The sequence below is a fragment of the Tauraco erythrolophus genome, chromosome Z (genome assembly GCF_009769465.1).
Source record: "Tauraco erythrolophus isolate bTauEry1 chromosome Z, bTauEry1.pri, whole genome shotgun sequence".
Lineage (NCBI taxonomy): Eukaryota > Metazoa > Chordata > Aves > Musophagiformes > Musophagidae > Tauraco > Tauraco erythrolophus.
Window position 1 is genome coordinate 30,623,912 of NC_141496.1, and position 144,179 is coordinate 30,768,090.

A 144,179-nucleotide genomic window follows, 5' to 3' on the forward strand; every position below is an offset into this window, starting at 1 on the left:
CTGGAGGAACATGCCTCATAGCTCACCTGTGACATTAGCAAGCACCTGTAGTTTCTCTGGGAGTTCACTCCCCATCTGTGGATCAGCCACAAGCAAGCTTTAACTCCTGTACTCTTGAGTTTCACCTGATGGTAAAAAATTCTGCTGTGCCAGACATAGGAAAATATCAACCATACCCTCTAGCCTGGAGCTTTAGATACTTACTGAGGACTCAAAACTAAAGAAAACTATCTTGGTAAATCTTCCTACAGAAAGCCTGGGGAGCAACTGGAAGGTAGTCTGCTTAAGATGTGTTCCACAGCATTCAACAGCAGCAACAGAATTTCCTACATTCTCATGACTTACTGCCCAAACATTCTGCATGGCTGTAGTTTAGATACCAAATGAAGGTCATCTGAGGCCAGGATATCATTTCCATGGTGAGATACAGTCTTCAAACCATCTGGAAGAAGGAAGGGAATCTTACAGATACAGCTATGTGCAAGCTTTTTCTGTCCACAGGGCATCTAGAAGCATTGCCAGATCAAAAAGTAAATGACTGATCTGATGCATGCTTCAAAGGAGGCCACACCTCAGCTTTGGATCCTCAAAGTCCTTCCTTCACCTGCAGCATTGACACTGTCCAGCCTTCACTGAGATACAAGCTGGTTTGATATTACTCAAGCATCAGGCACTTAGAGGTAGTTTTATGAAGTCCATGCCCCCTTGTCAATTCACCTGATGGCTGCACGCAGGTTTAAAATCAGACCACATCTGGTCATGTGAGACTCCGCAAAGGAAAGTAACATCAGCAGAGAGGCAATTTCACTCCTGCTATTATTTTCCTTTTCACTGACAATTTGAGTATGTCACTGAAACCTGGCTCCTTACATATACAGGACATCAGTAGCACATAGTCAACAGCATTAAAAGCTGGAGAGAGGCCTCAGAGGATGAGAATGGTTACCCTCCATTGACTGAAACCAGGAGATGCTCACTTAGCACTATTAAAGCTATTTTTGTCGTCTTGCCTTTGTATTTGAACTGGGCTTGGTTAGATGAGTTTATAACGGACCTACAATGCCTTGTTGTAGCATTTGTTCAGCAACGCTAGGACAACTGTGTGCAGGTAGAAAAAGAGGAAAATTTTAATCTAGAGAGGCATTATTTACGTTAACCAGGAGCAACACCAATTTCTCACATTTCTTGCACTACTCAAGAGGAACAGGAGTATGTCTAGAGCTTGACCTGAGCATCCTCAATGATGTGAACACAGGGAATGCAGGTGCCGTGTTTGTTCACTTGCATAGGAGGGCAGGGGACTCATGCTGGTCTTGACAAGCCGTCTTCAGTTCATGGGATTGTTCATCCATGCAGGGCTTTGTTCTTAGCAGCGGTAACCCGGGTTAACGAAAGGTTCGCATCTCTGCGTATCTCCTGTAGGCACAGTTTGGCAGTTTTATAGAAAGCTGATAAGTATGTTCTTTTGGGTCTGTTAAGCAGCCTCCATAGGAGAAATTCTTTGTTTCAGCTTGCATGCTTCATTGTCACTTTCATAAATATCTAATCTTCACTCCATTTGGCACTGGATTAAAAAAATATGTCATCTAAACAGTTCTCAGAGTATCAGTCTAGCGAATGATAAGTAGTGTGATAATTACTGATTTTTTCCCTCCAAATAAAAAGGCTTGTTCCCTGAAAGAGCCTAGAAAATGTCCCACGGCAGGGGACACTCTTCTTGCTTTCTCTACACCCAGAGTACCCTTTTCATGCTTCTTTTCTCTCCTCCTGCTCTCAACCCAGGATAATTCAAGACTCAATCTCAGAATTCAGCAGGTGCTGCAGATTTCCCCGTGGTAGAGCCCTTCCATCCTTCTGAGCGAGCAAGGAGAAGAGGAAGAAAATTCTGCATAGCTGATGCCCAGGACAGAAAACATAGCTTTCTGGGAACTTGGGAGCCAACTACTGACCTGGACAGAGCTGCTGCCAACACTGCTCTGCATGTCAGTGAAAAACTTTGACATTTCCAGATGATGTACATGGACCATTTCACAATCATGGCCCACAAAACGCTTTTAAGTTCCTCCATAACTCCCCTAGTCTTTGGTGATCTCCTGATACAAGAAGCGTAGTAGTTTATTGTCTGATGCACTTCTGCAGAGCAAAGGGCTGTTTTAATGATAACACTTTAGATTAATGCCTGTAAGGTTATTCTTTGAGGTTTTTCCTTTATATTGAAGAAATGAAAACACTCTGGTTTCATATCGGCTGGCCAAACGCAGCCTTCATGCAAAATTCAAGCCACTGAATTTAGGCCATCCTCACAGTCTTGTATCAGAACCTGGTAGCAAGTGGGACAGGAAAGCCTTTCTGGAGGTTAACATGTAGCTGTCCTTATGACTAAGATTACCAAGAATATTCACAGCTACTTCTGCAGTGCTTCTATGTACAGATCTTTACTAGGGATGAGAAAACAACACACACATCCATTTACCTTGGCAAAAAGAGTCACAAACTGACTGCAATTCCATAAGAAAGAGCAGATACCCAACCTGTTACAGTATGCTAATGCCCCACAACCTGTGCGTTTTTACCTCTGTAATACAAACTGGGCACAGTGGAGGCTTTGGATGGAAAGGATTTTGGGTTGGAATTTTTTTCAAACAGATATTCATTAGAAGGTATCCAAGCAGTCACACTATTTCCCCATTTGTCATTAAACGCATAAGAAAAACTGCCTCATCTGCAACTCTCCTTTGCTTCCAAAATTCATTCAGAGCAAGTTGTACGCGTTACTTACCATAGCTTCTTGCTTTTCTCTAAATCAACACCATGAACATGATTTTACTGGTGTTATGGCACATTTCTACAGAAATTGCACCTACTTGATTAAGAAGCAGTGAAAAATATTACTTGTTTTTTTAGCCTAAATGGGTGGCATTTAAATTAATGCAGGCCACAGCGCACTCAAAGTAAAATGATTCATATTCCTTACATGGCAAACATTAACAGACTTTTTTTTAAATCACTTTAGTAAACAATCTTTGGAGAGTTTTGCTGAGAACCTAATCTGTATTTAATTTAGTCATTTGAAAGTTACATGGATGAGCTTTGTGAAAAACGTCGTGTTTACCTTAATACTCAAATAGCAGCCAAGTGAAGTGTTTGCTCTATTCTGGTCTCATTCTGTAAATGACTGAACACATAAATCCAAGGTTCTGGATTCAGCCCACTGTAAGCTTGAGCCCATCATGAATTCCTTATCATTTTTACAGATTTGATGGAAAAAAGTTTTGTTGTGAGTTTCCCTTAAAATTCTCAAAGTTGTTAGACATGACAGCTTTACTAGCATAGAAGCACATTAAGGAGAAAATGCTGGACGAAGACTAGGTGTTACAGTAAAGAAATCTCCCCTTTGTTAAATGATGAAAGAAAGTTAAAAAAAGAAAAAACAAAGAGAAAGCACAGCCCGGTGCAGTGGAGATTCATGGTATGGCAACCGCTCCTTTAATTCAAACACCAAAATGAATGACTAAATTCAATTTTGAGCTTTCAGAGGCAAGATGCCTTGAGAAGCATAGCAAAACTATGAGCCGGCAATGTGCTCTTGCGGCCCAGAAGGCCAACCGCGTCCTGGGCTGCATCAAGAGGAGCGTGGCCGGCAGGTCGAGGGAGGTGATTCTCCCCCTCTACTCTGCCCTTGTGAGACCTCACTTGGAGTATTGTGTCCAGTTCTGGAGTCCCCAACATAAGAAGGACATGGACCAGTTGGAGAGGGTCCAGAGGAGGGCCACGAAGATGATAAGAGGCCTGGAGCACCTTTCCTATGAGGACAGGCTGAAAGAGTTGGGGCTGTTCAGCCTGGAGAAGAGGAGGCTCCGGGGTGACCTTATAGCGGTCTTCCAGTACCTCAAGGGGGCCTACAAGAAAGATGGGGAGAGGCTGTTCAGGAGGGCCAGTTGTGATAGGACAAGGGGTAATGGTTTTAAAATAGAGGGAGGTAGGTTCAGGTTGGATATTAGGAAAAAATTTTTTACCATGAGAGTGGTAGAACACTGGAACAGGTTGCCCAGAGAGGTGGTGGATGCTCCATCCCTGGAGACGTTCAAGGCCAGGTTGGACGAGGCCCTGAGCAACCTGATCTAGTTGGAGATATCCCTGTTCCTTGCAGGGGGGTTGGACTAGATGACCTTTGAAGGTCCCTTCCAGCCCTAACCATTCTATGATTCTATGATTCTATGAAAACGAAAACACAATATATAGGATGAGTTAAAAATAAAAGCAACAGGCCTTGCAAATAAGCCCACTTCAAAATAAAGTAATAAAGGTGAAGGGGAGAACTACTGAATATATTTTTCTCATCAAAAAAGAAGATGAACCATTAATACATGCCTGACAACAACTGAAAACGCAGCCTGCTAAAATGGCTGAGTCTCACTGGGGCTGCATTTAAATTCTGCTAAGTATTAAAAAAAGCCTAAATAATGGACAGAGTTCAGGGGTGCATAATACATCTTGTTACAAAGAGCACCTGCTGAGACCATACTGGTCTCTAGTTTAAACATTTTCTACAATTAAAATACCTAAATCTAGAGGCCACCTGTTTCCTGTCTTTGCCTTTCTCAAGTGCCAGAAGTTTTACTGTAAACAGTAGTTTACACAAAATAAGATGCTGCCTGATGTTAGGGGGCTCGAGGAATTTGCACAACAGCTGAAGTCCCAGTCACCCGCTTTTCAAAGCCCAACCCCTCAATTAAAACTGATGAGAGAAGCAGTATCCTCTCTTTCTCTCCCAGTGGCAAGACGCTTACACAGGAATTCCCACACTGGTCTGGGACAGCAGCTATCCATCCAGCAGCTTGGATTTGACAGTAACCAGTACCAGATGTTTCAGCAAAGGCATAATAAAATGCAGAGAGAGCAATTGTGGAGAAAATTGCTTAGTTTTTCCCAATTTCCTGCTGGTCTCTGGGCAATGCACATGTCCTGGGACATACTGCATCCCAAGAAACTGGACTGACTATTCAGAAATTTGCCAAAAAGCTGTTAAAATGGCAACTCTGAACTCCTTGTCGACTGGTAAAACAGAGAGGCTATGGACTGTCCTTACTGTAGGACCCTTAAGAGAGGTTGGATTCCCATTTTAATCTAACTGTGAAATGTAAAGAAGGTAAAATATTTCCAGAAATTCTAAAAATACTTTTTCTCTTATAAGGAGACACATTAAAGAACTGCTGTCAGGTGAGCAGGAGTCTCGAAGGCTGGAAACAGAAACTGGAAAATACATCTGCAGGCTTAATCTTTCCCTGATGACATTGGCACCAGTTGACACCAACTGGGAATCAGGTGCTGTTTATTGAGGTCAGTCGCCCAAGATACCAACTGAACAGCTAGTCTGGTAGCCCAGCAAGGTGCAACTCAGAAAGGTCTTCTAAATATTCCCAATAGCACACCAGTCCCTGAAAGAGAATCCTCCGCATCAGGAAACCTTTGCTGACAAACATCTACTACCCAAAACTCTGTCCTGCTTCAAGCAATTTTGCACAACGCAAGGCTTATGTTAAAATGGAAACCACATGATGCCTGGGGCTTATCCAGACAAACGGGCAGGGGCAATCCTGTGCTCCTCTGCCCCATGAGCTGGGCAGATGTGAGGCAGCTCTGATCCAGGAGCTGTGCAGCTGCATCCCCACTGTGCCACTGCCAATCTCAGGGGCCATACGAAGCAGCACTTGGCTGCTCCAGAGGGCTGCCCGTGCCTGCTCAAATAGGCACGTCCCTGGTTTTGCAGTTTTGGCTGCGCTGGACCAAGGCAGGCACATCTGAAGCAGGGTAGAGTGCAAACCAGGCAAGGAGATTTTTACTCCTGTTTTCAAACTGGTTTTGAATGACGTGACAATGAATCAAAGTTACAGTTTTGCAGAAATGCACAGAACTTTTATTCAATTCGACAATAGTGAGCAAATATTTCTGAAAGACAAATAGGCATGAACAGGTCCTGGTTTCTTACTGCCCAATGAACAGACAATCCTGTGAACCTGAAAGCAGGAAGCTAGCTGGCTTCTACATGGGAAAGCAGAGGAGTTTCAGAAGGGTTCAGTTAACTAAAAGCCTACTATTTTTCCCCTTTATTTTCTTTTGACTAGTGAGATGGTTTCATCTGGTAAATTTTAATGCATAAGGGCACTTATTGAAATGAAGTACAGTTATAATACAATTTCATAGAATTTCTAGGTTGGAAAAGACCTTAGAGATCATCCAGTCCAACCGTCCCTAATCCCCATTAGACCTTATCCCTAAGTAGATCATCCACCCTTTTCTTAAACACATTCAGGGATGAGAACTCAACCACCTTCCTGGGCAGCCTATTCCAGTGGCTGACAACCCTTTCAGAGAAGAAATTCTTTCTAACATCCAACCTGAACCTTCCCTGACTAAGCTTATACCCATTTCCTCTTGTTCTATCACCCAACACTAATGTAAACAGCCCTTCCCCCACCTCCCCACCATCCCTTCTCAAGTACTTGTAGGCCGTAATCAGGTCTCCCCTCAGCCTCCTCTTTTCCAGGCTAAACAGCCCCAATTCCCTCAGCCGCTCCCCATAAGTTTTATTTTCCAGCCCCTTGACCAGTTTAGTCGCCCTTCTTTGGACTCGCTCCAGGAGCTCAATATCTCTCTTAAAGCGAGGGGCCCAAACCTGGACACAATATTCCAGGTGCGGCCTCACCAGTGCCGAGTACAGAGGCAGGATCACTTCCCTGTTCCTGCTGGTTACACTATTCTTGATACACGCCAATATCTCATTGGCCTTTTTGGCCACCTGGGCACACTGCTGGCTCATATCAAGCCGGTAGTCAACCAAGACCCCCGGGTCCTTCTCCGCCAGGCAGCTCTCCAGCCACTCTTCCCTGAGCCTGTAGCGATGCTTGGGGTTTTACACCCCAAGCGAAGGACTCTGCACTTGGCCTTATTAAAGCTCATGCCATTGGCCTCAGCCCAACGATCCAGCCTGTTCAAATCCCTCTGAAGGGCCTCCCTACCCTCGAGCAGATCGACACAGCCTCCCAGCTTGGTGTCGTCTGCAAATTTACTGAGGGTACATTCAATCCCCTCATCCAGGTCATTGATAAAGATGTTAAACAGAACCGGACCCAGCACTGAGCCCTGGGGAACCCCACTGGTGACCGGCCTCCAGCTGGATTTAGCCCCATTTACCACCACTCTTTGGGCCCAATAACAATAACAAACTGATTTACAGCATTTCTGCACAGAAACTGGCAGTAGTACCAAAACGATAATAAGCTTTGGGACATGAACAAACACAATTATCCAATTATGTGGAGACCATAAAAATCATCCTCTTCTGAGCAGTTCCTGAGCCAGGGGATATGGAAAATGACCCAATAGTTAAGGGTACACAGCACATTTCAGCAAAGACTATAGCCATCATTCTTACATTGCCATCTTCTTGTGTTATATCACAACTGTTAGAAGGTTACTGATCCACACTCTGAAATCTCAAACAGCAGGCCCATCTCTCTTAGCTTGCCCTTTTAGAAAGTAGACTCAAGAGAAAATCAATACTAGCTTTCACAGCTCTTGGTGGCATCTTTGCAATTCCAAAATGTTACATTTCCCCTGCTACCCACCCATTGCTTCTTGCAAAGCACTTGAAATCATGTCATAAATTAAAGATTATAAAACAAAGGCTTCAAAATAACTTAATTGTTATATTTATCTTGGGGAAAATCTTGCATTGAATATTAAATACTATCCTTAAAGCCATTTGGTCATACAGAGAGTAACTATGGACATTTAGAGAAGCAAACACAATTATCTTTCTGAAGTGCTTCTGAGATCAGAAAACGATTCATCAGAGGTAAACAATCTTCTCCTCTACTTTGCCTCCACTTTCTGCATCCTGCAGGCTCTCAGGCTGGTGGTTCAGCAGCAGGGCATCTACCTGTGGCGGCTGGATGGATCCCTGGTTTGGAGTGCTTGCTTGGGGACCCTGGGTCTGTGATGCATTCAGATCTATAACACACAAGAGAAAGACATGACGATGCATCTTCTGCCATGCCCATGCCATCATAAAGAACAAAATAGGATTTTTTTCATTAGCACCATTTTCTAGTTTGCCACATCTGTCAGAAAGAAAAACACTGCTGTATTACAAATTATACTGCAGCCTGGTGACAGATACCTTACCCAAATTTACTGAAGTTGATGTTCAATTCTATCCACTGTCATCCAAGAGATGATCACTGTCACTGTTTTTACAATAAAAGAAATTTATACCCATACCTCACTAACCAGACACACAATAATGGAAAGGCATAAATGCTGTCAGAGTTGGGCTGGAGGGAAACATACAGCATATAATTAGTACCTTTATTAGTAATTGTAATATCTTTATAATAAATGTACCTTTATTAATAATTGTAAAATTAATACAGTTTCCATCACTACACAGAACTTTATTTGCAAGCTTTCCTTTTACAGATGAAAAGGAATCAACTGAGTAAACTCAATTAAAAGTCTACTTGACTGGCACGTGCAGTCTGTAACATATGTATGTTCAGCTTTTTCTGCCAAGTTTATCTGTGTTTATTTGTACAAACTTCCAACTCCATTCTTGTCTCAATCCTTTAGGTGTGGCATGGAGATAATACTTGCACCCAAACACTAAGAAAATTATTTCACAAGGATCTTCATTTATTATCTTTCCAATTTTCTCCTGCAAATGCAGAGAATTAGGTACTTGTTTTCCAGCACTGAGCTCTGAAGTCTTTTGTGATGATCTGTGCACCTCTTAAAGAAAAAAAAAACATAACCACAGTTGGGTTTTCTCCCTAGTCAGCTTTCTGTACCACCTCAGGCCCTCAGGAATTACGCCTTAGTAGTCAGCTTTTCTACATCTTTATTTTTGCAAAGCAATATTTACCATGAAAACAAGCTGCATAACAAGGAAGCGTGTATCCTCATACCTAGGGATGAGAAAAGTTTGCAACGGACAGGCTGCAATGCTTTTCATCCGGTGGCCCGACCACCTCTATTACATCAGGAGGGTTAACTTTTCATTCTTCCCTCTGCAAATAGGACTCTGCAGGAAGAGGGGAGCTTGGCACCCCTCCCACAGCATGGGTAATGCCAGAAGCAAGCAAATCCAGCTCTGGAGGTCCTTTGAGCCTCGGTCATTCATGCAGAGGTCATTCATGCATGCCTGCTCTGGTCCCTACCCCTTCTCACATGTATGTGCAATGAAAACCTATTATAAAGAAGATATTTGGGTTTTTACACACCATGTCACTCTAGCTGGTGGCAATTTAAAATGACACCTGCCCACATTTGGCATTGCCCTGACACATGTGGCTTTCACCAGTCTTCTTCACTGAAGCAGGAGTTTAAGGTAAAACAAGCTTGCTGGCACCCTGCAACGCCTGGGCTCCCTGGCTCTTCCCTGCCACGGGGCATGTGGAGCGGTGGGAGATGATTATGCGATGGGCGTGTGGGAACACATCATATCACTGCCTCTGCCTTAAGCATCTTCTCCTCTTTGATATTCACACAGTTGGGGCGATCAAACAGGCTTTAGGGCTTCGGCTCCCAGCATAAGCTACATGTGTGCTGTATCTGCTGCTGAGACTGAAGGGTCGGTGGCAGGGGCAAGGTATTTATACACAAGCAGTGCTTGGTCATAGTGGATGACACAGGATGTTAAGAAAATTAATCCCAAAGTCCTTTTCTTTTACTGTTTTACACTGGATGTAAAGGACCAAGTTTGGGTCTTCGTGAAAATCCAAACCCTTGGTTGCAGCTGAGTTATTTGCAATACACAACACAGCGGGATTTAACTCCCTAACTTACTCGAACAGCCTTGCTTTGTTAAAGATGACTTCTGCGTTTATTTCTTTTTGATAGTCATATTAGAAAAAGATTACTATTTGCAGCAACATAAGAAATCAGAAATATCCTATGTCTGCTTTTCTTTATGGAAACTGGATACTTCAGTTTTATTTGTTTATTAAAAAGAGCCCTACCAGTGAAAGGTCCTCAACCTCTAAACACTTATATTTGGGGGTAATTTCACCCACATTAGTATTCTTTTCAAGTCTTGTGAGTTTACTCACCGTAACAAAGTTATGTGCATACGAATACCAGGCAGTAAGCTCTTATTTGAAAGATCTGTTTCCAAAGTTTATGAAGTACATAATTGGAGAAGCCTAATTACAAATTTGAAAAAACCCAGAAAAGAAAGAGAAACACCTTACATGCAGCTATTTTCAACCATCAAAACTAAACAGTAATTGCTTCACCAATTAAAACAGTAGCTGTTTCCAAACCATTTCTCATTAACTGTTAGAACTCTAGGCAGCAGAGCTAAGCAATGGAAACTGTCAGCGTTCTGGAAAAACAAATCAGATTCCGACACTAGCAAAATAAATGATTTATCTCTAGTTTAGCTGCTTTTTTAGGTTTTTTTTTTTCTTTTTTTTTAATCTGTTGCATCTAGAGAACAGCAGGAGAGCACCCAGAAGATGAGCACCCAGCTGCCGCTGAGGTGACAAGTGGCTTCTCAGGCTGGAAAGGTTGTGCTTAATCCAACCGAGGAGAGAAGGGGCTGGTTTTGGCTGTGCTTCGGGTAGCACTCAACACAGGCTCTGCCTAATAAAAGCACAACGTGTCCCCAGGCCGATATAATCAGCCTGCCAGCAGGGAGGGTGTCTGCTGTCTCCCTGCCCAGTGCCATGCTGGAAGCAGCAGAGCCAGGAGACCAGCTGGTATTGCAGGCGGCAGCACAACTCGCCTTGGGAGCAGCTGCTCAGGGGGGGTGGAAGAACTGCCAGAATTGGTAATAACAGCCTCAGGTGAAGGGACAGTGGAGAAAGCAGACCCATCCACCAGCCAGCACCAGTTCTTGTTACTCAGAGCAGTGACAGCTGCCAAGAAGCCTCCTCCGAGCTCCCTGGTGCAGCACAGAGAAATGGGTTGCCCTTGGCCCCAAGCAGGAGAATGGTGAGAGAAACCCTCCTCTTTAAATGCACTCCCAAAACCGGGAAGAACATCCAAGAACCAGCCTTGAAAGCCTCAGCTGCTGCCGACTTAAGAACTCTGAGAGCTGAGGACGTTCCAAAAAAAAAAACAAAAACCCAACCAATTATCTGTGTAGACAAGAAGGCAGAGGAGGCCTGGCAAAGAGGACTTCTACCAGAAGGCAATGGTTGGGGAGCTCTCCCGTGCTCCCCAGGCAGCTGAGGCACCCACAGGAACCCCCCCAGCCTCTCTCCCAGGCCCATTCTCTGCTGCGTTACAGCTGACAGTCAGAACTTGGTATGGATCAAGAGCCAGGTAAATAAAGACCATCGGTCTTTTATCAGCCTCCTTCGTTATGATTATAACTCACCTGCCAACATCAGCCCCAAAATGAGTTTTGTCTCCTTCCCGTTCTTTAAATTCAGCATTTACTTCTTTCTTCTGCTCCCTTCCAAGCCGTGCTCAGCTCAACAGCGCGCCCACCAGACCAGCGCCCACATCACCAGCACCCAGCAAAATTGCTCCCCCCGCCCCTGCCTGCACCCCTCCTGCCTGGCGCGGCTCTGCCACTGCCTTGCTTCGGCACCCCTTGCACAGAAAGGACAACAGAAGGTGACTGTACCTAGCCACAACCTTCCTCTTGCTGATTTACACCTAAGGAACACCATTTCCCTTCATATTTATACAAGCACAGAAAATATTCCCAGATTGCCAAAGTTTTAATGAAGCTGAGCTGTAGCTCAGACCCTTCCACAGGGTCTTCCGTGGGACTCCCGGGTCCCCGCTCCCTACAACTTCTGCAGCAGCCAAGAGCCGTCAGCATCTCACCGCATCCAGCCCCTGGATTTTATGTGCAAACTGAAACACTCTTTAACTGCTTCTCAGTTATGCAAAATTTATTTCTCCTACCACGCTCCAGGTAACTCTTTCCTAAAGAGCCAGACCCTCAGCTGCACCATGTATAACCCAGACAAAACTGAACAGCAGACCAGAAAAATCCATTCTTTCAGTGTTGGGCTGGTCAAACTCCCCAGCAAACAGGTATATGCTTGGGGCTGGAGGCCAGGTATTAGGTGATCTGTGACAGCACTTCAACATTTTGGGGCTGTGTAGCCTGTTCAGCCCAGCAGTGCCACACCACTCACGAAATACCAGTCAAGTCCAGCTTTTTCTCCTTTTAATCTCAGCTGAGACCATTTCATTAAATAAAGAAAACCCAGGCATTCCCTGTTGTCTCTCCCACCAATTTTCTCAAAAGGATTTTGAGGCTGTTTCCACCAAATTCTGGAAAAAAATCACAAATTGTCTCAAGCACACAGATATGTACTGCCAAATCCAACATTAAAAATAAATTTGATTTTTTCCCCGTTTTCCATGAGTTTAGCTCTGGTACCATGAGGACACGTATCAGGAAACTGCAGAGAGACACTCTGCTCCCCAAAAAATAGAAGTACTTTTCTAGGTAACCTAAATATAACAATAATGGAGACTGCAGGCCCGCAGCACATGGAGCCAGCTTTCACAGGAGTTTCTAAGGGGACCTCAGTTCTCCAAATGGGGTTTGGGTCCAAACTCCGAGAAACAACAGCTCCTGGATAAAAATGTCCTAATGTTTTACAGGAAATGGGAAAAAAATGGCATTTCGCTTCCTAACTTCCATACCTTACCCTTCCTGTAGCAGTAAGAGACAGGATTAGTGGCCTCTATAACCTGCTCAGAAGGTGAAGGACAAAGCAACGGCATTTGCAGGAATCTGAGATCAATACATACCGAAACAAACACAGCCCATGCTCCTGGGGGGCGGGACACAAAAGCCAAGTAAACAACTCATTAGTCACACTGATTCTCACGTTCTGTCTGTTGTCACAAGGTGTATGCACTTCCATATCAAATAAATGTCACAGATTTCCTCCTTCACCTCTCCTTCCTCTCCTCCCCAGGATTAGAGCTCTTCAGGTAAGCCTGGAATGCCCACCATGATGATTATGGGAAGAATAGGAAGACATTATCAAGGCACTAGGAAACACTCCAGGCAAAAAAACCCTCTCAAGTCTCTGTGTTTTTCATAGAAAGCCCTCAGTTTTTCTCCTCCAGCTCTGACCTTAATTTCACAGTATCACAAGATAATTTAAGTTGGAAGAGACCTTAGGAGGCCTTTGGTTCCAACTCCTGCTCAAAGCTGGGTCAGATCTAAGGTCAGGCTGGGTAGGATATGCCAGGTTTTTTCCTTCCCAGCTTCTTCCAGAAAACAAACAAACAAGCAAAAACCCGCCAAAACCCCCTCCCTCCCCCCCCCAAAAAAAAGGAGGTTTGAGGGGAACTCACCACATAAATTTTGCAGAAACTGCATATATACAGCGAATTAACTTGCTGTGACTTTCAGAGATCTGTCATGCGTTAGCCCTCTTTACAAAATAAAATTTCATTAAATGAAGAGTTATGCCACTCTTAGCAACAAATATGTTAAAGATTCTCAAAACCATTATCGATCTGAAAATAATATATAGAGTTAGGTTTGGGTTTTGCAGTTTATTTAAAATAACTGGTACCGTTTTTCATACCAAGTTCATCTGGACTGACAGCTGACACATCAACTTCAGGCCAAAGCTATTTGAAATGGCAGAGCTGCTGTATTTAATCCCCTCACTGGCACTCATGCATAACACAAAGCACAAGCAGACACCTAAAAACCAGTGCTAAGTCTACCGGGTCTGGGATATTCAAAGGAATTCAAGGGTAACAGGCTCTCATTTGCCATTACAGTTCAATAGAAAACGGCAGCCCAACTCCCATGAGCTCCACTGAAAGTCCCCACCGGCAAATCCCACAGCGTCTCTTTGTCTCTAATGATGCTCCCAGTGGTTTCCATGCAGATTCATTAGCAACAGCCGATTTCCCAGGGAACTCCAGGCCCCTCAGCCTCTCTGCTCCAGGTGAAAGGCACTATGATGGGTTTCGATGGCTTTTTTTAGTGCCTACTAAGACTTTCCCAATTTGCGATGGATTTTCCATACCAGCGGTTCAGTTGTTTACGAAGGTGATGGTTGGTGGCAGAAAGGGAACACCACTCCACAGCGCCGGACCTGCCAGGGCAGCGCAGCCCTTCGCCCACCAGCGCAACAGCCAGGACACTGCTGCTGCCGCGCGAGTTCAGACCACTCGCTATGGAAAAGGCGTCTATAAGCTTTGAGGATCTGAGGACAATTCCCAGCAGTTTCACTGGGAGTCGCGATCTCAAATACCACCAATAAACCAAGTCTTCGCTCCTCAGTAAATCTGATTTCCCAGCAGGAACTGAATTTGGTACCAGATCTCAAAAGACACTGGGAAAAATATTTTGACCCTGAAGCTACCAAGGAAAGATGAGCCGGATCCATTTCCCAGCTGACTGAATAAGGCAGGAAATCAATCCGAGAATTTTAATACTGCTATTTACTTTTAGCCAGCCCAACCCTGTGAAAAAGCAGCAGCTGCATTTCTTAGGCAAACAAGCACCTTCATGAATAAAAGGTCTTTTCACAAAAAGCAGATGAGCAATTAGATTGCAATAGATCCTACGTTAATTAGTCTCATCAGCTTTTGGTGCATTTCTTTTTGTCACAAGACAGAGAACAGAAAGAATTCAAAGTCTTTGATGAATAAAGTCTGCAACGTAACTCTTCTTCATGTCTATACTTCGGATTTTTGATTGTGGTAAAATTACTGGAAATGCCATTATTCTGCATGTTTCTGTTCTTTGTTTAGTTGTTGGCTTAGGTAAAACAATGCAATTAAATTTTCACATTTTGCCTTGTAATTCTTTAGAGAAGTTTAGTCTACAGAATTTGGACCAAATTCTTGGCTAAGACGAAATTTACATTTATTCCACCGAAACCGCTTTATCGTAAAGTCCCGTTATGTTTCCAAGTCATTTACTTGATATTTGTCTTAAAGGTCCAGGTTTTGGAGTCACATGATGATGCAGCTGTCTCTTCTTTTATTAAAGCCCAATAACCACACTATTTCTAACACCGCTGTTATCAAAAAAGAAGATTTTTAAAACATCCCAAGCTCAGACACTGCCACTTTAACATCAAGTTCACAGCACGCCCCTAGGTTGAAGTGATTTAAAACTTCAACCTACATACATGGCTATGTTATCCGTTGTGTTGGCTTTAAAGCATACGGCTTCTAAACTATTTTTGGCATGCTGTTTTTTAATGCATATCAATAAGACAGACTTCAAAATGGGTCTGACTTGAAACTATAACTTGTCTGTGCATTAAACACCCACAGTCTCACCTTGGCAGGGCATGCTGCCTGCCAGCTGTCTGCTTCTGCTTAATATTAATTTATTTAGGTATGAATTCCCTATTAAATTGTCTTTGTGCTAAGCTTTGAAGCTTTAGATGGTCAATTACAGACACGCACACGGTCCAACAGGTATTCTGCTAACAACGAACACATGTTTTATTGACCTACTTCTTTTCCAGCTCATTAAACACAGCTGCACTCAAACGATCAAGCGAAAATAACCATAAAACCCCAAGAACAACCTTCCTACAAAGGATCACAAGGAATGCAACCGGCTGCCGGCGCGGGGCCGCTGCTCCACCCAGTGCAGCAGCGTGCCCGCGCAGGCCACCTCTCCAGGGGCAGGGGCGGCGCGTCCACCCGCCAACAGCAACGGCGGGGAAGCAAGGGGAAAATCCCGCAGCCTCTTCATTAGGGTGTCTAAGGCGGGTGTACCCGAGGTGGCCTGCAACTGCTTCCCCCCGCCCCATAAGTTGCAGAAGACAAGATCTGGCCGGCAGGCTGAAGTCAAAACAAACTTTGGCCAGTGGGTAACACTCTTGCTTGTATGTTTGCTGCAGAAATGGAAATCCCATAAAGCTACAAACCCAAACACGGTTTCCAAAGACTCGGGAGACGATGAAACCAAACCTCCCTTTCTCCCACCAGCCAGCACATCCCCACACCTCCCTTGCCCGCTGTCCCAATTTGCACCCTGCCAGGTAAAACTTCCTAGCCTTCCCTCCCAAAGACAGAAACAGTTAGCATTAATCCTGAGAAAATAATGTCTCTGGCACATGAATTGACTCCCTTTGAAACAAAAGGGGACATTTACACATCAAAACTATTCTTTTGAGCTCTCTGTTACCACAGACATACATTACTGCGCTGATTAACTTTGCTTCATATTTTATGGATGGTTTGGGTTGGGTTTTTTTTAAAACTACAATTTTGCTTTGAAATAAACATTAAATCAAAGACCTTGGGAAACAATTGTTTTCGTCCCCAGCTTTTGGCTGGTCTTTCAGGTGCAACACAAAGGAGTGCACTCTAGACTTTGGCAAATATTTTCCTGAGTAGCAGAAGGGCACAACTCCATTACAAAAGCTGAAAGAGGGAGGTCATTTATAAAACACTCTCAAGTCGCCTCCTAAACACCTCAGTTTTATACGGCAGTTTCCCAAGAACAGACCAGATCCATCACTTCTTACTCATGAAAGCTGACGAGGTCAAAATTCAAAGTAACTGGCAGAGGAATACTAAGCCAATATACAGAATCGCTGCAGAAGCAAAAATTAAGGCAAAGCACCTGTTTCGAATCAATTACATGCTAATGCTACCCTTCAATAGAGGCTGCTGCTTATTGATTAATGCAGGAAAAAATACAGGGATTATCGAGTGAGCATCTGGGTGAAGCGTCTTATCTGATACTCACAGAGAATCTTGTTCTCCTCTGAACTCAAAACACAGGGAAATAGTTGCTAATTTTGACTGCAGCTTGAGTATTAGCACAGCCATTTTTATCCATTTTTAGCCAGGCTGGCAAGGAGTAAATGCACCGATGTTTGCTTCTCGCAGTCATTAATAAAAACAGTAAAAATTGAAAAGTTACACATTTCCCAGGTTTTGCACAGTAAGCATAGGAAGTTTCAGGGTGTGATTGACTATTTTGAAATAGGTGCCCTTTTTAATTATTTGCTAAATGCTCTGTAAACAAGTAACTGCTGTGAAAACAGTTTGCATAAAAGCTAAAGGGAAAATTGTACATCAAAGCCAGAAAAAAGCACAATTATCAAATAAGCATGTGCCTTTAACCCTTCAGTCAAGTGCTTTCCTTGAGTACATGGAAGTACTTGGATCCACTTTACTTCTGCTCCCACTTCTCTCTAATATGGGCAACAATGGACTTACCCTTCAGCCTGAGTTCATCACCACCTCCTTCTAACTTGCCTTTACTACAAATTTTTTTCGTCTCTACTCCCACAGTTGTGCCTGTGTAGACCCCAGCTCTGCTTTGGTTCGACTGTCCACAGCCTTCCACCCCCTTGCCTCCTGCACTGCAGCTCTGCACCAGTCCCATCCTACTGCTCCAGAGACCAGGCCACTTCCCTACAGCAGAAAAAAAGTGATGCTATGTTTTAAAACACCCTCCTGTGTTAATTTTCACCTTCAGTTCAAAACTGCCTAACGTGGAAGCCTTTCTTAGGACTTTCATCCCATTCCCATTGCCGCTGTGCTGTAATGGCAAGTTATTCTGCATAGGAGACAGCTTCTCTGCAGTTCTTGCTGTCAGAAACAACTATCCTGCAATTCTCAACCTCAACTAAAAAAAATAAAAATAAATAAATCTCTTTTCATCCTTGTCAAATATATTAATTTCCCTATCTGTCATATATTCTTTAACACAGAATATATTCAATTACTTTTAAAGGCATACGGATTTATTTGATTTTTCTACGGCAGACTCTAAACAAATACAGCCAAATCACACTTATTTTCCCATCATTTATGTTGCACCTCCAGATCAAACTTCCAAGGGACACTCAAGGAATCTTGGCAGGTGACTGCTGGAAGTATTCCTACTTGATTAAACTAAAAACAACTTTCATACCAGCACCAGGGCTCCTCCCCTCCACTGCCCCACCAAAAATTTACACCCAAAGGAAAGTTTTCTATAGCATCTGGGGAGGCAGAACAAGATATTCCATGAAATCTCCTCTAGCAGTTTGGCCAACGCCAATATAATTTATGTGGAAGGCAATCAGGTGCCCCTGTGATGAATGCCAGTAAAAGACAGACAGACAATCTTCCCCAGTTTTTCAATAAATATTTAACAGCAGATGCTGCTGAGGAGGTTTCATATTACTAAGACTTCATTACTTTTACACAACATGCTACAGGCCATTTCCTGGAACATGTAAAGCATTATACTAAATAATTAAAATGAGATTGCACTTTTCAAAATAAGCCAGACAGATACACTTGGTGATTCAGCTACATGATTTTACAGGGTGTGTTTGCATACTCTGTATCTTGCAAAATTTGATCATCCATAAACAGCTTCTCCCAGCTATTAGGATGCATTATTTATTCATACTTGTGCATCTATTTCAGGCTCTAACTCTATTACAAAACACATACAAAACATTTTTAATGCACTAAAGCAGGGCACGCAACCAGGCCTCCACCCACAGATCACATTACCTGAGGAAAACTTGGACCTCCCAAGGTATCTTCCTGACATCAAACAACAATTAACAAGACTCTTGTTTTGTGATTGCTTTTTCTGAGAGATCACCTCTTTCTCTGTGGACCAGCTGCCCAAGTCACAATTCTGCACAACCCAGGGCTAGAGCTGGTTTACTACAAACCAGTTGTCTGGGAAAAGACCCCCTGCCCAGGGTCTTCTGCTTTGAAATGTGCTCCATTCCCTCCTTTTATTTCCCTGAAACCCCTATCTATTGGAGTAACCTTACCTATGTAAAGAATGAATTTGCATGTAGGGGATATGGTTTAAACCGTTCCAGTTTCGTTGACGCCAGTAATTCCACTGAGTTCGAAAAACACTGCACTGAAGTTGAAATATGAGGAAAATGAGAAAGATTTGGCCATTATCCTGCTGTTGTTTAAGAAGTCTGCAGGCAATGAAACCCAGAGTATGGTGTGCGGATTTACACCAACACCAGCAGTACCTCAAAAGTCAGGGATGGACAATCTCTCCACACCATTCATCACCTTAAAGACCATGCACTATTCTAAACTTCCCTCCTAATGAATGAGCTTTAAATGAGAAGATATTAGAATGAATAAAATCAGACAGGCATTACGCAGGAAATTCTATACTTACATTAGCGTATAAAATAAAACCAGAACATCATTAACTGCCTTAATTAAAAGGTTACGTAATACTGCTGCATCTAGTGTGGTTATGTTCAGAAATGAGAAAAAGTATTTTGAGATGAGAAAATTAGTAACAGAACTACAAAGCCCTAGCTCTGCAGAGCTGAAAAGCAAGTGTTACTTGAAATATACTAATTGTAGATGACATATAACGACATATTTTTCACTTTGGTATCACTCTGCCATGTGATTTAATCCCTTTTGCCATCTGCTTTAAACAAATGGCAGTGTTATTCCCAAGAGGAAAAAAAACGCTTCCCCTGTGATTCACTTCCACCAAGTATCCCACAGACACTGATGCCTTATGGCAGAGCACAAAACTTGGTGTTCTGCGGTATGGAGGGGAGGCAAATTTGCTATTATCTGTTGCAGAGACACAAGTAAGATCTTACTTGTTTTAATAAATTGATGTGATTTTGAACTTGGGAGATGCGGATGCTGATGTTACTCAACTTCGCATTCTTGTATCATTCCATTTCATTTTATTCTCATTATAATTTATGTTGAGCACTGAACGGTCTCTGTGCTCACCAATGCAGCCATCGATACTAAGAGCAGAATGGATGCGTTGAACATAGAAAGGGCAATTTGGAATTAATTGCAAGTTCTCAATTTAGCATCTACTTAATTTAAAAAGATGAAAAGTTTAAAGTAGCTCAAAATATCACATCTGCTCAGGAGGCTCCCTGACAAACTGGGAGTTCCACAGTCATATCAACCTTTGCTTTTAAAAGATTTCCCTCTTTCCCTCTTCTCAAGTGAAAGAACAACAGAAAGAATTTGTTCACCGCACAAGGCAAACAGTGAAAAAATGGCACTATTAAAAATATTGTGAAACAGACCAGAAAAATTCACAATAGACAGAAAAGCACATTCACATGCCATTCCACAGGTGGCAAGAGGCTGACCTGCCGTTGGCTATGAAGGATGCTGTTTAAACAGGAGATATGTAAAGTGTGTGCCGTACGGGGCACAATTACCTTCCAGCTCAGAAGACTAGCAGGTCAGATGTACTCAGATGAGTTCATACAGTCACAATAGCACAAAAATTAACTCACAACAGTCACATATGCAGAACTGTGATGACTCTTTTTGTGGGAGCTAGTCATTACTTAACAGGTTTCAAGCAATGCAAGCCATCTTATTGAACAAAGTTCTCAATTTGGGATCCCATTAACCAGCTCCAGGGCTGGAAGTAGTAGCTACGCTTATTTGAATAAGGCCCTGAGTTACTGAGCTTCATCCCTTGCCAAAATCCTGAGCTGACTTGGAACCACAGGGGAACAGGCTGTATGTCTTCAGATGGCTCTTTAACACTGTAGCACAAAACATATTTCACCCGGTTTTTATCACACTCACACCAGCTTTACATTGTATACCTCTTCGGACTGCAACAAATTTGCCTTACACAAATACAAGAAAAGAGCCAGGCCCATTCAGCATCGTCCTCAACCTCCCTGATGCAAACATATGCAGGTAGTTTTATACAATGTCATTAGGCCATAACCAATGCTAAGGCAGCCAAAAAATAACACGTTGTTTTAAACTTCATCTCAATTACCAATGGGAAACTAAAACAAATGAATCTGATCTCCAGTTTTAAGAACAGATTCAAGAAAGCAATCACCATTAGCAAAATCTGCCTTAAGGAACAGGAAAGTAATTTTTGCTTTTGCTTTTTCTATTGCAAATTAAATATTTTACATCTCTAGAAACCACTTTCTTTGATGAAAACTACTATAAATTGATTATTTTGCCAAAATCAAACTGTCTCATTTGCTTATATGCATATATGTACAAATTTCTTCCTTTAAAGAAGATTAAAATCGCATTTGTCAAATAGGGGAGCCCTATTTTTGCTCCCTGGTTTTGCATTTGGCTGTTTACGGAGATCACAAGTTTTTTGATGTTCCTTATAAATATTTGAACTATATTTTTCACTACATCATGCATAAAGATCCTTCATGCTAATACTGCAAACGTCTGGAGGAAAAAACCTCCCACAATCATGTTTCAGAGCAGTTTTCCAGATCTATGACTTTTCAACTCTATTCCTGTAGCTACAACATCTGAACTAAAAAAATGAAAAGCAGCACCAGCGAACAATGCTGTTCACTTCAAAGCTTAAAAGAATTAAAATTGCACCGATTCCCGAAATCAAAGAAGTGAATCCATAGGTAAATCCTTAGGCATCACTTCAGCTAGTTAACCTGATGTGTCAATTAAATGCAAAAGTAATTTATTCAATTCTCAGTCTAGTCTGACACAAAACCTATACTTCCCCTGATTCCTAATTAGCCAAAGTACTTGTCTTCTTTCATGCAGATAATTTCATAACCATTAGTGTAAAGCATTAACACATTTTTCTTTCAATCATCTTTTCCTCCTGTTGACTGACACACCTTTTCTAGCGAGTGTACTTGTGCCAGTTTCAGCTTTGTGGGAACTTGCCCCAAGGTCTTTAGTAAAGTTCCCTCCCATACACATAAAAGAATGATATATGACCATGATGCCAGCTATGTGAAGAGACGTATGTCTTGCCTCAGAAAATATGAATGGAAAATTATGCACTGGAGGAATGTAGCTGTTTCCATTTGAGTATATTTATGAAGCTAAATTGCCTAGTACTTAACACACAGTAGAATGCAGCATGATTAACTCCTTGACAATGTGTTCAGGTGATACTTCTCATTAAATAATTTAATTCTTTCTTGACAGACCAGGCTTCTTACAGGATGCCTAATAATCCTAAGAAAATTAATCGAACCTAAGAAATTCCTTCTGTATACACACAGAACTTAACTGTATGCAAGATCTGGCCATGTATGTATCTGGTACGTGGCTATCTCCAGTCGATTATAATCAGTATTCATTTCTTAGTTCTATTTTGAGTTATTGTTTAGGAATGTTTTTTGAGAGATGATTATGAGACTTTATACATACAGCTGGTTGAAAAATACAGGAAAATGTCATGAAACATTCATCCACATGAAAATATTAAAAGTTTCAGCTAACTTTCAAATTCTTTCTAGTCTTTCTCTCATTGCATCTCTGTTGGTTTTCCTTCACAGTGATTGGAACTGACTACATCCTGCTGAGGTGCTAGGAAATGGAGGCACAAGGTCAGAGATCTTCTTAAACTCTGCTAAACTCTCTGGGGAAAAAGCACGGCCAAAAAAACCCAATAAAAAGGAAATCAGCTTCCTTGTACAAAACATTCATACTGCTCAGCTTGATTCACATTGCTTAGAAACAAGTGATTTACTTCATTTCCACGTGCAGAGCCATTTGCTGGGGCTTTGGATGCCATCTGTCCTTCAGGAGGAAGTTTAGCGTTCTTCTCATTCCCCGCTCCCCGTACAGTGGCTCCTGATGCATGACAGAAGCAAGTCTGAATCGTGCAGACTCATGCACTGCACGACCAAAGCATAGAATACTTGTCACTCTCCAAGTCACAAATGCAACCGTGGAACGCGACAGCACATCCCTCCAGGGGGAGGCTCCCAGCCCTGCCTGCTCTAGCAGCGCGCCAGGGGGCGCTTCCCCAGCACCATCTTGCACCATCAGCATGCTGCAAGGATTTGCTGCGCTGCTTCACCAAAGGCGAAGTAACTGCAGTTACAAAGGCAGTAACTGTGGGTTTTATGGACATAACTTAGCCAGAGAGACTTATACCAGCCTGGTAATCTACCTCTTGGGCAGGCTTAGTAGCCAGGGCTGGTCTCCAGGCTGCTGGGACTGCACCGGTGCCCTGCTACCAGGGCAAGATAGGAATGTCTACACAAGATGAAGCTGAACACAACGCTGGCCCAGTGTAGGTGAAGGGCATCTTTACATACAGAAGCTCCACCAGCTTATCTTAGAACCAGTGCAATTACGCTGGTACAAGACAGTTTAATTAAACCAGACACTCTCATGTGGGCTCAATAGAAAGTATCCTGGTTAGCTTGCATCCGAACGTTTGCCAGTGCAAGCTAATCCACTTTTGAGAGGTTTAAATCCACATATGTGTTCCTTTTCAAATTTGTACTAGCTTAGCTAACCTATTACGAAAATGACAACTTCAATCAAACTGGAACAAGTTTCATCAGGCTAATTATTTAGGCATTTTTAGAAATACTAATTTCTCTTACCAATCAGCTTAGTTTGCTGATTGTGGTGATGAGACTAGCCTGCCCTAGCTTTGATTATAAAATGCTATTTTGGCAATCCATGTACCAAGGTCTAGTAAGCCTGTAGTGGATGCCTGCTTAATACATTACAAGGAGTACTAAGGAGCAAGTTCCTTAATCAGGGACTTTTTTATTTGAACAACTTCAAGATTTGACCTAAGACAATTAAACACCATTGCACCTGTGTATGTTTTCAACTCCTGATCCTGGTTCCCACTGGTCTTTGCTGTGACCTGACCTGCATGCAGCTGGTGTGAGGACAGAAGTCATCCTGCACTGCCAGCTGCGGAAAAGCAGGAGCTTGGGCACTGCTCCAGTGCTGACTTGGCATGTCTCACATAAATTTCACAACTGTGCAGGAAAACCCCACCATGTTACTTAAATCCACTCCACGAGAAGCACACTATTGTTCTCTAAAACTTTTAGCTGTTGTGTTTTAGAATCACAGAATGGTTTGGGTTGGAAGGGACCTTAAAGATCATCTAGTTCCAATCCCCTTGCTATCAGCCTTCCACGAGATCAGGTTGCCCAAAGCCTCATCCAGCCTGGCCTTGAACACCTCCAGGGATGGGGCATCCACAACTCCTCCGAGCAACCTGTGCCAGCGCCTCACCACCCTCAGAGTGAAAAATTTCTTCTTTACATCTAATCTAAATCCACCTTCTTTCAGTTTAAAGTCCTTGCCCCTTGTCCTAATCACTACATGCCCTTGTAAAAAGTCCCTCTCCAGCTTTCTTCTAGGGCCTTTTTAAGTACTGGAAGACTGCTATAAGATCTCCCTGGAGTCTTCTCTTCTCCAGGCTGAACAAACCCATGCTGCTCTGCAACTCTCACAATAATGAAAGAATGAAAACGAGTCAAATCAAAACTAGCATTGTGCAACACGAGAAATAAAACCCAGATAGTTCAGAGTTTCTTGTTAGAATGTTTTTAAGTCCTTCACAGAATTTTCAGTGCAATGCAGTGCTCAGACAGGTGGCCTTTTCCACTTAACTTTAGTAGCCACCATCAATAACCGCTATGCAATCTACATATCTTTAGGGGTTCTGGTAAAACACAAAAATAAAGAAAAGTAATGCGGTAAGAGCTATTTTTACTAACATGGAAACTTATTGTCAAAGATTATATTATCCTGTGTAAGTCCCACAACTACAGAGTCTTTCAAGATATTTTATTTTCAATGAAGAAAGTAGAGGGTGTTTGACCACAGATTATCATTTTGAGATAGTAAATCAAAAGCTATTCTAATCAGAAATCATCAAGTAATGCACGTTATAAAACAGCCAATAAAATGCCCTTGAAACAGCAAGAGTGACTTCAGCTCACAGAACAAAAAAAAAAGTCAAAAAGCATTGGGAAAGGAGTTGGAGACAAAAACATTCTGAGTACTGTTACGCAGACACAAACAGGGGTTTTGAGTTTTTTTTCCAAAAGTTTTCAGCATTTCTGTTCTGCTCATTTTCTCACCTACCCTCAACAAGCTTGCGAAGTGGCATGCAATTGTTTTAGCAAAATCTATTGCTTCTGTAGAAGCTGTCTTCGTTCCTAGGACTATTTATTCCGAGAAGTGGCAAACTGCCCATACTATTTGTTGATTAAATAAAGTGTTAATTACCATTATTAAAGGCATCCTTGTTGCTTTTGCAGGAAATAGACATCTGCTGGTAAGAACCAGTGGATTTCAACAGTGCACTGGTTAACGTTGGCTGACAAGAAGTGTCCGTTCTGAGGTCCACCTGATTTTCACTAGTCCTTGCTATACCAGGATTTGAGATGTTCAGCCCATACACACCATCCTCATACACGAGAGAAGCATCTGATCTGTTGAGACTGCTTAGAGATACACACACTACAGCTTCATTTAAGTAGAAGGTATTTTCACCATGTAAGCTCTCCGATTGATTGTGTCCCATTATCTGCAGAAAGGGGGGAAAAAAAAAAACAGAGAAGAGCATTTTCACCTTTGTCCAGCACCAGAATCGCAGAATATCTTCAGGTGGAAGGGACCCATAAGGACCATCGAGTCCAATTCACTGCTCCTCACAAGATGACCTAAAACTAAATCACATGACTTTGAGCATCATCCTGAAGAATTCTTATATCGGGATACAAAGGATTAACTGCCAGACTGGATGGGGATTCATAGCAAACAGGCACCTAATTTCCCAGAAGTTAACCTCAAAACATGTTAAATTGGATGTGCGCTCAGGAATAAACAGCAATAACTCAGTACATTTTGCCTTAGCTCCCCTCAAAACACAGGAAAACGCAGTAATAATAGCAAAATAGCAAATAACAAAGGGCCGCTACCTGGGATGAGCCAAGCTCTGCTGATTCCTTTTAGGGGGTTAATATTTTGTCCCATGGCTCAAAGCAGTACCACTTCACATATGTAAATCTGAGTACACTGCAATCCAAAAATAATACTGTACCTCAGGTACACAGGTAATCACAGAGAACAGGACTGCAGCGGTCAAACTGGGGATGGGAAACAGACACCAGCAAGCAGCTGTGGCTCCCAGGGGCTGAAAACGCAACTGCTGCAGAGACTCCCTGCCTGCAGGTGTTTATCAAGGCTGAGCTCACAAAAAAGCAGGAGTAGCAGAGTGAGTTACTGCAATGTTTGGTCATCCAAAACTAGCTAGGTTCAGTGTAATGGAAAAAAACTCTGGGCTGGGAATACTGGCTGACTGACAACCACTTGGCTAGCTCTGCTACTGCAAGGAGTATGGTAGTGGAAAGCACAGGACAAAGACAATCTCAAGGCCTTGAATGCGCCCAAAGCCATGTAGTTTACTTGAAATAAAAATACAACTGGTCTTACAGATGAAATATTAGATTAAGAACTACTACTCTTTGACACTCAGCATTTCATTACTCTGCCTCTCCATCTGTGCAACCCTGGCCATACTAGTCTTATCATCCTTCAATTTCCTCTCCTCAAAAGATTTCGGAAGTCCCGTCCATTAAAACTGATGGGCAAGTTCAATTTTGGTTTTATCATCCACTCCTCAAGCACTGCCAAACAAGTCAAAATTGTACCACAAGCTACACTAGTAAGAAATGCCTTCTTTGTTTGGGCTGGGCAAGCATATATGGGTAAGTCATGTTCACACAGTGTTCACAAAAGCTGGATGAAAAGGGGGAGGTCAGAGGCCAATCCTCCACCTCCTCATGCAGGCACAGGCTTAGATGCCGAATGGTCACTGCCCATTATGGGTCAGTTGCCAGCTGAAAAACTAGGGAGGTGATGGCCTGAAGAAAAGCTCTGCAGATTTTCTCGTGAAAACGAAAACCTGAGGGAAAAAAAAAAGATGTTGGGGTCAGTGAGCTTTCCACATATGCAAAAGCCAGGCAAAATGTTTTGACTTTCAGGTGTTTTAGAGAACAGTAATGGTAATTAAGTCCATATCCAGCAAGGCAGGGACTAGAGGCCAGGTCTCACCTGCCAGGTGAGCACCCAGACAGTTGAGTTCAGAGTCAGCCTCTATCCTTCACCTTCAACAAAAACATAAACATTTTTAGTATTAAATGCTTAAGCAGCTTCAGAGCTACTTCAAATTGCATCCTCTAATAATGACCATCTCCAAGGAATTATACTGTCAGAGATGGAGCCACACATCAACCTCTTCCCCTAAGGGGCTGCTTGTTTCAAGGGCACAGAACAGCAGGACCTGACACGTGGGGTTCACAGGAGCCTGGCGTTTCCCGCTCCTGAAGCAGCCATTGTTCCTTACTGGAGACAGTGCAGAGGTCCAGGAACAAGGACAGCAGCCAAAGAATTCACTAAAAGCTTTATATGCCGCAAGAATAACAATAATTCAGCTTTCCTGCAAGAGGTGGGAGACACAATGTATCTTGCAAACACAGCAGTAAAGCAGAATAAACGAGATCCTCACACTTAGAACCTCCATCTCCTCAATTTAATACCCATTGGTCTGAGTTTGGCTTCTGTAGGGCACTCAGTTTAAAATTACAAGTGGCCGAGATTGGAAGGGATCTCTGGAGGTCATGTGGTCCAAGCCCTCTGCTCAAGCAGGGCCACCCACATCAAGGTGCCCAGAACCATGTCCAGACTGCTTTTGAACATCTTCAAGGAGGGTGACTCCACAACCTCCCTGGGCAACTTATGCCAGGGCTCGGTCACCCTCACAAGAAAAAAGCGTTTCCTGATATTCAGGGGGAACCTCCTGTGTTTCCGTTTGTGCCCATTGCCTCTGGTCCCATCACTGGGCACCACTGAAAAGAGTCTGGCTCCATCTTCTTTACATACTCCATTCAGGTATTTACATACATTAATAAGAACCCCCATGGTTTAATAAGAACCCCCATAAGGCTTTTCTCCTCCAGGCTGAATGGTCCCAGCCTTTCTTCATAGGATAGGTGCTCCAGTCCCTCAAAAATCTTAGTAGCCCTTCACTGGACGCCCATCCCCTCCCTCCACACATCCTCCACCCCGCCATACTTCTATGTCTCTTTTGTACTAGGGAGCCAGAATTGGGCACAGCACCTCAGGTGCAGCTGGAGTAGAGAGGAAGGATCACCTCCCTTGATCCACTAGCAATACTTTGCCTAATGCAGCCCAGGACACCATCAGCCACCTTTATGGCCAGGGCACATTGCTGGGTTATGTTCAACCTGGTGTCCACCAGGACCCACAGGTACCTTTCTGCAAAGCTGCTTTCCAGCTGGGTGGCCCCAAGCATGTATTGATGCATGGAGTGCAGGACTCTGCACTTCGCCTGGTTAAACTTCATGAGGTTCAAACAAAGCCCTCGGATACGCCTGAACCTCAGCTTTCCAGGTGCTTGCTCATTGTGTTACCACCAACAAAACACAGACATACTAGTCTATTCACCCAGGAAAGTCCCTCTAGGTCTGCAGTTGGGGATATAATTATGGCGGGGAACCACATACCTCATAGCTCCCTGTGGATGACAACAGGCTACTTTGTTGACCGTATTTCCAGTGCCAGAGGAGCTTCTTCTGCATCTTCACACTGTCTCTTTCTCTCTCCACCATCTTCTGGCCCTCCTGGAGCCTCTCCAGGCTCTGCTGGTACTCCTGCAGCTGCAGTGACAGTCCCTGCCGGCTCCTCTCCAGCAGCTCCTCCTGGCACTGGCACTCCCTCTCCCGCTGCCCCAGCCGTCCCTCCCTCGCCTCCTGCTCCTGCTGCCTCTGCTCACATTCACGCAGCCACCGCTGCCGCTCTTGCTGGAACTGCTGCTTCAGTTTGTGTATGTTGGCCAGCTCCATCCTTTGTTTTTCCAGATTTCGGTACTTTTCTTGTTCCAGAACAAGGTTTAGCCGAGAACCATGGACCCGTCCAATCTTCTCATTATCTTGCAGGAGTAACCTATAGAGCTCTCTGTGGCTGTCTTGGATAACTAGCGCTGCCTAGACACCACAACAAAATCAGACATAAACATTTAAATATTAGCATTAATCCATTTCCGTATTTTTACACAGAAGCATTATATAAAAATGTTTCAACCTCCCACAATATCAGCGCTTAATGCTTCTTGGGAAAGTAGAGAAAATTTTGTGTTCATGCCTTTACCAAGAGATGTTTCTAAAAGCACTCAACCGTTTCAAGCACTTCTAACACCGCTTCTGGTTTACACTTAGTATTGTTATATATGTTTACGTTACAGCTGTGGATATGCACTTCAGTTACAGCTGGGGTCCTGTTCTCTCAGAGGATGTTAAGACACACAGGAAAAATGATTTTTCATGGTTAAAAGAGGACATTAAGGCACTAGGAATGCTACACTCAACAAAGTATTCCTAACACAGATGTGGCTTATACAGATAAAACTGTACTTTTTCCAGTATAGCCCACTCCAACACTAAGACTCTCCTTGCTAACCTGCAACAGTGCAGTCCTACTAACATCAGTCCTACAGGCACCTGACAACATAGCCCTGCCATCAGGACCGCACTGCTACCTGCCTGTGACCAAGATATCTGATGGAGTAGAAACTGCGGCATAGCAGTGATTTCAGTTTTAAAGTTTCAATAGCTCATTTTACAACCAAGAGTGCTATATTCTGTCCTTCACAAGGATGTTGTGACATTGTTTGCATTAAAGATTGTGACATTCTCCAATAACACAAAAATACACAACTGGGATTAAGAAGAAAGAAAACCAAGAAAGCCTTAGATCTGCCGAGACAGTTATTGCATAGCCTATCTTCAAGAGCTGACATGGGAATCTACTTCAGCAGACATTCCCAGAGAATTCCCACAGCCCCATTACTCCATGCTGTCTACCACAGAAAGAGTTTTTAACTTTATGCAACATGCAATTCCCACTTTTCTTGGCTCTTCCTCCAGTGTTGGGTCAGTTCCAGTGATTTGTAAACAGGGCAAGGCCAGGATCCTCTGCTTGTTTCTCTGCATCTATACTGCCCATTCATGGTCTGAACAATTAAGGCACGATCCTAAGCCTTACATTACTGCCCCTCTGGTGTTAAGCTATCTATTTTTAAAATTTTTAAAAATTTTGCTGAATTACAAGCCTTTTATTTTGCTTTCGCGTTTCTTCAATCCACTTAACTTCTAAGCCCAAAGTTTCCAGGATTATTATGAAACATGCTAATGTCAAGAGGGTCTAAAAATTAAACATACTCAAATGAAACATTTGAAAAGTAAAATCGTAAAACTGCATCTAAATAAGAAAAAAATAAGTTAAAACATTCAAGCTTCACATGAAAGAGGCAAAAACTTCAGACTAAGGCCCCACAGAATATACACAATATGTAACTGAGATTGAAATATCTAAAATGGGTTGAGTTTGCTACCTAAGTGGCAGAGGCACCGTTTACCAGTAGCCAGGAGAATATTCTAAACAAAACACTAATTTTTTTTTCAATATTTTGAACTATGATTTCAGAAATTAGTACATGAAAGACATCAGTTCAGTTAGAGCCATCATTTTTCTTTCTCCCTAGATTTTTGGACTGTACCCACATCAGTTTTTTGGAAGGGATTGATCTCCAAGTGGCCAAGCATTCTTCAATTATTAAAAGAAGCCTACCACTGATGTAGAATAAAAATATACTATACAACAACTTTTGCAACAGTCAGTAGAGATAAGTATTCACTGACAGACATAATGTCTAAAAGCAGGGCAAGATGAAAACAAACCTTACGAGGTAAATTATTAAGACTATTTACAAAGTTAGCAGTGGAGTAGTCACCTGTATGCTGTACAAGAGACGGGTTACGTTCTGGATAGCTTGTACAACCTAGAAAATAAAAGAGAAGGATTTTCAAAGGTTTCATCACTGTTACCTAAATAGTTACTACATTCTGTCTGGACTTTAAATAAACTCACCTCTGTCCCTGCAGATCCTGGGAAACTCATACTTCCTTCCTAAAATAAACACATGTTGCTTTAAAAAGTAGTTTTTGACTTTAGAATTGTATCATCTAGCTAATTTTATTTAATTTTTTTTAAACTAGAGGAGATGTTCATATCACTAATACACGCAGTGCTGATCAAACCTTTTTGTGGGTATGTGAAAAAAGACTGAAGCAATAACCTACGAAGACTAATAATTCATCCACGCTGGAGTTTCCGTGGAAATCACCAGAGATTCTAAGGACAACTGTAAAAACAAAAATATTTCATCCACAATTTTAATCCTCTCCTGACTAATGCTACACAGAAAAGACGTTTCCAATCATTCTTTGTTTACTTGACAGTTTAGAAATACAGTAACCAGTCTTCTGTATACACAGCGCAGTGGGTTTAGGTAACTTATAGCAGAATTAAACTTATAGACTCTTCAAAAACGGAGATATTAATGCAGCAAGAAGCTAGAGGTCACATTAGCGGGTTGCAGGGAATGCCTCAGATGTGCTGAGCAAAGGCTGCGTGCCCACTGCGCTCTGCAAAATGCACCAGCGTGGTTGCTGTTGTCCGCTGCAGCGAGGATTGGCCACTTCACACTTTCCACCCTGCTCTCTTTTCCTAAGAAGCTTTCTAAATTTATGGGGTGAAGCCACCCATAATCCCTTCCGCATGAAGAAAGGCTCCTCTGAGAAGGATAAGGTGAAACAGTGGAGAAATAAAACACAATCCCTTCTGAGGCTACGCTGAAAAGACTTCCTGTATGATTCTTCCCTTTTTTTAAATTTTTTTTTTCAGAGGAGCAGAGGAGGGCTTGGGGAATATTTGCACTCTCTCAGATTCTCTTAAGTTCTCTACTGAGTCTCATTTTCCACCACTGAGAGAAAAGCAGCTGCTCCGTTTAGCTGTGATAACCAAAAAAGAAGATGAAAAAGGCCAGGCCCCGAAATACAGCTCAATGCAGACAAGCTAGGGGACAAGGAGCTCCAGCTGCAGCATTTCCTCTGCTCTCTCTCCCCCTCTCTCAGTATCTCCCTTCAGCATTTTCCTCCATTCTCTCTCCACTTCTTCACCTCCTCCTCCACTCCTCACAGCCACATAACTGCTCAGCTCTACTGTGAGAAGCAGAGGACTTTGCACGGATGCCTCTGTGCAGCACAAGGACTGACACAAAGGAGCTCCACTTTCCCTTTGATGGTCAGCCAAGATGAGCAGCAGGCAAGGAGGAAGAGCAGGGCCAAGAGGGAGAGAAAGGAGAAGGAGACGCTGGTAGGCTGAGCAAGAGTGAGTGTACAAAGGAGAGCCTGAACGCTGAACAAGAGTGGGTTTCCTTCAGTTTTTAAGGCTCTTTTTAATTTAATAAAGGAGGTATACGTTGAAGGCTTAGCTGGCTTTGGCATGGCCAAGCGGTAGCAAGTGGCTACCCCTGTAAGTTCGCCTCACCCAGAAGCAATACATTCAGGTGTTTAAGCCATGCTATGGGCCACCGTCACCTCCCTGCCACTCTTCCCTAGCACCTTGGTTCAGAGCGATGAGCAGCAGTGGAGACGAGGATGGTCAGATCCCAGGGCAGATCCACAGTGCACAGTGCCTCAGGCAGCCCCCTGAGATGCGATGAGAAGGCAGGAGCAGGGGGGACAAGATGAGGACCACCTCCCATTGCTGCCTGCTTGGGACTCCACGTGTTGCACAGGCAACAATCTTCCTTCTGAAGCTTGGTCAGCATTTAACCCTCAAGCTGAGGGCTTTCATTCTGTCTTTCTGGCTTCTCGTTTCCTAGGCTAGCTGGTCTGAGTCCAGTGCTGCCACGGCACAACCCCAGGGCTGCACACTCAGGGTCAAAAGCCTGGCAGGAAGACATCCTCCGCCCCTGAGAGCCCTTGCCTTGCTTCTTTTGTTTGCTCGTTCTGCCACCTCCTGGTTAAGTCTGATTTTGACAAGGAAAGACGCGACACGAGTCTCACCCAAGTAATAGGCCCGACCAGAACAAATTAAGGTGGAAGAGTTTGCTGCAGATCCCTCTAGTCCAGCTGCAGCAAAAAGCAGGACTAGCTTCAAAGTTCCATAAATTTGCTCAGAGCCTTCTCCAGTCAAATCTGAGTTAAAGCCCCAAAGATGGAGACCTCGCCTCTCCGGACAATCTGCTTCTGCTTAATTACCCTCAAGGTGAATTTTTTTCCTTATATACAGTCAGAATTTCCCTTGCTGCAACTTGTAATCTTGGATGCTGATCCTTTTGCTGCACACCTCTGAGAAAAAAGCCTGGCTCTGTCTTCTCTATAGCCCCAACAGCAATGTTTTCATGTGGAGCTACTGGAACTTTTAATAGGCTAGAGTTGAGCCCCTCTATCCTCTCTTAGGTTCTTTTATTTCCCGTCACCTAGCTTCTGTGCTTCCTCACTCGGACTTTCATTTTCATCACATTTTTTCCACACACACTCTTTCTCCTACTCCCTTCTAACACAGCAGTCTGGTAAGTAAGATGACCTAGAGCTGAACATGAGGCACGGTTATAGGGAGATTAGTGTATTAACAAGAGTCTTCCAGAAATAGCTAGGAAAAAACCAAACAAAACAACCAAACCCAAGGTTTCAGGCACACAAGCCCTATTTCAGATCTGATGCAAAGACAGTATGCTAATGCTATCTCCTTTTCTAGCAAACTTTGCTTTCCATTTCAAGCCATGTATCTTCTATTCTCATCTCTTCCCTTTATTCCTGTTGTGGTCCTGCTGCTTCACCTAAGGACTCCACAATTACAGTTCAGTTTATTTCCACACAGTAATTCATACTGCTCTTACTCCAACATTCTGCTGCTACACAAAATTTGCTACTCTTAATTTTGCCCAGAACTGACTTTTGATTCTGCTTTTTTCCCAGACTTGCTTATGAGTCATAGGACTTGAAAAATGGGCAGTTTCTCTTCTACTCTCTAACTGCGCCATTTTGGTTTAATTCAAAATTCTGAAGCATGCTGGTATAAGACAATCCATCCTATTTTATGTGCTTGTTCTCAGGACGAAGTTCTTCCAATGTATAACTCTTCTGTACATTAGCTGAGGTCTCTGTCATTGCAGAAGACTTTCATTATCCTGTGAATGGGAGGAAGGAGTAGAGGAAATACTATTGTCAGCTCCATAGAGATGGATGTATTGAATGATGACAGCATAGAACCAGGCTCTTAAGTGGCCCATACAAGTGGTATAAAAACATTGTGGCTGTTACTACAACCCACCGATCTGTAAGCCTGACAGGAAAATGGATCTGTGTTTTCAATTTAAAATTAATTATTAATTGGAGTGACATCTATTGAATTGAATTATCTGGATTTGCATGAAATGTGGCTATCCCATGCTTTGTGTCTTGGAGCAGTCTTTAGATACTCCATAAAAATTTAGACAGCATTTACATTCCCAGTGCCCAGCGTGCTATGTGCAACATAGGAAGAAAAATCAGTTACAATACCTTATCCTCTAGACTGGCACTTGCCATTTCCTTTTCAACACCAAGATCAACTTCAGATGATTCTTCAACTTCTTTTATTTCTGCATGTAACAAATAAAGCCCCAATAAAATGCAACAGAAAGTTATCGAAGCTTATTCTGACTAGACAAACAAATGGTAAACTTTTTTACAGCTACTCACAGGACACTGAAAATAGAGATTTAAGTAATTTGGAGTTACACCACGGATTCTAGGCCGGGGAAAAACAAATTTGGAAGCCTGGATGGTACAGCTGGGACAATCCAGTCTTCCTACCTTAAAAATTAGTAGTGTTTACTTAGGAAAGTTTGTAGATACGTATAGCCATATCACTAAAAATGTTCTGCAGCAATGGTTTTTACAAGACTTTATATGCATTTTTGTTGCAAGAAATCCATGCTATAGCTTTTACAGTTTAAATTATTGGAATGTCAATCCTGGTTTTCAGGCCTTCTGACAAAAATTGGCTGACTTCGGAAATGGCCCATACTGCAACATAGATTTGCTGTGGAGCTGAGCAACAATGATGAGAAAGTGCATGGAGATATGCAAACCTTGACTCAATATTGCTGAATGCAGGCATGTGCTATGGAAAAAGTGCACTGAGTGCAAACAGTCCATTTACTTCAATGAAGTTATACGACAACTTACACTGTCTGAGCATTTGCCCAAAGACAACTTTTATTACATTATTTTCTATTGATTCTGCCACAGACTGAGAAAGCTTCCCAAAAAACCAATTCGGTATCAATTATTTTAGCTCTCTGAATATGTAAAAGCATCAAATTTTACTCACCACTAGGAAGAGATTCCAAGATTTCATTGGCACTAAATCCATGCTTCACACTTAATTCCTCAACACTTTCCTCTGGTGATCTGTCTGTTTCACTCCCTAGTGACATTGTTACAGCAACATGGAGACTTTCAACTAGAGAGGAAATATGTAGAATGACAGAGGCCCCTTAAATAGCTCCTTAATGCACAAATCAATGACATAGAATCATAGCATAGTTTAGGTTGGAAGAGAGTTTTGGAGATCATCTGGTCCAACACCCTGCTCAAAGCTGGTAGAAACTGAGTTGCTCAGAAATTTGCAGAGACGAGCTTTTAACATCTCTAAAGACGGAGGCTTCATAGCGTCTCTGGGAAACCTATTCTGCTTTTTGACCACCCTCACAGTATATAATTTTTCTTTTCATTTAATTGGAATGTTCCAACTTGCACCTGTTGCCTCTCATCCTACCACCATATGCCTCCAGGAAAATCTCACTTCTCTGTATACTCCTGTTAAGCAGCTGAGGACAGCAATGAGATCCCTCCAAGTCTTCTTCTCTCAAGGCTGAACAGACCAACTATCTCAGTCTCTCAGATGTTATATGCTCCAGCCCCCTAGTCATCTTGGTGCCCTTCACTGTATTTGCTCTGGTTTGCCAATGTCTCTCTTCAAGGTAGCCCAGCACTGGTCACAGTACTCCAGACAGGACTCACCAGGGGTGAGTAGAGGAAGCACCGCCTTCCTCAACCTGCTGACAACTCTCCTCCTAAAGCAGCAGCCTGGGAGGGAGTTCAGCCTTCTTTGCCACAAAGACACTTTGCTGTCTCATGGTCAACCTGCTGTCAAGTAGGACTCCCAGGTCCTTCTGCCAAGCTATCTTCTGTCTAGTCAGTGTCCAGCCAGTACCAACACATGGGATTACACTATCCCAGATGCGGGACTGCACTTATCTTTGTCAAATTTCCAGTTGTTTCTCTTAGCCCATTTTCCCAGTCTGCAGAGGTGTCTCCAGCACATTGATCACCCCGCCTCATTTGGTGACAGCCACGAATTAGCTCAGAGTGTACTCAATCCCTTGGTTAACTTCATTAATAAATATGTAGAACAGTATTGGTCTCAGGATCCATCTCTAAGAGAATTTCTTAATAACATGTTGCCAGAGAGACACCGTATCACTGATCACAATCCTTTCAGCCAAGCAGTCCTGCCAATTTTGCACCCAGTTATGCAGTCCAAATCTCACCAGTTCATCTGTAAGGATACTACAGCCACTGCAGACAATGTTGAATGCCTTGCAGATGTCAAGGTAAACAATATGCACTGCTCTCTTCTCATCGCAAAACCCATCAGGTTTGTCAGACACAATTTGCCCTTGATGAATCCATGCCAGCTGTTCCAGTCATCTTCTTGACCTTCATGTTCTTGATAATAGCTTCCAGGAGTATTTGCTCTGCCACTGTCTCAGAGATAGCAATGAGGCTGACTACTTTGTAGTTCCCTATATATTTCTTCTTGAAGAGGGGTGTGATGCTTGCCTTCTTCAAGTCATCAGGAACCTCTCCTAATCACTGTGACCTTTCCAAGAACATAGAAAGCAGCCTCACTATGACACTGGCCAGCTCCCTGAGCAGTTGGATTTATCTCGTCTCATCGCATTGATCTGTGTATATCCAATTTGCTTAAGCACTCCCTAATTCTATCCTTCTCTACCATGGGCAATTCTTTATTCCTATAAAGTCTGCTATTAGCTCAGGAACTTAGTGTTTCTGTTCTGGAAAACAATTCCCACAAATTGCCTACAGTGCAAACAATTGTAAATTCTTTACAGTGTGCTGAAGAGTCCTGAAATCCGAGACATCATTAACATCAACATTAGCTTGACAGAAAGTGAAAATTAAAAGTGGGTAGAATAAGATGTGCAACTATAGGCTGCCATTTCAGCTGAAATGACAATTACTATTGCATCACTGACTTATATTGCCTACCCAAGTTTTATCAGTTTTATCAATAAAATGCTCTCTGACTTCATAATGATGATGGAGACCAACCTTCACTGCTTTATCAGTTGAAACGTGGTTGTTAGCCCACAGCTCTCAATCTAGGTGACGCTGAAATTTTGTAGTTATTCTCAAAGAGTAAACAGCTTACGCTGGATAAGGCTCAGTTTACCAGGACTCTCTTCAGCCAAATTTAGCAGGAGTTTGGCTGAACTTCCAGCTAGGCAAAGTATCCATAAATACCATTCCCTTTCTTCCTTCAGAAGACAGCACTGTAAGTAGCAGAAGGCTATCATCTCTCTGTTCAATAGTACGCAGAAAAAACGTAGCTCCTACAGCAATTCTGGCAGCTGTTTCTTGGCAGATCTGCCATGATTATCCGCAGTTTGCTCTGTATATAACCCTACATGATTCTGATCTGTCATCAAATCGACCACAGTAGATAAAGGTTAGGGACAAGACAGAATATCATACTGCATCCTATGATCTGCTTCACAGGGTTGTACTGCAAGGAAGAGCTAAGGTAACAATCCTCAGGTGCAACCTAACACCATGTCCCTCCCTGCTTATATATGATGTTATGGACTAAACATATCCCTTATCTCACAACCTGGCAGGTACCACCTTGTGCATCTGACAAGTATAAACTCAAGAAACTTCTCTACGATGCCCTTTGCCAAGTTTTGATGCTGCCAGTTCTCGAGACTTGATAGAATCACAGCACAAGGCAACACGGCTGTGCTTTGTTACCTGGAAATACCTGCCCACGCAAAGAACCACCAGTCCAATTCTGCCACTCAAACTCACCTTCTCTCAGTGCTGCTGCCAGCAATGAAGCAGCCTGTGGAGTTTCTCCAGAATCAGGTTTGATGAGGAGGTGAGGTTCTACATGAACATCCTCAAACCCACTCATATCTCCCAGTTCTGCGTAGATATGCAACTTCTCTTCCAAATGACTACAGATCTGCTGGTCCTGGTTACTCAATGATTCTGTCAACCAAAATTGAACACTGTATTAACATTTTTTATCTTGCAGGCAAAGCATGTTCCCCATTCACCCTTCTAATCCTTATGCCATATAGACATTGCTAACTTGAGCTGGGCCTTTTCTAAGCGTCCAGGAACCAAATTCATCCCATAGCCCACCCTAATTAAAGCTGTCACAGACACTGGCAGAGGGCCAGGCCAGTGCCCTAGCCTGATGAGGTGGCCTTGACTTCACTCTGGGGCCCTCAGCTACCTCCTGTTGCACTCACAATGATCAATGCTGGAAAAGCACTTGGCTCAGGTAGCCAGGAGATGCACTGATTCAGTGCCTTAACATCAAACAGGAACATCTACTTTCAGCAGAGGCTCTCTACAGGAAAGACATTGCTGGAATCTCTCTCCTCGGAGCAGCACAAAGATGTGGAAGTTAGGTGCAGGGGAACCAAAGAAGCAGAATTTATCTCTATTTGCTATGTTTTCAGTTAAAAATAGTATCAGCGAAGGATGAAATCCATAAACACGAACAAAGCCACACAAGTCGTAAATATTTGAGATATTTCCACAAACAGCAAACTACTTGGTCCCGATGCTAATCTGGAAAATTCACTGTTTATTCTGAAAGCATCCATTTTTATTTTTCTTTTGTACTCACGCTAATGTAGCAAAAATATAAAGTGTTGGGAAAAAAAATGAGTCTCTTTCAATAAACTCACATTATACCATCAGAGCACTCCAGCTTTCTCCACTCTGACCCTGTCTATCGAGCCACTCTGAACCCACCAGCCAGTATAGGTGCATTATTCATCCTAAACTCTCAGGATGTAAGAGTTCTCACAGCGGCAGAAAAGGTATTGCACCTTGACATTTCTGAATTCTGGATGCTTTGGCCTCAGCAATACGTCTGTCTTCATCAGATTCACTCATTTTTCCTTCTTCTTCTTCCTCTGGACAACTTCAAACATGAAAGACAAACAAAGGCAGATAAAGTTGATAAGTTCAACATGAGCCAGCAACGTGTGCTGGCAGCCCAGAAAGCCAACCGTAATCCTGGGCTGCATCAAAAGAAGCGTGGCCAGCAGGTTGAGGAAGGTGATTCTGCCCCTCTACTCTGCTCTCGTGAGACCCCACCTGGAATACTGTGTTCAGCTCTGGAGTCCCCAACACAAGAAGGACATGGAGCTGCTGAAGCAAGTCCAGAGAAGGGCCATGCAGGTCCTTCCTGATCCAAGGGCTGGAGCACCTCTCCTATGGAGACAAGCTGAGAGAGTTGGAGTTGTTCAGCCTGGAGAAGAGAAGGCTCCAGAGGGACCTTCTAGCAGCCTTTCAGTACTTTAAGAGGGCCTACAGGAAAGCTGGAGAGGGGCTTTTTACAAGGGTATTATAGTGATAGGAAAAGGGGCAATGGCTTTAAACTGAAAGAGGGTAGATTTCAACTAGATTTAAGGAAGAAACTCTTCCCTCTGAGCATGGTGACGCACCGGAACAGGTTGCCCAGAGAAGCTGTGGATGCCCCATCCCTGGCAGTGTTTTCAAGGCCAGGTTGGCTGTGGCTTTGAGCAACCTGATCTAGTGGAAGGTGTTCCTGCCCGTGGCAGGGGGGCTGGAACTAGAGCATCTTTAACATCCCTTCCAACCCAAACCATTCTATGATTCTATGCTAAAGCAAAATCTGCATGTCATAAATTTATCTTCAGCACAGTGTTGTGTTCATAATAAACGGAACACAACATCAACACTAACTTTCGTTACAATTCAGAAGCATGTCATTTGTCTCCTTCTTTAAACAGCAGTAAATGGACACAAACCAGACTGAAGGACTCCTTTTAATTCCGGAAAGGCTGCATCGTGCAGATTTGCTATAGCAAGAATAAGCCTGGGCCCCATGAAGAGCAATCCGTTCTCTGCTGCTCTTAAGGTTCAGACACCAAGATAATAGGCATGAATGGAGACTTCCTCAAAATGGTTGCATGGACACCTGCAGGACTCTGGAAGGCATCCAGTGTGAAAGACAAAGACGAGTGAAGCTTACAACGGCTGGTAAGGACATTTAACACGGAGTGGGAAGAGTTGGCTGGTTCACTGGGAAACCAAAAGTAACACGGGAAGTTTGGCAGAAGTGATGGTGAGGTTTAGGGGTCTGTGAATCCTGAGCTCAGAGGAAAACCCAGCCTCACAGGATGGATCCAGTGCAACGCACAACAGAGCGCACACTGCCACAAATACCCAACTGACTTCCCGTGTGCTTTGGACTACCAAGATGAAAACCCAAAGCCTTTTTCTCTACCTTTCCACCGCATCTTGAATATGCCTCATCCAGTTGTTACGTTCCTCTTTGGAGTTGGTATGAACCTCATACATTTCAGGACCTGCAGATGAAGCGCTAATCAGAAACATCCCTCTCTCTTCGTTGGCCACTTCTCTTACTATGAGCCTCTGAAGGGAGATAACAGAAGGCTTCTGGTCCTGGAGGAAACAGTCAGAGCACAAGCAAACAATAAATTACTCTCTTACAACTGAAAATATCACACTTCTAGAGAGTACTATTTTTCAATTAATTGGACTAATTCTAGTCCTGGTATAGTCAGACTACGTATGTTCTCACCAGGTGTAAGGGCCTGCAAGTTTTGAGTATTCAGACATCTTTTTGAACTATTTTTTAAAATACATTATAGCATTTATGAACAGTAAAGTACTGGGTATGTGCTAAAAAGCAAATCCCAGAGGCTCAATGATACTGAGACAGTATTCATACAGTGTTTGTACTTATATAGTTTTGGAACTTCTCTCCATGATCTTTCATACATTTTATGTGTGTTTACTACTACATTTGCAGTTAAAATTATTCTTCTGTTTTGTTTTACAGAACCAGAAGTTAAGATTTATTTTAGATAATTGAAAGAGCTTGCTCTGCTTCCCGCCTTCATAATCAAATGAGGCATGACACTAAAAAAATTATTTTGCTATTTTCATCCTTCTTCCTAAAAAAAAATCTTTAATTTTGAAAATAAACTTACTTTTCCATATCCTGGCATATTACTGTTCTGAATAAACTACCAGGACTTTAGAAAAAAAAACTATGTGAGAATAACCTAGGAAAGGACCTAATTTTTGAGAAATATACAAATAAAAGTGAAATGCGTATATTCAAATATCTGATAATATACTTACAACAGCTGCAAAGATGTATTTTTGATCTTTTTCTTGTAAGAACAGCAGTACATCAGTTAAAAGCAGAGCTAAGGTGTCTTAAAATGAGAAAAGAAAAATAATGGTTATATAGTTAACTTCTTTCATCTTTAAAAACAGAGAAGCCCTGATCAATAAATATCCCACAGAATCCTACAGTAAATTAAGCATGAAATATCTAGATTAGCCTATGGTCTGGATGAACCAACCACAAGCCAGTTTTATCTCCCACAAAAGACCACGTGTTCTGCTATCCACCCTCCTGCCGCACTGTGCTGGAGCACTGGCCTAGGGAAAGAAGAAATCCTCGCTCCAATGTCAGTACAGTTTCCCCAGACCATTCACTGGCAACTTGGCAAAGACTATCCCACAAAAATTTTGTTTTGCCTACACTCTAACGTATACTCACAGCACAACATTACACTGGTAAAACTATTTCTGGAATAACGATGAACGATAACTTTATGAAGTTGTACAGCAAATATTAGTAAGCTCCAGAAAAAACCCAATCTCTACATGCAGTTAACACCAAAAATCAAATCGTGGGCTTGCATGTAAAAATCAGGGTCCAGCCACATGTGGCTTCAGGTTTTCTTTTCCACTGTGGATGTCCCAGCACCGCTGAAGAACAGCACATGATTTTTCATGCATTATTTTCAATGGTCAGCACTGCAAACAATATAAAAGTACAAGTCAAGACTCTATGTTATGGGATGAAACTGCAAACCAATGAACTAAAAGGAGATCACCGGAAGAAGAAATGCAGCTGACGACTTTGTATGTGAACTTGTCTTCTTACCCAGATATACAGTGGATTGCCGACAAACCATGGCAGCTTCTGGAACTACTCTTCTAGCAATTAGTGGCACATCCACAATACTGTCACCTCAGAAATCGTGCTTGCAATACAGCGTAATAAAGTATTTTCCTACTTAAACTAAACCATCTTCATATGTCATTTGCAAACACAGAGTTCGCAAATGCTCAGATAAAATACCTTTGAAACGACCAGTCGCTGTCTTCCAGTACACTAAACCTTCATGAAGAAGTATCCTCTCTTTCCTCATCAAGTCTTGCTTCCTAAAAACGTGGCCATTTTTCAGCTTTGTATATGTTTTGTTTTCAGTTCTGCTGAGAATTTCCAGCAGCTTTTGCTTTTTCTCATATTCATTCACTTTCAAATCCACTGCTGCAATCATGTCCTTAATTAGATGAAGGGCTTTGCACAGGTCTTTATGTTCTTCTGTTCCTTCTTTATGAAACAAAAAAATAAACAATATGATAGTAGTCAGCATACTCAAAAGAAGATCTCATTCCTTACTTTCTGGGATCAACACATGCAAAGTTTAAATTGATAAATATGTCACTGTAGGCTGAACCGAGCAATCAATTTACTAGAAATATTAGAGGCATCTACCTTTGTTTGACTTGCCTATTAAAAGATGACATGTACCTCAGATATATTCATTAGTCAAAACAACACATTGAATAGTTTCTGACATATTTATGAGCTGTTAGCATTTAAAAAAATTACTGGCTAAGTAAATCATATAGTACATTACTCTTCTGGCTAAGTAAAAAAACCCCTTGAAACAGGACTGCAAGCACAAAGAGTCTGCATTTGGATGTGCAACTTTCTACAACATTCGTTTATTGCCCATTTGGGGAGCAATATCTGTAAGTTACTAATATTTCTAAAATGCTCTACGAAATTCCAGAGGTCATTCAAGCTTTGTTTGAAAAACTGGAGAGCAATTTACAAAATGTTTGCCTAGCCCTACTTACAAGAGACTCCACTGGAATTAATTTCAAAGAAGGTGCAGATGCATGTCTGAATGAGTTCACATCCTCTATCAAGATCTTTTCCTAAAACAAGTATGCTCCTCTGGACTTCCATGGCTTACTTGGCTGGAATACTGGAAATCTTCACAGACCAGCCTTAACAAAGACTACATATGCCAGACACACTGTTTAGGTGACAGTTGCCTGAACAGTACATATTTAGGCTGCCCAGGTTCTCCACAGAGCAGTCAATTTCATCTTTTGTTATACTGTAGCAGCACACGTTCCTTACTTTAGAAACACACTAGGATTCCAGACATGAACACTTTAGCTTTTACTCACCTTTTGAGTATTGCAATATCCTTTCAACCAGAACAGGGTATTTGGTGATTCGTTGGGTGACAAGTAAAATGCACTCCGGGATTCCTCGGCGTCGTGCCAACAGGTTACTATTTCTCAGCTGCGCAGATACAAATATATACCTTAAGTAGTAAATACATATTAAACCACCAACTGACTAATAAGAAATATGATCTAAATGCATTAGAATAAGCTAAAACAAAATGCTGGGTTATCTGAACCATCCCCAAGGAACAGCTGCTGCCCTGAGGGATGAGGTGTACTGTAACAGAAACGTGTGTAAAACACACTGGATGCCAAAGCTTTCTAAAATTTGAAAGAAAAAGGTAACTTACCAGCTCATCAGTTAAGGAGGAAAAAACTTCGCTATTTTTATTCACTATTAAAAGTGAGTTACTGAGTATAATTTCAATCCTAAATCTAATCAAAAGCTACACATCTTTTTCCTAAGCATTTTGTCAATAGTGATCACGTTTCCACATAAACTTACTTTAATAAAATTCTGGAACTTCTTGTTTTGTTGCAACTCTTTGAAGAGATTAACAGCTTCTTTTTGATGGCTGCAAAACTCACCATATATTTTCGTCATTTTAGTTGCATTTTCCTCTGAAAACTGAAGAAATTAATAAGTGAACTGTGCTCAACATTGCACCTGACAGGAAAGTGTATACTTTTAATTAATGTATTTTGCATAAATACAAAATTTTACGCTACTTGTTTCTCAAATTCTCTGAATTTCACTAGCAGGGCCCGTCACTACAGAACGAAAATGGGCTAGCTGTTTTTAGGAGCACGAAGACGAACACAGGCTGGAGAGGGCACAAGTATCTCCACTAGAGTCTTGCCAGTAACACCCAGAACAGTTATTATAGTAGTATTTCCTTCACCTCTTTGCAAACACAATCCCATTGAGGCTTACTTGCATTTTTCTGATCTCCACACCACTTCTAGACAAGGTAACAGTTCAGCTTCTTTATTTCAGTGGAGTGAAAACTGACTGACTGAAGTTTAAAAGCCACACTCTCCTGATTGCAAGAAACTGAAGTGTGACCAGCAAGCAGTTAGTTACGTGTTCTACAGCCATCATAAACACGCTGTGACCACCCTTTCTCTAGTGAGCAGCAACTCGAGACACACCATGCCAGATCACTAAAAGAAATGAGTGGGTAGTTTCCATCATCAGACAATTCTTCACTGCTACTAAAAAAGTAAATCGGTTGCTTCCATTTTTTGCAGTGCATGGTATGATGGCAGCAGCCTTCTACTCTTAACAGGACAAAGTTCACCACTTTCCTTGTCACTTGTACCACATATGTAGAAGTTCATCCCAAGTTCATCACAGTTACCTATCAGTAATGATTTTATCTCATTGCTATTTCACCCTGCAATAATATGGAGGGGACAGCCTTTGAATTTTATGAGGCAATCATAGCCCTCTTCTTGGTCACAGAAGTTTTAAAGTCAATAAATTGTTTATGTGCGAACCTTGAGTACATAAAGGATTAACAGATCTGATGCTTCTACCTGCTGCACAAGGATATCTCCAATTCTGCTGATGACAAAATTACGTTCACTCCCTGCCTCACATGATTCCTGCCGTCTCTCCTTCATTCTGCAGAAGAATTGCCTGTGCATCTCCAGTAGCTCATCTAAGCAGGGGAATATTCTGTCCACTGTGCTGTGGTCCAGCTGCAGTTCTTCCTTCATCCCTTTCCTGAATATTTCAGACATAATGAACAGGGTATGGATGTGATGCACTTCTGTTTGCATCAGCTCTGTAGTATAAAAGAAAATAGCATAATATAGTAATCACCTGAACATTTTGCATACCTTCTAAGATAGACTTTAGCAACATTCAACTATACAGTCATGATCATTTTTCCTGTGTGAGCCTCAAACCTAATAGATTATGCCAGCAGGAAGACTGCATTTATCTGACTCTGGCACAGTTCTCTCAAGTGTACCCCACTGAACACGCTGAGGTTGCAACAGCTTGAGCTGGGGATTGGATGAGGTGCCTTCCAAACTCAACCATTCTGTGAACAGGGTAGACATGTCTCTGGTAGTCACTAGACTCCATCACAACACCAAGTTTGGCAGGAGTGTTGATCTGCTTGAGGGTAGGAAAGCTCTACAGAGGGATCTGGATAGGCTGGATCAATAGGCTGAGGCCAATTGTATAAGGTTCAACAAGGCTAAGTGTTGGGTCCCACACTTGGGTCACAACAACCCCATGCAACACTACAAGCTTGGGGAAGAATGGTTGGGAAGCTGCCCAGTGGAAAAGGACCAGGGGGTGTTGGTCGATAGCCAGCTGAGTCAGCACTGTGCCCAGGTGGTCAAGAAGGCCAATAGCATCCTGGCTTGTATGAGAAATAGTGTGGCCAGCAGGAGTAGGGAAGTGATTGTCCCCCTGTACTCGGTACTGGTGAGGCTGCACCTCAAATAATGCGCTCAGTTTTGGGCCCCTCACTACAAGAAAGACACTGAGGTGCTGGAGTGTGTCCAAAGATGGGCTATAAAGCTGGTGAAGGGTCTAGAGCACAAGTCTTATGAGGAGTGGCTGAGGGAACTGAGGTTGTTTAGCCTGGAGAAAAGGAGGCTGAGGGGAGACCTTCTCGCTCTCTACAACTACCTGAAAGGAAGTCGTAGTGAGGTGGGTGTTGGTCTCTTCTCCCAAGTGAAAAGAGATAAGACAAGAGGAAATGGCCTCAAGCTGTGCCAGGGGAGGCTTAGATTGGATATTAAGAAAATTTTCTTCATCAAAAGGGTTATCAAGCATTGGAACAGGCTGGCCAGGGAAATGGTTGAGTCACCATCCCTGGAGGTATTTAAAAGACACGTAGATGTGGCGCTTAGGGACATGGTTTAGTGGTGGAACTGGCAGTGCTAGGTTAACAGTCAGACTTGATGATCTTAAAGACTTTTTCCAATCCAAATGATTCTATTCTATGATTCGATTTCCTTAGCTCAAGGACACATTGTAATTTGTGACAAAAATGCTCTTTGAACCTTCTTATCCTGAGTTGAAGCATTCATTCTTCTGGATATAAAACATATAGGTTTCCTCTCTATTTTCTACACCAAATTGTTTTTAAACCCATGAAGCTTTGAAATACTGACCGAAAATGACATCCTGCCTCTTGATGACATCCTTTTCTTGCTTACTACAGAACACTGGATCCACAACAAGACTCCAGGACTCTGCCTCAAACTCTTGTGCATCTGTGCGGAGATCAGTCCACTGAGACAAATCCACATCATCTACAACAAAAAGTGTATCTCATTAACACCAGGCATATGAAGAGTAAAGGAAGTCCCTTTGTCCATGCAGATCTATTCATATAGTAAGGGGAACACACCACAGGGATGAATTTTAGACAAGGCTTCTGCAAACGCTGGCAGTGGCTTTATCACAGAGAAGTTTGCCCGATGTCAATGTCATTACTGAAGTGCTGAAATGCAAATGTGACAGTGAGGGAGAAGAACAAGAAAACCCACCCTTCTTTCTTCAGATTAAATCCTTTGCTTGAAGAAACTTTTTAAAATTTAAAAATAAAATGTAACATTTTCAAAAGTAGCTTTGGTGTTGGAGGGGCACTAGCCGTTTTGCAGATGTCCAGTGAGAGACATCTGCACCATCGAATCCCCTTCAGCTTTGAAATTCAGTCTGACATCTAGCTACAGAAAAAGCCCATTTCCATTCACTTCACAAGGACATGTGGACCTTTCAGGAGGGCAGCTCACTACTGTGAGATTTTGGGGCTACTAAGGAAATACAAGTAAAGTAGGTTTACGTTTTGCAATGTACGCTGTCAATGGAGATGATTAGATGAGTGCAGAAGAAAAGTATATTGCTGTTCTGGCTCTGCAAGTATGCCAAATACATTTATCCCTGTTATTTTAAAACAGTAACACCGTACAAAAATATTCTAAAAGTTATCAAAGAGTTACCAGGAGGAAAGGCAAAGTTGTATTTTAAGACTAATGTGTCTGACTGTATCATTTTAATGAGGGACACAACTGTAATTATCAAAAATAGGTGCTTTTCTTTTAGCAGAAGAAATGGCTTCCTATATCAACTAAGGAATTTTTCTGGTTTGCATTTTCCAATACAGGTTATAAAATACAACATCTGTGCAATACTTCTCACCTTCCATCACGAAAGGATCCATTGAAGAAAAGTTTCCTAATGCTTGTAACATCTCTTCAGACCGTGACTTGGACCTCCAGGTGCTAGTCTCAGATTCTTGCTCAGAAAATGGTGCAGATCTTCTACAGCAGGAAAAAAAAAAAATCCCACATTTATTTAATGGTTTCAATTTTCCTAGAAATGTTGAATGATGTATTTAGCACAGTCCACAAGCAGCTGCCCTCTACCTTTCAAAACTGGCACTGGGGACACTCCTGGACAAGAAGTGGGACTGTTGCAAGGCTTCCCTCCTTCCAGCAGACAGTCCGATAGGCACAGAGGAAGAAGAATGCACTGCGGAGAGCACCGTCTGCGAAACGTCTCCAGGCAGGGAATCTGTGAGGCAAAGCACAACACAACATTTTGACAAACAATGCAGAGTACGTCACCAACAGCACAGTTATACTGTGAAATGCTATTTGATGTTCATATAGACCTATACTGGGTATCAAGAATGTCTGCTTGCCATGGGACAAGACTGTGATGCTCTGCCACAGAATATAAAGACAAGCCTGAAGGCAAAGTGGAATAGCTCCAGCGTGGATATTATTGGTAAGAAAACAATCCAAATCATCCACACTCTAGCATTGCAACCTGAACATAGAAGAGTGAAATATTTGTGCATACGGTAAACAACACACTCAACAGCTACCTTTGATGTTCATTCTCACTGAAAACAAAACATAGTAAAACTCCCACTCATTTTAGTAGAGGAGGATTTACGTCAACACCAATTTCTTAAAAAAATCCTACTCGTATTAGAGACATTCGCTTTCATACAGATATTGAAATGAGAAATAGAAACACACAAATGATGTAGCAAAGTTCATGTTGTCATTCCCATGATTTTTAACGAAGGCTTAACTTAGAAGTGCTGGGTTTACACCTCCTAACTTACTTGTTACACCAGCTTGGAGTTTGTTTTTATTATGGTATCGCTCCTGAGATTTCTGAAAAAAGAAGAATTTTTTTAAATTGCAATGAAATCATAGCTGATAACACAGTGAACAGTCAAATCAGTAACTCATTGTATCATCATACAAAAGGGTCTCAAGAAAATGGACATAAATTATGATCCTAATTTCTAATAATAACCAATAATTCCAGGTTTATTAGTTATCAGTAGATAACAATATTCAGAGTAGAATGATATTATTTGTGCTACAACACAATACTGAATCTGTTTATTTGGAACCAAGTCACTGAGTTCCAGCACTCTACTTTCTCTGTATGAACATTGTCCGTGAAGGCTGCAAGAACAAGAGTTCACACTCAGGGCTTTATATTCAAATCAGGTTGAAGTACTTGTGGCAGGCTGAGTGTGGCTGAGGAAGCCTGGGTATCAGAGGCAGAATTGATCTTCTTTCCAAAGAGGACTCTTGCAAAACCTGTAGCAAAAGCCTGCTGTGCTTAGGCATGTATTGCACTCGAGGCGGGTCTGGGAATGTTTTCTGCACTTCATTCTTGTTGAGAGGAGTCAGAGGTGGTAGGAGCTCTTGTCTCCTCTTGACAAATAACCCACAATTCCCAGTAATTAAAACTACCAGTTCAGCTGTCCTAATGCCCTAAAGTTGCTCAGAAATTTGTGCAAGGCTATGATGCAGCAGCTATAACCAAAATAAATACATAAAAGCACTTCATTTACGTCCATTTTAAGGCTTTTTTACCCTCAAGGGTCTATATGGACACATGTTCTCTCTGCAAGCTGCCATGATGCAAAACTGAGCTACAGCCACCATAATGCAAAACCCAGCTAAACCAGAAAAACACACTCCACTAATCTGAAAAACGACATCCTGTGGCACACTTCTCTGCAAGTCCCATTTTATTCCATGAGGACAGAGGCCCTACACACCTATAAAGAAGCAACTTCTTTGTCATGGTAACTTCACCTTCCATGCATTCCTACTAAAAAGGAGTCAGTATCCATAGCTCTAGTGTTGATTTTGCCCTGTCTGCAGCGGCATCTGAACACTGGGAGTGACTGCCCAGGCAGACTGTGGAGTCTCCTCCTCCAGAGATTTTCCAGAACAGGTCAGACAAACATCTGCCCAAACTGTTACCTAGAAGTCAGTTTGCCTGAGGGTAAGAAGACGGGCTAGGTCGACTCCCAAAGTCCCTTCCACCTCTGCTTTCCGTTATTCCAACATACAGGATCTCTCTTCCTATGTGAGGGGCTATCTGTGGTTCTGAGGAGCCTTTCTTTTCAATCCCTTTCTGTATTCATCCAGGCACACAATTTTACAATTTGACCTTACAGCTCTTCAAAAATACAAGTATCTCTCTATCCTCATTTTTGATCCTATTCCAAAAACTGTTGTTCAAGCACAGCACCTGTTCTACTGCTCACATTAGACGTTTTGACACCCTCGCAGCCCTCTGCATACAGACACTGGGTCTGAGTGGGCTGTGCATACTTTCTTTTTTCCTTCGTGACGTTTATAGATCCCTTGGAAAGCAGATATGCTCTAGTGAGAACAGAGTGGTATAGGAAGTTACCTTGGTGCACACAGGAACACACTCCTTGCAGCTCTTATGCACAATCACGTTGCAATCTGAAAAAGAAGGCATGTTTCAAAGTCTGGCAACCAACAAGGTCCTCAGCCGCAGAAAAAGTTACTCTCAGGCTTTGCTTTTTTCCCTCCTCCATGTCCACTTACTGAAGTGGCCCTTCGGATGATTTGGTCTCACAGCCTATGGCTAGGAAGGAGTCTGTCTAATGTGCTGAGGCTAGGAGATGGCCATGGTCCCTTCTGAAGCTGTCACATGCCATCCTTCCTCCCACTGCCTTGTCAGCTTCAGCTTGTTACATAAACGAGCTACATCTAAATCTAGGCAAGTTTTCTTCTTGAAACAAAACACTGAACCAAGATCCCAAAGCAGGGTTCGGAACACTGTAAGGTCACATGTGAAAGCAGCAACTACTTACGGGAGCACTGCAGTGACTCCTTTCCTAGGAGAGCCTTTTCACAGGCCATACATGGGATAACTCCTGAGAAGGTCCCATTTGTAAAACTGTGCCTGTTCAGTTTCTCTTTATCTTTAGTATCTTTACTTTTTGTCTTCATCCCCAACAGCAGAGGCAGGAAAAAAGTAAATAAAGGGACATTAGAAAAGAAGGTAAACTGGTTCTATTTTAAAAAAACTAAAACACTCAAGAGCAAATTACTCCAAAACGTTTATTCCCTGGAACAATACACCATACTATTACACCCAACATTACTGAAGTCTTAAAATGATGCAGACATTGCTTTCACTGGTAGCCCAGCCAGGAAGCATTATCAAGGAAGACTGGCAGAAATACATTTACAAACCTGCAAAAAGGAAAGGGCCACAAAATAAAATTTAAGAAGTGCCATTGACTCGCTGCACATACAAGCAAACATCAGTGCCCACATCTCCCTGAGGCATACATGCAAACTCATGTCTCTGCATTTAAAGCGGCAGCTATATAAATCCAGACGACTTGTCTTTACATCTTAAGACATTAGAAATATCCTATTTTTAATGAGTGTTAATGAATTTAATAAATTCTGCCTGTTTTTACAGTACTCTTGTTGGTGTGATTATACATTTCCTCGAGCAGTCCTGATATTTACTCTTTAAGAGAGAGGCTTATGTATGGCTGCTGGACCGGACATACATGTTCACAGCCAGTTCTGTCACTTGTGAAGACACCGCTTCAGCCAATCATCCTCAGATCTACAAACATTCAGATATCCTGGGGCACAGGAGGGCATACTAGAAAGCCTGCAAAACTGCCAGAGGCCAGCCAGAAGGATCCTGTGGGCCAAACCCATCTCTCAAGCTGTTAATTGATGCCCTTAATCTAAATTTCAGATGTCTTGAAATTAAGCCACAAATGTTCCACCATTCAGTGTATGTATGTTTGACTATGCAGGCCTCAAACCTGCCATTCTTTAACACTAAGTAGTAGTTACTCATGCAAGAAGTCCCATTAACTTCAAGCAAGGCAAATTCAAATGATTATGTGCCAACATAAAAGTTACAGACTCGTGTACTTATTGAGACTAATTGCAAGAACAGGCCCATACCTCTTAATTTTACTTAACAGAGAAGATTGTTTCCTAAAGGCAATTCATAAATTTAAACTTTGGCTAAGTCATCAAATGAGATTATTAATAACATCAAAAAAAAATGGCAAGGGAAATACTTTATTTTGTTCAGCAAAGGCTATTGTTTAAAAGGAAAGCTGGTTTTTAACATGAAGGCCATTTCAGGGTATTCTGCGTATGTTTCAAAATTAAAAATAAATATAAAAGTTTCTTTCAATTACTTATATGGTTTTGTAATAAACAGCTTATCTTTACATAAAAATTTTTATTCTAGTCATTCATTCACTCAATTACAGTGACATAATTATACATAACAATATAGACATAAATCCCAAACTACCTTGCACTTATTCCGTGTGCTGGTCATTCTGTTCATCAGAAAGCTGAAAGTCCGACTCACTTTACACTTTTCATACTCGTTTTTTGAGGGTGCAATGTATTTATTCCATTCCTCCTCTTGAATCCTAAAACAGAGACCAGCGAAAAAAATGTCAATCCGGTGGGAACAGTCCCTTAAAACAGAGCAGAATCTGGACAGTGCTTGTTTCACCTCACGTTTACTGTCACGTGTTTTATTGTGGGTTTAGCTGGCGCTATTAAAAAGAATGCAATCCCTCTTTATAACAAGGAATAACACTAGCCCGTGGAGTGCTCTGAATGTGCAATGTGTTAGAAGCTTGGCTAGATCATAGTTGGTATCAAAAGCCCCCTTGCTTTTTTTTTTACTGTGTTTTGGACATGCCTACAGTGGACAGGAGCTCCTATAGTGAGCACAAGCACTTCCCCTCCGCGCACGTCCCGCAGCGGTGCACGGCAAACCTCCACTGCAGGACGTCCGCGGCGAGGGCAGCACAGGCAGGGGTGGGCTGAGCTAAGCGTGGGCTCACGGATCTGCTGAGCAGGCAGCGCTCCCCGAAATCGCTGCTAAAACCCCCGTGGCGAGGGGAGCCAAGGGCTCTTCTCCGCCATGCTCCCTAGATGGCATTCTTGCACAGACCTGTTCTCAGCGCCTCAAAATGCAGGTGCGACAAGTAACCCCTACCTTTTCTCTCCAGACTGCTCCGGCAGACTGTACGCTCGTTCTGCAAGACATAAACAGTTATGAGGCACTCAGATGGCACAGCCATCACATCTATCTGAAACGCACGACCCTCCACCAGGCCACAGGCTTGTCATTAAGGGTTTGCAATGTCATTTGAAAATTAGGAAAGCGAACACATATATACATTAGAAGCAGCTTTTCCTGGGGTAAGACCTCTGCTCACTAAGCTTTGTTTAGTTGACAGAATCTGCAGGAACTGAGATGTGTATCAGTGAATGCTAGTCTCTGCAAACTGTCTGTTTTTAAGAATAACAAAAAAAATTCCATTTTCTTAGCAACCCAGACTTGAATGAATCACACTCCATCTTACTTTATACATAATTTGTTGTAAAAGATCTTAAAAACATTCTTCTAACATTTTCAATTACCTGTCTTATGCATCCTTATCTGTAGTATTAAAAAAAATTAAATCCTTCTACATAAAGAAGAATTTTACTAGTCTATGTACTGCACAGGATGTGTAATGTGTTACAAGTTTACAACCAAGAAACAACAGAGAGGACTTGAGGATGTACTTTTCAACAAACTGTTTAAAAAGAAAAATACAAGATAAATAATTCAGTCGGGTTGTTTTCGAACTAAAAAACAAACTGAAGGAACCACTGTACCATTTCCAAATTAGAATCCAGTCAGTTTTACAGACGTTTTTTGCAAAGCTACCACAGGTATGGTTCAGAAAGACACTTAAACATCTGCCTAAGTCAAAACATCAGACTATGCCTTCTTTAAAGTTAGATACAAACTTAGACAGGCTTCAGTGAATCAGCATGTCTTCAGACAAATGTAGACTTCAAGTTAGTGAGAGCTAGAATATTTACCAAAGAAGCAGTGAGACCACAAAGGGCATTTCAGTTAGTTGCCAGGTACAACCTGTGCCGCAGGATGCTTTCAGAAGAAACGAAGGCCATGTACCCATGGGAGATGAAGACAGCCTCACGCAAAACAGCACCATGGGGTCAGCATTGAGGTACTTACTACAAGGGTGGAGCAGAGACACTGACTTAGAGAGTGAAAGAGCCTGAAGGAGAGATCGACCACTGTTCGTGACCACATCATCTACAGAGTAGGGACAAATCCTTTACTGTTATAGCCTAGTAATACCTTCTCGAATAAAAGCAGGAAGTTGTTTTAAACCTCAGCCCACTGAAGAGCTTCCATCAGAAATGGATGGTGATTTCCCACCTTTTTCTCGTACTTTATGCAAGAAAGACCATCCTGTTGCCATCCTGCATTCATCTGCCTTGGCTTACGTTTCATAGCAACGTACAAGGTCAGCTGTGCCTCCCTCCTGCATAGCTAAGCCCTGAGCGACATGTCCAAAGCACTGGCAGCTGAGCAGAGGGGAAGGGGCAGGTTTTCAGTGTGCAGACACCTGCGCAGACCCAGACACAATCCTGCTACAGCCCACAGAGACCAGGATGAAGTATCTGACCTAGCTTCTTGTACCAACCTTTTGGGCTAGTCCTGTACCCAGACGTGATGGTTCAAAGTGAGCGCAGCTGTGCCTGCCCAACATAGCAATCACCACTGCCAGCTGCCAAAAACTCTGTTCAACACTCCTGTCCCTGCAAAATGCTGTCAAGGAAGGGACAAAGCAGGACGTGCTGGTGGCAGGGAAGTGCCAGCAGGAACCTTAGCAGACCACCACCCTCCCTCCCACACCTGCGGTGTGGGCTCCAGAACGGCCAGTTTTCCAAGCATGGATAGGAAAGCATTTCCACATTCCCCGCAAGATAGGTAATGGCCCAGAACTGGCTGTCGCAGGAGGAAGGGAAGAGAGAATGAACAGGACATGTGCCCAAGCCCAGATCAGGTCAGAGCAGGTAACTGTGTCTGGATGAAGCTTAACGGGCTGTGACACCAACAGTCCCTTAGCTGTGAGGTCAAAGGAATTCTGTCTTAACTTTAAGCACATGTCGTAAGGCTTTGCTGATCTGCCATCCTCTACTTCTGTGACATGCTTCCCTCTTTTTTCTTCGGCCTTGTTTTGCCAAAGACTTCTCACCTAATCTGTTGGATACAATAGTTACAGATACATTAAGTGAAGGGGAAAAATACAACACAGCTGCGTGCCACAGGCTGCAGTGCGTACTCCTCCTTACAAGAGGACACCTTACAGCGCATTTGAGCTACCACAAACGAGTTATTTGCTGCACTGCTTAACACAGTTTCTAAGGGAAAAAAAGATGTCTGCAGTCGCTGTATGTCTGCCCATCAGCTTTCTCCGTCTCACCTTCCCAACAGGTTTTCAATTTCTTAACTGGTTTCATAGTTAACAACAACCGTTCCACCAGTTTTGTGTGTTTTCGCACTCAATGTCATAGAATCACAGAATGGTTTGGGTTGGAAGGGACTTTCAAAGGACTTAGTCCAACCCCCATAACACATCTTTCACTAGATCAGGTTGCTCAAAGCCCCATCAAACCTGAGCTTGAACACCTTCAATGATGGGGCACCCACTTCTCTGGGTGTCCACTCCATCTGCCTCTTGCTCAAGACTAAAGGTAAAGGTGTACTGCAGGGAGAGACAATCTGGAAGTATGGCAATGGACAGGGTTATAGAGACAGAGGCCAAGTCTCTTGAAATGCAAGTGGTTCCTAAGTGATGTGATCTGTATGAAAAGCACAGTGTAAGAATTTCATGTTTTGCATGGTTATCAAATACAACCCATACCCTCATTGTGAAAGGTGTGGGTTGTCTTCTAAACATGAAACTATGTGTCTAGAAATAAAGCATGTTAGAAACAATCTGTAAAAAATTTCAAACTTCTTGCAGAAACATCTAGCACTTCACTTGATGGAATGGGCGGGTTTTGCTCTCCAGCCTGCGGAGACGACAAAAGCCCATCCATGTTTCAGAGATGCCCTGGGATCTACAGGAAGCTGGGGTCATCCACTCTCTTCGACACCTCTTCTGTGTCATCCTGAGCTTCCTCGCCAGGCACCCAGCGGGAGGCTGGGGTAAGGATCTTCCAAAAAGAACACTACTGCCCTTGCCTGCGTTAACTTTTCTTGGTCAATGCTCTCCCAACCATCTGCTGTATCACGGGAAGGCATGATGGGGCAGTAGACAGGAGAAGAGCAAGGGATGACAGTACGAGTACTCAAAGGCAACCGAACTCTGCTTTCACGCGTGTTGACGAGGTCTGTGTACAGGACAGGCCTGAGTAAAGCCAATGCTCGAAGCAGTCAGGGGCTGTGCAGGTGCAAAGCCAGAGCACTGACCTTCATTCAAATTCCCAACTGCAAAGTCCCGAGGAATGCGAGGCTTTCCTAATAAACCTTTGGGTGAAGAGCAGGAATAGGAGCGTGACCTAATCCCAGACGCTGTGCCTTCCTACAAGAAATTGCAGCGAATTAAAACTTGTGTCATTTTAAAATGCATCAGCAATAGAAACAAAATAAATCAGTGACAAAATTTCTGAATGATAGCTGATCACATGCCCATGTTCTCTTGGCTTCATTAAAGCTTTAAGTTGAAGTACAATTTTTTGACAACTTCATTTGAATTCTTAGGAAGTCTGTCATACTTCCACCACGATAAATTTTTGTATCTCACAGGAAACAATTTGTAGGTGCAAATTAGACTAAGAGATTAAGAGAAAGCTTACATTCTTCTCCAGTTTGGTGCCAAACGCCAGCCAAACGGTGTTGTTGGCCATTATATCTGATGACCAAGCTATCTTCTTTTACCAAGGGAGCCATCAATCTTAGTACTTTAATACCTCAAGAACATTTTGTGGAGACTAACACACTGCCTTGGTAATTACTGATGTCAGAGTTTCCAAAGAAAGGATTTAATCTCTTTCTTTTTTCTCTTTGCATTTTTTTCTTATTGCGTGTGAAAAGATTTTCCCATCTCCAAATATGTCAATGATAAGGCTTGAAAGGAAACTCCTTGATTTTTGATATATCATTTACATTTCAACAGAGCCTACTTCTAAACGGCTTACCTTATTGTTTTTAAAAGTAGCCTTAACAGAATTCAGTGTTTGTGCTGGACTCTTTTTCTGCCTTCATGTAATCATTTGCTGAAGGTCAGATAAAGCTCTACAGTGGCAAGAAGTCTGTCTAACAAAAACATAGAGAACCCCTACGAACATAAAATAACTCTATGTTTGTGGCTGAAGATCTCAGAAGTATCACCATGGTCTAATGAAAATAAACATAGCCAGGATACTTCAGAAAAACATAATGAAGAGGAGTGATTTGTATTGGTAAGCGCACAAAACCCAACTGAATTTCCCTGAGTCTAGCAATTGTTTTAAAACAGGCAGCAGGCTGGTTTTATACTTTACAAAGCTGTTACCCTTTCACATAACTACAGCTGGTTAAACATTTCCTCGCCAGAGGTATTTTGGTTAGAAAATGCCTATTCAGTGAACCTGAGACACTTCCTTTGAAACATTTCTGATAAATGATGCTTTTTTCAAAGCTGAAGCAAATCTCTGATGGACCCTTCCCATGGCTGCTGCCGAGCCTGGCCACAAGCAGGGAGCTCCGACTCCACAACCCTGAGTGTGCTGCTCTCCAGAGCAGCTGGCCCTGCCAACCAGGAACCCATTTTTCCCCTTCAGATTCAGATGTCTCTCAAGCATTTTCGGTTATTTACTTAAAAGGGAAACAATGCAAACAAAGATAGTATCAAATACCTTGGGCTGCAGACTGGTAGGTAAGTCTAATCCACCTCTGCTACAAGCCATGGCCTCTGAAGAACCGAGGGGAGAGTAGTGAACGTGGGATCTGTCTGAAACACCTCCGCTTCCGCCGTCTACTTCAAGGTCATCAAGACTTGAACTGAAGCAAACAACAAGTCTTTAATTCTCATGAAATCTAGTAACAATCCTTCTCAATCATACTGCAACGAGCAAAGATACTGCTGCATACTCTGATCAGTGACAACTCAAATCACCATGATTATGTCAGCTAAGTCACACTCTGAGTCCTCTCTCAGGTTTGCAGTCACACGGTCAAGGTACTCAGTCACTCTGTACAGGACTGGTCTGACCCAACCTTGTGGATCTGCAGTACAGATGCTTGCATCACCCATGATCACGCTGACTCTCACCAGAGTCAGCCACCTCTGGAGGATGATTTTCAGACCCCTGTTCAGCATCTCCCTTAAAATGAGATGTTTTGTTCCACAGATATACCTGCCTTTCTGTATAGATGATAAGGAGAAGTGAGATAACTAGCTCAGATTTCAGTATTAAGATCTGTGGGTATATACGGATATTTTGTGCATGTGTGTATTTGAAAGATATGATGTGGCTATTCGCAAATATCTTTTTTTCCTATATCTGTGATTTGATGAAGGATGGAAGAGAAAACTAACTAGAGAGAAGAAGGAGAGTCCGAGACATTTTATGAGATTCATTTCAAAAGAGATAAACTTAAAAACATACAGGACTGTAAACAGAATGAAAAATCTTTGGCTAAATGAATACTTCAAACACCTACAGCCTCTTTGATTGGCAAGGGTTCCCGAGAAGGTAAGTGCAGAAAGGTTTCTCAGCAGTACCAGGGTTTCCCAGGATAGGTCTCATTAGCTGCAAGAGCAAGTTCATGGTCTCTTCATCAGAGTGACTGAAGGAACGGTTGACTGCTTGCAATAACATTCCAACCATACAACATAAAACTTTAAATTATGTGTGGTATTTCTAAATAGCCAGAGTTCCTACCAGGAATAATAACACAACAATTCCTTCGCATACCACTACAATTCACTTTGTTGAAGGGCAAATCTATCGATACTATCCACAATTACTTCCTTATTACACTTCTGGAGACCATCTTTCACAATGTTTCCTAGTAATAGCCCATGTGACATCTCAGAAACAAGTTATTTAACTGCATTATCAGTTACTGTCACATCTTAAAACTGGAAGAACAACATGAGTCTATGTCAACAGACAAGCATACAGGTCTTACTGGGGGTAACTTATTCAGGGAATTTTTCTGACATAAGCTGGTTTAAAGATCTGCTAAGTAACTTGCCGCATCACCTAAGATACTTTCCAGAAGGTGCTGATGGAATTACATACTGATAGTCTTATTTTATGGGTAATATTTGAATCCCATACAGTTCACATATTAAGGTCAATCACATCTCTCTGAATATTCATATAAACTCTTAAAGCTCATAGGTACCTCATACTCATAGGTGCCAGACCTAGGTCTTAAAAAAGGTGAGAATACCTACAAATGCATAGGAGAAAAATGTTTAAGACAGAGAGGCAGATGGAGATCATTTATAGTAATCTACATCATACCCCATAGCTAGCAAAAATAAAAGCTTCCTGTGTTAAAAAATTCATCCTAGTGGGACTTTATAGTTGCATAAGAAACTCAAACTTAAGGTAGAGAAAATGTTACTGCCTATTTTAATCAACGACAGACACTGTTACTTCCTTATTGTTTTTACATACATATCTGACACCCTACCTCCAACTATTCCAAACATTCTTGAAAAATGGGAGACAGATTCAAATTTCCTCCTGTACGAGAAGGAACTGATTTCATGCCTCTTCTATCCAGACAAGCAACAAAGCCTTTTTATCAAAGAGTTACTAACTGTTAAAAATAAAAATTACAGTTTCATCTTCAAAGCTCTCTGCATTTCTTAAGCCAACCAGTTCTAGGTATAATCTAAAGCCATCCGGAGGAGGGTCCTCAGACAACTGTCTCTGCTGGCAGTGAACCTTGTGTATCAGCAAAAGCGCAGAAAACAGTCTGAACCTGTCAGAAACACCAGTTATACTCTGCACTGTGTCTTTTGAGGTAAAAAAATATATACAATCAGGGATAAGTTCTACAGGCCAGTGCAAAGAATGGGAAGATTCCCAGAGAGTTCAACAAATTCTGGACTATTTTCTTAATGGAAAATATAACTGACAAAGCAGGGTGAAATTCTGGTTTCTGAAAAAAATGCCACAATGGAAACTCTTACAGTGAACAGCTGATTTTTTTTTTAAAGAATACATACAAAAAAAAAAAGGTATAAAAGTATACATTTTCATTAAAAATCAATTTGCTTAGAGGACACCTATTATTTGTTAAAAATGTCTTCATAACTATTTTATGGAAACAGATGATTAAGACAATTTAAATATCAGTGATTGAAAACCATGATTTTACCCCACTAATAATATTTATTACTCCAGATTCTGCTTCATTTTCTGAAATAAAAGGTTATCATAAATGGTCCTTATTCTGGTCATATCATCAAGTCAGTTCCATACCTTCTTTTTTTCATGTCAGCATAAAGTTGGCCCCGATCCTTAATAAATCCATGGGTCTTGAATGGAAGGTAGGAATCTGCTCCATATGGATCACAAGATGAAACAGTAGGTCTTAAACCTGCATTTTCTCCATTTTTCATTGGCTTTTGATTTCCTTCATTTGGAACACACATATATTGGTCATTCTCCTCAAGGGAGGGAGACGAAGAGCTCTTAGCCATCAGGCTTGAGTTGGTGGGATTCAGACATGTTTCACTGCTGACACCATCTCCATGAACATAGTTAGTCTTTAAATCTCCAGCCTGCAGAGAAAAAATGAATGCTAGTAAGAGGCAGCAACAAGATGTATTGCCAGGGAAAAAGGATCAGATTAGTTTGACATTTTATTTATGGTTATATGTTTTGCCTTTATTTTCTCCCTATTACTTTTTACAGCACATGAATTGAAGGCAAGTTATACGGCTAAGAGAATCTAGACCTTGCATTACTTTTTTTCCATAATCGGAGTAGCAATGAATTAGTATTCACAAGTCTAATGGATTTCTCACTCATGTTTACACCTTTTCTTAAATATATCAATTCATATATTTATAGCTTTTATTAAAAAATATCCTTGAGTCAAGCAAAAAATATGCATAAGTCGTTCGTGTGGGAGATATATGGCAGAGAGTTCAAACATTGTGAAATTTAATTTGGAAAAATTAGCCTACACATCATGCAGTTTTAATTTTCCAGCATCCATTTCCTAAGCTTTGAGATAAATATACATGACCTGGAACAGAGGTTCTCCAGGGGAGGAAGGGAAAGGAATCTTTATTTTTTGTCATTAAGCAATTACGGGCATGAAGAACCCTTCCCCTTGCACAAAGACAGGAATGGAGTTGGGAATTATGTTTTGTCAGGTACAGAGATCAGGGTTTAGGCCCTGGAACAAATAATTCTTGTGCAACTGAGACTGAGTTCTCCTGTCAACACTACCGAAGATATTAAAATATAGTTCGTGGTCAGTCTTGTCATGGTTTAGCCCGGCCACCAACTAAACGCCACACAGCCACTCACTCACCCTCCCCCACCCTCAGGGGATGGGGAAGAGAATTAAAGGGGAAAAGGGAAGGAGACCTGTGGGTTGAGATAAGAACAAGATTACAACAACAACAATAATATGTATATATAGGTATAATGATAATAACGTATATAAACAAGCAATGCACAGTGTAATTGCTCACCACCTGGTGACCAATGCCCGTCCCATCCCGGTAAACGATTCCAAAACAGGTAAGTCCTGACATGCAATCCTGAACAAGTGAGAGGCCCAAAAAGAGAGTGAGAGCGAGAGAGCACTCCAAGAGTCTAAGAGTGAGAGCCGCTGGAAGAGCAAAAGCCCTTCCTTCCAGCCAACCCTCATCTACGTACTGGGCATGATGTTGCATTATATGGAATACTTCATTGGTCAATTTAGCCCTCAATCCCAAGTTTAAGTTCAAATCATAAGGGGAGTTGTGGGCTCTTTGTCCCAGCCACGCTCCCCTCTATCCTGTTGTGCTCCTGCACACTGGCAAAAACACGGCAGCTGAAAAGTCCTTGAGGTCTCAGCACCAACTATAAACACCAGTGCAATATCAGCATTCTTCTCATAACAAATCCCAGACTAAAACCAAAACACAGAGCTCTTCTAGCTGCTACAAACAACTAACTCTACCTCAGCCAAAATCAGGACAGTCTACTAGTTAGATACTACTGTTGTCTATTTAGACACTGAATAATTCTGAGAAGTCACATGGCCAGTGAAAACACTCAACCTCCAAAAAGCGCCTGTATAAAAGCAAGAAGAAAGGAAGGATTGCAAGCGTCTCCAAAGCCCTGGTCTTTCGCATAGCTGACTTCCTCCTCTCCAATCCCACTTGAAATGTGTTTTCATCCCCATCGTAATGATGTCTCTCTTAGTGAAAGAAAGAACTGCTGGCATTTTTACAGCAGCCGATATTTGCGTTCAAAGATATGACATGCCAGTCTGGAAGTACTTCTGTTGTGTTGTACAGATGAGATGCCCAATGGTAAAATGCTTCTCCAAGGTCTTACACAGCTGTTCCTCCCTTCAAAGTTATTCCTGCCCAGGCAGTCTTTCCCCTCAGCACCAGAGGGACCTCCTCCGGCAGCTGCTCCGGCTCCTCCTGTGTGGTGCTTAAGGGAGAATTTAGCCCTAAACAACAATTTAACAAAGTTAGATGTGACTACATATCGAGCAAAGGTTAGTAATCTAAGCTGAAGAACTCCCCAGCAATATACTCGGGTAACATCTGTATCTGTAACTGAGCTGCACCTCTGCAGCTCTGTCCTTCCAACCTGGATATTGTTCAAATCAAGGGTTCAGGGATTGCATATATAGTCCTCTGCCAGTTGCTCATTCCTAGGTCATTATTTCATGCATTTCTTAGTAACCTTAGGTGCATTTTGAACATGTGGACCTCTGATTGTGACAGCGCAGATGGAGGTTTCAATGAACCAGATCTGCAGTGAATGCAGCGGCTGAGAAGTTTCAGGGAATGAAAGAAAAAAAAAAGGGAAAAAGAAAAAAATCATATTTGCAAAATCTCAGTCTTCTTCTAATATATTACATCATTTCTTACACCTATATTCCAACTTTCACTTCAGGGAGAGCCCACATTAGGTTAGAAATAAATTAATCACTTCAACCATCACTGAAACATAGCTACATGCCACCAGAATTTGGCAGCTGTTTAACTACACACAACTCCTGTACACAAGAGTTGAACTAGTCCCTCCCTGTCCAAGCTATGATATCTGAGTGTGACTGTGGCAGAGGGATTTCAGGTCCAACATGGTGATGTAAAATATAATTTGGTCCGGACACCCTGGCTCATCTCCAGTTCTGGTGACAAATAAATCAGAAACATGAATACTAAGTCAGGATCTCCAGTATCAGAATGCTCCGTGCCACTTGTAGGACATCGACTTCACCTTTTCAGCAATATCTCATTTTTGCTGAACCTATAAACTGAGCTACGAGCTTACAATTAACTACTGCAATGAGCCCACAACAGCAAATTCATTTCTTTTGTGAATGTACATAGAATTCAGAAAATCTGAAGTACACATGACCAAGTTATATTGTGTTAATGTTTCTTGGAAAGAAGTAAATAACGTCTAGCTCACAAACACACAGAAAAGATAGTAAGAGCTGCCTTAAGAGTTCTCACTACAGGTTAGGGAGAATAATTGCTATCATCAACTGAATCTCTTAAATGAGACCTCATCAATGGGTTACAAAATACAGCTAAGAAGAGTAAGGTATTACTGTTTTTATTTTAGAGCTTTACTATTTGGCCACATCTCACTGCTGACAGATCCAGAAGATTCTACTATCACACAAATAAGTTATTTTAGCAGGAGATTATGAAAAATTTGCCAAAAGTTCGAACATAAGCTTACTTGGTCTACTACCATGCAGTTTGCATATACTTCATCACTTCCACTCAGCATGGCAGAAAGTCTGGTTGCAGCAAAGAAAGTAGGTGGAGCCTTGAGTTTCCTGAGAACATCAAGGGTAGAGTGTCTCTGCTCTGGAAAAAAGAAATTGTGGAAAATATGCTATTAAATCTCAAACCATTTTATTCTCATGTATATATACTATTATAAAAACGGCAAAGGTAAACATTAAGCACCAAATCTTAGGATTACGATTTGAGTAATATTTGTGTGGCCACTCAAAAATCTGCCCATTTTGCACTTGCCTAACACTTGCTCTATGTTCAAGAAGCCTATAGCTGACAAAACTCTGAAAGGTTCCACAGAATCATTCATATAATTTAAAAATAAGTGTTCCTGTATCTTGTTTAGCAAAACCTTCTATTTTCCACCTAAGCTAGAACTTTGTAGAGATCTGTGGTTGCAGAAGTACATAGGACAAGATTTATGCACTGAGATGAAATATGCACGGCCTATATATTAAACACCTAACATCTGATACATTGTATGATCAGAATACTGTTCCATTGTAGTCAAATAATGATTCTGCTGAAGCATTCTACCTACTGTGAGCAACATAAACACTAATCTTAAACCAATAAAGCAGATTACTGCTCTTAAAACAAAACACAGCCACAAAATTATAAGAGGGATATAAACAAAATACCATTGACAGTGCCTTTACGGGGTGACAGCAATCAATCAAGACTTGACCTATGAACAAAATGTTTGGGATGAAGACTGCATCTGATCTGCTTTTGGTACTGAAATTAGAAATTATCAGTTTCACCAGAAATCATTGACAGAAGTTCAGAGTTTAGTTTTCAACAGCATGCTCGTGACTGCAAATATTATAAAAAGCTGCATGGGCTGACTCTTTTTTTTCACGGCATTGAGCAGCAGAAAACCTAACCGAGTGCTACAGAAACACTGTCAGTCTGTCCTGCAGGCTCCCTTATCTTAAAGCTGTTTGTAAGTATGAAGAGCATGCACCAATCCAGTATTTGAGCTGGTACTCAAGGCCTTATATTATCTTCTGATTGTTAAACAACCAAAAATTTGACAAAGCGGAAACTAGTTGTGTTCTAGACTAAAAGAAAAAATTACAGTTGTCATGTAATTTTCCTTAGTTTCGGATGCTGTAAGTCAAGCATTGCCATTAGAAGTGAACTGTGATAGACTAGCATAAGAATGACGTCACAGAGAAAGTATTAAACCCAGCAAAACATCTGAAGTAAAAACTCTCAATAAACTTAATCCCTGTTATTGAAAATCATGAAAAAAAATCCTTCTTAGTCTGCATCAGAAATGTATTTTCTGGAAAGGTGGAAAGGAAAAGGTACCACTGAAGACTTTCCTTAAGATGTATTCCTAAAGCAATATAACTGCTTTTGGAAGATCACAGAATCATATAGCATGGTCTACGTTGGAAGGAAACTTTAAAGATCATCTAGTCAAAACCCCCTGACATGAGCAGGGCCACCTTCAACTCGACCAGGTTGTTCAAAGCACCATCCAAGATGCCTGTGGCCATCAGATTGCAAGAAAAGTTATAATGAGGAAATGGCACTGGATCAGAAACTACACTTCTCAAGGTCTAGAGCATTTGTAACTTTGGAAAAAAAAAAGCCCCAGACCACTGCCAAAACTGCAATGCTACACCACAGCTTTTATTTAATTTTAAGATGCTATCTCATAAAGCCAAAGAAGAGAAAGCTCTATACTTAGAGAAAACTGGAAATTCTCATTTAGAAATGGCACACTACGAATTATTTGGTTTCTAGTCCTGGCAGGCCTTGCAGGATCTCATACCATTAAACATCCTTACGCTTCTCATTTGGCTTCTCCCTCCTGCAAGAGTTTTAACGTTATTTTAGTGACTGACATCTTGAGAACTGCTAAAACTACACACCATTTCCTTATGTCTGCCAAGATCCTAAAGCCTTTGTTTATAAATAGCATAAAAGCATTGTTTTCTACAGCAGTTCATCAGACTTGGCAGCTGAAATCATATGGAAATGTGATTTGACAAAACTAGCAGGACTTTCTTAAGTCTTAGTCTTAAACCAACAGCCACAATGGAAAAAAATGTCAGGCTCTCCATTACTTCTTGCATGCTTATTACCTTCCCCAGCACACGCTCCCTCTTGTACATAAACCCACTGGGTACAGCTGGCAGGTGTGGTATTCGGCTCCAGTGTTAGGCTGCAAAGGTTCAATACATACCCCTGAAAAACAGCCCAGGCGTTAGGGGTTCCTAAATCACCGTGTAAACTCAAGCCTGTGGAGACCATTTCTTGACCTCCGCTACAGTCCACACTGCTGAGGTCTCTACAGTCAGTTAATGCACTATGAATTACACGTCCCAAGCCAGAAACAACAAAATCCCCCTATTACTTCACGTTTTTATTTATACAGCAATTTCTAATACCACATTTTACATGATTTTTAAATTTTCTAAGAGAGTAACGACCTACATAACAACTTCTGAAGAAAGCTGCTGCAAATACAAGAAGATAGATCAGAATATGTTATCTGCAGTACTTTCTGTCGATAAATCTTTATTGATTATCATTGCTAAATGCCATACGTTCTTCCAGCAATGTTCCTGTCAGTCTGTTGTTAAAGGTGAGATGTCTAAATAAATATTCGTTGGGGTTTTAAATCAACAGACGAAAAGTAGCAGGTTATTTCGCGCTTTCTGTTAAAATACGATCCCAATTGTAGCTCCTTAATTCCACTCTCCCCCCCAATTTCAAATGTGTGTGAAGGGATGACTACATCAAACTAACTTTGTAATAAGAGAAGTATTTCAAGACTTTGCTGAATGCAGGAGAGAGCATTATTAATTACACATTGACCGTGCCAGTAACTTATTTCCACGGGACAGGCCCACATAGTTTAAAAAGTGACAAAACCATCGCAAATGTCCACAACATGCACTGCATTCCTACAGCCCCACTAATCGCCTCCAGCTTGCCTCGCTGGCTACAAGTCATATCAGTCTTATGGGGACCATCAGCAGACCTTCCTCCAGGTTAGCATGGCAGCAGGTAATAGCTGGTTGCACTACCAGGAGTAACATGCAGCAAGGCCGTCCTTGCCTGAAAGATGAGGAGTATCAACAAAATGCATTTTCAAACAAAATGTCTCAAAAATCTCCTCTACCCATTCAAAATACTTATTCTCACTGCAGACACAAAACTTCAGCACAGCTTATGGAAAGACAGATAAGACTGCCAGGCCAATCTGGCACTTCTTGTGAAGGTGTCCCAAACAGTTTTAGATCTGAAAAGGGTTGGTAATGGACTTCGAGATGCTCACTAAGGTAAAAATTACCTGAATATGACACAGCTGAGTTGCTCTGCTAGTGAAACAACCCAGCAAGCACAACGCACCAAGCTGATCATCCTGCCAGAGCTGAACGCTCTCTGGTTGTATACTGTGCCATGGCCACAGAAAAACATTAAGACAGAGGCACGTCTCCTTTAGCAGAGCCTCTGGCTCTCTGCCATCTGCCTGGTAAACAGTCGAGAAAGATGTATGTGTTATTTAGATGTAGATGAACAAAAGCCACAGTGCTGGGAAAGATAATACCCAAACATGGATAAAAGAAAAGACCTTGAACAACGCATAACTACACACGAGTTTTCTACATCTTCTGCCATGTTGTCATCAAAGTTATACAGCAAAGGCTGCACATTTTACCAGGCATAAAACCTTATAAAATACTTTAAAAGAAACACATGATCATCATAGCAGTAATTCAAAACATACTCTATGTTGGCATAAGAAAACATATAGCCTTGAATCACCCGTGTCGAAAAATGGCAAGAACACAACACTGACTATTTTCCACAAAAATCAAAACTTAAATCACTTTATGAGAGAGTACACAGCAAAAGAGAAGTGAAATACATCAATGTGAACAAAGCCAAGAGCCAGGAAAGAAATTACAAATTCCCTTCTTGAGACACAATGAATAGTTTTCAGACAGCTCATCACATTGACCCCCAGCAATCTGAGTAGAGGTTAACGTATAACTGGAAGTAACAGAGCTATGAAGTCAGCGAAAAATGCAGACAGCTAAGCACATGGGTCATGCACAACTGCAGAAATACTCCTCTAAATCCAGCAGCGGTCACCTGAACTTGGAGAAAGAAGCCCACATGTTCCTGGCAAGGGGCTGACTGAAATGACACACACATCTGTAGATGTGGACCATAAAACCAGTTTCGATGGGGGATAGGCATCCCTCATTCAGGTGTCTTAGTGCTTCATCCACACAGTGCAACTACTCGTGACAGCAAAATTAAGCAAGTACGTAAGAACAGCATTACACACAGTGTAAAGCGAGGTCAGCTTTGAAGTGCTGTTGACATAAAAACGAACATTTAACTGTTATAAATCTATGGAGTGGAAACCAAAGCACGACATTTCCTGTATATCATGTTGGGAGGACTGGGCATCTGGATGCTAGATCTCATACCATCATGTTTGAGATGTGGTCCTGAAGCAGCTACTAAGAAACACTGAGGATAAAGGCACTTGTCAGTCGTTGACTGATCTTTGTCACCTAACTGTGGGATATGAGAAAGCATCCCTTTCCAACATGGGATCCATATCCCCGACTTCCCTCCCTGAAGCAGGCACCTTACCTACAATACAAATGAATATACAAACAGAAATAAGTTGGTATCTCATTTTATACAACAGTATAGCAGATAAAGTACTTTCTCAAGACATGAGATGCTTCATTTCAGTTCCTACCTCTGCCCAAATGGACTCGCTGCATAACTTCCAGTGGGACAGACTTGTCAGAGACACATATTCTCAGCACCCTTGAAGGCTGTTAAAGCCTCTAAAAAGGCCTTGAGCATCACTGCCCCTGAACAGGTAGGACTACGCAACACGAAGGCAGGGGAACAGAGACCTGCCTTATGGCCGTTTCACATCAAATAACAAAATAAATACCATTAGAGGTCTAGCAGCAAGGAACAAAATTTAGATCCCCTCCCCAGCCCAATCACTAAGACACAGTCATGTTCACATTCTCTGTTGAGCCTAATTAACCTTTAACTATGCCATGCACACGCAGCCTCAGCAAGAGGGAGTGAGTCTGCGATGCATGGCCCAAAGCTGCGCAGGCTGCCCATGTCTCCTGCCACCCCCCAGGAGCCCAGGGGAAGGTGGAGGCTCGACCACCCAGCGTGAGAGGTCCCAGAGCAGGGACAAATGCCGACCTTGGGCACAGAGGGAATTTAAAATCTGAAACCACTGATGTGTATGGTGCAAAGCAGGGTGTAAGACCTTCCACTTTGGAATCTCCCACCGGAGGTCTGCACAGCTCCCCTGCCTCCCAGGGAGAGCAGCCCCAGACCAGGAAACCAACAACCTCCTGGTTCAGAAGGGAGGGGAAGAGGCTGACATTTCTGTGCCCAAATCAGCTGGAGCAGCCAGCGCAGATACACAACAGTGACTTCGTGACTTTTAGGGTGGGGAGGAAGAATCGCGCACCGCTTCCTGCTGGGCACGACAGGTCTCCTGTTCACTCAGACCTGAACTCCTGCATGAGGGAAATGCAGCTCAGAGGTACGTGCCCCACACCTGCGTGCTGGGATCGACTCGCCATGTTCGGATACTACCAAAAAACCCCATAGATCACAAGCGTAAATCATGAGCCTGCTGTCCCCTTGCAGAGTCACTTCTCCCCTGCCGTGGGCAGCCCAGATTTCAATTCCCCAAGCACTTCACCACTAAAACGTGCACATGCGCCCAAGAGCACTTTCTTGCTCCAACAACCCACAGATATGGTCAGGTGTGCATACAAGCCATACGTGTTGGAGTACTACTAACGGATGGGAAGCGAGATGCAACACTAAAACATGCAAACACCAGATCAGTATACAGTGCTTTACAACACAGCTAAAGTATTAAAAACAAACAAACAACAACAACAACAAAAAGAGCCATGGAGCACGGGTGTGCAGCTACAGCATTTACAGATAAAGCAAGTCCTCATGAGAGATGGAAAGAAAACACACCGTGCAACTTGCAATATGTTCCATCCTCTTAGCAAATTGCATGTGCTTCCATACGCACTACAGAAACTCTTACGCACTTGGGAAATACTGGATTTCCCCCTGAATAAAAGTTAAAAGTTCAGAAAGTGTTCTGCATGTTAAAATGTGAACTCTGTACACATTTTTCACTAAAACTAGGTGAAAGTTTCAGTCTGTGTAAACATGATTCTCCCGGCTCATTGACTTTAATGACATGGATGGATTTTACTTCTCTTACTTTTTTTTTTTTCTTTCTGAAACACAAAAAAGCAATTTTATGGAAGGAAGCACAAATTACATTTTTTGCCATTCTTTGTCTTAATTTCTTTGCTTTTAAATGTAGTAAAAATTTATCTTTCCTCATTAAAGCTTTCAACAATAATTATTCCTAACATAAACCTGCTGGTTAGTGCCTTTCAACCTCCTTAAAACCCCCTTTATCATACTGACAACACTTATAATGCTTACCTTCCAAAGAATTCTCCACAAAGGAGGAAATGTCTAACTGTGCTAAGACAGTAAGCGACCCTGTCGCTTTCTTTTACATTCTGGTGAGATTTTTTTACATAACTTAAAAAAAAAAAAATCACATTAGCTGTTGAGGCATATTTGAATTACCAAGTTCACCCTAAACAAAAACAAGTGTAACCAGCAGAGCTTTCTGCAGCTGCTGCCGTGCCGTGCAGCTCCCAGGCTGCGAGAGCTGCTCAGCAAGAGCTACACATGCAACTAGAAGGAGAAAAAAGCCATAAGAAAGTAAAGAAAGAAAAACAATTTTAAAGAACAGCACATCATTTGGAGAAAACACTTTTTTCTTACTTAACAAGTTCCAACACTGTTACCTGCAAAAGCAAGTGAGTCTACCTAACAGTGAGGTAGACTTTCAACAGAAATAATATCTACCTCATGCGAGCTGTTTATAGCCACCTGCACACAACCAGACAATGAAAAGGAGGCAGAGGTATTACACAAGAGTCATTTAAAAGAAGACAGCTTTTTCTACCTGGTTTGGATGCCCTTCTTCGAATCCTCATTTTAGGTAAGGAAGGCCAAGAGTAATTAAAAGGTGAATCAGAGTCTGAGTCCATTTTTGTGCTAAATAAACAGAGAGCAGATTCCCAAAGTTGCACTTGGTTGCTCTCAATAGCAAGTCAAGTCTAAGAGTGATGTAAAATAAAGGAATGGACAAAGAAGGATCAAATTGCCCACTAAACACAGGGGAGGGAGAAGCTGTAAATGTTTGCTCTCTTCAGGCGTCCAGGCATGCAGACAGATCAGGCTGCAAATATTAAGACAGAAGCAAGGAGGTTAAAGTATGAGAGCTTCGAGCTGCGCTGCTGCATCGTGGTCCAGAGCTATTTAAAAGGTCATTGTGTGCCAATGAATCATTAACTCACCTTTCCATTTTGATGTAAATGAAAACAATAGGAGCCGAGTAAGGAATGAGAGAATATCTTTCAAAAGTACACAAACTATTGCAAGCTTTTCAAAGTTTTGTTTCCATGTTAAAAGCAGGGTTTACAAGGGCTCTGAAATTAAGGACAGGCAAAATGCTGGAATTAAAGAAGCCAAAGATTAACAGTAAACTAAGAGCACTAATCAATCCACTGGACCCTATACTACTTCAGAGCAATACCCCTCCTCTCACTGTTTACAACTTTGGCAGACCTTGGGATGTTGCAGCTGGAAAAGCGGCGATAACCCACTCAAAATCCGTCGCTCCCATCTTCCTAGCTCAAATGAGCTTAAAGCTTTAAGTGTTACAAAGAAAGATTACACTGTCGTTAGAGGAGCTCTCTTTCCAATAATATTTAGTCTGAATAGTATTTTCTCCTTCACACAGTCACCAAGTTTGACAGTGAATCATAAGGATTTTGTAGAGCTGGCACCTTTACAGCTCTGGTCTAACCTCACAGCAATGCACAATACAGCTAGTGACTAATTTACAACAAATCCTCCATTCTTATACAGTCTCCCTGAACAACTCGTAGGCAATTAGTATTCAGTAGGAACTCATTATCCCTTCCCCCAACATCTTTACACTACACAAACTACATTTTTTTTTAAACAGGCTCAAATGTGGCTATACAAGAGCTAATACAAAAATAACATGTCCACTGTTTCTTCACCAACTCCACCAAACATTTCTTTTAGTTACTCCACAATGTATGCGGTTTTGTATTCCACATAAAGGAGGAGAGCGAATGTGGATCAGCTTAAATGTCAGTTTTTGGAAGATGATGACATTTGAGCTTGTTAACATTCCTTACTTCACTTCAATTATTTTTCAGGCTGCTGAGGTCTGCAGCGCTACTTCTGTATTATGTTTCAAGTGATTCCTCCATCCACACTGCAGTTGGAGATAACAATGAATTTGTTGAAAGAAAATAATGCAATTCAAATGCAAATTTAATTCAAAACCCATTAGAAGAATCTATCAGGTTTTCAGGGATAAAATAATTATTATACAAGCACTTCATAAAGTGCACAAATTACATAAAACACAGATGAAACACACCATTGTTCTCTCCTTCCATTAACTGAAGTTCTGCCAGCTTTGTTAGGCCTGAAAAGAGTAATTCGCCCCAGACGCTGGAAGCCTTAGACTTTCACTTTAAATATTAGACACTCCCATAGACTTTGTTTGATTTCTATATATAATTAACAGCCCCAGGGAATTACAAGAGACAATGGATGACTGAAAGTACATAGAGGATATAAATCCATGCTTTAAGCATCCACTTCAAAATACGTCCACTCCCTGGAATGTCAGGTTCAAATTGCACTGATAAATCCCCTGGGCATACAGGAATGCAGGCACTGACGCACACCTTCCCACCTGCACACCGTCCAGGGCACTCGCCTGCCTCCCGTCGTGGCCACAGTTTGAGAGAAAAGGAAAGGACAGAGCATATTTGCTGGATAACTTGTTCTCTTAGGAATGTCTTCCCAGTGGCTCCAACACAAAAGATTTCCCCTCTACATAGCAATTTTCCCTACCCGAGTGCGCTCCCTCACTCATCAGATGTATTTAATGCCGATCGGAAAAAAAGTCTTAATTTCAGAGGCGTACAAAAGGCAGCACTCCGTAGGTGAACAACAGTTTACATTTAGAAAGAGCTGTATCTTTTACACTGGCTTTCAAATTTCTCACCTTTTTATTTTAGCAATTATGCTTTTGTTCTCCTTTATGAGAAACAGTACATTTTGCTTACTTATGTGATATCTCCATCTGTGCATCCTTCCTCTGAACTGACCAATTCTGGCTTTTTTCACTTATATATCCAACTAAAATATGGTTACTCGCTCCCATTGGTCTTCCTGGACTTCTGTTTAGCCTAGGAAGGGATAACTAGAACCGAATAAAACACACACATAATGCAGAAAAGCAGCCAATGCATTTAATGGCATTAAAATATTTTACATGCCGAGACATTTACTTTCCTGAATGACCTCTGTATGCTGCATAAATGTTTTCACTGACTGCTCAGTTATTGCCTGCTCCCTTCCTTAAACTAGCAGCATTTATTTAGAACCTTCTAATACAAATGAGTAATTAAGGATTGTTAAATAATATTTCAACTGCAGCCCTATTACATAACACTCAGAGAATCCAGCTACTAAACTTCCGCGGTGATAAAAACCTGATCATTTACTCCTGCCACTTATCCTCTATTTCTTGGCCAAGTTCTGAGGCTTTTCACCCTCTTACTGCAATCTCCCCTTAATAGGATCTTACGCAGGAATTTGTCAATGGCAGTCTGAAAACGCAGATAAATTATCATCCTTAACCCGTATTTCTGAAGGGTTAATTGAATATCACTCATGTTATTTGCTCTGTTTGGGCCTTGTGAGAGATTATTTTTTTCCAGTTTGTAAAACTCCTTTATGTAGTCGTGAAAGACCTCATGCTGCTTTTTGCCACAAAGAAAGGCTTTGCCTTACAGTCTTTGGCTAAAAATATTTTTCTTCCCCATTCTCGCACTTTGTGGATGATCCAACCCACTTTTTACCTGCCACTCTTTGTTTCCAAAGTGGTGGCATTTGCATGCAGCCGGCACAGAGGTCTGGCAGCTTATGAGATAAAAGGCGTCTTCTAGCTGGAAAATATTAACCTTACTTTCTACTGAAAAATGTTTTAAATTACGTATACAAAGGTATAGATGTGAAGATAAAGAAAAAAAAATGTATGTGCATTACCTAAGGCTAATGCTTTTGATAAATAATGTAATGCCTTAAATTCTTTCACCCAATGCTTGCCAAAACACATCCGTATGACATGTTTTTCAGAGATATTACAGTCTATTGTCTATTGTCTGACCATTCCCGCAGCTCGTGGCAAGACAGAAGGACGCAGAGGAATGCCACCAGCATCTGCAGTCATGGAACGGCACTGTTGCCTCCCCAGTACGCTCAGAGGACAGCCCCGCAGCGCCGAGCAGGTTGGGCTCCCTCTCCCAAACACTGCTAAACTGTAGGCTGGCGGCTCTCACTCTCCAGCAGACCAGAAGGAGACAACCCCTCAGGGTCCAGTGCCCCCTCCCCAGATGGAGAAGGGATGTACATAGGACAGAAAATGGAGCTACTGACCTCAGAAACAGAGCTGTAGAGGACCACTGTTGGACCCAGGTGAGACGACAGCTGCCAGAACAATGGCTCTGCCAAAAACACCAATCCCACTTTGCTCTGGGCACAGTATGCCCTGACATCAGGATGAAGCAGATTGCCCCCAGCCTGGTTCTGCCCCAGGACCAGCAGAGCCTGCAATCATTTCCCAAAGTTGCGGAAAAGGCTCTGACAAGGAAAGACAGTGTAGAAAGGCCTAGGTGATCTTCTCCACCAGCCTCTGTGACCCACTGGCACACGTGACTTTCCTATCTTCTTCACTTCACTGTTTTCATTAATTAGAGCGCATCTTCCCACAGAGAGGAGCCACCAACATACATGGAAAAAATATCTGCACTACCGTACATTAGACTTAACAAACTCAGCAAAAGCAAATTAAAGGCAACCTAAAGCTGAACGCTACTAATCAGATCCCACAAACCAAGCACCCTCCAACACTCCTTCCACCTGCCCGCAATGACGACGCGACAGCTGTGCAGATTGCTGTCAGCAACAGCCCCACAGGTCTCGCAGAATGCCTTGTCGCACACGTTATTTTTACCACTTTTCTTCTCGAACGAAGACCTGGGTCTTTCTTATGAAAGTTTATACTGGAACGGTCAGAAGAACTTTGCCATATCACTCTTCTCCCCCTCTCCCTTTCCCAAACCATTGATGAACCATCATTGAAAAACACTGAACCAAGCCCAGATCCTTAATATCTTGGCAGATGACCTTCCCCCTTATTTTTATAATCTTCCTTATTGCTACATTTCTGATGAATGATTCATGCATTTGGTTTCGGGAACAGGCCCATTCATTTCCTTATTTTGTGAACAGAGATCTGTTGAGGTGTCCCATAGTAACACTGTAGTCTGCGATTTAAACTGTTCAGCAGTGGATCCCAAAGGTCCAGGCAGGCAGTCACTGCCCATCATCACTGCCTGATGTATGACAGTACTTGGTGGATCCCACCTCCCCCACTAGTGCCCCGTGGCAGGCTCCCCATCCCGTGTCACCTGCAGGGTGACAGGGCTGGGAAGGGTAGGGCGCAGGGCAGGGGAAGGAGGAACAGGGAGTTTCTTGCACCGCATACTTTCCATTGCAAATACACCTGCTTCCCACTGTTTCGATCCCAACGAAGTCACAGGTTTCAAAAGGGTGAAAGACCATTTGTGTTCAGCATCACGAAGCCTCTTTCTCCCACTACCACTTTAAAGCAGCAGATTTTACTCTCCCTGAAAAGCATCGTCCTGACTGACTTCAGGTATCAAATCTAAGTGTGTTCTGACATGAGATTAAATGACCCTGACCCCCCACTCCCCAAACATCCTGCTCACACCTCCCCTTGTGCAGATGTTCTCCACTCTTCCATTCAAACAGCTGATGACAAAACCCATCCACATTAGAGACCCCTTTTCTGTAACGAGCATCTCCTATAGATTCAGTGTAGACAGATACCAGAAATATTAATGAAAAATACAAAATAATTATACAGTACTATAAATTCGGGTCAATTTTTTGTTGACTTATTTGTGCAGTTTCTGGGATGCTTGCCTGGAAATGAACACAGAACAGCTGCTGCCTTCACAGACACCCTGCCGATAGCGGCAGGCCACCCTACCAGTCTCCAAACCCCAATCCTCTTAATGCAGCTCTGAAGAGCCAGTGGGCATGCACATTGCACTATTTTGGGCTTTGTCCCCAGCTCTTCGTGTTGCCCAGTTCACTGTCCTGCTACCAGGGTACCACAGCGTTCCTCCGACTCAGACCCTTCTGATGTCTGGTTCATGACTGATCGTAGATTTATATTTTTTTCCCGCACCATTCACCTGATGTGGTTTAGGATAACAAGCTCAGTTTAGGATAACAAGCTCATTAATACTACTTTCATGTGACAGCGGTCAGTATGCCCTGACTCTTGAAACAACCACTGAGCATTTCCAACAAAGTACATAAAGAGATAACTTGCCCAAACGCTCCCCTTGTCCAGTATCTATTCACATCAAGAGACTAGCTGGGATATGCAGTACAAATGTGGACGGAAAGCTCGTCACTTTTTGTCCTGTACTCTGATGAAAAGCTCCCTTATTTGCAAAAGCTTGAGCACTAAGGGCTAGAGTCAATAAAAGTCTCTTCCTGGTTTCGACTCCACAGAGGCCTGTGCGAGCCCCAGCAACACGGAGAGCACACAGGGCCTCGCATGAAAGCAAACTCAAGTTTGACTTGGACCTCGCTCCTACTGAAGTTTTGCCAATGATTTGGTTGTTGAGTCTACACTTACACTAGCAGTCTGCACCGCCAAGAAGTTCACCAAAGACCCATCTCGTTAAAAATACAATTTTCCATGTTTCAGGGAAGACTTCAAGGGAAGGGCTGCCTCTCAAGGAGGAAGTAAGGGGAGAAACATGTTCATGTGTGCACTTTCAAGACTATGACTGTTTTCTTCACAATGTACTCTTGGATTATATTTCACATTTAAAGAGTAACTTGACATCAGATATATCCTAGATTGTTTATTTATGTTAGTGTGAAATGAGACCAGGCAGAAGACAAGCAAAAGAGCTTATTTAAACATCAGGGAAAAAAAGCCTTTTTTTGAAGGATTATTTTGTTGAGCAAATTTGTTTTGGGTTTTAGGCAGAGGAGGAGGAGGAGGACAAGTTCTGGGAAGCCAGACAGCACATGTTTGTAACTTGTTCATTTTTCTTTCTGTCTTCCTTTTGAGGAAGGTTAACTTGAATTATAATGTCTCAGAATATCAAGAGTGGAGGAAACTCCAAGAAACAAGAACAAGCTTGTTTTAGTGCCTAATGGTGTTTCTTCCAGATTTCTCCATGGCTTTTTAATTAAGCTCAATTCAGGCTCACATCCCAGGAAGATTTTACTTCCCACATCTTCTGTAGCTCTCAACTATTCTGCAATCTTAAATATTTAGTTGTTTATAGACACTCCAAACTAACGAGAATATGTTTTAGCTACTGAAATGAACTACTGCTAGGTTTAAATTAAAGTTAAAGGTTGTTTCTGGCAGGACTCTGAGAGATCAACCCCAGGTTAAGCCTCTCTTCTGCAAGGTGCAGAGAACCATGCAAATATTTTGCAAAAGAAGTAGCAGCAACACACAGATCTCGGAAAGCTGCAGCAAAAAAGTGCCACGGTCATTCACTGCAGCAATAACTCTGCAGTTTTCTTCAGCTACTGTTTTTCTCTGCAATTTTCAGATCACCTTTACCAAAACTAATCTTTCAGAACTCTTCAGCACAACCAATCTGAGTATTTGCACATCTCCAGCCATCTAAGTATTGCAGTGCCTCTTTCTCACTTTACTCTATAGTCTTCCTTGTTTCAGGTGGAAATACTGAGATGCAGGGAAAAGACAGGTGATATGCCCAAGGTCCTAGTGTAAATTCATTAAGGAGAGAAACTGAAGCAAAGACCTGCAGTTTCTTGAGTAGAGATGCTACGGCTGTATCACCCAACCTCTCTCAAAGCACATATAAGGAAAAGATAGGATTGAAAGCTGCCAGGAAAAGATAAAAATGACTACATACAGAAAAGATCTGCATAGCCTTAACCACAGCACTCTTCTACGTATCTCAAATAGACAACACTTAACATATAACTTCCACTCTTATCTATCAATATAACCATAAAATTATTTCCTGTAGTTCCAATGTCAAGACAGGCACACCTGACTCAAAACATTTACAAATGCAAACATCCTGCCCACCAAAACCAAAAAGCAAACGCACACTAAAAACGGAGCGAAAGACGTGACCGCAATAAGTAGAAAAACTAATCCTTTTACAAACCTAACAAAAGCTGCACGAGGCGGGACTCCAGACAGCAGGACCATGCTTTTTTCTATCTTAAAAAAACCCCCACCTTTTAAAGTCTTACCAACCACGGGAAGGAAATCTAATTAAAAAAGAACAAAACAGCAACATTGAAACCAGATTTTTCTGCAGATTACAGTGCAGCCCTACTGGTTTACACAGTGAAGAAGATCATTATGTTCTGTTCCTTAAAATGACCTGTGGTTAAACAAGGATTTCTGTGGAATCATGAAAATCAGAGGGCAGACTCCACTAAAAAATGTTTTGTAGCTGCCTGGTCGCATACAGCAAACCACCAAAAATCTGGCATCAGTATTTTTATCTCTCAAAGTGCAAAATGTGGCTTGCAGAACTTTTTCACCACTGCTAGAGCAAACAGAATAGATAAGACAGACATCACTAGGTCATTGGCACTGTAACTAGGAGAGCAGGGAAAATATTTTGAAAAACTAACATCATCCCGCCTTCCTGAAGTTGGGGGTGGGGAGGGGAAGCTTTATTTCCTTGGAAGAAAAACTGGGTGTTAGATTTTTCTTATTGGAAAAAAAAAACTTTTGCAGCTTTAAAAAATGGCCTTGTGAACATCGTCTTTCCAAACCAGCAATCCAAACAGGAAGGAATTATAAACGTTTAAAAACACATGCCCAGCTAACACTGTCACATGTCCAACAGTAACAGCATTCAGCTGTCACCTCCTAGACTCTCTCCCAAAATGTACAGGGTTGCTGACTTTGAGGATGACAATGCCTGGCAATAATACATACACTTAACATTGAAAGGAAAAAAAAAAAAAAATCCTTTTTTTTGTTGCTTTCCATGTTGTTTCTTTCATTTACTCTCCCCAACTGGATATTGTTTTTGTCTCTCAATCTTTCCAGTGTGTTTTCTTTCAATGACAAAAAAATGTCTTTTTTTCTTTTTTTTCCTTTTGTAAACACAAAACAGATCTCTAATAATTTCCAGGGGAGACAGTAAGAAGGGGAAGAAGACTCACAGGTGTGACTAGCACTGAACACCAGAATCTCCATACAATGACCTGTTCAGTCTGGTCTCGCATCCTGTTGTGCCCCACAGTTTACTTCTATTTCTTCAACTCTTGAATATGGCAAACCCAAAAACCATCATCGGTAGTTCACATGGCTTCTTATTGGCCCATCCCTACCCTGACACTCAGAGGGGTGGGAGCCCAGGGGCTCTCCAGTGATCTTGGAGGATGAGAAGCCTCTTATGGAAAAAATTGAACTATCATTCTCAAATTGAACTATAGGACTCAAATGGTGCCTGAGGCAGCCAGGTCCCAACCCAAAGGTGAGGAAGACAGGGAGTAAGAAGGGCTAGTACCCTTCTAGCATCCTATCGACTGTAGCGAGTGCTCCTGCAAAGATGCTCCCAAAAGAGCAGAACAGCTGAGCCCTTCTAGGAGCCACCACTTCTTCAAAGGTCCCTTCCAATCCAAAGCACTCCATGATGAGACTGATCTTTGGTAAAGGTTTCTAAAAGCAAGAACCACATGGAAAAAGAAGTGAGAAGCATAAGTAGGGGAATTTGTACCCATTCAAAGAGCGCTCACATTCTCACTCTTAGAAGTTCTCTTTGATTTACGCATCCAACTTCCTAGTGAGATTCCAGAGTTTGCTCATTTCTATTCATTCTTCTTCACTCAAACCCCCTTGGCTGTTTTCCCTCTTCCTCTCCCCCACTGACAACCATTTCCATTCCTCTCCTTATCCCCTACTGTGTGCTTTTTCTGCCAAAAACATTGCCGTTTCACAACATTGCCAAACAAACAATTTTTTTTAAAAGGAGTTTAAAACAATTCAGGGTAATAAAACTACAATATTTAGCAATATGGTTATATGAGTCAGATTAGAATGTACACTGATTTTTACATTCAAATAAACCAATAAAACCAGATTAAGTCAACTTACAAATTTCTGGTTGTCACCAAACTCTATTTTCACCCTTCTTCGTCCCTCCCAACTTTCACCTTTAGTTACACACCCAATAGCCCACTCACTCTCCAGCCTGCACTTCAGACCCGTTAGGTCTCACACATGGTGCTGGTTGGAAGCCCTCTAGGCCCTGCTGAGATCAATGGCAAAATCCCATCGGATGTCTATGTTATGAGCATTTCAGCCAACTTCAGTACACAACTGGCAGACGGGCAAGAAGAGCCCATCGTGCTGCCGGCAGCGAGTCCATGCTCCCATCCTTACATAGGACAACCAAATTGTCAGTTATCGTGACTTACTTCTAAAACAAGCAGAACCGATTTCGCTGCAGCTTGTCCACAAACAAGTTAACTTCTTAAGTGTACTATAAGGTCATCAGAATTTAGGGAAGAGACAGGGGCTTGGTTCTTCTTCAGATAAGAGATACAACAGGGAATTTTTCTTAAATATAAGCTGAGCCTGTGCCCAGGACAAAAGGTATTTATATCCTTTTCTGTATTTACATATATATGTATATCTACACATTTATATCAATATTTATAATTCTACTTTATACATACATAAGATGCCTAAGAAAATATATTTAAATCAAATTTTAAGCATCTAAATCTTGTTCCAAGTTGTATGCAAATTCACTATTTATTTTTACACAAAGCTCCTTTAAGAACCTACACTCTACTACTCCTAACTAACGGTATGAACCATGGCCAAAGTCACTTGCTTTTTCCCTGCAGAGGACTCAGGATCTGCTGCAGCTGCCCATCCAAGCACCAAAGAGGAGACTGAGCTGATATGAAGCCAGAGGGCCTGGCTCCTGTTCTAGCTGTCACAAGCAGTACTGTGCAAACGATGCCTTAGAAGGAAAAGCCTTTTCAGGAGTAAGAAAAAGAAATATCAACTATAATTTCAGGGTGGAGAACTTCCACTGTCAGCTTTTAAGCTACCTTATGATCCCTCCAGATGGTATAACTGGAGCAGAGACTGGAACAGATGTGGCTTCAGATTAGCAAACCATAATCACCCCTCAATGGCTCCACACCCTCCCACGCTGAGATACAGTCCAATACTTTGGTCTTGCTTGACAAAACAGATTTGATCATATGGGCACACGACTCATGTATGTGACCTGCATTTTTGTGCAAGGCAAGGACTGCCACGCCGTCCTATGCTAAAAAGCATTAAAGTCAGGATAACTGTCAATACTAACATTTTTGCTACTACTCTAAATTCCCTTACGCAGTTCCTGTATTCCTTGAATGACAGAGTGAGACAAACATGATTAAATGATTGAAGTATGGGCATTTGGCATAACAACGAGTAGAAAAATAGGTAACTAGATGATGATTTTAATGAGAGATTTATAAAATATCCTGCCAGCTTCTTATTTTACAACTGTGTCTTTGAGTTTACATCAGCTCGTTTCCCTCTAACATACACCACCCTTGCTCATGCACATATATCCCCTCCCTCTCCAAGCACACAGAGCGACTCTTCATTTTGCAGACACCAAAGTTTGCATACGGGCCGCCTGAATGCCACCATCTGGGCTGCTCCTCCTGAGCTCAGCACTGGACCACAGGCAAGCAATGCCAGCCTGGCGGTCTCTGCCTGGCACCGCAGCTCCCACTGGCAGAGCTCAGTTATTCCTTGTCTTTTTCCACCTTGCTGTGCTTTGCATGAGATCTATGTTTGCACGTAGCTCTTGGAGCTTTCCCCAGACTTGAACACACTCACCCTTCCATTTGATTTTCAGTCTCCAAATATACTGTCTTGTGCAACTGGCTATATTTTCCTACCAGCCCCACAACTCACTCACTGCTGTGGTATCTAAACACATTTCTACATGCTTCATTTCATCTTCAGTCACATATGTTGGCTCTATCAGAAATTATTTTCAAGATTGTTGTTCCTATAACAGTTAATATACTACTGAAAAATCCTAGGGTATCTATCTATGGATAGACCACCTCTCCATACTACAGGTGCTTTGAAAGAGGTTGCCTCTCTGACATAGATATAACTGATGGATCTTTTGCCAAGCTAGGCTGCCATGTCAATGACCTTCCTCTCTTTTAAAGAAATGGCCTTGATTGCATTTGGCATCACAGTATATATCAATAGCTTTTGGGAAGTCAAAATGATTCATTATTTCTTACCTATGCCCAACAGGACATGATCTTCATTTTCTTCAGAAGGGACCACAGAGTCTCGGAAAGGCTAGAAACAGAAAAGTTGAGCTGCATCTTTGAAGACAGACAGTTGCATTTGTGCTTAGTTGCAAGCTGTGCTATAGGCTTTCAGAATTCAGTTCAACCACTATCAAGCAGCAGTTAGTGCAGTTACTTCATTTAGCCATTTTAATAAAAGCAACAGATATGACATGCCACTCCCAGGCTCTAAGATACGCACACAAACCCTATGGACTGAAACTCTAAACATAATCAGAGATCAAACTATATCTCGCTTTCCAATCAAACTCCAGTTTTTAGTCTGCTCTTCTCTTACAAAGTGCCCTTAACTGTGCCCTCACTAGTCAACATACAGTGTTTTGGATGAAAGAGCAATGTATTTCTAAGATGTCTCCTTCTCTAATGCCTGAGCTGTTTACAACTGTAGAAATATCATAGGTCAGTTCATTCTTTATAGAGTCAACTACAGCTTTTCTACTAGATCAAAACAAGAGACAGTCAATATGGTACCAGAAAATTTTCCACCCAGCAAGACTCGTGAGCTGCAACACCCTGCCCCAACATGCATTCTCAGCATAGGCTCCAAAATGCATGCATACCACAGAGATGCAATTCTGAGATGACATAAATTACAATAGCAACATATGAATCCCAAACAAATGGTCAATCTTCTGCACAGATGGTAATTAAAAAAAAAAAAAAGAGGTTATCACTGTTATAATAATGACCTAAAAAAAGTGGCAGTCCAACAACATCCCACTAAATTCAAATGTTCATTAAAAAATCAAATCACTTTTACCAGATTTGACAGATTTTACCAGAATTTGGTTTTTTTCAACCTAAATCATTATTTTAGCTTCATATCCAGTTGAGCTAATAATCAGGGTCCTGCTTTAAAAGGTGATTAAAAAAAACACTAAGACAAAGATTTTCTGGTTTTGTAAACCGATACATATAAATAAGAAGTAGAATATAAGGCTAGAGATGAAATACAACTGACTAACCATAATGGGACTTCTCACAAATACTGGTCCCTCCCAAAAGCTGTTAGATACCTCCATGCAGAAGACTGCCATACATTTTACATCAAGCATCTTTCTCAGTTAAGTCCTGTTAAGGACTGACAGTTTCCCACAAGGTCTCTCTCAAAGACTAATCCCTCAGATGTAATGAATCATGCTGTCTCAAGGACGGAGCTTGCGCACAACAGGTTGCGCTCCCCCTAGACTGGCAGCTGAGCTGCAAGCTCCCTGAAGGCACTAAGGTTCACCGTAAACACAAGAGCTTTCTGGTCCAAAAGTAGAGCTTGCTCCTCCAAGTCAGCTTTCCGGCCCACAACCACATAACAGGTTCCTTCAAACAATAATCATCTATACATGTAACTATTCCATCAGGACAGGAACAGGCAGGAAATGTTGCCTGGCAGGTATTAGTCACCTTATTTATTTGTTAGCTCTGGGAGGTGCTCAGATAGCCAAGCAGAGGTTGCTGCTTCTCAACCTAAACAAAGCTTAGCCATTTGTGTAAGGAGAAATCCGTACCTTCTTATCATCCTGGGACAATTCGTCAGATGCCAAGTTCACACGACCTGTAAAAGCAAAGATTCCTGCCTTTAACAACAAGCAAATTCAGTTTGGGTCTGCTTTGGTTTCTGGTGCTCTCTCCTTTTTCAAATAGGAGGGGGGACACAAGGAGCAGGCAAACAGGCAGGGGAGCCAGAACAATGGACATGGGCAGCCCATGCATCTCCCCACTGCGGCGTTCCCGTGGGCAGCATGCAAGCTGGACACACAACAAGTGCTCTGTTATTGTCGAAGTTGTGTTCAGGCTAGGCAAGCATGGCAATTTGTCAGCCAGCTGCTGATTAACCCTCGCATGCTCAGAAAATCAACAGTTCTAGTGCTGTGCATCACACCAACCCTGCAGACCAGCTGGGCTCAGCTTTTCTTCTGCAGGGTTTTCATGCATTTTCTGAAATAAGACTTTGCATTTTCACCTCAAAAAGTAAAAAACAAGTTCATTTCTGTCACTCTTATTTTTTTTTCTTTTAGTGGTTACTTCCCAGGGCTGTAGGGGAGGACACAAGACCTGTCAAACAAGGACTGTGCTTTGCAAGTTTTGCCCATACACAGCCTCAAGGGCTATTGTGAAACAGCAAAGAGGAGTAATCTGGCTACCGAAATGTGAATGAACACCGCCATCACCCAGGCTGCCAGTAACATTATTATTTAGTAAATATATTTTTAAAAATAATAATTATATAGCCAGAGTTAGGCTGGTAAACGTTTCATTTTATAATGAATCATTCATCTCAAGTTTCACATCTGTTCTCAGGTACACCGATTCCTCTCCATTCTCTAGCTCCAGCAAATAGTTAAACTAAGCATGACTCAGCAGCTTTGGGGGACTGCCTTGAGGAACATGGGGTTTTGGGACCTCTGTCCTTTTTTGACATTGCACAAAGTCTATACTGAATTTTTTTTAAAAAGAGCTGAACCAATATATCTTTAAATAAGTAAAACAATTCAAAGACAGCTGTCTATTATCTAAATAGCCCGATTTTCAGCAACAACGACCCTACCTAACCTGCAGGTCTTTGTGAGATGAAGTTCTGGGACGCAATTATGAGCCCGCTGCAAACAGTGCACCTGTTGTCCCTGAACTCAGCAGCGCCCTGGACACTGGCAGGATTCAGGACTGGGTCCATGTTGATCAGTATCTCAACCATTAATTTTTAGTTCATCCACCTTCTTTAACCTTCTGCAACAGTCACATACACAGCTTCCTCTGCATTCTAACAGTACAATCACAGAGCACAAAATCACTAGTGCCATCAAACAAAGCATCTCAGGCATCACTGTTCAGCTAGAAGGAACAGACTACTTCTTCTGTAACTGTAACTGCAGAAACTTACTTTAAAAGTTTCAGTGGGAAGATATTTTTTACAGTATTGTCATGCAATTACTATTAGTACTATCTAGTTTCACAACTCTCAGAAATAAAAAGCTGTTTGCTCTATACCTAACATTCTGTAGAAGCATATGGCTTATCTTCCAGATAAAAGTATTCAATCAACTCATGGGCATGGAATTTCAAGGTCAGAAAACAGAAAAAAAAGCACAAAGTACTGAATTAGCCAAAATACCATCTACTTCACCTTTTGTTCTGCATCCTCACTGGATAATGTATCACTCCATGTATTTGAATTTAATTAAGTCGCTATGGGAGATTCACTGCTAAGCTAGTAGCATCACCTTACACTGACCCACTGCTTTCGTATGATTGCATTTCACAAGAAGTAACATACTGCTATAGCAACCTCTACTCGATAATACCTCGGGGCTTCTGATAGTTTTGTCTTTTAAAGGTCTGTTGATCTTGACTTTAGGCCCACCCAGAATTGAGTAGTCACTACTTCTTGGAGTGGCAGCAGTTTTAAAATCTGAGGGGGATTCATTCATGACATGAATGTGCCAAATTAACGTCCTGATCTTAGCATCCACTTTATAAAAGAGTTCACAGAATGCAACTGAGATGTAGTAAAAAGTATTGTAAATCACTTCATATCATTTCTGCTTCTAGCAGTAAAAATTCCAACTCAGTCTTGAAAAAAGTTCTTTTAGTCTGCTGAATGCTGACAAATGGAGAGCATAAGACAGGCTACTAGGTACCGGTAATGATCATTCATGATTCTTCATGGATTTGGTAGTGGTTAGCGAAAAAGTTAAAAAAAAATTCTCATTTATAGAAATATGGTAACCAATGACAATACCAAAACTCAGCAAGATTAAACAACTGTTGTGTCCATCAGCATACAAACAATAGTTACAGGCTTCTCATGTCTACAAGTAGGTAACACAGACTGTAAAACATGCAAGCATGACTACTACAATTTGTTTGTATAGGTCCTGGATACTACCAAAATGTGGCATACTATTCTCGCTGTTGAACTCAAATGAGGCTTTTTAAAAAAAAAAAGAAAAAAAAAGGCACGAAATAACTCTGATGCATAAAAGCACAAAAGCACATAGCTTCCACTGAAAACACAAATAGGTAGGTGTGTCTATGCCAACATCAATGCCAAATATCTTTTGCGTAAACAGAGGATCAGAAGTTTACAACCAGAATCCAAAATGAGACTAGACATCCTGAACTGGTGATTCTCTCTCTGGGCAATCAACATCCAATGACGTTCATTAACTGCTTTTCCCAAGTCAGCCTGAATTAGAACTGCTTTTAGTGAAAAATATCAAAGTAATCATAACCTAGAAGTTGTATTGCCCAAGCTACTGCCACATACAGTGCTATCAATCCAGGCCATTCACTTTCCCCGAGGAGCAGCATAAAGATACGCTGGTCAGAGTACGGCGCTCAGATGAATACTCAAGAGTCAATGCATTTGCACACTGCATCACCAAAGTCATTCACAAACCTTGTATGGTAAGTTGCCACTTACAGTAACAGATGCATAGCTTGCAACTGCTAACAACCCCTTATCATTTCTCTGCAAATTCACCTTCTAATGGCAGGACATCTGCTTCCTGAATGCTGCTGGAGAAGCTGGGCATAAAACTCCTTTTCCAGCACTAACAATGGCAGACTACATGTTTAAACATGAGCTACACGATGACTGTGTCCCATTTTAACCATTCGCTTAAAGTTACTAGCTAATGACACCTGGAATCGCCATCCCATTCCCTTCCCTCAGACTGGTCCTGATCCTGCCAGCAGTTTATAAAGGGGTTTGCATTTCTGGTGTCCTCAGTAGGGTTGCCTCCAGTACAGTCACTGAGCAAGTCCAAGCCTCTTGCAGAGCTCACAGTTTTCATCTTGTTGCTTCATCCAAATACACAGCACCAGCCACAGAAGCAAATGGCCAACTGATGAAAACTTTTAATTAACTCCTAACAATCATACGGAAATGCCCAAAGCATCATACTGCTGATGCTGAAGAATAGCCATTTTTTGTGATTTTCTTTTCAGCTCTGAGAGATGCTTGCTCCGAGGTACACAGGGATATATTTTGGTAATGAAAAAGCGTTCTCATCAGCAAGCACAGTCCCGCAATCCTGACAGAGGTAAACCGCTCACCAAAATATTGAATGTCTAACTGAAACACATGGGAATTTTGCCACATTAAGAAGTCTGGGCTGGATTCCAAAACTATTCATACAAAACGTTACTCTACTCCTCTCTTTATTAACTTGAGTTAATCAGCTTCACTGACGTTTGTAAGGTTGGAGCATTCGCTCAGTTAAACACTGCCCTCTCCTGGAACCTTCTGACATTCTTCTGGCTCTTACAATAAAATTAATTAAGGCTTTTCCAGTCACTACAAATGCCTGTTGTGGTTTAATCTGGTCGGCAACTAAACACCACATGGCCACTTGCTCACTCTCCTGCACCCCCTGGGAGCGGAGGAGAGAATTTAAGGGGAAAAGGGAAGGACACTCGTGGGTTGAGACAAGAACAACTTAGTAATTGAAATAAACATCAAAAGTAATAATGATAAAAATAATAACAAAAATATAATAATGTATGATAATACATAGAATTATAGTAATCTATATAAACAACTGATGCATAGTGTAAATTGCTCACCACTCGGTGACCAATGCCTGTCCTGTCCTGGCAAATGATCCTGAAACAAGTAAGTCTCAAAACTGCAATCCTGGAAGAGCAGGAGGCCCAAGAAGAGAGATTCGAAGAGAGAGACAGAACTCTGAGAGTTCAAGAGAGTTTTAGAGGTCAAACTTCATGGTCAACCCTCATCTATACACTGGGCATGACGCTGCATGATATGGAATACTCCATCGGCCAATTTAGCCCTCAATCCTAACCGAAATTCAAATCATAAGGGGAGTTTGTTCCCGCCATGTTCCCCCCACCCAGTCTGTTGTGCTCCTGCACAGTGGCAAAACATGTGAAACCGAAAAGTCCTTGGTGTCTCAGGACCAACTATAAACATCAGCGCGCTATCAACATTCTTCTCATAACGAATCCCAGACTAAATCCTAAACAGAGCTCTTCTAGCTGCTACAAAGGAAAAACCAATTCTGACCCAGCCGAAACCAGGACAATGCCATAATATTTTGTGAACAATTTCAGTCTGACGTTGGAAAACTGATGCTCTGCAGGAAGTAATCACGATTTACACAACTCTCGTAGTATATAACTTTCATGTTCTGTTGTTGTCTACTTGCAGGTCTCTAATGTGATCTTCCTGAATTAATAAATAGTGTATGAATCTGTGCCAACTTTCCAGAGCTTTTAAAGACGGCAACATTATGGAATAAAAAACTGTACCTTCTACAGAGCTCGTTGTACTGCAGGGCATTTTTGGACCTTCCACTGTCTCAACTTGGTTTGAATTAATACTCTACAAAAAAAATCAAAATTACAATAACTGTATTTGATGCCCATGACATTTATCTGAAAACTCAAAAGCAATATCAAAGACTAGCAAAAAAATACGTTATAAGCAATATTAAAATGATTGATAGAGATTCCACAGAGAGTTTTATCAGTTACTTCCAGAGGAAACCGACAGCAATTCGTCAAGAGGTAAACGGATAAAATATTTTCCACTACAGAGAGAAATTACCTCCTGCTTACAATACACAAGGGATCTAAAGGATCAGATTTAACATTTGTACTTCACTGTTTATAACCTCCTTCTCTATGAAAAAGCAGCGCAGCAGCTTTGCACAACGGCTCTGCTCAGAAGTCTAGTTAATCTTGAAAGTATCCATATAAAGCAAGCAGATAGATAGACAGATAGACAACACAAAGAGCCTAAACCAGGACTAAACACTGACTACATGGTAAATCCAGCCTGGAAGTCAGGAGTGACTCTGTCCTCGTGTCTGTGGACCCCGGCCAGGCTGACCCCTCACTCACACACACTGACTACATTACTCCTGCTCAAAAGGAAGAGGGGGCTAAGATCTAGTCCTTATTTTGGCAATAACCTTCAAAGATTATAAGCAAAGTGGGTGGAGGAAAGAATGTCTCCTTTTGCATAGTTTCATGTACAACTCTGCTTCCTTCTAGTCTTTCCCTCTTGTAAGGCTGCCTGTGTATTTGCCATGTACCAGAGCAGCAGAAAGAGAAAAGGCATAGTAACCTGCATACGAAAGAAGTAGTCAGGGATGATCCTGGGCTGAAGATTGGCCAAACTGATTTGAAAGCCACAGAACTGTCAAGCTAGCTATACGCCCCACCTCAGTGGGGCTAGTTGCATTTTTCTCTGCTCATCTGTTGGTCTGCGAGACACTTTCCTACTCCCACACCTACCACGCAGGAATAACTAAACTCCTCCTTGGGAAACTACTAAATTGGTCCACCATCAGGCAACAAAACTAGTTAAATTATTATAAATTATCTTGACCATTTTGGATTATTATCCTGGTTTGCCTTCTTTTTTTTTTTTTTTTTTCCCCCTGACACCATTTCACACGTGTCCATAAGTCCCCAGATTTCTTTTCCTCTCGTAGAGGACCTCTCCCCAGAACTGGCTGTGCTGCCTCCAGCAACCTAGGCAGTTAAACGGCTCACCTCCATGCACTGCACAGGCCTCTGCTTGAGGAACCGCACTGCCTCGCTGATGGGCGCTGCTACCACCGCAGCTATCTCTGCCCCAAGGAGGTTGCACAGAGTTCAAGCAACGCCACGTTCTTCTTCATCACCTTCAGAAATCTCTCCTCTGGATTGCCTACCACAGCCACAAAACCAGTGGATGTGTATATTTTGAACTGCAGAGCCCCTGATGGTTTCCAGCGAAGGCATGGCTTCTGTATGGGCAACTCTAGCTTACCAACAGCTTGTTTAACTTCCATTATTCTCTCACACTTGTAAGAAATAGCCAAGGGACTAAAAGAACCCACAGACCAGGGACTGAAGAACATACTTGAAAAAGACTGGGATTTTCTTGCATGAATAAATGCAAATATAGTTTGTGCTGATCTCCCAGTCATCCGTTTCACACACACAAATCCAACGCTGCATGCCACCATAACTGACACAAGCTCCTTCTCTAGTCCATGTCTTTCTGACCCAAGCCTAAAACGGCAATGTGGTCATTTATGCAGTCTCAAGATACAATAAATTGATGTACAATCTTAGTCTGCTGTAGATGAGCTGAATACTCCAGTACAGCAACAAATTCTACGTCTGTTTTAAAAAGATTGCCCTCTAATGCCCACCTTACACTTTGGATGCAAGTAAAGGCTGCAAGTCTGTTTGCAACAGAAAGAAAATTAATTTTACCTTACCTTTTGGACATAATACATAGTCTAAACATGACGGTTTCATCATCCCCCCACATACACTTCAGGATGATATCTGGTGTATAGGAAATGAACTAAACCATGTGATTGTCCCAATTATCCTGGCTTGTTTCTGCTTTATTAAAAGTAGTGCAACACTGATGCTAAGCAGGGGGAGAACAGGGTCCCCACAGCAGAGGATCTAGACTGCTGCTACTACAGGAATGAATAAAAGGGAAACTCACAAGTGAAAGGTAGTAGGCTTTTTCCCGAAAATATCAAGTGCAGAATTTTGCAGCCTTTAAGAGTCTTTGTCTGTGAGAGCCACGTAAACACCTCACATACAGCACTTTCTTTTTCCACACCAAAGACTGAGAGAAGAAGATGTGCACAAGAAAAAGCCAACAATATAAATAACAATGCATTCTTCATTACAGTCTTGGTTTTGCTATCGGGTTTACTATTATTTCCATGGAAAAGCCACATGCAAATTGCAGGTATTCTGCAAGCTACGAACATAGAATAACTTCTTTGTATTGGAACAAATCAAAATCTTGACAGTGTAGTAACACAAGATTATACATAAGGACTATACAATACATTACACCTTAAGTTTTTGTGTTGAACATAACACACGGATCACGTTCTAAGATAAAAAAAATATGCAGAATGCAATAAAGATAACTCAAGGAACGTCAGCGCATGAGTAAGGAAATCTGAAGTTAAGCATGAGAAAGAAAAGCTGAGTTTTAAGACCAGAAAAAGAGAAAAAGCCTATTTTTAGTGTGGTTTTAGTTCACTAGTTTTATATAGTCACGCAGTCTCATTCTAAAAACATAAATGAGCTCCTGCATCGCTACTAAAGAACTTGCACTTTCAAGTGTTCTCCTCCCTACTTTACCGAAAGTGAGAGATGTCCCGACGAATATCATTGCAGTACTCCAGATACCTTACAGTAAAACACAACCCAATATACCATAACTAAACTCTACAGCAAAAGTCTGTACTCTGTATTTCTGCTGTGAATAATAGACTGGGGTTGGCTCTTGACAAAGACTCCCAGGCATTACACTACTGGACAAAAGAATGGAACCAAATTAAATATTTCAAAGTACCAAACGTGAATACAATGGCAATGCAATTAAAGACACAGATTACTGTCCCACATGACATCCTTGTCTCTAAACTGGAGAGACATGGTTTTGATGGATGGATCATTCGGTGGATAAGGAATTGGCTGGATGGTCGCACTCCAAGAGTTGTGATCAATGGTTCAATATCCAAGTGGAGGCCAGTGACGAGTGGTGTTCCTCAGGGGTCAGTACTGGGGCCAGTGCTATTTAACATCTTTGATGGTCACATGGACAGTGGCATCGAGTGCACCCTCAGCAAGTTTGCAGATGACACCAAGTTGTGTGGTGGTGTGGACACGCTGGAGGAAAGGGATGACATCCAGAGGGACCTTGACAGGCTGGAAAGGTGGGCCTGTGAGAACCTCATGAAGTTCAACAAGACCAAGTGCAAGGTCCTGCACGTGGGTCGGGGCAATCCCAAACACAAGTACAGGCTGGGTGGAGAATGGATTGAGAGCAGCCCTGAGGAAAAGGACTTGGGAGTGCTGGTGGATGAGAAGCTCAACATGAGCTGGCAATGTGCGCTGGCAGCCCAGAAAGCAAATCGTAATCCTGGGCTGCATCAAAAGAAGCGTGGCCAGCAGGTCAAGAGAGGGGATTCTGCCCCCTACTCCGCTCTCGTGAGACCCCACCTGGAATACTGTGTTCAGCTCTGGAGTTCCCAACACAAGAAGGACATGGAGCTACTGGAGTGAGTCCAGAGGAGGGCCACGAAGATGATCCAAGGGCTGCAGCACCTCTGCTATGAAGACAGGCTGAGAGAGTTGGGGCTGTTCAGCCTGGAGAAGAGAAGGCTCTGGGGTGATCTTATTGCAGCCTTCCAGTAGTTAAAGGGGGCCTTCAGGAAAACTCGAGAGGGACTTTTTACAAGGGCATGTAGTGATAGGACAAGGGGCAATGGCTTTAAACTGAAAGAGGGGAGATTTAGATTAGAGATAAGGAAGAAATTTTTCACTCAGAGGGTGGTGAGGAACTGGAACAGGTTGCCCAGAGAAGTTGTAGATGCCCCATCCCTGGAAGTGTTAAAGGCCAGACTGGATGAGGCTTTGGGCAACCTGGTATAGTGGAGGATTTCCCTGCCCATGGCAGGGGGGTTGGAACTAGATGATCTTTGAGGTCCCTTCCAACCCTAACCATTCTATGATTCTATCATTTCAGGGAAAGATACTCACTGTAGAGACCACAATGATTCAAAACCAACTTGGGTATGTAAAAGAGGCTTTGACAAAGTTCTCAACATCTCTTATCCTCTGGCTTCACACGTACTACGTGGCTACACTTACACAAAGTAGAAGCCCACCACAGTAATCTTGCAATTACGCTGGCCATTATTGACACAGGCAGTTAAAATAAAAGGCTACTCAAGAAAAAACAAATCCAGCCTGAAGAGTCCATAGCTGGAAATTATTGAAGAAAATCTTTGACAATGCCCTGAGCAAAGGTAGGTACCTACCTGGTAAAGAAGAGGTCTGTCCCAGAAGTATTTTCTGAAGAGCTTAATGTCCGACTCCAGCAAGTGCTGTGCAGTGTGGCTAAACGTCAGCGTCAGAGCTCCTGATGAACGAACAAACTGAACGCAAGCACCTTCGCTGATCTCCACTCTTGAAACATCAAGCGAGTGACTGCCCTGGAAACTGGAACGACACGTTCTTTAAACCAAAGCAAATGCTCTGCGCACAGGTAGAATGAAAACACAGCCGCAGCGAGCTTCCTGCTGGCCTTTGGCACGGCCCATCAGGATCCCAACGCACTCGCTGCAAAAACCGGAGGCAGAAAATCTGAAAAATCCACTGAAAACACAGCTGGGCAAACAAATACTTACCAATTACTGCATTCAGGCCCAAGAACACGCAGCTACTTCTAGACACCAGCACAGAAAAAACAATGTCAGCTCTAGACGGTTACTCACTAGTAAAAAAGCCAGAAAGAACAAGCCATGACAATGCCTATTTCTCCTTATTGCTGTACATTAGTAACAGTACCTTTTCCTGTTAATGTTGCCACATATAGCAGTAGGACACAACTGGCAGGTTTGTTATCCCACGACAGTGAAAAACAGACAGTATCTCAAGGGAATACAGCATTGTTTGGACGATACAAACAAAAGAGACATTCATAACATAAAGTACTGTACCAGTGTTGTATTTTTTTTTCAATCTGAAGTACGGATAATTCGCACATAAACTGTATGCTGCATGGAGCCAGAATCAAAACAGCCACATACCAGAATAAAAATGTAACCCAATTCTTGCGTATTTCTAATTCTAAAGAAAAGCCAACAGTGAGAAGGGCATCTGATGCTGAACATTTGGTACCCCAAGACATATACACACACCCCTCACATCTCCTCAGGTCCACACAGATGAAACTCCAAACAGCTGAAACGTGCCAGAAAGCACTTGTGCTTTAAGTCATTTGTCAGTGTGGCAGCTCTCCAGCAAAAACAGTCATAGCTGCAGCACTGGCTTTGCTGCTGACTCTCCCTTATGCATTCAAACCTGAGCTTTACAAAGATCACAAAACGTACTAAGGTTTTGTGACAGTGATGTCCTATGGTTCTGTTTATATTTAAACAATTATCTATATATATTTTAAGGGATGTCTTTACTTATAGAATCACAGAATCATCTGGTTGAAAGAGACCTTCGAGATCATCGAGTCCAACCATTCACCCTGCACTGTCAGGGTCCCTAAGCCATGTTCCTCAACACCACACGGTTTTTAAACACCTCCAGGGATGGGGACTCCACCACCTCCCTGGGCAGCCTGTTCCGATACTTCACAACCCTCTCTGTAAAGAAATTTTTCCTGATATCTAATCTAAATTTCCCCTGGCATAACTTGAGGCCATTCCCTCTTGTCCTGTCATTCATAACATGAGAGAAGAGACCAACCCCCATCTCCCTACAACTTCCTTTCAGGTAATTGTAGAGAGCAATAAGGTCCCCCCTGAGCCTCCTCTACTCCAGACTAAACAGTCCCAGCTCTCTCAGCTGCTCTACTTACTTGTTGGTAACGCATCAGGACTCAGCTGTGACAGTGCTGGGAGAGGTACCTGATAGCGCAGCTGGTTCTCTGTCACTTAACTGACTATTCATCGACTTGCAAATATAATGGAGGATGCACATCATAAACTTCCTTTAATTGTAAATAGAAGTTTACCACTTACAATGGTAATAACAGCAAAAAGCATCCAAAATTGACACAAAATAGGCAACTCTTTTGAGAAAAACAACAGTACTCTCCACATCATTTAACTGATAGGAGTTTTTCAGAGGACACAGCAAAACGTTATACTCACTTTGTGAAGATCTCAACGAGTTTGGAGTGCCCGTTTTGTAAAGCCAAATCTAATGGTGTTGCTCCGTCCTCATTAGGTAATGCTAGTGCTGATGACCCTCCAGGCTGGGCTGCTAAGAACTGGGAAAGCTTAACCAAGCCCAATTTCATCACAAGGTGAAGAAGAGTTTCCTTATGTTTAGGCTCTAAAAAAAACCACAGCAAACAAATGAAAACATCAGTAACAAAATCCAGCATTTTATTTGCTAGGAATCACAAAAAGAAACTTGTTATAGTCTGCAGAAATATCACAGCCCAGGTTCAGACCTACAAAAGTACTTTGCACAATCCATCTTTCACTAACATCAACAGAGTTAGATACTTCATTGCATCTGTAGAGCTAAACTAGGACATTCAAATACCACCTAATTTTAGTAGTCAAAGAAAACAGAAATAGATAATCTCAGTATTTCTCTCTTTCTTTGTGTTTAGTATAGCATTTAGCACACAAGACACCCCAATATACTGCAGAGGATAGTTAAGAGGCAATTTTCCAGCTGCTTTGCATTGCCTCAGCAACACAAAACATCTGGCAGCATGTCCAAGTATATAAATTTAAAAAATAAAAAAAAAGTTGTGATTTTTCAAGGTAGTCTGCTAATCAGCACAGTAACAGATCCTTAGCAGCACAGTGAGCCATAAACTAACATATATGTGGGTAAAACATACAGGATAATTCCTGTGCCTCTCTTTTCAGAAAGGTGACCTCACCTGCCAATACTTCCTCTCCACTTTTTAGCATATAATCATCAAGCTCAACGGGATCAAGATAAAATAAAAGAGTACACAAAAGAGTAAGTGACGACTTAGTCACTAGATGCTGACTCTTCACTCAAGCCCTTGCTTGGCCTTTAATCAAAGAAGGGTTTATCTGTCTACATACACTCTCAGACACAACACCTCCGCAATTTAAAGGCAGTAAATAAAATTAAACTCAAGTGCCACTCAACCTATTCCTTACACTGATATTTTGGTATGAAGTTAAATATAAAGGTATTCCCACAAGGGTCAAGTATTTAAGGGCTGTTACCCTACAGTTCTCACAAGAGCTCGCTGAAATCTATTAGGTTTCCAGTGATCTGTGAAACTCCATTGAAATTTATCATCCTGATTCAACGGACTTTTTCTTCGCTATTGCCCAATCAGTTCAGAACACATTTAAAATTGTACTCTCCAGTGGCAAAGGAAAGGTGAAGCTCCTGAAGCATGTGTAAGTACGTGCACAGATTTTTGTAAATAATAGTTAAAATCAACAGCAAATTGCTGTCAAATTTCCTCTCAGCATCAATATTTGCAAGATGAAATTGTCTGACAGAAAGCAATCCCCCAGTAGAAAGAGCAATTGTGTAGCCAAAAAGCTAATAGACACATTTTTCGGAAACGCTTATCGTTGAACAAAGGTATATCTTGTAGTTACATGCAAATACAGTGGCTCATGGCTGACTCTCATTCACTTTAAGTACTCCCTCTGAAAGTGTCAGGAGTATTTATTTTATAGAATCATCAAAAAAAACCCTCTTGAAGAGTCCTTAAGAGGTCTTTAGTCCACTCCTTGCCTTAAGGCAGCATCAGCTCAACCTACATCACTCCTGACAGATGTTTGTCTCAACTGTTCTAAAAACGTTTCATATGACAAGAGGTTTTCGTAACCTCTGCAGGCAATCTACACAAGGGATAATTTTACCCTCACAGTTACAAAGATTTGAAATGCCTAACCTAGGTCACCCTTTCTCAGTATAAGCCTGCTGCTTCTTGTTCCATCCAAAACGGGCATGAAAAACACCTCATTCCTTTCCCTTTGCAGCTTCCTTTTACATAACTGAAGGCGGCTGTCACGTCTCAGCTGAGTACATTCTCTCCGGACGTTTTAACAGGATAGTCACCTTCTGCAAAGCTGAACTTTTTGAAATGTCCTCTCAGAGCTGGAGGCCAAAATCATTAGCCTCCTCCGAAAATGCTGGACTTCAAGTGTTATAATATTAAAGAAAAACTGTATCTTCCCCATCTGATAAAGCCAGAACGGCAAGGAACCTAAGCAACTTGCTCTACCACTCCACAGGGAAAATTATTGCAGGATTTCCACTGGTGATCAGCTTTTGTTCTGAATACTAGATCCAAGACTTTTCACCTTTCCGTTTCAAGCAGAATCAAAACTTTCAGACAGAGTCAAATACCAGAAAACCAGGTCAAACTTCCTCCCATAAATGAAACAAATTCCAGACATCAGATTAAAAGGGAGCTTCAGGACACAGACTCTACCACCGTAACAGCCAGCAAACCTGTATGTAGTGTCTGAAACCTTTATTTCATTGCAGTTCTAACAGAAGCAGAAACATTAACAAGATGCAGGTGGGATTCTTTAAACCAGAATATCACTAAACATATACACAATACGTAGCTAAGTATTTCTAGAACACACATATAAAATATCACGTCATTATTTTTTAAAAAATTAATCCTTGAACTTCCCTCTTACTTGTGGCTGGCCAACATGTGATCCAGTGCATTAGCCTACCCATGCAATGCTTATTTTCTCCTCAGGTTTTGGGCAATAAAATTGTTTCTTGGTCTCTCTATTTCAGGCTCTAGGCAAAAAACTGTTGAAGACCTGAGTTCAACTTGCTCCTCAGCCAGATGGGATCTGAACCCACACACATCTTCAAACTTCCTCTGGCGACCCATCTGTTGGGAGCACGGTCTGCCTCATCCATTGCAGAGTACCTGAAAATGGGTCATGGTGCAGAACGAAATCCAAGGGATGTGGGCAGATGACCAAGAAAGCAGCAGACTGACTACAACGCAACAATCAGCTGGGAGAAGTCTCCGGTATTTGGAGAGGGATGCATTTCTCATTATAATGTCGGCAGATGTGAAAAACAATGCTGGGAGCCTGCGTGTCTCACTTGCTCGGAGAATGCCCTAACCATTCAGACGCAGTACGAAAATGTGTGCTGGTATCTTCCCTTTCCCTAGCTGTGTTTCTTAATAATTGAGACTGATAACATCATCTATGCTTTGCACTGGCCCCAGTGGTATTTCTTAACTTCAGAGAGTCTCCCCCACAAGGACTTTAGCAGGCTCAAGGCTATGCCACAAGTCTGGACCCCAGCAAAGCACAGCCGGATGCCAGGCACCAGCACTCCCTTTTCTGGTGTGTTTATATGTACTCTGGGGAGTTCAAGTTTAGATGTTCAGGAAATGCTGTGGTCCAAAACATAGCCCCTGAACAAACATTATGTATTTCCAGGTTAAAATGTTCACTAAAAAATGAGCTTTCAGAACTGCTTCTTGGTCTGCAGTCCTTAAATTCTGCTAAGTCCCGCTTTAGACAACAAAGTGGGTTATTTGGATGTTTCCAACTAGACCATTTTTTCTATACACAGTGTTAATAAGCAGCCGCTCATAAATCCATCTAATTAAAACGCATGCAAATATATCAACTAGTATTAAGTACATTAAGCATCGGATTAGGTACTAACTACGCCTCAACCCTCAGATTAAAAACACAGAAACAAAAAGGTAAACTTTACTCTGAACTCCATCCTCCGATTTAAACTTTGGCCTGGGGCCACTGGGTTTCAATGTATATTGTAACACTGTAAATAAGCCAGATAAACTTGCTCTGGGCAAGATAAGATTAGGACTTTCCCGCTCAGCAAAAAGATGGGCCTTAGGAAGCCTTCTCTACGGAGGGAAAGCCTTCTCTCTGCTTCAACACTGCAGCGAATAAAGTTACTCTTCTGGCAGCCAAATCTTAAAAACAATGCAGTATGAATAAGTCTGCTACAAAAGAACCTAGTTCTAAAAATAACTAATAAACAGTAATTAATCTTTGTGGTCTTAAAACACCATCACAAACAATAACTTCTATTATTTCACCACAAGTACTCTAGTAAATAATTTTTATCTGCCCAACCTAGCAACCCTCATCTAACCTTAAGGCTAAATTTGTTCATGGCTAGCTTGAACGCGCATGGTAGCAGAACCACCTAGCAGCTCCACTGGCTGTTTTCACCCCTGATGCACTTAGAAACAACACTTGCATTCCTCCCCATCCTTCACCTCTACAGACTACGTGTTTGCTGGGCTACTCTCCTCTTTCTTCTCCCACCTGGCTTGCCCAGGAGCGAGCAGAACTTGATGACATAAAACAATTATTAACAGCTTCATGATACTAAAATCTGAAATAGAAACTGTGAAGTCAGAAGGATAAATGGAAAGGTATATGTGTTCTTTCAATACAAGGAAAGTATTTTTCACCATGAAGATGGTCAAATACTGGGACAGGTCACCCAGAGAGGTTATGAAACTGTCCGTCCTTGGAGGTGCTCAAAATCTCACCCTGAGCAACCTCATCCAACTTTGAAGCTAGCCCTGCTCAAGCTCCAAGTGGAGGGTAGGACCTGGCTACCTCCAGGGAACCTTTCCAACCAAATTCTGCTGTGCTTCTATTCCAGAATTAGCAATATTATTAAGAAAAAAAAAAAAAAAAAAAAAAGACATGATAAATGATAATGAGCTTTTTAAATAGACATGCCAAAAAAAAATATATTTGCACTGAAAAAAGATAAAAGTTCTGAAACGACCGGGTATTAGCTTTTTTCTTTCTTAAGAACCTTTTTCAGTTTCAGTTGGCCTCATTCACTACCTCCTCTTATAGCCCCTCAGTGTAACAGAACAAATGTCATTTTCCCACACTTTTCACTTTCTTTACCCTTTCCCTTGAGGAAGCTTTCAAATGTGGCAAATGGGTGGGGAAAAGAAAAAAAAAAAGACAAAAAGAAAACTAAAAAGCCCATGTTGTGAAAAAAAACAACATAATTTATTCAACTGCATTCAGTGTCAAACATGAAAAATATACGGAAATAATGAAAGCACAAGACTTCAACATATTCATCTTTAATAGGTACAAAATACCATCTTCCATCAAGACACACAACCAACAATTCCTAAGATTTGAAAGACACACTGCTGGCTGATTCATATGGGGTCAGCTACTGCAAGGCAGGTGGTGCTGTAAAAGATATGCACTATCAGGACGTTGTTTTGCATCGCGCCCCAATTCTCCAGCCAGTTACACAGAGCTGAGCCAAACACAGTCTGTTTTAAACATTAAATAAATCCTTTTGTTGTTCCTTGCACCTGAATCCCTTTCCATGTCGAAAACAATAAACTAAAAACAAATACCTCTGACAGAAATGACTAAGCCCTTTCTGGGCTATGAATCTCACTCATTTCCTGGAAGGAGACTAAAAACCTCAAGACTTGTGACTTGAAAAGCAGGGGGAAATATCAAAACTGGCTGACAAATTCCATTTTTTCCTGGCTTCATACTTTCATGCATTACTGTTCATTATTTCATTTTTCCATTAGGTATGAAATTGTTTATAAAGCAGTCCTCAGTGCACTTTGCCACTGCAAAAACACACGCAAGTGGTTTTGTGAATAGACACTGGCCACAATGCACCAAGTCAGGTACGTGACAGCCCATCCGACAGGAGGGCTGCAGTGGCACCTCCCCTTTCTGCTTGCCAAATATCTGGAACATCCTCCTTTTCTTTACTTAGTTCCCCTGTTCATCATACCTTTATCCACTAACACCCAGAAACTGGCATCAATGCTGCAGAAGAAAAGGAGGACATGGGAGAAGGTTAAGCACCATCGCAAAGGTGGACTTTAAGGAGCCTTGTCCCAGCAGTTTCAGCAGGAGGGTTAGCGAAGGCTCCCATACACTTGCCCCGTGCGGTAACGGCTGTGCATGGTGCCACCACCTACACCGTCAGGCAAAGTTCCAGCTGATTTTACTACTTGGGTGACCCCAACAAAGATGCAAAGCACTACAGGAGATGGTTTCTGTTAGCAGAGGGATACTGCTCATTCTTTCGTTACTGCTACCAAACACTCCCTCAAGCTGTTTGATATAAGACACTTGTTTACTGAGCACCAACAAAGTGTTCAACACCAGGCGTGGACCCTTTCAGCCAAGAGCAGAGAAGGGCTCTTCAGCCCAGTGCCGACCCAAGGTTGGGGTCCAGGTCAGACCATAGCTTCATACCTGGTCTCTCCAGCAGCACAGGAGGCTCCTGAGCCCCACTACTTATATATTGGCTTGAATAGGAAACTTCACCTCTTGTATCTCTTGCTCTACAGTCACTCTGCATATTACCATCTCCTCCAAGTGCTCAGGGCCTTTCCCAAAAATCCCCTTCATGGTCAGCGGGATCTCAGATATCTCTTCTCGGCTGTTATTACTACTGACCAGGAGATGAGGATCACACGCTTGCTGGGGACCTGCAGCTGACGCATGCTTGCCAATATCTTGCCTCATGCCGCAGGTTTCTTGGTCAGCAGCAGGAACTGGAAGACACTCCTCTGCTTCCAGATGCCTTCCTCCCTCTGCCCTGCACAGTTTCCAGTGGGACAAACTCCTACATGGCCAAAGGTTTGTCTGCTTCTCTAACCCTCTGAACTGTCTGACTGTAAAAACATTACCTCTCCTCACAAATCTTACCACACCTAAAATTATTTTAATATATGTGTTAAAATATATAGTGTTTTCCTACTTTCATGAAGGAGAACAGGCACTTCGCCCTCCTCTCTTCTCTTCTGCAGGAAAAAAAAAAAAAATCTAAAATTCCAACTGAAGAAAAGACCTGACAGAATTTTAATTAAGACCAAAAATACAACATGCATCAGCCAGGTTTGAACTAGTGCAGCGTTAACAGGAATGTGTTTAACACGAAGTGGAAAAAGCAACAGGATTTACAAAGAAAAGAGCAGGGAGAGGGCAATAAACTCAAAATGCCACAGAAAACTGAAGAGCGTTCCCTAAAGGCAGACCATAAAGCAGCGAGGTTGGGTACTTCAGTTCACTCCACAAGACCTATTCCTAGAAAACAATTACGAAGCATTTATGAAATAAAAGAGAAATTCCCCATCTTCATGAAAGGGAAAAACAAGTATAGACACTGTTCTCTTCCCTATGATCCACAATTAATTTTCATAATTCAGGCTATAATTTTATTGCTTCTACTAATAGCCTTAAACCTAAAAGAGCACTTTTCCTCTTGAAAATAACTGTAAATAATGGCAAAGCCAGCAGCAACTGTTCTTGTTTGATTACTAGCACACTTAAGTCACCCAGGCAACCTGAACTCCCCCTCCTATCAACACCCTCAAAACAAACAGAAACTGAGATGCTCTCAGCCTCGTGTATGTAAGGCAGACTCCTTGCAAGGTCCACACTCCTGTGTTCCTGTTCCTTCTACAACAGACAAAAGAGATGTAAGCCTGAGTGTGTCAAGGACAAAAAAGTTGCAGTGAACACACTGAACCTGTGCCTGATGGTCCTTGGGGGCTGTCAGTCTTAAAAGACTGCCCTAACCTGATGGTACTGAGACGAAATGTTACTTCAAAGCATTTTTCTCATCCAGATTAAATTACACCATCTTTTCTTCTTTTTTTTTTTTTTATTTTGGTAAACTGGAAAACTGTGGGAAGATTCTTTTCTGAGCAGCTATAACAAGTTAACTTGGCTAAATATTTAACACTGATTACCTCCATAAATTGAATAATCCAATTTTCAGAAGGAAAATATCCTTTATGAAAGTGCGATCGACAAGAAAAACAGCTCTCCCTCTTCCTCTTCCCCCTTTCCTCAAACCCACCAACAAAAAAATGGTTAAGCATAGCACCTCTCTTGGGTCCCCAGTTTCCTACAGCAGCAAACTGCTTGTGGGCCAGGTGATCTCAACATCTGACTAGTTTGCGTGGGCGAGCAGCTCCTGACATGGTTGTCACACAGGCACTTATTACAAGTGAGGATTACCACAAGGTTCGTACTTTCTTGTTTCTTTTGTTGAACTTTAAATAATGTGGCTAGCAAATCCCGACCTGTGCAACTGCATCAAATTCTTGAATTATTTGCAATGCTCCCTAGACAATCCAGACTCTCTCTTCATCCAATCCTTTTAATGCCTTATAAAGGGAATACAAACGCTTTTTCCGAATAGCAAAACTCCTATGAATAAATTATTCTTCTATCTTTCCATCAACTCGTATGTCTCTAAATCCTCATAAAAATGAAGGAGGTCCAAAAAACGCCAGATGGTGCAATAATTTTCTCCAGCAATGTGTCACTCAAAAGTAATTTTTTTTCCAATAAAAATAGCCCAGCAGCTCTGAAAATTGACCGAATCTCATAAGCATGAGGTCCTAACTAGCGATGGACAATAGCACCCACATCTTTCATGACGACAATACTAAAAAGAACATCCTGACACTATCAAGGCAAAGAAGTTGCAGGGACAGCAGACAGAGAAAGACGGTCTCATCCTCCTTCTGTCTTCTGCACTGCATCCAGCTCTGGAGCCCCCATGAATAAGCTGTTGGGAGTGAGTCCAGAGGAGAGACACAAAGGTGACCCAAGGGCTGGAGCACCTCTCCTATGCAGACAGGCTGAGAGAGTTGGGGTTGTTCAGCCTGGAAAGAGAAGGCTCCAGGGAGATCTTCTAGCAGCCTTCCATGAAGGCAGCCTACCTGAAGGGGGGCTACAGGAAAGCTTGAGAGGGGCTTTTTACAAGGGTATGTAGTGATAGGACAAGGGGTAACGACTTTAAACTGAAAGAGGGCAGATTTAGATTAGATAGAAGGAAGAAATTTTTTACATTGTGGGTGGTCAAACACCGGAACAGGTTGCCCAGAGAAGGTGTGGATGCCCCATCCCTGGCAGTGTTTTCAAGGCCAGGTTGGCTGTGGCTTTGAGCAACCTTATCTAGTGGAGGTGTTCCTGTCCATGGCAGGGGAGCTGGAACTAGAGGATCTTTCATGTCCCTTCCCAGCCAAATCATTCTATGATTTTAAATCCTCATAAATTCCCTGTTTCTCAACCATTTTGAATTTTCGGAGTGCAGGAAGGAAACAGAGAGCTGGGACAACCCTTGATCACCTCTTGGTGGAAGATGAAAACTGTCTCTTCCTCTTCTCACCTGTGCTGAGATCTGAAACCTTCCTTCCCCAGCCCATCCCCTTCTCCCTCCATCTCCTCCCCCTGCATGCACAGGAGTCCCTCAGCCACATGCAACCGTTGGCTGTGCTTGACCTCTTGGCTTTGGGGACAAAAACACAGTGATGGGGACAGCAGGAGAACAGCATGAGTCAGTGTTTCTTAGAGTCAGACAAAAGGAGAATATGGCTGTCAGAAGAATCAAAACTATACTTTCAGAAAAGAGAGAGAAAGGATACAAGAGTCCAAGAAAAATTATACAAACTCCTTCAAGGATACCAAAATAGATGTCAGGCCCAGCCCAAGTCTAGACCTCAGAAAGAGGCAAAGGGAATGACTGACCTCCCTTGGGCTGAAGAAGCTGCTCTCTGGAAAGCTTTCAGGAGCCCCCCACTTAACAAGGGTGGTCAGTAAGCACTGCCCAGGCAGGACTGCACTGAGACCTCCTCGCTGTGCATGAGCATCACTGCCAGGCCCCAGGAATTTTATCAGGTTTTGTTCTATTCAGAAACAAGGGGAAAGATCCCAGCTTCATTTAAGAGCAATAACTGGGGTACAAAGGGAGATGTCACCTCTTCCGTGTAACAGTGCCCAGGAGGCAACTGCTAATGCAGCATGTTCAAGACACACTCATCTAACATTTCAAAGGTCCGCAGAGGCTATGAATAGTGACGGGAGCACACATCCTGCTTTTCCACTGTATCCAAATTCTGTTTATCTATAATATCTAAATCTGAAAAGTGACCACAGTATGAAAAAGAGGTGGAAACCAAAAAATACAAGTCCTATAAAAGTCTCATTAGGGCAACATACTCTTCTCCATATAAATGTTGGAATACATCTGAAAATAAACAATTAGTTTATTAAAAAGTAAAGAATTTTGCTATTTGAATAGCTGCTTCCCTGGCAGATTAATCTGGTACGAGCTGAGCTGATCTCCGACCCTCTGGACCCACAACACACCCAGCATAAACTTCCCCATGTTTCAAGCAAGCAGATACCCAGTTGGCTTTGCCCGAGCATCTCTCAGTACCGCTGGTATCCTGATGACAATTTGAGGTTGAGGTTTCAACTGGTTTTGATGAAAAGCTTAGCCTGGTCTATGAACAAAACTACAGCTGATTTCTTCAAAGGTCTTCACTGCTAAGATCCAACAGCCATTCCAGCAGTTGTGCAACATGAACAAATATTTACTACACACCAAAATGAAGCAAGTAACAGCTTCTTTTTTTTTTTTTCTCTCTCCTGTCTAGCCAATATTTGAATCAGACTTGGTATTTGTTTATTCATCTCTTGAAAAAGCTGTTTTTACAACAGAGAGCCAAAAATCATCCTTCTCCTGAGGAAGGCAGTAGCTAATTTCAAGCTATCTGTCATTAAGTATTAGAAAGATTTAAGAGGGAAAAAAGCCCTCACCCAAACAAATGGACTAAGTGCTTTGGTTTTACTTCCCAAAAGCTTGCATGAATCTCTCTTTCAGTTTGGCTCATATGGAAACTGCCTGTCCTCCAATTTTTTGCAATTTAAAGTACTAAAAGGAAAACAGCCAAAAGCACCAAATTTTCAATGAAAAACATATGAAGCCATCAAGTTTAACACTGTTTCCAACCTCAGCTATAAATCAGCTGGGTCTGCAAAAAAAATTATGCTATTCAGCAAAACCTACGTACAGTTTTCTGTTTGCAGTGAAACCTGAAACCAGGAAAATTTCACCTGATTTTGTTTCAACATTTTTCAATAGCTTACCCTAATGTAAAGTTTCATGTATATTTTTCATCTCACTTCCTCTACAATAAAAAAAAAAGCCACAAAACTTGTTTAATGACATTATCCCCAAAGAATGACCATAGTCATAAATAAAGCATAAACACTGACAGAACTGTGATAAAAATTATGTTTACTCTGTACATCAGAATGCCTACAGTAATACATTCCTCTGTTTTATGACCGTCTCCTTTTGTCTGCGTAATTAAAATATCTCATTTGGTTGGAATCATGGCAGCAATATTTCACTGCTACAATTCTTGCTTTTTTTAAACAGACAGCTCTTTAATCTTGCAAAGGCAGAGTCTACTTATAAATAAAGAACTGTATTCACAGTGAGTCAAGGCACAAAAAACTTCTGGGGAGACTGAGTTACAATAACCATTATTATCCTTTCTAAACCTCTGGGCACAAACCAAATCTCTGATCACCCCTCTCATACTTGAATAATTTTTCATCTCAATCACAAAACAAAGCACAAGGGTTGAGAACTTGGGATAAACCAGTGAGATATTCTGCTCTGAACTATGCACCAAGCCACTGTTAAAAGCTTTCCAACTTAAAATAAAACCTTACCACCTTCTGAGCAGCTTCCCAGGATGTTCCAGGTCAATGGTAATTCTTCATGAGCAACAGCCATCATCAAATCGTTATCCAGGGACCGTAGATCTTTTATCCTTAGCTCAAACTTATCCAGCAACACCTTGTGACTAGCAGCAGTGACACATTCTGTGTGATCCACCAGAAAACGAGACAACTTGCAAGACAGATTCTCTCTGTAAGTGATGGGACAGCTGCCGAGGACCACAGGTGAGTATCCCCTTGTGTACATTAAAACAGAGACAGAAACTGCTTCTTGGCATCCATGGCCTGTAATTATAATGTAGACTAACATTACCTATTTTAAGAAAATACAGTAGGTTTTCCTCATTCTTCCTGCCTCTAAGAGCTGTGACAACTCCTCCAGAATTATTTTATTCTTCCCTCTAATTGCATCTATTTGTCGTACAGCATCCACCAACCATTTCTGGTGACAAACTTGGATTCCACTAGACTGTGAAGTGCCAGTACTCCCAATTATACCGACATGATTAATTCTAGAACCAGTCTTTCTAGGTGAAGGTTCTTTAACCATAATGGAAAGAAGAGGTAACCATAACGGGATGAAATCCCACAAATCAAAAGCCTGAAGGTTCTTGGATAAGTTTAGAAAAATGAGACACTTGTGAAAACAGCAGCATAGTGGCCAGCAACACAAACTCTGAGTAATATACCTATTTATTAACTCCCATTTTGTACCTACCCAGTGTCTCCATGTTGGCCAAAACCCAGAATTTTTAACTAATGCATGCATCATGCTTTTGGCAGATTTGATTAAATGATGTATCAACTCTCTAACTTACAGCTGGGACTCTCAAAGTCCAAGGGAGTTTGTCTCTCAAACCTCTTAAGCCCCTCAGGCATTTCTCCTCCTCCTTTGCCACCTAAGTTGAGGGTGGATATCATGTATCTAAAAGAGATGAAAGCTATACCTCTTGCTAGAGAGCTAACCATGACGCACCACTGGTTCAAATCTAAATTTTCAAAAATATCTCTGAATAACTACATGTATATATGCAATTTAGCAACTGCAGAAGGAAGCATGTACTTACCACATCTGCAGTTGTTTTTAAAGTGCTCTGCACTCCCTGATGTTTAATTTGGCCACTATGAAAAAAAAACTAACATCAGCAGGGCTATATTTTAGCCTTACACTTTATTTTCATCTGTCCATGGCTTCTGTTGGAAACAGGCAGAGGATTAAGTGTTGCCTGTAGCCTCTTGGTTTTATTCCTAGCCCAGAAGCAATCATTTAACAGCATTATTTCAGGGCTCTTGGGAAAAAAAAAAAAACAACCAAACCACCACGTTGCTGCCCTGGAATAAGCCCAGCATTGCATTTTCTCCAGTTGTGTTCCATGACAATCATTTATCATTTACAGGATCAAAGGAGCCATCACGTAACAGCAGTGAACCTTCCCTTTTTATACTCAGCAGTTATTTTCAGACTCTAAATCCCCTTTAGAAAACAAGAACAAATAACAAGCAGATCCTATTGCACAGGTCTCTCATGTCTATAGCCACCTACTCACACAAATGAAAGGTCACAAAACACACAATAAAAGTGACAACCAGGGTTTATGTTACATCCCTGAGGGGGACAGCGCCAAGGCAGAGAGCCAGGTGGGAGGCAACACAAATCCTCCTCATTTGCAGCAACGACACCTCTGCACTGTGTCCAGCTCCAGCACAGCCCCAAGCATCACTCACCTCCACCGTGAGGGCTCTGCAAGCTCTGACTGCTGCACCCAGGGAAGGCTCAGACAAAAACATGACTTTTGCAGGTGTTAGGATGCCCAGAGGTGAACATTTGTGGCATAGAATTAATTCACATTAAAAACTATGCCAGCCCTGAAAATGGCACTTTAATGCACACCAAACTATGCAAGCCCAGTAACACTGTCTACGTCTGATACTGGTGCTGGTGTGGATTACAACGAAAGGCAGAAGCACCTATGGTCAGTCAAACTCAGCCAGGATCCTAAAGGCCATCATTCAAGTCCTGCATTTCCTCCGTTACAGAGCCATAAAACAGAGTTATACTGAATCATCCAGTTGTGTCCAGCTTTGAAATGGGGGTGGGGTACAGCCAAGAGACGAAAAACGTAAACAGGAGTTAATGCTCACCTGGAACAACAGACTGAAGAGCATTGTCACTAACTCGCTCAGCAAACATTACGTGTCTCTTCAGGGATCCATCATAAACAAAGTAAAACTCAGCATCCTCTGGGAGGTAAATGTCTTTGTCAAATTTTGCATTTATAGTCACCTGTCCCTGAAAAATGAAAGCACTTTCAGAAACAGTCAGGAGATTTCTCACCTCCAACAAACCCATTGATATGTACTTCAGGTGAGAGTTTATTACAACCTTTTCAACTCTACTATATAGAGGCTGTGATCCAATGAGAAATCTGCAGTTTTCTACTTCCGTTTGGAAAATAACACTGGTTTTATGCCTGCACAAGTAAAAGTGATTGAAAAAAATGCCTTTCAAATAATGTCTTTCAACTAATTCCTTTCATCCCGACCCACACAAATATAACTGACATTTTATTTAAAATGCATCAGAATAAGCGAGTCAGTGAACCCACGTATTTTGCTATTTACAAAAGCACACTTTGTGTTAAAAAAAAATCGAAAAACTCAAAAATGCTTGAATTGATCTTAGACTCGGTTTACAAAACAAAAGCACTGATGTAATTCTACAACTGTCTATGCTGGTTTCAAAGAATACTAGTTCCCAGGTATCTGCCATGGGTTTCTTTATAGTAAATAGCAACCAGCCAAGAAAAATCTGCCATACAATAGCTTCAAAAAACAACAGGAAAGGGATCTGAGAAGCAGCAAACAATGAGAAATGTTTGACATGTCTGAGGGAGGAAATTTAGACGAAGTTGCATTTCCTTGAAAAGGAGGACATCATGCTCCATTACAGTTCCTGCCTGCCACAGTTGTTCTAAATAAGACAGAATTGCCCCAACATCTGGGAGAAATGGTGTTTTCTGGAAAACACGCTGCAGAAGAATATCTCAGCTGTTCACGCTTCCAAATGATGCCTGCCCTGCCTCTATTCAAAACAGTGACGACAGCACTGACTCCCCCAGCTCCATAAACAAGTCTGGTAAAAACCTGCACCAAAGCATAACACGGTAGTACAGAAATTTCCATGGCTGAAAACTGCCGTTATGCCCTTGACCGTCCTGACAAGCATCCAGCTCCTTCCCCTGTTCGTCATCTGGCAAACGTACACTTTATGGCAGTGAGACTCTTGCCACCCCCCACAACGTCACATCTTTGCCTGCCTTCCCCAAGGACATCTTTCTCGTCACTCATAACAATGCAAATCCTGTATTTGTTTTCCTCTTAAATACAAGCAGGTCTATTGAACTAGAGGCGAAGAGGCAAAAGCTAGTTTCAGGCACAAACTCTTCCTTAGATAGGATTGTTCCTGTAAGGACAGATATAAACAACATTAGGAGACCAGTATGGAGAGCAAACATGCCTGTCATCCCCAGAAACTGGTAACACACCTCTTTCTAGTGGCCTGAAATATTATTATAACTGTCAAGTGTTTTCTCCTATTTCTCTTCGGGTTTTGCACTGTTAAAGCCACAAATTTTGTTTTATTATTACTACTACGACTACTACTACTTTTTTTTTTTTAATCTTTATATATTAGTTGTGAATAGCCCTTTTTGTGTGTTGAGTAATACCATGAATGCCTATTTTGGGGAGATAGGAACAGGGTAAATCCCTGAAGACACTCCACAGACTGCTCCAGTGGGTGCTTAGATAACAGCAGCCTGATGCACAGGAGCAAAGCAGAATTTCTTCCACATGGGCATTTGTGGCCACAACTACCAAACCACATCTATACCCTCTGGACCCATAAGGCTTAGGGACTACATTGCAAGCCAGCTTTCACATTTGCTTTGCACTAACTGCATCAATCAATGGGGGATGTTTCATAGAATCATAGAATAGTTTGGGTTGGAAGGGACCTCAAAGATCATCTAGTTCCAAAACCCTCTGCCATCAGCAGGGACATCTTCCACTACACCAGGTTGCCCAAAGCTTCATCCAGTCTGGCCTTGAACACTTCCAGGGATGGGGCATCCACAACTTCTCTGGGCAACCTGTTCCAGTGTTTCACCACCCTCAGAGTGAAGAATTCCTTCCTCATATCTAATTGAAATCTGCCCTCTTTCAGTTTAAAGCCATTGCCCCTTGTCCTATCACTACACGCCCTTGGAAAATGCCCCTCTCCAGCTTTCCTGTAGCCCCTCCTTTAAGTACTGGAAGACTGCCATAAGATCTCCCTGCAGCGTTCTCTTCTCCAGGCTGAACAGCCCCAACTCTCTCAGCCTGTCTTCACAGCAGAGGCGCTCCAGCCCTCGGATCATCTTTGTGGCCCTCCTCCGCACCCACCCCACAGCTGAACACAGTATTCCAGGTGGGGTCTCACAAGAGTTGAGTAGAGGGGCAGAATCACCTCCCTCGACCTGCTGGCCATGCTTCTTTTGATGCAGTCCAGGATACAGTTGGCTTTCTGGGCTGCCAGCACACATTGCCAGCTCATGTGCAGCTTCTCATCCACCGGCACTCCCAAGTCCTCCTCAGGGCTGCTCTCAATCCATTCTCTGCCCAGCCTGTACTTGTGCTTGGGATTGCCTTGACCCATGCACAGGACTTTGCACTTGGCCTTGTTGATCTTCATGAGGTTCTCACAGGCCCATTTCTCCAGCCTGTCAAAGTCCCTCTGGATGGCATCCCTTCCCTCCAGTGTGTCCACCACACCACACAGCTTCGTGTTGTCAGCGAACTTGCTGAGGGTGCACTCAATCCCACTGTCCATGTCACTGACAGAGATGTTAAACAGCTCTAGCCTCAATACCAACCCCTGAGGAACGCCACTCATCACCGGTCTCTACTTGGACATGGAGCCATTGACCGCAACTCTTATAGTGTGATCATCCAGCCAGTTCCTTATCCACTGAGTGGTTACCTGTCAAATCCATGTCTCTCCAATTTAGAGACGAGGATGTTGTGCGAGACAGTGTCTAATGCTTTGCACAAGTCCAGGCAGGCGATGTCTGTTGCTCTTCCCTATTCACCACCATCATGGAAGGCCATCAAATTTGTCAGGCAGGATTTGCCCTTAGTGAAGCCACGTTGGTTGTCACTAATCACATCGGTTTTTGACACGTGCCTTAACATAGTTTCCAGGAGCATCTGCTCCATGATCTTGCCAGGCACAGAGGTGAGACTGACTGTCCTGTAGTTCCCCGGTTCTTCCTTTTTTCCTTTTTTATAAATGAGGGCTATGTTTCCCCTTTCCCAGTCAGTGGGACTGACTGCCACGATTTCTTAAATATGGTGGATAGCGGCTTAGCAACTTCATCTGCCAGTTCCCTCAGGACCCACAGATGCACCTCAGCAGGTCCCATGGACTTGTGCACCTTTCTTTAGATGGTCTCAAACCTGATCTTCTCCTACAGTGGGTGGTTCTTCATTCTCCCAGTCCCTGCCTTTCCTTCTGTGACTTGGCCTGTGCAGCTGGAGCTCTTGCCAGTGAAGACTGAGGCAAAGAAGTCATTGAGTACCTCAGCCTTCTCCATATCTGTGTAACTAGGTCTCCTGTTTCCTTCCAGAGAGGGCCCACATTTTCTCTAGTCCTCCTTATTTTGTGGCAATATTTCTCATTTCATAAGCCTGCTCTCGGAAAAAAAAAAAAAAATCCACCTCAAACTGTAGCCATTTGCTTATACTGCTTCTTTTTTAAAAACGTTAATTTAGACACAGCAAGGACAGAGGAACATCTTAAACTGATCACACTGCACAATGTAAAGGCATGAGGGAGAATTTCACAACTTATAACTTCACGTCTTAGAACGTGTGAAGGAAAAAAGCAAGAAGGGAAAAGATGGAGTGGTACGCTCATGTGTAAACGACAAGAAGCAAGTTTTTCATAACCCACTCCTCACAACCCTCCAGAAGAAGAAATTGCTGATGATTTAAGCAAATATTTTACAGAAAGGAGGCAAATTGGCAGCTAGCTTGTATCTGGGCAAACAATTAAGTGATTCATTTTGAAAATCCCACTTGATCCAAAAAGAGGCTTAAACTCTGTACTACTAGAGAGAAATCAAACAGAGAAAGTAACTTTCACAGAGGAATACTAAGCTGCACCTTTTTGATGCTGGATGGTTACTGCACCTGGCATCAGAAACAGTTATCTCACAAAGGACAGGCTCCTATCATCATCTCCAGCACCTCCCATTTGCCATAACATCCATCCTGTCTTCAGATGTTCTCGTTTCACGTTGCTCAATTCCATCATCTTATTCCTTACCGCCACTACTAAAACATACATCAGTTTGGTTTTCAGGCCACCACAAATACTGTTTGCTCTAGCTTTGAAGTATCTTTCCTTCTCACCTACTCCTCTTCAAAATACGCTTGGTGCAGTTATGTCATCTCCCCTTCTCATCACCTCAAAATATTTCACAATTGCATCCTACTACTGCTGGAGTTCACCCGTACACTTCCATCCCTTTCTGCCTCTCCACTGCTTTGCACAACACTCATCCCATCCAGCCATGCCCCGTTCCAGCCACATTGCTGCCTGCCCTCTCACAGGACAACTCCTCTTCAACCACACATTAGCCCTTCTGCCCCTCTCATCCTTTCCTAGGAGCTACAGCCTTCACCCTGGTTTCAGATCTACACATGGCAGAGCCTATCTTAGCCTGTATTTGGGAAGGCATACTGACTATACTTTGGACACACTTTAATACCAACCTCCATGGAAGCTTTGATCTTTATAAAGTAAGATATGCTGGCCACGCTTTGGACAAGACATGAAAAAAATAATTTGTGCTAAAGGGAACATCATGGCTGTTCAGAATGTATTTAAATAAAACTGAATATTTAAGTATCTCTTCCTCCAGCACAGTCTTCCCTTAGCACAGAATTACATCTATTTAATGTCATGTTTGAATGTAAAGCAATAATTCCAATAAAAGTATCAGGGATCTACACGCTGCTGAAGAAACAGACTTCATAGGACAGAGTGAAACCTGAAATAAGAACCTCCTACTATGTTTGATCAATTCATTTCCTACAATTGGAAAACGTTTTTTTTTTAGACTTCAACACAGTTATTGTAGAGTTAGTATAATTATTAGACAATATGTTGCATATGCAGCATACATATAAGCGTGTATCAAGAATAGTGTGACCAGCAGGAGCAGGGAAGTGATCCTGCCCCTGTACTCGGCACTGGTGAGGCCGCACGTGGAATATTGTGTCCAGTTTTGGGCCCCTCGCTTTAAGAGAGATATTGAGCTCCTGGAGCGAGTCCAAAGAAGGGTGACTAAACTGGTCAAGGGGCTGGAAAATAAAACTTATGAGGAGCAGCTGAGGGAGTTGGGGCTGTTTAGCCTGGAGAAGAGGAGGCTGAGGGGAGACCTGATTACGGCCTACAAATACTTGAGAAAAGATGGTGGGGAGGTGGGGGAAGGACTCTTTACATTAGTGATGGGTGATAGAACAAGAGGAAATGGGCATAAGCTTAGTCAGGGGAGATTCAGGTTGGATGTTAGGAAGTATTTCTTTTCTGTAAGGGTTGTCAGCCACTGGAATAGGCTGCCCAGGGAGGTGGTTGAGTCCCCATCCCTGGATGTGTTTAAGAATAGGGTGGATGATCTACTTGAGAATATGGTTTAATGGGGATTAGGGATGGTTGGACTCGATGACCTCTAAGGTCTTTTCCAACCTAGAAATCTATGAATCTATGAATCTGCATCCTTACATATCTGCACCCAATAAAAAAAAAGATGCTGTAACACAGCTAGACAACATCACCAACAGATGTGACTCTGATGGAGATGGCTTCACCCACAATCCATTTGCACTGCTGGCACAAATGTGTTCATTTGGCAGACCATTTTTTCCCACTCTTACGACCACTTGCGCTTTCCTCTAAACATTGCTGGCAGAGGCCCGTTCATTACACATATGAAAACAAAAAAATACGCTGAACTCTGAGCACGCTTTTATTGCTGCTGTGAGAGATATCCCCATGTATGTCTATGCATGCATCAAGGGTGCTTTCCCATTCCATTTCACAATTGCGAAGTGAACTGCAGTGAGAGTGCACCGTAATTAGCACACTGTTCATTTTCTCTGTGTGAAGCCAACTTTGTTAACTGGAACTATTTGATTTTGGTTTTTCCTTCTTCAAACAAACAAAGATGACCTGCAGTCCATTCTAGAAAACTCCTAGGTAGAAAATTACTTGGAGAAAGTCACACATGCTGTGAGCCTCCTACAGACTCTATAGCTGGAAAAGGCAGAACAATTCATCCAGCTCCCGAGCCAGACCAAAATGCAGCTTTTCAGGGCGGAGAAGGAGGAAGAGGAGATGAAGGAAAAGTCTGCCAGTTTATTTAGGTTTTTGCAGAGTTCTTTGCACTCTGTTTTTGGATGTATGACCTTGCCTTTAGCTGCATTTAAACGCAGACCACTCAAGAGCGTTGACTTTACCATGCAATCAGCTCGGCACAGAGGCAATCCACCATTTTTTTAAGAGCTGCTAATCTTACTAGCAACGACTGTGCATTTCTTCCACACCTTTGATCAACACCTTGAAGAGCTTTGGGCCAAGGATGATACACCCCAGCATTTGTCACATGAAGGTCTGAGGAAGAGACTGATGCTGAGAACTTTATTAGAAGAAGAGAAAAAAAAAAAAAAAAAAAACAAACAAAAAAAACCCCAAACAACTACTTGAGGTGTCCCAGGCCATGTAAGAACAGCCTGGAAAGAATAAAACACAAAGTGTTGAAAAACATATACATTGCAAACAAAACAAAATTTCAGTGCCACAACTTCTTTGGTCAAATACTGGAACAGGCTTCCTAGACAGCAGGTCGATGTCCCAGACCTGTCAGTGTTGAAGAGCCATCTGGACAATGCCCTTAACAACATGCTTTAACTTTTGGTGAGCCCTGCAGTGGTCAGGCAGGTGGACTAGACAATCACTGCCGGCCCCTTCCAACTGAAACAGTCCAGTCTAGTCTAGTCTATTTTGGATTATTGTTTTTCTAGCAATTGTTAAAGCTTAGTGTTACGAAACTGCAACACAGCTTCAGAAATGTGTACAAACTTGATCTCTATCAGCTTTGCACACACAAAAAAAAGTTCACCTAGGCAGAAACCCAGAAGCCCTTCAAAAAAAAGGGCTTGTTTTATTAGCTTAAATCTGGGGATAATTTATATCTTTCCATTACATCCATTCTCTGCAGAGGCATTTATTTCCTGGCTTCCTCGGCAAGGCCAGTCCAGCCCAGGGAGCATGTTGCAGCAGAAGCTACCTGAGCATATCTTTCCTCTGCAGACAAATGAATTGGAGAGCAAGAGAAACAGGAGTAATTCCAGCCCAATCCTCCTCCACCTCCTCCTCTCCTAACAAGGCACGTAAGAAGGAGGGAAATGGGCTGGAACTTGCTTTGAGACTCAGTAACATATTCCTCCACCAAAGCAATGCCTCTCTGTTTCACAAGGCTTTGCCAGAGCTTTTTAGGAGATGCTACGTCTTCTGTAACAGATCTGCTTCTTGGCAGAGCCCGAGTGCTCAATCCAGGCGCTCAATCAAAACATGCATCCACTAGACCTTTACAACAATTAAATACTGTAGGTAAACAACAGGGAAATAGATTCCCAGGAGTTCCACGAGAAATTCACTCTCACAGAAAACATTTGTTCAGCATCACTCTCACCACATCTGGGAAAAGCACTTCTCCACTGCTTTGCACCCCATTCTGCAAGGCATGACCAAAGCACCTTCTCAAGTCTGCAAAAAACCTCTGACACTGACATATTGCTAAAGCATGAAGAGACTAAAATTACAGTTACCAGCATTTAAAAGTAGGTAATTGGGCCCTAATTCACGTATCAGTACAAAAGAGCAAAACCACTAGAAATAAATTATGATACATGCACTATCTGAAATGGGGACACTGTGCTCTTACAAAGCAATGTTTGTTCTGAGCTCATTCCAGACACTGCAGCTAGAAACACATCCCAACTGGCATATTTCTTCTGCATTTCTAAACACATAACCAATTTAGGCTTAACACTTATCCTCTAGGTACCAAAACCCAAACTAGGTAGTCACACAGGCACCTCATCTTTGGAAAACCAGTCAAGTGCCTGAATACAGGGCAGCTGCAAGAGTACGGACCCAGAGGACTTTGCTGGGCAAGATTCCTGACAGTCCACCAGTTGCTAGGTGTCTTTGACACTATTTTCACAAATTCATTTGTCTAATGACAGATCAACCTCTCCTCCACTCTTTCCTCTCCCTAACAAGATTATTTATATCCTCATGAAATTTGAAAAACGTAACAGGGAGTTACACGTTTATTTCTATGTGTAGGTATGCTTCAGCATGCTCCTCAGGGTCTGTTTATACGCAGGGTTTATGTGGTGGGTTTTGGTAGCAAGGGAGGGACTACAGAGATAGCCCCTGTAAGGAGCTGTGAGAAGCTTCCCCGGCTGCAAGTGTGACCCACTTCTGGTCAGGGTCAAGCCAGTCAGCGTCTCTGTGAGTAATAATATATTTAACAAGGAACAAAGGAACCCACGCCATGTGGGACCTGCAGAGGAGACAGGGGGGAGGCAGAGCATGGTCCCCAGCCTCTTGTGTGGGCAGTTGTCCCTGCTGGGCTACGGCCACTCAACTGGAGATGGCTGCCATGGCACAGCTTGGATAGCTCCAAATCACCTCGCTCCCGGGGCACCCACTGGACAGAGTTCATCCTGCTAGGACTGCTGAGGTTCATCAGGCTGGTTGGTCCCAGCATGGCTGCAGCAGAGAGAGGGATGAGATCTGAGAGAAACAGCTACGCAGACACCAGATCAGTGAAGATGGAGCGGGAGTAGTTGTGTCAGAGCTGAGATTCCTCTGCAGTCCATGGTGAGACGGCAGGTGGCCCCTCTGCAGCGCACAAGAGAAACAGTAGAGCAGAGATCCATCCACCACCCATTGGAGAACCCCAGGCTGGAGCAGAGATGCCTGTGCCTAAAGGAGTTTGGAGATTATGGTCTCTTATGGGAAAGGATCCCACACTGCTAGAGAGGAATAGTGGTGCAGAGATGCATCTGCAGTCTGTGGAGGACTCCACACCGGAGCGGGTGGCTGCACCCTAAGAAGCCATGACTCTGTGCAAAAGCACTCACTGGAACAGTCTGATGGTAAGAACTGGATTCTGCAGGAAGGACTCATGTCGGAAAAGTTCATGGAGAACTGTGTCCCATGGGAAAGCACCCCACATTGGAGCAGGGGAAGAGTGTGAGGAGTCCTCCCCCTGAGAAGTAAGAAGTGGCACAAACAGCATGTGACGAACTGACTGCAACCTCCATTCCCCATCCCACTGCATCACTGAGGGAGGGGGTAGAGGTGAGAAGAAGGGAGGGGTGGGGAAAAGGTGTTTTTAAGAGCTGACTTTGTTTCTCATTATCCTCTCTGAATGTGACTGATAATGAATTAAACTGATTTGTCCCCAGGTTAAGCCTGTTTTGCCCGTGGCCATGGTTGGCAGGTGATTCCTTCCTGTTCTTGTCTCGACTCTCAAGACATTTGTTATATTATCTCCAGGACAAAATCCATGTGGATCTCAGATAGTTCAATACCCATTTAATCAAAGCAAGGGGAAGGATGTGCCACTTTACCATCTCGGGAAATAAACACAGTCCCTGGTCACAGCTGGTTTCTCAGGTAGATGCTGGAGAATGTCTTTGCCCTCAAGTTTACACAGTGTTGATTGTGACGGACTTGCACAGGAAGCAAACTTTAAAGTCAAAAGGCACTTATTGAGACCAGTCAGCCATTACCTTACTTAGATATACACCTGAGTGGTTGCAAACAAGTACCTCAACTCTACCAAACCACCACAGGGACACAGGGGAACTGGAGATCCCTCAAACATCATCCAGGTTTGTAACAGTGGAGAACTTCAGGCAGCCACATCAACATCTCCAACTGCAAATAGATACCGGAAATTGTAGTGAAGAAAAAGAGCATGGGAGAAACCCTCAGTCCATTGAAGCCAGGAGGAGTTTTGCCACCAATTTAATGAGAGACAAGATTATCATTGCAATCCTTGAAATAAAATAAAAACAAAAAAGCATGTGGGAGGATTGAGGAGAGGAGGCTGCAGCTACAAGGGCATTAAGAGAGACACTGACCCAACTCTAAATGCATTAAACCTGTGGCTGAGCAAGTGTTTGGCAGCTTTGACCTCTCTGGGATCCATAAAGGAAAGCGTATATTTTATTACCAGTGAAAGCACTGCCCTGACACTGGATCAAAAGACCCACTTCAGAAAATCTTTATATTTTAAGGGGAATTGTTTAAACGTATTTTATTTGTGCTTAGACAAGAATAGTGGCAAGATATTTTCCCCGAGCAGCCATACATCCATAATGACATTTGCTGCAACTTAGCTGCAACTACAAACAATCCTACACAAAAGATGCTAAAAGAGCAGCAGGGAAAACGTAAATAAACACTAAAAAAAAAAAAAAAACCCACACTCAAATAATTAAAAACAAGGTCAAAGTTATAAACATGCTTTTCTAGTGTTCAGTGATATTTTTATAATGTCCACCAGACAGTTCTTGTCCACAGACTGCTGTAAACATTGTCATGGACTTGTTTAAGAAAGCACATGCCCTATTTGAAAGGAATGCAATGGGATTCAAGGCTAAATACACAATGAAACAGCAATTACACTCAGAGAAGGAAACGAATAACAAACTGAAAAACAAAATAGGAGATAAAAGCTGAACATTTCTCTATAAGCATTAACTTTCTAACTGTACAGCTAAAAACATCTTAATCAAATACAGGAGGTTTTTCCCCAACTGAATGACTTAAAAGAAGAAGCATCTGAGAATAATTCACACTTACGGGCTGGATGGTCACACTCAAAGAGTTGTTGTCAACGGTGCCATGTCTACGTGGAGACCAGTGTCAAGCGGTGTCCCTCAGGGGTCTGTTCTGGGTCCAGTGCTGTTCAACATCTTTGTCAGCGACATGGATGATGGCATTGAGTGCACCCTCAGTAAGTTTGCCGATGACACCAAGTTTTGTGGTGCCGTGAACTCACTTGAGGGAAGAGATGCCATCCAGAGGGACCTTGATAGGCCTGAGAATTGGGCCAGTGCATACTGCATGAGCTTCAACAAGTCAAAATGCAAGGTCCTTCACCTGGGTCGGGCCAATCCTACGCACAAATACAAACTGGGCACAGAGTGGGTTGAGGGTAGCCCTGAAGAGAAGGATTTGGGGGTGTTTATAGATGAGAAACTGAACATGAGCCAGCAGTGCGCTCATGTGGCCCAGAAGGCCAGCTGCATCCTGAGATGTATCAAGAGAAGCATAGTCAGCAGGTCAAGAGAGGTGATTCTCCCCCTCTACTCTGCTCTTGTGAGACCCCACCTCAAATACTGCGTCCAGTTCTGGTGTCCCCACCATAAGAGAGACATAGATCTGTTGGAGCGTGTTCAGAGGAGGGCCACAAAGATGATCCAGGGGCTGGAGCACCTCTGCTACGAGGACAGGTTGCGGGAGCTGGGATTGTTGAGCCTTGAAAAGAGAAGACTTCGGGGGGACCTAATAGCTGCCTTCCAATACCTGAAGGAAACTTACAGGAAGGCTGGGGAGGGACTTTTTACAAGAGTGTCCACTGATAGGACAAGGGGAAATGGGTTTAAGTTGAAGGAGAACAGATTTAGGTTAGATCTTAGGAAGAAATTCTTCAGTACGAGGGTGGTGAGACTTTCAAATAAATTGCCCAGAGAAGTTGCGGATGCCCCCTCCCTGGAGGTGTTCAAGGCCAGGTTGGACGGAGCCTTGAGTAGCCTGGTCTAGTTGAGAGGCATCCCTGCCCATGACAGGGAGGTTGGATTAGATGATCTCTAAGGTCCCTTCCAGCCTATGCCATTCTATGATTCTATGACTCTATGATTCTATCACGCAAAAGCACGCCGGAATCATTTATCAGTTTGAACTTCACTTCAATAATTTAGAAAACAGAATAACATTGTTGAATTACTTCTGTTAATTCTGTTTCCCAATTTTCATGCACACGAAACCGATGCGTTTGTGAAGAAGGTAAAAATTACAGCTCATTTGTCCCTCTAGCTCTAACTAAGCACACAAATAACATACTTTCAAAAAAACATTTTGGACTTTCTTCCTGTCAAACAAGATGATTCGAGTGCACCCTCAGCAAGTTTGCAGATGACACCAAGTTGTGTGGTGTTGTGGATACGCTGGAGGGAAGGGATGACATCCAGAGGGACCTTGACCTCGACCAGCTTGAGAGGTGGGCCTGTGAGAACCCCATGAAGTTCAACTAGACCAAGTGCAAAGTCCTGCACGTGGGTCGGGGCAATCCCATGCACAAGTACAGGCTGGGCAGAGAATGGATTGAGAGCAGCCCTGAGGAAAAGAACTTGGGAGTGCTGGTTGATAAAAAGCTCAACATGAGCTGGCAATGTGCGCTGATAGCCCAGAAAGCCAACCGTAATCTTGGGCTGCATCAAGAGAAGTGTGGCCAGCAGGTCGAGAGAGGTGATTCTGCCCCTCTATTCTGCTCTCGTGAGACCCCACCTGGAATACTGCATTCAGCTCAGGAATCCCCAACACAAGAAGGACATGGAGCTGCTGGAGCGAGTCCAGAGGAGGGCCACAAAGATGATCCAAGGGCTGGAACACCTCTGCTATGAAGACAGGCTGAGAGAGTTGGGGCTCTTCAGCCTGGAGAAGAGAAGGCTCCGGGGTGATCTTATTGCAGTCTTCCAGTACTTGAAGGGGGCCTATAGGAAAGCTGGAGAGGGACTTTTTACAAGGGCATGTGGTGACAGGACAAGGGGCAATGGATTTAAACTGAAAGAGGGTAGATTTAGATTAGGTATAAGGAAGAAATTTTTCACTCAGAGGGTGGTGAGGCACTGGAACAGGTTGCCCAGAGAAGTTGTGGATGCCCCATCCCTGGAAGTGTTCAAGGCCAGGCTGGATGAGGCTTTGGGCAATCTGGTGTTATGGAGGGTTTCCCTGCCCAGGGCAGGGGGTTTGGAACTAGATGATCTTTGAGGTCTCTTCCAACCCTAACCATTCTACGATTCTATGATTCTATGACTCACAACTTTTTAAGTGTTTCACCAAGTGTTTTCAGAGACCCTCTGGCTATGGACCTCTGAATATTTTCCAGTAGATGTGCTCAAATTATTCTTGGACACATGGCTACAGTACAAATAAAACCCTGTTTACTTAATCACCTTTTGCATGGGCCTCAGCGCAGAACTGAAAATTTCAGAAGTGTTCAGGACTGTATGAATATTAGAGTGCACTTTACCATTGTCTTCAGCTGGACAACATCAGCAACATCAACCAACACGGAGAATTTTGGAGAACACTCACCTTTGAGGTCAAAACAGCCCAGACAACTAGAAGTTGCTGACAGAGTACTAAATTAATCTACTCCCTGGGTATGCATTAAAATCCTCTTTCCAAATGGAACTTTCTACCATACTTTGCATCCTAATCAGAAGCTTTTGCCTTTAATTTCCTACGCTGCAGAACAGACATACGTATTCTGAAACTGGCCTAGAAGTAGTTTATGCAAATGTCTATGCACATTGATAGGACAAGGGGTAATGGTTTTAAAATAGAGGGAGGTAGATTCAGGTTGGATATTAGGAGCAAATTTTTTACCATGAGAGTTGTAGAACACTGGAGCAGGTTGCCCAGAGAGGTGGTGGATGCTCCATCCCTGGAGACGTTCAAGGCCAGGTTGGATGAGGCCCTGAGCAACCTGATCTAGTTGGAGATATCCCTGTTCCTTGCAGGGGCGTTGGACTAGATGACCTTTGAAGGTCCCTTCCAGCCCTAACGATTCTATGATTCTATGATTCTATGTCCATTCGGAAACTAATCATTTTTCCCCTCCCATACCACTGCTGTTGAGTGTGCAGATGGTACAACAGTATCAGTGCTAATTCAACAGGGGAGCATGAAAGCCAGAAATAGGGACAGACAGGATAGCCCCTGGCAGCTGGCTGGACAGAGCTCCCTTGCTTCATTCCCTGGCCAGTGTCTACTGACTTATGTCTTTTTTTTGGATAATGATACGAGCTTATCTGTGAACTAAAACATTTTAGAACTAATTCTGTTTCACCATTTTTTCTCACCCATGGAAATCTAGGTAGTTAAATTTAATACAGGAAGCTTTGCTTTCAAGATCCTTAAAAATCAGTCCAGGAATTTGCTGTTGTTGTCTGCACCCTTTGGGTATGAAATATGTCTCCTATTTCTCTTTCTCCTCTCTGTTCTTTACTCAAACACCTTCTATGGAAAAGGTACCTGTGAATAAGCAGTCGTGTTTTCAACTGGGTCCCTGGGAATCAGGCCAGCTCATCCTTGAGGAACCACAAGATCACAGATTAAGAAAACAGTAAAGATGTTAATGAACCTGGCTGTAGCCCAGGTGTTTGCCCAAAAACGTCTTAAGGGAGGGTATATACTTTGAAAAAGCAACAAAAGATCAAAAGAAATTCAAAATTGTTACTTAATGACAGGAGGAAATAAAACAGCATGTATCCAGGGGATAATTAACCAAGGTAATACAGACATGCCTTTGTAGGGATAGGCTACAGGTATATCGCTGGTATATATATACACCAGCATTTAATTTCCAATTTTGCACTCCTACTCACTCTTTTAGAGAGTCAACCTCTTGGGCCAGCAATTAATGTGAAGGTAAGCAGGGAAGTTACACTCTCAACTTGCTCAAATCAAGCCTGCCTGGAAGGCCAGCCATGGCCACCAGACTGCACTCACTCCTCCTCCTCCTCCACTGCCACCAAGGCAGAGCTCCAGCGGTGCAATGGTGAAGGGAAATGCCGGCATGGATGGGGCCCAGGTTTGCGTGTGCATATGAACTAGCACATGAACTCAAGACACACCGCCTCGAGTGCTCCACACCCTCATGGGAACAGCCCTTGGCCTGGGTACTTGCGACTTCACTGCAGGACAAGGGGACAAAGGTTGAAACGTGGTTCCTCTGGCTACCATTTATTCTCAGAGGGTAGATGGCTGTGAATGCAGACTCGATGCACCCTCATCTCTCTGCCTCCATCTAAAGCAGCTACACATCTTTCTCTGGAACCATAAATGAGATGGGATGCACCTGCATCCCATGGGATGCACCTCCCCTGATGGGACATGCCATGAGCAAGCTGCATTACAAGCACTTTCCACTTACCATCGAAGCAAAGCAAACCACCCCGCACAAAAACATTCTTCATAGGACATATGTAACTTCTAAACAGGTTACAGAGGAAAGATGCTGCCCCATCCTGGCATCCTAGGTTAGAATCTGAGAAACCTGGACAGGAGTGTGTTTCACCACAACTTTCTGACATTTTAGGCACATTGCTGGACGTAACATCACCTTAGACCTTCTTTGTGATTGAAGTTAAACAACATCTCCTGACTACACAAGAGAATTGTGAGGAACAGTGCACTACAAAGATCACCAGGCACTGACATTATGACAGTGATGGAAAACATAGGCTCCTAAAATAGAAAGCTTTAAGCCAATATCACATCGCCCAGAGCAAATCACCAAAGCAATGAAACAAAAATGCAGACAAGCAAAGAACAGGCATGAGCATGCAAACTCCATAAAGACCACTAAGAGGAAACGTGCTGGACATAAAAAAGTTGGGGAAAAAGAAACCCTACAAAACTCGACACGGCTGGCACTCTGCAGACCCCACCCAGGCAAAGACTATCACCAGGCTTATCCAAGGTGAGAGAGTCTCCAGACACTTGGATGTGCTGTAGCTGTGAGCAGCTTGGTGCTACGTCCTACCCTCAGCCCTCTCCAACCCAGTCAGAGGAAAAACCTGCTGAACCCACACCATTTGTAGTTATACTTCAATACATCAGTATTAAACACTGAATACATAAGCACATACACTTCATCAAAGAAGCTGTAACAGTGTCAGAAACAAAACCCAACCCCAAACAAGAACAAACCAGACGCACTTAAGAGGGAGAGACTTGGTGTAGCAGAATACAAGAGAGGTTAATTAAGCTTTGACCTCAAGCACTTTTAGCCAACTCCAGGGGTTGTAGGCAAGAGCATGTGACACCTTAGGAAAGAGCATTTTGAGAATAGTAAGCAACATACAGTACAGGACCAAGTGGAAGTTTTATTTTCCAGGAGAACCTGAGTCTCGAAGCTGAGAGCCCGTGTTTCTGCCTCTTCCTGGAGAACTAACGTCCAAATACTCCTTTGGAAAGACAGAATCAACATATAACCTCGAGCATCATCTCCTTGGAAGGTGAGGCCCCTCTAATGTCTACAGGAAACTGCTGTGGACATCCTCCATGGCTCAGCATCTCTTTACTTCCCTCTGCTGCTCCCACAGGAAACATTCATCAGCCTCTCAGCAGAGAATAATTTACAAACTTCTGAGATCACTTATTTTATGCTCTTGAGAGCTGACTACTCCCACAGTATTTTTGCCCCACGGCAGCAATATATTTCTTTCCACATGTCAAAGATCAATGTTGGTGATCAATAACATTTCTTCAAAAAAAAAAAAACAAAACAACACAAATAAAGTTACCTACCATTAAGTAAGAAGAAAGGATTTTCCGTAAGAGAGGTGTTTTTCTTCCACACTAGAAACTGCTTTCAATAGGAGGAACAACTGCCATATATACATTCTTTAATATCTGAAAAGTGCTTCATCAAATATGTTGCTTTTTAACTTTCACTGATAGTCTTTTTCCCCATCTACAGCGAAACCAGTGGCTGCCTGAAGACATTATGGTCTTACTCCACGTACTGTGTTTAGTACACTATGAAATGAAAAGACCCAGCTTCCTGCTTTCTTTACAGAAAGAACTGGATAAATACAACTTTATTTGTATCAGTTAAAAAAGCATAATTTAGAAGGGCAAAAGCTATTTAAATTCAAGTTCTGCTTACTTAAACAATGTATTATTAGCACTGAAAGAAGAGACAACATGTATGATGTTTCAATTTATCCTTGGCTAATCAATACGGAAAATTAGACTGGCTTCTAAGGAGCGATTTTATCATGTGGTAACAGTATTTTGCTGTGTAGAAGCCGGAAACAGACTCCTCAAATTAACTGAAAAGCATGTGCTTCAAATATTTGATTTGCTGTTTCATTAGCATTTATTTTTTAAACTATGACATTTATGTGTGTTGTAATTAGATTTTAATCGTATTGCTGCCAAGAAAAATTACATATGAAGAGAAGCGTATCAAAATAATGCATTTTTGAAATTGAGTCATTTCATAGAGTATTTTTAAATTATATTTCACAAAAACTATATTACCCAGCAAGATCCTTGATCTTTCCAGATGCACTCCCTCTTACATAACAAAAAAGAAACAGCTCTCACTCATCCAACAAGATTACACATACTATTTTAGATTTGCAAAGAAATTCAGTACTGACAAAGTGTGACTGTTTGAAGCAACAGCGCTATATGGGTGCATTCTCCAGCTGTGTAGCAGCCACTCACTTATAGCAAGTTGAAAAAGTACTTTGCAGGAAATCTTTTAAAATTTGTATTATAAACATTGAACGGCAGTTATTCTCAGATAATCTGACACGAAGTACAAGCCTCTCGGGCAGACATTCTTGGAATAAAGAAGAGTGTAAAATCTGTTACCCAACAATAAAGGGGTTAAAGTTTTTGTGTAAGAGTTTCATGAAGGGTTCAGTCGGCAGCAGGTGATTCACGCACACCTAAAGAAACTAACAAGATGTCCATCCTTGAAGCTGTCAGGAGTGATTAAAAAGCAGACTCTTTATCAAGAACTGTCTGCCCTTGGAGGGAACATCCCAGAAACTGCAGAAACTTTGTTACCATGTTTTTCTGAGCTGTGAACATGCAGTTGCTTGGGGGAGAAGGTAATTCCGGCAGGGGGAGATCGCGACCACCGACTCACAGACCACCTACCCTAAATACACCCCAGACCCAAAAGAAAGGGGTGGAGGAAGAGAACTGAGCATGCGAAGTAATTTACATGTAAAGCGAGAGAAAATTAACCAATTGTTTCAGAATATGTAAATGTGTTATGAATCACGCATGATTGTAGTGTATAACTAATTTTCTGTCCAGAAGCTGGGCGGGCATGCCAGGAGGAGATATCCCCCGCACACCCAGCACTGCAATAAAGAATACTTGCTTTCTAAAACTCCAAAACGAGTCTTGGAAAGTTCAATTTCCTTTTCAGGTATCAAATCCACTTCATATAGATGCCAAGCATCTATACAGTGTGAAAAGCATCCTCACTTTGAACACAGTAGATTTCTCTCTCAAAGAACAAAAAATTATGCTTTCACAGAGGCTGGACAGAAGGGATTATTTCCTATCTTTTGACCACTTCTACTTGTAGAAAATTTTCTACCTGTAGAAAATAAGGTGTTATAACTGACATTTTTAAAGTTGCATGCAAACAGTGTGCAATTGCCATGACACGATATCCTATAGTTCCACTGTGCCCTATAAAAGGGACTGGAACACATCAGAGAAATACCTCAATTCACTGCAGTGCATGTATTTGTCATGTTCCCTTAGTTTTCCCAAGAGAAGCTTTCTCTACCCCTGATTATGGATGAAGATTCAACAGATTTTAGACAAGTTCAGCTAGTCAGAGAACTACTTAATGAAAACTGTCTAACGAATTGAACAATAAGAAAGGACATTCAGGTCTAATTTAAATGCTGATTTGATTCTGTTCTCCAGCAAAGTCATGCAAATAAAGCAGGAGCAGTTGGAAGGAGTTTCTAAAACTGATGAAGTAGTTGGATTCAACTAAGAAAAGAAATGCCTTGACTCAAGGACTTTCTCAAGATGGACGGACCTCTCTGATCTTCCCAGAGGCACTGGGAAGTACTCAGATTAGGAACAATATTGTGACAGCTGCAATGCTTTCAGACACTAACTTACCAGAGCAACTACATCAACCTCAGATGATCAGTATAAGGTCTGCCAAGACCTCCCCAAGTTTTAGATAGGGATTGAGAGACAACCCTGAATCTTTCTCAGTCTGCTTAGGGTGTTCAAACAGCCCCTTCACATTACCTGCAGATGCCCTGAAAGCTTTATGTATCCTCATTCCACATACACACACTCACACACGCTAACCTGGCACAAAATATAGGAGTTTGCTAAAAAATTACTACAGTCTCAGTTTCTGGGACACTCCAGGTATTCCTGCTGCAAGTCTCTGAAGTCCATATTTCACCACTATCCTCAGGCTTGGTAGGACACCGAGGACCCAGACACCAGCTCCAGCGGCTCCCCCCACAAGAAAACAAGTTGGTGACCGCCTAACAGCAATCCAAATCACACTCATCAGGCTTCTAGCAAGTTAGGAGACCCCTCTGGCATTTACCCACATGGCTTGGTGAGAGGCTGTGGACCACAACTAGCAAGTTACCACAGCTCAGGATCACAATTTGCAAGTTACCAAAGCTCAGGTCCACCACGGGCTCTTGCTTGTGCAAAGCTTACAGCAAAAATTCCCAACTAAAATCATGTTCTTACATCCATCACTCTGACAAGTGACTCGTACACACTAAGCCCCCTCTGCCTCCACCTGATGAGTTACTAGTTCGTAAGAGATGTATCATATTGGTTTCCAAATGCACAGCTTTGAACCACACTCTCATCAACTGGAGTAAACAAAAGGTGGGAAAATTGAATCTTCCCACGTAATAACTGAATTCTCCTCAGTACCGAGCAACATCTCCCAGTATTATGTAGTCCACAGATTTACACAGATTTCACAAGCCTACATCTGGCTCTCAGGGTTATAATCAAGATATTAAACAGAACTGTAAAGTATCACTTGTAAATCTTCCTCTCTACCCTAATAACTGTTCTTGCAGCACCCACATATCCTCATCTCTTTCTATTAACCTCCACCTTCTTTATCTTCCATAAGAACTTCCTGGGACACAATATCAAATGTTTCATTTTCAACAGCTTCGATTAAGCCCGTTGCACAGTCCTTCTCTTAAGAGGCCAGTTATCTTATCGTGGTTAGATATCAGATTAGGCTGACGCAGCCACCTGTGATAAAACCATGTTGAATTTTATCCATTAGCACCGTGTTCTTGATTATTCTTTCTGTCAAAATTTGTTTTTAAAACCTTGCACCACAAAACCAACACACGAACAGGCCTCACAAATCCCTTCCCCCCACTGCCCTTAAAGATATTGCATCTAATTTTTTCCCACCTGAGGACAAACACAATGAAAACTCATGCTGGTGCATTAGCAATCCTATGTTCCTTCAATACTCTGGGGTGCAGATTATTTGTACATTTCTATCCCTATCACATCACAATAACCAGATACTTGTTTTGTTTATGTCTTTGTTTCACCTTTTACCACCCTTTTGAAAACCATTCAGTGCCCTCCCACTGCCCTCGCAGACATCAACATTCATGTACCCCTGCTACTACCATTCTCATTGCAAACCACGGCAGAACAAGCCAAAACAGACAACCACGGTTTATTAATAATAATTACTAGATTGCCCAAGTTTCAATCCTCATACTCACATCCCATTGAAGGTATCAAGCAAATCAAGTTTATCTAATGCATGTCCTCCCTCCTGTTACAACCTGATTTTGAACCCTGAGTTCACCTATTTTAAGCAATGACTTCAGGTTTGGCAGAAAAAATTCCATTTTATTACAAACTACAACTCACTCATTTTTTTGACATAACATACAATTTCTTGCTTTGAGGAAGTGGAGAGAATGGTAATTTGGAATTTTATAGGGAAAAAGCAGCCATAAATTGTGGGAAAGAGAGAGTGGTGTCTTTTCACAAGCAGTAACTCTGCTTTTGAAAACTGCAATTGAGACTACTGAAGGAGAAGAAAATAATTATCGTAAAGGTGAAATAATTTTAAACTTACTTCAGAGAACTGAGCCACAGTACTGAAAACCATCATCCCCACACTCGCCTGCATCAGACAGCCACATTCAACAGCCTGTGGTCTCAGACAACCAAGAGAATGGTTTTTGGTTTCATTCAGCCTGCTTTTGAATGAGCCATTACCCAAAAGAAAGCGACTCTCCCGGCAGAAGCCTAGTGTTGTAGAACTTACATAAAGAGGTACTTCAGCGCAGCTCAACTCCATTGTCACAGCACCTAGAAACAGAATAAACCAGTGGAATTATTACACACCCATTAGGAGGCATTGATACCATTATATCCCACTCATGCCTGCAAACTAAGTCGACATCTTCCAGCATTAGGGGAAAAAAAGGGATATTAAGCTTATCGGCTATCCAGTTGCCGCAAATTTCCCCAGAATGAGGAAATGCTGGTGTAATGATGCCCGTGTGAGGCTGGAGGAGGGGCGGCCGGTCTTAGTTCACATGCTGTGAGCTTTTCACACAACAGACACAGTAAACAAAACAGACCAGTCTGAGCACAGCCGCTGAGACATTCGTAGTTGCAGCAAATGAAGTAGTGGGAATTGTAGAGTTTCTTATCTCTAGAGGCAAAAATTGGAATTTGACCTCGAGATGTACTTGTAGCAACTTTCACTCCACATCAATATCCCTAGTGTCTGGTGCTGGTTTTTTTAGCATCCTCACAGAACGTATGCCCAAGGCAGATCGCCTTAACTACCCTGAACAGCGAGCTACTAATTCCAGTCGTCACTGGAATTACTGGAATTACAGTCATCATAGCGACTCTGATTTCTATTATTATATTTCGAACTCACTACATCCTCAAAATTCATACTCTAAAAATAATTTCCTGTCAAACGAGAAAAGCACCTGAGAAGCAACTCCACATCTTTAAAACAGCAAGGCAGGCTGAACAGCTACGCCTAAGTCTTCCACTTGCTGACACAGGCTACGAAAAAAGAGTCTGTCTTAAAAGAAACCTGTCTCAGCTCAAACGTGGTCTTGTTTTTACAGCAGAACAGTTTCCAAGAACAACACGGTTGTGCAGCTCATTGCTTGTTAATGCACAGGTACACCGTGCTATGACTCAGATAGGATTTGAGAAGTTCCCTGCTTACAAACTGCAGAAATTAAATGCACAGCTGCAACCAAACACAAAAGTGACCCACCCTCCGCCCCAGCACACACTCCTTTTAAACCATGTTAATACTCATCTCCTGGTGCCTGCCGATTCATCTACATTCACAAGGACCTATGTTCTTGTGGTTTGACTTCTATATATTTAAAACAGAAGGCAAAACTCTTTATAAAATCACTGGCCACAACTGTTCGGCCAAAAAAAAAGAAAAAAAAAAAACGCTTTCACATTGTAAGAAAAGGGTATCCAGGCAAACAGTAATCAAGCCAGCCTCATCAGCAGCGGGACTCAAACAGAGGAGTTTCTTATTTTCTGTGGAGGGAGGAGGTATCCCACAGCTGACTCTAAGGCGTCTCGCTTTGACAGACAGAGACAAAGCTCTGCAGTTTCCAGCAACAGCATCCTGAACCCAACTTTAAGAACAGCAGCATGGGAAGCACAGTCCTGTTTGTACAGAAGAAAATAGGGTTGCAAGAGAAACCGTAACATAAATTCCACAAGGAGTATTTTAAGGTGGAGTTTTTCAGAAGTGTCACCTTACAGATCGGATGAAGCACATTAACTTCTATCCCAGACCTGTCACCAACTCACAATTACTGCCACACACAGATCACGTATATACAGGACATCACTTCACGATTGGCTGAAATGAGAGACAGGCCAGCCAGGTGTTTTACAGCACTGCTCTATTCTGCTGTATAAAATCCCTTCACTTGCAATGGTTCTCCCTCTTTAAAGGAGCACATCCAAACTAAACTCCACCATCTCCTCTGCAAGAAAATACAAGCACATTTGAATCATTATGCCATGCCAACAGAATAAGATCTATTCCTGGTTACTTCTGTTATATCACTTTCTTGACCTCCAGAGCCTCAAATGACGTATCTTAACATCCTCCTCTGCAAGGATGAGAAAGGCAGATATCCAGTCTAGTCTACTTATTCTGCTGCAAGTGTGCACAAGAAGGCATAACTTATCCCCTCCTTTGAGGGATTATCATTGCACCATCAGTATGATAAGCTTCTTTTGTATCGGAAAATACAAACGCAGCTCATTGGAGAGACGATGCCATCCTGACTTCAGTTCCCTTCACCCTTTTCTTGTGTCACACTGGATCCCCTGGGAGCTTGTGCATTCGGAAATACTAAGTACCTAGCTCAATATGGATCCTGAGTGGATAAATAACATGAAGATTTAGCTCACCTGAAGCAATCAATTTTTTCCATACAGCACTGACTAGAACCATGTTGAAATACAATCAGTACTTTCGACACACACTGCCCTGATAAACCAGCTTATAATGGTGTTTCCTGGATACAAAGGTGTTCCTAGTAGTACACTTTTTCCTTCCTGCAGAAGAACCTATAAATGTCAACACACGGCACTAAGCGACCTCTTCTGCTTTTCTGACTCTCTCAAGGGTGTTGGTTGTTCAGAAAAAAACTTTCACACGAATGGCTCACGGCTTTCCTCCATCTGGGGTTTACAGTAACTCAGCTTGTCTGCTGGAAGCAGCTGGGAGGGGCAGGAAGAAGAGAAGGATGCACGTAGGGAGGAAATGCTCTGGCTCTGGCTACAGAGCAGCTCTTGTGCAAGCTCTGTTTCAGGGCAAGGGACTGAAGGAGACGCTATCACATGCACCCTACCGCTTACATCCCCTGTATGGCAAAGAGCTGCTCAGCTCCCCGAAAAAGCAGAGTCCCCAGTGCCCAAGAGGTGCCACGTAGACGATCACTCTCAGGTGCTGAGGAGCAGTCCCACTCTGCACAGCAAGGGCAGGGTCAAGCCACTCAACATCATGGATGCACATCATTTCGCAGAGCAACACCTGATCTCTTTCTCTGACATAGAAACCAGCAGGATGGCCATCTAACAGACAAAAAGATACAGTTTCAGGCATTGCTCACAAATACTGAGCTCCCGCCAACATCAGCAGTAACAGGGTTCATCCGTACACAGAAAAAAACCCTCTTCAGCACCCAGTTTAGCAGTAAATTTAATGGAAGCATTTATTGTGATGTGCAACAAACTGGGGAGACTTGCAGCATATGTTTCAGTCAAGTAGAGGTAAATACACAAAAAAAAAAAGAACAAAAAATCTTGACAAGAATTTTATTTCACCAACTTTTTTTTCAATCTACAATCTCCCCTTAAACCTAGTGTTAAATGCTACTACCAGCCTACTAACCAGCTCAGGTTATTGAGATGAACATCAACAAGTATTTTGGGTTTCATCAAAGATGCCAGACATTTCAATAATCCCTCCAACACTTTTCCTTGCCTGATATTTTATTTAGTGGTTGCCAATTATGGCAACTCATACGGCAACTTTCATATATCCAACTTCTTCCAACATTAGTTTTTAGCAAGTTTCCAAGTTTTTAGCATTTTATAGCACGGTTTCCCCAATTATCAAGATGTGTTAGAAGGACCACAATAAGGAAATAAAGTAATGGAAAATACAAGCATCAGATATTGACTGAACTGCATTTTAATGGAAAAGATCTCAGTTATCAAACTTTTTTACTCTGTACACACTGAAAAAAATAGATAAAGGAAAGCAGTGCCTAAATCTCTGCAGAAAGATATTTCTACTGGCTGACAAGGTGACCCTTCAGTCAACACTATGACTACTATTTGGCTGTCCCAGCACCTACTGTGTATCATCAGCTTTTCCTAAACACAAAAGGAACACTTCCTGATCCTAGTGCAACCTGGCTTACAACTCACAACTTGACTTTCTCCTCTTTCTTGTAAATAAAGCATATATAACTGTGGGAGAAAGACACAAAGATGGTGAAGACAAGACTCTGGCTTTGATGCTGCTCTATGATCCAGCAGCCACTCGTATGAACTTCATCTAACTCAGGGCTCTGCTACTGCCGTAAGAAGCCTCCATGGCTCATTAAGCAGCACCACACCAGTTTGTGCAAGCCTTGCAAACAGCTGCAAAGTATAAGTGGTGGTATAAAACACTGATTTCATACTATTTTTCAATGTATAGATTCAAAGATAACAAAACATGGGGTCTTTGGACCCTGCTCCCTATATTCTTCTTTCAGACCATAATCCCACACCTCTGTGCCACAGACCACTACAGTGGTTTCACAAATTGAAAAGCAACTGACTGAACATCAAAACTGTCAAGCTATGTAAATAAACATAGATGCTTTGCAGGTGCCTTGGAATTCTATTCTTCCTTGTTTAATTACTTCTTTTTGGTGATGGTCATACTGAAACTCATGTCTATCAAACACTGGGAATTACAGTCTTATTACCACCATCAAGACAAGCACGCTAAATCTTTACTTCTGATCAACTGGAGCAACAGGAAAGCAAGGGTGCCTCCCACCCACAGGCCACTGGAAGGTATGCAGGAATCCTCAGAGCATCACTTGTGATGCTTTAAAATCTAACATCTTTGTCTAAGCAAAATGTGTTCTGCATTGTTAACTCTAGCAGCACATAGACATTAAGAGGTCTTCTACCAAGCGCTCTTCCACTGAGTGACTGTGTTACATGTCACTATTATCACTGTTTTATTATTTTTTGCTATCCAATAGTCCGTAGGAGCTAGGTGCTATATCAACCCACAAGGCAGCCTCTAAGATGGGTACAAATTATTATACATATTGCGTTTACTATGTTAATTATTATACATACTGTGTTTTAAGGTTTATTGAGACCTTCTCAGGTCTCAATATTCTTCAAAAACAGTGAGATTCCAAAGTGGTGCTCACAGACCAGCCAGTTTCTATTAATAATGTTCATCCCACTGTTTCTTCTCAACAAGGACGGCAACTGAATCAAACCATATTTTTGAATTTACAGATGCCATCTGAGTTACGTTAGGTATGTATACCTAAAGGCGCACTCACAGCTTCCCAAGCACCAGGAACCACGCTGCACAGCCATCAGGTCTAACATAGTACAGAATGTTCTTTTAGAGCAGATCCTTGCTCTGGACCTGGTTAAAAGACCTTGTAAGAATTAAATGAAAGGAAAAAAGTAGCAAGCTGAAAATACACGCATATTAAATACTACATTCCCAAAGTCAGAGTTTTACACCCTTACAGCCAAGGTTTTTGACATGATCTTTCATTTTTACCTTTGGCTCTCCTGAACATCTAGAGCATGGGGAATAGGGAGGGGACAAAGCAAAATCCTCAGCTTGCAGCTTCCCAAGCACATTCGTTTACTGCTTAACAGTATTCAAACAGCTTCTAACAGTATTCAAACAGAGAGGTAAAATAAACCCTTGCCTATTAAATTTATAATGAAGCAGCTTGCACTAGTATTGATTACTTCACCACACATTAAGTTTCTCTTGAAGCAAGTAAACAGAAGAAATGCAGCTAAATGCCTTTTAAAATAGCTCTTTTCAACAATTTGAGACAAAAAGAAGCTTAAATCTTCCTCCAAAAAACATCACCCCATTCATGACTATCCTATTTCTTTAATTTGCTCAAGCCACAGCCATTTTGTGCTCTTTAGTAGGGAAAATATTTAAAGAGTGTCCAAAGAAGGGTTACATTTTTTAACCTTTTAAAAATAGATTTGGGTTTTAAAACACAAAAACAACTTTAGAAAAATGCCTTTTAGACAGAAGCCTGCTCCTAAGGTTGGCAAAATGTATCTTTTATGCATTCTTGTATTAACATTCTTAATGTAGCAATTTCATTTCAATTTCAATTAATTTCTCCCTACTTTGGACACTGTGAAGCCATGAGAGCAGAGCAAAAGCAAACTCTAAAAGAGTCCATACAGCACAATTAGTTGTACAGTTTACTGACAAGGTAGCAAAGAAGGTTTGGTTCTACAAATGCATTCAAATGCATGCTCCAATGCTACCCGTGACAACAAAGAAAGAAAGTTAGGGGATACATTATGTGCTTAATGATAAGTTTTGCAATTTGCACTCCACCTTCATGAACAGCTAGAACAGCACAACAAACTCTACAGTCATTAAGAGCAAGAAACAAATTTTTTATAAGAAAAATCATTAGATATAACTTTTATATTCATAGAAGCAGCTTCCATTGACAAGGGCGACTATTCCACCTCATAGCCCTCTTCTAACTATTAATATAGTTTAGTGGTACCTGCTTGTCTAAATGATGCTGAGCCTGAAAGATAAAACTCACACAGCTCAACTAGTCAGTAGGAAAATCTGTAAATATTTGAAAATTCTGTAATTTCTGAAGAATTTCAGCAGATAACATTGAGGAAAATTCCAAAAACATTCCTGAGACAGGAGGTGAGAAGGTGCTACAGATGTAGTAATATTCAAGCTAATACAGAAGAGAAAAAAAAAAAAAAAAAGAAGTGCTCCAGTCAAAAAGTATTAAAACTCCTGGTACAAACAGACTTCTGTCGTTTCAATATTTGGGTACAAACATGCGTGGTGACACAAATCCTGCCTGCTGTCCTATGGAGCACCTTAGCACCTAAAAAGACTTACTTGTAGAAGGCGCAGAGAGTATGTGTGTTCCTGCCCTGAGATCACCATATCCTCCCATCTATAAACGGGAAACCGGGATATTGAGGTGCCGATGGACTGACACGCGGCCATACAGAGAGCTGGTTTTTGGCTGGGAAAGCCAAAACTTGGAACTGGATCTTCTGAGCCGCTGTGTTAATTACGGGCTATCCTTCCTATATCCCAATGCAAATTCTTGTTCAACGTGTTATTCAGATGAAAAGAAAGTCGGGCCATTTCACATACCGCACCCTTCAGAAACGGACCCCATACAGGAACTATTCGCAGGGAAGACAATGGGAACTCCTGAATAACAGCAGCAGTTTCAGATCGAGAAAGAGAATACTCCTCCGTGATAATACGCAACCAAATGTTGGCAGAAACGTCTAATTTACAGGCCAACTGAGGCGGCCAGATTAGTTTCCTGATAGATTATTATTAAGATGCACCTACACGATCACTTTCTTCGTCGTGCTCGATATCCAAACACCACTTTGGAAAAAGAAAAGCACTTAAGTACTCAAATCTTTTCACCAGATTTTGTCCTGCCGATTTTTCATATCAAACTCACAGAATATAGTTCATTTTTTAACCTATGTGGAAAAATCCCTCTTACTCAAATGCCTTCTGAAATTCTATCAAAAAGCGTGGCAGAGACTAAATTATCTCTGAAAAAAAAAAAAAAAGCAACCACAAAACCACCCTTGTGTCACCTGTTAGGCTTTCTACCGCACTTGTATGCCTTATAATAAGAACCACCTCCTTTTTGGTATAGAAACATAGAGTCATAGAATCGTTAGGGTTGGAAGGGACTTCAAGGAAGGATCAAATACAGACAGGAATAAGTCCATAAAAACGAAGAAGAATTTTAGAGGCTTTTTTCTGTATAAAATTCACTGTGCAGGTTGAAAATTTGCGCAACTCGAAGCTGCACACACTAGCGTCCCAACAAAACGCTACCATGAGCTGCTTACAAAGTTTCTTCTCAGAGTTTTACCGTTAGAAAAGTTTCCATTTCCTTTACATTTTTCGGTTGTCAAAAGTAAATAAGCTGAAAACTTCTTTTGCTCCAGCTGAGAAAGGCAAACGCTTTCATGATCAAAACCAAATACCCTGTCCACATAGGGACAAGAACTAGGGGGGAAAAAAAAAAAAAAAAAAAGAAAATAGAAAAGGAGCGGCTTATACGGCAAAATAACGAACAAACAAGGAAAAAAAAACACATATATGTAAAATTAAATAAATAAATAAATAGATTCTCCCTCTCCCCACTTTTGGGACTTTGGACGGTAACCGACAGCCCACAGCCCAGTGTTTTCCCAGGACACGAGCGGCTTCAGGACCGCGCCTCACCTGCCAGAACGCCGCAGCTGCAGCAGCTCCCCGGGTCTTGTCGTCCCTCCCGGGAGCAGGAAGAGGGCAACCCGCCACCGCCCCCAGCCCAGCCCAGCGGCCCCGGCGCCCACTCGCCCCGCGGTACCGGGGGCTGCCGTCCGGGCTCCCCGCTCCGCCCCGAGGGCAGCGGCCGCCCTACCTATGCGGGGCGTCCCGGGCGCGGCTCTGCCGCAGCTGCTCGCGCGGCCGGGGCAGGAGGCGGCGCTGCCGCTGGGGCCGCGCCTGCGGGAGGCCGGCGGGGCGCGCCCGGCCCCACGGATGCACCGCCCCCGGGTCGCGGCGGACCGGGGGGAGAGGTGGTGAAGCCGCGGTGTGAAGGACCAGGGCGGGGGGAGGTTGGTGCCCGGCTCTTGGGGAAGGAAGAAGCCTGTCCCGTCCTCGCCGGGGACGAGGCAGTCGCGGGTGGCAGCCCGCGCCACAGGCAGCGATAGCCGCGCTTGCTCGACGGGGCGAGCGGGAAGGCCGGACCCCAGTGGAGAGCCCTGTGCGGCCCCGACGGCGCCCAGGCCCCGGGAGCGGGAGCGCCGTCCCCCGGCGCCTTTCGGAGGGGAGCGCTGCCCTCTCCCGGCCGGAGCGGCGCGGCAGGCGGCAGAGTGCGAGCCCGCCGGCGAGGCGAGCGGGACCAGGGGCAGGTCCCGGCACCGCCGCACAGGAGCCGGAGGAACCCGCTGCCCGCCTCGCCCGTCGGGCCGCCGTCCCGGAGCCCGCGCACCCAGCAGGGCGCTGCCGCAGCTAGGGGCTGGTGGATCGCGCTGCTGCCCAGTCGCTCCAGGAATGTTTCATGAAGCACAGAACTTTGATCCCAACAGATTGCGCCGTGTTTCGGCTTTTCAGCTGCACGATACTCCAGCTATTCTTAAAATCATCTTACAATGTTGAACTGCCTAAGTGTATTCTGACAACTTATTTCTTCAGCGAGGACAGCAGAGCACTGAAGATGCGGTGTTGAGTCCCAGGCCGGGGGGGGATAGGGACTTACCAAACTCCCTTTCGCTGTGCTGTAACTTAATTCGTGTCCTGTTTGCTGTAGATGGACAGCATACTTTCTCTGTCATTGGAACAGCAGCATTTTAGCATAGTGCTGTGGGGATGAGGAAAGTTTACCCAAGTGCTGTAAGCAATGTGAGAAAGAATTAGTGAATTACTGTGAAGCAGCAGCTGGAACCTTAATAACGTGTGTATTTCCTTAGTATCTCAAATATCTGGGAAACAGGAGAATAAAGGTAATCAGAGGAAGAGAAAATATAAGAGAGCTGGACCTGTTCAGTCCAGAATTAGAGCTTTAGTGGGGTCTTGGATTGGATTCAAGTATTGGATTCTTGAGCAATGCTACCAGTTTAAAACTGACTGAGCCAATAGCGAAAAACGTCATCCAAGTCCTCCAAGAGTATTATCTGAGATGAAAGCATGCTCTGTTGCTATACCTCTTCCATCCTGTACTCTTTTCCCATACCCACCAGGATACTTGCAGGTCCTGACTTTTAGGCTGAAAACCACTAACAGTGAGAATAGTAAACACATTAACAATCTGTATTGGTAGTTTAAAGAAATTTTACATAAAAAAACAACACCACAATTCAGAGTGATGTTTTCCTTAGCTGATATTCAAAGGCCTAATGCATACTCAACTAATAGAAAGCTGCAGCCAAGCTGGTAAACACACTGAAGGCTCCTAGTTAAGATCACAAGATCACAACCCTAATCACATTTCGTAATAAAGAATTCAAGCTTCTCAGTTATCGTCTTCTTACCAGATGTCTTCAATGCAATTAAACCCTTCTAATGCACTTACCTTCACCCATCGAAACATACAATAGTTTCACCAGCATTTTTAAAAAGGAAGTATATTAGACTGCTCTAACAGAGCACAAGTCCTGAAGGTACCTCCCTGAAGAAGAGAAAGAAGACAGTAAAACCCCGTCACCACCCCTTGTGTTCCAGCAAGAGTTTCATCGCTTTACGTGGTGCATGTCCATCTTTAAAATTTGAAACTTTTCATTGGTTTGCTTATCACACAGACAAAGCTCCACGCAGAGTACAAGGAAGCAGGGACTTTCTGTGTTATACTTGTCAGAACAAGTCCACAACTCTGAGATTGGAAAGGTAATACACCCACTGGCTATGGTGAGATCAGGACTTTGGGAAGTTAAATCTGCAAGGAGGAAAAACTAAGAGATAAAGGTTGATGGGGTGCAGCCAGGTTAGGAGAGGCTTGCAACCATCTTACAGCACCTTTCCTCTACATGCAGCCCCAGCATACTTTACTGGAAGCATACATAAGGATTGCTTTACTTCAGTTGCTGTATTCAATTACTGAATACAGCAAGCCATCCAACTGCATATTATCCGAGAAAAGAAGGCAAGCGTTAAGTGCATCTGCAGCAGCTGTAGACCCTCAGGATTTCAATTCCAAGTTGTCCTAATTTAAAGAGTTACAAAAATAACTAGTTAAGAGTTGTAATTTAATTTACATTATTTCCAACACTATGTAGTATTACTCCAGAAGACCTCAGTTGCTGAGGAAACCAGCTCTTGCATTTCCACCATACAAACAAGGATTTAGGTAAGCTTTTTGTAACTGTTGGGACTACACATGTAATATGACAAGTAAGTTTTGGCAAACCACATTCAAATACCAAAGAAAAAAAAAAACATGTACACTTCAGAGACTGCCTTCAGATCACATAGAACATACTGGCATCAAAGTAATGACTGTTGCCCAGGACTTGTATGTCACTGACTAATGTTTACTCAGTTTTTCATGATGTGCAGAACAGTTTCTGCTTGAATACATCAGTTATTAAAACAGTTATTAAATACAACTTAAAGCAAAGAATCCATGGTTTGCCAACTACTATCCTTATTAATAAGAATTGAAATGTTTTGATGAATGTGTTCAACACAGACATGCAAAAAGTAATGTTACAAAATGGAAAGCATCATAGGCAAAGAAGCAGTGAGGTGGTTTCTTGAACTTACTAATATTACTACTACTTACTTAGCACATACTTACTACTGGTACTCCTCTTCTTCTCACCCTGCTGCCCCCAAGTGAGACACTACTTGGAGAAACTTCTCCAAGTCAACTTCGGAAATTAGCCTTAATAAATGCTTACTAAAATAAGTAAAACGCTAAAATAATCCTTGCCTGAAGACCAGTGGTGGTGTTAGAAGTTGTGGTACAGTAAGCTCCAGAAAGCAAAATTAACTATCATTGAAGACATTAAAAAAGACCACTTTAAGTCATCTTCCATCAGAATATGTCATTGTAGCTACAAATAGCTAGAAAAAAAATATTAAAATCATAACTTTTACACTCAAATCTTCTTACAACACAGTGTTTTGACATCTCCTATATGCCCTTTCTTTCATTTTTAAAGGTGATTGTAAATGAAGAAGTATTGAAAACTACATATGGGGGAATTTTTTCTTTAGTTTTGCCTGTTTTTCAAGTGTAAAATGTGTGTGGTCTTCTCTGAAAGTCTGCTCAATAGTTACAAAATTTTTATATTAAATCATAAGCTGCAGTATCCTATAAAATCCTGATGTTTTTCCATAAAACCTCTGAATTCTTTGTTTTGCGGTGTTTCAGTCATTTAGGTTACGTGTAATGTCAGTGAAAGATAGACTGTGGGTATCTAGAGCAACCTGAAAACACTTCAGCTCAGTATTGCAAATGCAACCCTCGAACAAACTCTGAGCTCAAGTAAGTATGCAAATCAAAATCAAATATTTGGCAAGATTTGCTTGTGTGGCAAAAGCATTGTTAGAGCCTTTAGGGTTACAAACCTTTTTTGTTTGCGTTTAAATGCAGAGACTGAAAGAGTCTGAAGACTAACGATGGCTATTTGCTAATGATAGCAATGCCAAATTCACCATCCAGATGGACTTCTGCAATATAATGTTTCTTCATCTGAGTGGGTTCAGAAAATTTTTTTGAATCTATGAACGGTTATGTTTTATTTCTTTCTTTGCTTGTTTTCTTTTAAGTAAGAGATGTCTCAACTCTGCTTTAATGTGCTCAAAATGTTTCCTGACACAGCCCACTATTTCACATTTAGTCAACTCATGAGACTTCAAACCTAAAGGAGAAATCCTTGGCAGAAGGTTAAATGATCAGAAAGCATCAAGAAACCTATTCTGCATCTAAACGTCAGATTTTAGGTGTGTAAAGTTTCTGTTTACTGTTGCGAGCACATGAACTGATTTATGTTGTCTCAAGTCCAAAATTCCATCAGTGATTAAATAAAAGTGACAACACTGTAAGTAGGTACTGATTTCATTTGCAGAGGACTGGAGTAAGCACATACCTTGAGACAATAATAGACTTGAAACGGCTCTCTTGTTACGGCTTACGCACTAAGTCATGAGGGAACTCAGCCTGTTACATACACAGCAAGAATATTTCCATCTTCTTTTATATCCATTTCCCAGCACTTCCAGCCACATCAATCAATCAGAACTTGTTTGCTTTATTATTCACTTGAATATTACACTTCCACAACATTGCTCATTCCCTCCACATGTTACTGTTTCTCGTCAAATTCTTTGTGCTTTGTATAGTGCCCTTTTAGCAACTGCTATTACCAGTGCATCATCACAAATAATATCCTTCTGAGTATCACTCAGGCCTTTCCACTAAAGGTTAGTGATGCACAATGCCAAAACTACTCAGGAACATGAATATTTTCTGCAACAAAAAAAAAATTAGTACAGATTTTGCATTCAAATATCATATTTTATCTTATTCAGCAAGACAAGTTTATTTAAAATATATATTTATTATATCAAGTAAACTTCAAAAACCTAACCCAAACTGTCTTATTTCATATGCTGTTGGCACCCTGATGGGAGCAGTGATAAAGACAACCTGATTGGAAGGGGAAAAACAGAACAAAAGATGTCTGCTGAAATAACAACCAATAAAGTGCGACCAGGCTGGGAACCAGAGCATCCTTGAGGAGCACATCTTTGAAGAGCAGCTGGGCACCAAGAAACCGGAGACATCCCAAGATACCTTCTAGCTGCATAAAACCAAGGAAACGTAACCAACTTACCATCTGCAAAGGTGAAAAATAGTCTGAAAAAACAGGACAAATCCTGAAAGAGTAGGAATTGGTAACAGTGGTTGGTTGTTCTGACTGCAGCCTGAAAAAATAAAAATTAGTTTGAGAAAATAGAAAACATCATTATCTATTGGTTGTCCCACATGGTGGTGTCCTATGCCCCCCTTATGTCTCTACAATACAAAAACGACTTGCCTTTTAACCAAAATGAAGACTCTCAGCTCTGAGAACTTCCTATGCATGCACCCTTTTCTATGACATGTCCTAGACAGATCAAACTCTCACTGGGGACACCTGGCAGCCTCCAAACTCCATGATTCAGATTGTCGTTAAAGCAGGACATTGTCCATTGCTGATGGGTCCCACTTTTGGGATCAGTTTGTATATGTGCTTATAAGTAATTAATCATAAGTATACGTGCAGCTTTACTAGTGATAATTTTGTAATAGCCTATAATACTGAAATGCATACTTGCTTTGTTTTTGATTGCTACTGATATTGATTGTTGTGACTGTTGAAATGTTTATTTCCTCCAAAAAGTAATTTTGGAGGAACTTCTAACATTGTCACGGTTTAACCTGGCAGGCAACTAAAGACCAGGCAGCAACTCACTCACCCACCCCCACCCCCAGGGAATGAGGAAGAGAGTTAAAGAGGAAAAGAGAAGGAGATTTGTGTATTGAGATAAGAACAACTTCATTATAATAATATAAAATTAACAGTGATAGTGGTAAAGTAATAATAATATATTAATATATAAATATAATGATAATAATATACACAAAAAATGATGCAGACTGTAATTACTCACTGGCCAGTGACCAACGCCTGTCCTGTCAAGGCAAGATCCTGAGACTGTTAAATCCTGATACCCCAACTTCCTGGTCAACCCTCATTTTTATACTGGGCATGACATTGCATGATATGGAATACTCCATTGGCCAATTTGGCCCTCAATCCTAAATCTAAGTTAAAGTCATAAGGGGAGTTGTGGGTCCTTTATCCCAGCCTTGTCCCTCCCAGCCTGTTGTGCTCCTGCACACTGGCAAAAACACAGCAGCTGAAAGGTCCTTGCTGTCTCAGTATCAACTATAAACATCAGTGCGCTATCAACATTCTTTTCATAACAAATTTCAGACTAAATCCAAAACACAGAGCTCTTCTACCTACTGCAAAGAAAAACTCTGTCCTAATTGAAACCAGGACAAGTATATATCTGCCTACTTTATTAATCATAAGTATACTCTTTTGTTAGTGGTGGTTTGTAGCAATCTGTAAAACAGTGAATAAATTTAGGAAATAAAGCCTTCATGTGCTTGGGTGTTAAGAAATCCTGCAAACCCACCATTGCAATCTCTGTGCACCCACAGGACACGTAACCCTTTCAGGTTTACACACCCCTATGTTTCACTGATTGTTTGGGCTCCAGGTAAATGCCCCTTTCCATGGGATCACCAAAAAGTTTCATTTGCAACAAGTCATGTCCTCATTCACCTGGAAGTTAGTCTTTAAATTGTGTAAGAAAGTGAAGATACATAATCTATAAAAAAGCCAGCTGGAAGATGCTGTCTGTGACTTCATCATTGAAATTCTTAATGGGTTATCAAACACCGAGGGCAGCTAATAATGCTAAATAAGAGAGTAAGCATACTCCATTCCCCACCCTGCTTGCCTTTTGGTATGCAGGTGTCAAAACTTACTGCATTAAAATCACAAAGTTCTGGTATTTTATAAATGGTGAAACAAGCACAGGGTTGTGAAATGACTTTTCAAATGGTCACACAATAGCCTCACATTATTTGAGAGCAAGCAAATGCACTTTATGATATTGTTATACAAGTTGCAGATGATTCTGGCAGACAACAAGAAAGTGTTCCATTTAGGAAGGAGAAAAGTATATCTC

General features: G+C 42.2%; 1 protein-coding gene across 1 annotated transcript; it reads right to left on the reverse strand.

Moving 5' to 3' along the window:
- Nucleotides 1–7,852: 7,852 nt before the first annotated feature.
- ARHGEF28 (Rho guanine nucleotide exchange factor 28) lies at nt 7,853–70,530 on the reverse strand. The gene is made up of 28 exons (XM_086629005.1): nt 70,446–70,530; nt 63,345–63,475; nt 59,895–60,196; nt 57,306–57,450; nt 55,879–55,990; nt 52,594–52,633; nt 51,892–52,015; nt 50,405–50,537; nt 49,975–50,030; nt 48,374–48,425; nt 47,664–47,811; nt 47,437–47,555; nt 46,407–46,547; nt 44,808–45,058; nt 43,774–43,896; nt 43,266–43,383; nt 42,139–42,393; nt 41,124–41,200; nt 40,240–40,418; nt 38,813–38,907; nt 37,776–37,958; nt 34,993–35,124; nt 34,179–34,258; nt 30,697–30,735; nt 30,560–30,607; nt 28,275–28,754; nt 24,973–25,273; nt 7,853–8,013 (listed from the first exon to the last, which is right to left on the reverse strand). Exons 1-28 carry the CDS (start codon nt 70,528–70,530, stop codon nt 7,853–7,855), a joined length of 4,110 nt encoding a protein of 1,369 aa, XP_086485131.1.
- Nucleotides 70,531–144,179: the final 73,649 nt, after the last annotated feature.

What these genes read in the sequence shown, in the direction of transcription:
- ARHGEF28 (XM_086629005.1), bottom strand. Translation starts at nt 70,530, where the DNA reads ATGGACTCAGACTCTGATTCACCTTTTAATTACTCTTGGCCTTCCTTA. An exon ending in GCACACGGAATAAGTGCAAG is followed by an intron (nt 50,538 to 51,891) that starts GTAGTTTGGGAT and finishes TTGGGGATGAAG; the next exon opens with ACAAAAAGTAAAGATACTAA. An exon ending in GATATTGCAATACTCAAAAG is followed by an intron (nt 42,394 to 43,265) that starts GTGAGTAAAAGC and finishes TGTTTCATAAAG; the next exon opens with AAGGAACAGAAGAACATAAA.